Source organism: Rosa chinensis, chromosome 5 (genome assembly GCF_002994745.2).
Source record: "Rosa chinensis cultivar Old Blush chromosome 5, RchiOBHm-V2, whole genome shotgun sequence".
NCBI classification, from domain to species: Eukaryota; Viridiplantae; Streptophyta; class Magnoliopsida; order Rosales; family Rosaceae; genus Rosa; species Rosa chinensis.
In genome coordinates this window covers 81,279,751-81,420,736 of record NC_037092.1, presented here as the reverse complement: position 1 = coordinate 81,420,736, position 140,986 = coordinate 81,279,751, and the positions used below count along the sequence as shown (strand labels likewise).

Here is a 140,986-nt window from a genome sequence, read left to right as displayed (position 1 = left end):
GCTGGAAGTTTGGGCAAGAATGATCGAGGAGGGGACATGCAACGAAGACGCACAAAGGTGGGGAAAAGTTTTTGCGGCTTTGCTCATAGGGACAGCGATAGTAGACCATCTATGGATGGTAACGACCTGCAATTTTCTTCTACTTAACAGTGACTTGCAATTGGTGTGGTGGTCTACTGGGTGGTGGCTTGATTGGTGGCGGCCCGATCTCCATCTGTCTTGGTATGATCGTGCTATACTGTTGTTGTATAAGGCTCGAATGGGCGGCAAAGTTGGGATGGCGTTGCTAGCAGGGGTGCTGTCTGGCGAAGCTCGATCGAAGCGGCCTGAGATGGCAGAGCTGATGGAGACAAGTTGCTCGATCTGGGTGTTCAAATTAGTTTCGATAATGGTTGCCCGGTGGTATCAGATGGTTAGGCCGGTATATGGCAGTGTGATTGGCGGTGTGATTTCCTGCATGCGACGGTGATGTCGGGGACTGTGGCAGCGGCGCTGATACCTTCGTGAAATTGGGCTTGGCCCCAATTGGGCTAGGTTAAACTATAGGGCCTATGCTTATGTTTCTTAGGACTGGGCTCATCATTGCTATTATGGGCCAGACAAGGAAAATGCATGAAGAAAGTGATGGGCGTGGGCTCTACTATCGGGCCCACTTCACTCTATTGCTAGGTCAAATCTCCCTAGGGTTCGGGAAGTGTTTGTGCTCGACAGAACCCCTAAGCCCTAACTTGAAGGGCAAGGATAAAATATAGGTAGGTGTGGTAGGGGCCTATATACTATGTCTTACAATCTCCATAGTTTATAGGCTCACTTAAATAAGTGAGAGGTTAGTTCGAATATAGATGGTCTATCTCCTATGTATCACAGTAGTTCTTCTACTACAACTTCTTGATCTGTCTAGTTGAAGGCAGCAGAAGGATATGTAATGGCCATCTTGGCATGCTTTTAATGAAATCCACATTTCTTTCAAAAAAAAAAAAAAAAAAAACCCATCGCACTCAGAAATCAATGAGGAGTAATCTTACCTGTAAAATAATAAAATATGGTTGAGCTACCATCGCTCAGTAGGGGAAAGTCATCCTCACATACCCATTTCTCTATTAACTTTTGTGAAACATGAAACGAACATATGTACCAAATAACACTTGCTCGCACCTCCAACATAAACCCTTCATAACGTACCTCTACCCATTAAGCCATGTTCTTCCCATTTGCAACCCATTTTGCTAGTCATCTTATCTTCCCCTCGATCTCCATGTCCAAATCATTCAATCCGGAATCACCGAGCCTCAGTCAACATTGACGTAAAACAACCCCCCAAAAACAAACTCGACAAGAAACTAGATCTTTCCAAATGGTTCCAAAACTGTATTCAACCCTTTTTACGACTAGGAACCTTGATTTACGAGTGAAAACTAGATAGAGAAAACAAAAGTCGTAACAAAAAAAGAATTCACCGTCCACCAAGGTGTCCAAAAGAACTCTCTTCATTGAACAGAAGAAGAAAAGAAATAAACTCCCTAAAAATTTCTTCCTTACTCACGTTGAAAAAGAAGAAGAGAAAGAATAAATCTCTCCTTGCAAATCTATTTTCTTCCTTAACCTATTCCTAATGGAATTAGATTAAATCGCATAATTTCCTTCCTGTTTAAGGACACATAGTTTGTGTGTTTGGCTCAAACTCTAATTACTTGTCTGAGTTGTAATAGGGTTAGTCTTACCGATATCTACAAAGATATTTTAATCATTGTATGATTCAGTACCTTGTAAGACGCAGATTTTTTGCTTGTAATCCTCTATATAAAGACGCCCCTATTATCAATGAAGGTAAAACTCAATTCTCTCCCAATTTCTGATTTCCTAAAACACGTTATCAGCACGAAGCCCTAAATCTGAAATCCTAAAATCGTAACCTTCAAACCCTAGCTACCTCTGCCGCACACCTTGAATCCCTTGATCCCAGGAGTCCAAAACCTGTGACAGAACCACCAGAACCGGCCGAAAAAGCACCGAACTGGCCATCAGAGTATTTGAACCGGTGTGATTAGCCTCGCCTGCCTCTGACCACGCCTCTGTGTCTCCTGCCGAGCACATTAGCCTCACTTCAGGCCTTGGTTAGCCTCACCATTAGCCTCGTTTCGCTCCACTACAGCCTTCACCTACATTAGCCCAGTTAGAGCCTTTCTTCAGCCACGTTAGCCTCGCTTCGCTCAACAGCAGATAACCTCGCTTTGATAGATTGCTAGCCTTGATTCGACAGATTGATAACCTCACCTTAACAGCGCAACGTGCAAGCCCGTGCAGCGCACGCACACGTACAAGCCTCTGCCACAGCACACACAGCCTGATAGCCTCGCCTGCACGTGATTAGCCTCGCTACCAGCAAAGATCTAGCCAAGTTCAACCGGCCACTAGTGAACTTCGACCAAATTCCAGCCACTTTCCAGCGACCCCCATTTCGAGGTATTTTTTATTAAAAGTTTCCCTTTTTGAGTTTTTTCGATTTATCTTCTTTTTCTCAGGGACTTACAACATCCATTCTTCTACCCTCCTTTCTTCTTTCTGGGCAGACCTAAGCCAAACTGTGGGGGTTTGAGCTATCTCCAAGCTTGGAGCTTGTTGAGACCTCCAAACTTAGAGTTTGTTGAGAAGATACGATCGACTACATACATCATTGTTTCGATCTAATCCAATACATCTTGGAGCTGAATTTTTTGGGAGCGATTGTGCTCAGAAATTTATATTGTTTTCGGGTAGCCTTTTTTGCTCCGAAACTAACCATTTTTCTTGTTCCTTTTCAAGATGAGTAACTTGAACAAATTGGACTTTGCTCCATTGGGGACAACGGGCTATGGATATCACAAGTAGGTTCGTGACGTCTGCCAGCATCTCAAGGCCTAAGGAATCCTGGAAACGATTCTTGCGCTTAGCTAGGACGTGCTAACTGTTGAGCAAGCTCAAGCTTTGGAATCAAATAAAGCAGCCTTGGAGGCAAATAAGGCGAAAACCGTCATCTTACTGACTTGCCATAAGGATGATTCGTTCCAGTACGAGTATCTGAATGAACAAGTGTGAGACCCCTGAATTTTTCAGTGACGGAATTGAGAAATTTCCTAATCCTCGAGGACATGAGGAAGTGATTAGGGCTGGGCACGGGGCTGGTCTGACTAAAATTTCACTAGGCCTGGGCCTGGGCCCGGCCAGTTTTTTACGGTTCGGGCCCAAAGCCCGTTTTGACACCAACAGGGCCCGGCCCGGGCCCAGCCCGTTTCATTTTGGGCCGGGCTTTTTGGCTTTCGGGCCCAAATACCTGTAATCTACCTTTGTTATATGCCTGAAATACATATCCATATCTACTTTGCTAATATATCCAGATTTCATTCATTTCAACCTTGTGGAAGATTTGAATCAAAACACAATATCAATATCTAAATACAAACTGAAAATTGAAATATCCAAAATACACAATATCCAAATTCAAATACAAATCAATAACAAATCAAGCGACGGAGGCTAAACAATGCTCTGTGAGGATGAGCAGATGTTGGAGCTGTTGGCCCAATTGGCACTGATGGGTCTGGTTCAACTGGAGCTGTCGGCAATGGAACAATATCCTTCCCATCAGTAGCCATGCTGCAAGCCTGCAATCAGATAGTACAAGCTACATTAAAATCCATTTCCAGAAACCATAACTCACAAGCATATTTGCAGTCACTAAAAATCAAAAATTTATAGCATAGGATTCAACAATTCCATCACATTTAAGCCTCATTTTATCAGCAAATACAAACTGACAAATATAATCACTCTATCAGACATAAACACAATCACTCTATCAGAATATCACAACAACTGAACAAAGAGTTACAAAAACTCAGAGAAAGAAACTCACAGATCGTTGTGTTTAGCAGTGGTTTGCGTCCCCGTGAAGGTGAAGTGAAGAGAGAGAGAGAGAGAGCAGTCCTGGGCCTCTCGGGATCTCAGTGTGTGGCGTCTCAGCGTCATAGCTATGGCGGAGGAAAGGGAGAAAGAAGGAGGCCGATATGGTTCAGATCGAAATTTCGAGCATCTCAGGATCTCCGCTTCATGGCGTCTCCGCATCATGGCTATGGCGGAGGAGAGGAGAAGGAGGCGGTCGATCGATGTGTGAAGGAGGTGCTCTATTCAGTCGTTCAGATCGAAATGAAGGCTGAAGAATAGAAGATTAGGTTTAGACAATATTTGAGTAAAGAGTAGAATCGTGTGTGTCCAGTCCTATGATAAGGATTTTGAGCCTTATATTTTGGACCAATAATACATGAACATTTGTCCCTTTTAATCTATGATGGGCCTGGCGGGCTTTTCCAATTTTGAAAGACAGGGCCCGGCCCGAACCGTTTGTTTGAAAGTTAGGGCCCAGACCGTTTCAATGAAAAAAAAATAGGGACAGGCCGGTCCGGGTTTGCGGGTTTTTGGGCTTATATGCCCAGCCCTAGAAGTGATAGCACCATTTACTTAGTGAAACCTTAGTAATGATTTCTTTTAGATTTATTTTGTGAAATTAGTTTTCAACAACCATATACTTGCTAAGGTCCTTCTAAACTAACTATGCGAGTTTTACATTGTTGGAAAGTTATCGATTTCACTAGCGTGTACACCTAAACAGTTCATGAGCTGGAGTTAAACAAAAAATGTTACGGGTTAGCAAAGTGCAAGGGAATTGGCAGCCCTGCTTATATTCAAGACCAGTTAGACCATACTGGTTAGATCGATCAGCATCGGTTCATTCGCCAACCCACTTGATCCATCGGCTTCACCATTCCATATCTATGTCGTCCAGAGCCCGATCACTGTAAACTTAGTCTCCAGATTTTTGTCTCAGTGATGCCAACGTTTGTGTACAATGATTACGTTTGAGTCTATCAGCTGCTATGGAGAATGGATGCATGCAAACTCAGATTTTTGGTGAATTCTTACCGGCGTTTCCAACCAATTTTTGGGTTGATTGAGGTATCAATCTTCCTCCTTTCCTCGATCTCTAAGTGTGTAACCAAATGCATTATGCTTTTAGTTGATGGTTCATGAAAATGATACTGTAGCAGTTCTTCCAATGCAAGTTCATCTTTGAAAAGGGAGATTCTGATCTCTTCCCGAATTGCTGCTGTCAGCCAACTTCGATGGCCAGAAACTGCAAGTTTGAGCGTTTGTATCAGTACGACTTCTTCATAAAAGTTGTTTGAAATTGCGTCTTCTATACATTTCTCGAAAATCATGATAATCCAACGGTTAATTCATTCTCAATCAAGGTGAGACCGCTTACAGTTCAGTGAAAATCCTGTTCTAAGATACCACTGATATTTGATTCTAATTTGTGTTTGCATGTCCAATCCTCTTTCAAATTCAGTTTCTACTCAGATTGGGTCATGTTTCTCCATCGACATTTGAGTTTATTTCATGAAGTTTACATCTACATCTTGAGTTCACACAACTGATTTTACAATTGTTCATTCGTATCAGAACCTGATCTTCTGGACTTTTACTTATCAAATCCATATGGCTCTTGATTGTGTTTATGCTGAGATTTTAGTTCATAAACCTAGACATGTCAAGAATCCATCACCAACTGGTTTGATGTCAATCGGAGTCAAAATAAATTTTTGACAAATTTTCTAAGTTGATAGAACGCAGCTGGAATTTTTAAGAAAAACTGAACAGTTCAGGCTGTTTGCATCTATCTTTTCCCTTACTTCTCGAACACCAATTTTCTTAAAATTTTAGTATGTTGTACCTTGATATGTCAGCTTTAGTTCTGGAAAGTTTCAAGTTCACTGCTGTTCAGATGAATTTCTAATAAATCTCCAAGCATCATCAGTTCCTACCTCAATCTCACTTGTATCTGCATTTGCCATTTGAATTTTCAGGGCTATTTTAATTGATACTCAAAGGTTCAGACGTATATGGAGTCTTATATCAACTTATCTCATGTTTCGATAAGTTATTACAGTATTACTACTTTGAAAAAGGTTGTTAAGTTGGAGATGAATTATAAAGACCGGTCAAGTGAATTGATGATTTATCCAACTTGGTAATAGGATGACGAAGCATGGAATCTAGTTGCACAAGCCAAAGGCAGAGGTATTGCTTGACCTGGAATAACATTCGAAGCACTTTGATTCAAGGTAGGGAGGCTTCACCCTAGTTAGTGCTCTTATGTTTCCTACATTGTTTTTATGGTTTGAGGTTGTTTTTAAGATTTAACACTTGAGTTCATGAGATGACTTGAGAGTGAGTGGGGCATAACGACTTCCTTGGGTTTCGATCCCCTAAACCTCTGGAGGGGCTGCACGGACGGGATAATGTCTGACATCCTTTGAGGTGTGACACTAGATCTAGGTGGTACGGCGTAAATGGACACTCTTGCTACTCTTCACTTGTTGTTGAAGATTTAAATATTTGGTGAGGATGTAGTTGGATAGTATTAGACCGGTCATCAGGTTTGATTTTACCCAGGTACTCATTCGTTTTCATATGGTTTCATATTGGGAGTTCTTTATTTAATTTTATTATATTTTACTCAACTGGTGCCAATTACTATTTGGTTTTCAAACCTAGCTAGGGCTGATGTTTGAGCAGCGAGGACGAAAGCTCACCCCTACTATAGTTGGTCTTGCAGGTACTATGCACGAGGATTGAGGAGGATTTTGGGACTGAGCTGGGTGCTACATTTTTCTTTTACTATTTGGTATATTTACCTACACATTTTATTCACCTCTACTGAATAGTTATTGTTTGATGGAGGTTGAGTGTTATCTTGTTTTTGTCAATGTTTGCTGAGCTTCTTAACTTTGTATTCAAATGGTTTGAACCAAACTTGAATTTATTTTCAATGTTGTAAGTTGTTGATTCAGCTTTGTGTCACTTAAGTAGTCATGTTTGGAAAGCACTCAATTGTTTAGTTATAATGTCATTTTAATAAGTAAGAATAAAGTATTCAATTTCACCTCGCTTTAAACTCTACGTTTTCCGCCAACACTTGCCATTTCATTTCGTTTTTTTTATAGTTAAACTGCCTTGCTTCTCTTTAGGACATGAGTTAAGCTTGCTTAGCTTATGCTTCTATAGGTTCGCGGCACTGTAACGTAACCAATTTGGAGAGCTGCAAAATTGGGGCGTTACAACAAAACCCCAGAAGGCTGTGAGTCTCACTAGAAGAACGCTTTGGCGACGTCCGTGACTCCCTGCTTCCTGACCTAGAAGTGAGATGACATAATCTCCGCTTCTGTGATTTCAAGACAGTTCTTAACTACAACTCGGAAGCACTTTGCATTAAATCCTTAATGGAATTCTGTGGAAAAGAGATCACACATGTGATGTTGATTAAGATGACTCTCTCTACCTTCCCCGTCTCTGCTTTGATGGTTGCTAAGAACTATTGAATTGATGTTACTGCAGGATGGATCACAAGGTTTCATGAGCTCATTGAAGCTATGAATGTCGCTTAAAATCATGACCAAATCCTTGTAAAGAACTATAATTCGAGACCTGTGGAAACAGAGTCTATTCCAGAGTCTAATTATAGTCAAGCCCCTAAGGGAGTGAGCCAAGAGTGAAGCCCTAAATCTAGGGACATTTTTGGACGTTCTTGTCCATATTCTCGCTCTAATGAGGAAGGTAACCGCCAAAATAGGCGGACACGGAACTGAGGAGGTCAACGAGGAAAGAGAGAGGGGGCAACGCCTCTGGCCATGTTAGTGGTGCCACCAACACTAAGAGCCATCCTAATGATGCTTTCAAAGCGCCTCAATCAAGGGAGTTTGAGCACAAAGACGTTTGTTTTCGATGTGGAGCATCTGGTCATTTGGCACACATTTGTAGAGCTTGTGAAAATATTGTCACCGCTTACAAAGCATATTGTGAAGCAAGAGAAGCTCACTACATGGAATAAGAAGGTTAAAAAGGTGATCTGGAGTTAAGGGTTGAAGACTTCAAATCTAGCTGGGATCAATATATCGCCGATTTTTTGAAGTCTTTATTTTTCCAAGAGATGTAGTATGGCAATTGCGATAGTTTTAGTTTTTCTTCAACTAGGCTTATCCAAAGTGAGTATGATGTCTAGGAAGATTTTGAGATAAGTGATACTTAACCGAACTTTGCTCCACCGACATCTCTCTACTCACCTAGTCATATTTATTTTGGAGTTACCAAAAGAAGTTAAACGACTACCTTTGTTTTGCATTAGCTAATTTCGGATTAGATTTTCTTTTGACAATGATGTATATCATTGGGTTATGAATAAAATTTAGAGTCCTTTTCATTATGACTCCATTTCAATTTTGAGCTTTTGAGGAATGAATCTTAGAGAACTTCAATGTCTTGCGGATTGTGCGATTACGCACACCATTCACTACCATAGGCAATCATTCTTAGAGATGTTGCCTACACATTCCTCCATGACTACGATGGCTAGGCCATCAAGTTTAGTTCAAGGAAATGGAATAGCCCAAATTCCTTTTGCCAAATGGCACCTTGATTAATGTTACAGAAACTCTATACGCTTCTAGGGTAAATCAAACCCTATTGAGCTATTCGAGTCAAATGATTCCATGTGAAAACGCATATAGAGAAAGAAAAATAGTTCCTTTGCAATATCTCTAATGATTGTGAATAAAGACACATCTTAGAGAAACTTATATGTCTTTATAGTGGACTCTATGTCACCACTATTCGAGCTATTAAATCCAATAAAGTCATGAGAGTAGATCTCTTGAATTTAGACATATATTGGTTTTGCCATGACAGGATAGGTCATCCTAGTCATGATATGATGATCCGTCTACTAAAGACTTCACACGGACATCCATTCTTTCGAGCCAAATGAAGCAAGCATCAAAGGTTGATTCCTGAACTGAGTGTAACAGCTGCAGCTGCCTTTGGCGCTCGCCACCGTCCACCACAGGCCTACGGCTGGTAACGTTGCTATCCATGATGCCATGGATGACATCCATCATGGTGATGATGCCATTGTTGATGTTGTAGCCACCAACTTTGCTTCCAATAGCATTTAAGACGCTCTGGCCTAATCAAAATCCTTATTGGTTGCTTCTAAGGCCTCTCGCTCATTCTACAAAACATGTTCCTTATGGAAATTAGGACCGAGACCGTCCTATGCAAAGGATACAAAAATACTCATTATGTTCTTACATAGAATCTGAAGGGGATTCTGTGGACCAATTTAACCAACTTGCGGACATTTAAATATTTCATGATGTTAGTTGACAAGCAAACACGCTAGTTACATGTTGTGCCATTGTCCATTTGTAATACTGCTTACGCTACACTTCTAGCACAAATCATATGACGATGAGCTCACTCCCCAGATCATCCCATTCAGTCAATTGGACTTGACAATGTTAGAGAGTTTACATCAAAGACTTTTGATGATTATTGCATATCATTGAGACTGATGTTGGACATCCTATTCCCATGAACACACCCATATGGTCTCGTGAAAATGAATATGATGGTAGCATGGACATTGGTAATGCGCACAATCTCCCTATATCCACTTGGAGTGATGCAATATCACATGCAGTTATGCTAATTCGTCTCCGACCCACCGCCACTCAATCTATCTCTGCGTTACAGCTAGTGACTAGGTACAAGTATCTCTTACTTACGCATATTTTAGTGCGCCATTTATGTGCCTATTGCGCAGCCACAAAGCACTGAGTTGGGTTTTCACAGATGAATGGACAACTACGTTGGATTTGAGACTCCAACTATCGTCCGCCACTTCATACCCTTGCTAGGCAATCTCTTTACCTCATGTTTTACGGATTGTCACTTTGATGAGACAGTCTTCTCGTCGTTAGAGGGAGATAAGAACATAGATGTTCAGCAAGAACGACATGAATTATCATGGTCTGTCCCCACTATGTCTCATCTCGATCCCCGCTAAAGTGATGAGATCATACATATCTGCTGCAATCATGCCTGCAAGGAAGGACGTTCCTATGAGATGATGTAGCGCCGCCCTACACAGAGGTAGGCATGACACCAATTCCATAGAGAGTGGCACTCTGGACTCAAAGGTCATGGTCCTAGTTAGGATGCATGGGAGGCTCATGGATTCGAAGGATACTTTGGCACAACTCAATCCTTTGATCATCGATACTCAAAATCCGTCCCATGAGAATGTTCTGGATTATAGTTATCGTTGGGGAATGCTTCAATGTCAGAACCTACTCTTGAGAATATAGACTCTAAAAATACACTAGTGTACATAAGACGTAGGATAGAAACTTCATCATGATTGATGATGTATTCGCGCATTTCACAGCACATGAGTTTGTTGAGTCCGATGATATTGAACCACGCTTCATTGATGAATGAATGCCAACGTAGAGAAAATTGTCCTAAATAAAAAGATGCGTTCCAGGTTAAGTTGGATTCTCTAACGAAGAGGAATGTTTATAGAGCCAGTGATGCCGACACCTCCTAACATAAAACCTATTGAATAATGGGTCTTCGTTAGAAAGCGTGATGAAAAATGGAGATGGTGATTTCGCCTTATGGCGCAAGGCTTCTCACAAAATGCCCTGGAATCAACTATGAGGAGACATATACCCTCGTAATCGATGTCATTGCACTCCACTACTTTGTCAGTTTGGTAGTTTCCGAATAACTGAACATGCAGCTTACGAATGTGGTTGCTACGTATTTTTATGGGGATCTAATTATGGAATATACATGAAGGTTCCTGATGGACTTCATTTACCCATGTCAAGTGACTCTAGACCACAGAGTGCGTTTGCAATAAGGTTGAAATGCTCACTAAGTGACCACTTGATTGGAAAGAGATATGTAAATGCCCGCGCATTTCTATGACAAGTTCCGAATGTTATCGATGTTCTGTTGGTGACATGATCTTCATTGGAAGCCTTTAAAGAGTTAAGAGAAATTGCTGAACACTTGAAATCCAAGTTTGAGATGAAGAATCTTGAGAGAACATGATTATGTCTCAGTTTGGAACTTGACAATAGTGTTGAATGATGCTAGGTGTTTTGACAAGGTCAAGCCTTCAAGTAGCCCATGATCGTCCCTAGTCTTAATCCTAAACATGTTCCTCTTCGTCCGAAGGATGATGACGAAGATGTGCTAGAGGCAAAAGTGCCCTACTTGAGTACAATAGGCGCATTATTATACTTAGCTTAATTCACAAGACCAGACATCTCATTTGCAGTGAACTTGTAAGCTAGGTATAGCTCTGCGTCAACGCGATGCCATTGGACTGGTGTAAAAAATATCTTTCGATACTTGAGATGTACGATTGATATGGGCTTGTCCTATCCCTATAGAGAGATGACGGATTCGGATCCATCACACACCAGAAACGCCTCCAACACTGGCCTGCGTTCCCTATCCCTATCCCAAAATGACATTAGTGTTTTGGAAGATTTTGCTGATTCTGGGTATCTCTCTAACTCACACAAAGGTCATTCCTAAACTGATTATGTGTTCACTGTGGGTAAGACAGCAATATTTTGGAGGTCTACAGACTAGACCCTAGTCGTTATACCTTCGAACCATGCAGAGATTATTGCTCTTCATGAAGTAGTTCGTGAATGTATGTGGATTGGATCCATAATTATGCATGTTTAAAGCAATTGTGGTTTGAAGTCTACCACAGATGGGCCTACGAGCATTTATGAGGATAATGCTACTTGCTTTGAACAAATGAAGCAAGGCTACATCAAAGGTGACAACACCAAGCAGAATTAGCAACAACAGACTCTCTAAAAATCAAAGTGAACTAAGTTCGATCTGAGGACAATGTGGCAGACTTGTTCATTAAGTGGCAGACTTGTTCATTAAGTCATTGCCCAATTCCACTTTCGAGAAACATGTTGGTAGCATCGTTTGCAGAAGTTATCCGAACTCCCATGACCATAGTTATCAGGGGGAGATGCAGACATCAGGGGGGAGATGTCTACATGTATGATCTCAAAACGTGAAGAGTGTGTTATACTCTTTTTCTCCTTCGACTGAGATTATTTTTATCCCACTGGGTTTTTGTTACTCGGCGAGGTTTTTGACGAGGCAACCAGATGAGCACCACGTTTAGGCGACACAAGGGGGAGTGTTTAAGGACACTTAGTTCGTGCGTCTGGTCCAAACTCTGATTACTTATCTAAGTTGTAATATGGTTAGTCTTAACGATGTCTACGGAGATATTTCAATCATTGTATGATACAGTTACCTTGTAAGACGTAGATTCTTTGCTTGTAATCCTCTATATATATAAAGAAACCCTTATTATCAATGAAAGTACAACTCAATTCTCTTTCAATTTCTGATTCCCTAAAACACTTCCTTAATTTTCCAAATCGACATAAATTCTAATTTCCCAAAAAAAGATTTTTGACTCACCAAAATATCGTATGCAGTAACTCCTCATAACTTCTCCACTAAGTCAATTAGGATTTTAAAATAGAAAAGTCTCTTCCTAAAAAGGATACTAATCAAAAGAGACATTGAAAATAATATCATAATAAAAAGAAAAATTTAAGACACAAGAGAGGTACCCATCAGGGTAAATCAAGGTCTAATCCCTTGCACTAAAACCCTCGGCCGAAGTAAGGTACTCCATCGGGGTAAGCCAAGGTAATCCTTTGCACTAAAATTCTCACACCGAGTAGGGTACCTCGCAGAGCAACCCAACGTCCAATCCCATGTTTAACATAACTCAAGGGAAACAATCAAAGTACAAAGATCCAATCAAAACACTTCTCGACTACGGACTTTGGGGATTCCCTAGGGGTATAGCTTGGGTCCATGGGTAGTAGGCCTATGCGAGACTAATGCCAACTTGTGTGCCATTCTACTTGATGAAATCAAGTCCCCACTCAAGAAATCTCTTGAACGAGAACTTGGGGTACTTGTACAAACAAGCTAGGAATCAAGGTAAATGTAACATGAACTAAAACCTGAATACCTTGTCCTACATCCCATGCCGGGATACCCAATCAAGGTATTGGAACCATGAATGTCACCATCAAAAACCTGCCACCAGGTTGGTGGATGGGAAGCAACATCCAGGCTATTTGGAGTGATGTCCTAGCCTAGATACACTATCAGATAGGGATGTCATCTCTCCCACATGGAAAATGAAGAGGAACTCACCCTCATTAGTGAGGCAACAACCAGGCTGTCTGGAGAGATGTCTCAGCCTAGATACACTATCAGATAGGGAGGACATCTCTCCCACATGGAAAATAAAGAGGAACACACCCTTATTAGTGACCATTTAAAGGGCCTAGCCACCTTTATTAATGGTAACTAACTACTTCTTATCGTTAGTATGTCAAAATTAAATACAAAGCCTTGACTTTGACATCATAGTGACTTAGATCGACACACTTAGTCTTCTCTCTAAAGCCCCGTGTATTTCTCTTGACATGTAGTGGTACAACCATCAATTGGAGTCTCCTAACTCACTTGTGCTTTTAATATATCCGACACCTTGTTTGTACCTGATTTTGGTAAATTGGCCCTTAAATCTTTGGTCAACAGATAGGAAAATATGGTGCATTTATTGTTGATACTCAATAAAATTTCGTAGTTATGAGATTTTAATAGATATTAACTTTTAGAGAAGAAATGAGAAGGGAAAGAAATAACGGCGATAATTATTCTTCAGAATAATCAATGCCAAGATTTTATTGAGTTTGAATGCATTGGAGATAGTATTGCACAATTAAGAGCAAATTAATTCTAATGGCCCCGCAAGAAGAAGGTTATTTTGGTTCGATTTAGGAATGAAGCAATATGGAACATATCTTGATTTCGGTCATTAAGACTGAAATATTTATTTTATTTTATTATTCTTTCCTTCCTAAATATCATGTATGTAATTGTATAAATACGACCCTCTAGCTCATTGTGAAAGGGTCCCCGACCAACACAACACAACTGAATTTCAAATACATCTACAACTTTTCTAATATCTTTTCTCTTGAGCCTAGTCAACTTTTATCACTTTCTTTACAATACCTTTCATTCTTGCTCTAGCATAGTTAAATTTTCATCGTTGTCTTTACGTTCTGCACTTTATATTTCCTGCAATTTACTCTTCAGTTTCTTTAAATTTCATGCAATTTAAAGTCTCGCATTTAGATACTTGTTCTTTTACTTTCCTCACTTTACTTTTTGCAACTTATATTAAAAAAAATAAAAAAGAGAAGCAACATCGGTAAAGGCGCTGAAAGTCCTTGCCACAAAGGCATTCGAACCTAGTAGCTGAGACAGTTCCTTCCTCGGCCCACAATCACTTGAAGAAGTCAGATCAAGCGCAGATTTAATCAAAACCTCGCTTAGTTAATTGGACTTTAGGTCGCTTGACCTCTCATTTGGCCCGAGACGATTTTTCAGGCAAACACACCTAAATATAGACTGAAACATGTAATATTTTCATTTCGTGAACATTGAAATATATATATATATATATATATATATATATAGAGGATTAGAAGCGGACGTTCGCAGTGCCGCGACAGTGCGAATGTCTATGCTTCTGCCGCAATTAGGCTATGTTGGCGGGATGGCTTTTGCAGGAAGGAGGCCAGACGTCGATCTTGAGCTTCTTCTTGCTGGTGGACTCATCAGCTACCAGTTTACAGTTGACCTTGATCGGGCTTGAAGTTTTAGGGGAGGACGCTGCCCAGAATCTTCGACCTTGATCTCCTTGGCCTTAATCTTCTTGGTGAAGCCGTCCGGGATGCGTATGGCCTCCGTCAGGCAAGAGCGGCGCCTGATCATTGCAAAACCATGGAAGTCCGCACTTTTGCGGTAGTGCGGACGTCTGCCTCAGAATGGGCATATATATATATATATATATATATATATATATATACACCTTTCCAAAGGTGCGGACGTTGATGCTGCAGCCCTGCTCAGGCCGCGATGGCGCGGTGCCGCCTACTGAACCAAGGCGAGGGGTCGGACGGATCGATTTGCAATCGGGTGGAGTCACCGGCGACATGGTTGCAGAGCTGCCCAGAACCTGCAGTTGTAGGTGAGGTCGCTGCCCAGAAACCTGCAACCTCTATCTCCTCCGACCTTGATCGCTGCCCAGAAGTAGTCTAGGATGCCTCCGGCCTCCGTTTGGCCCGATTCGAGTCACCGTCGCGGCCTAAGAGGGGTTGTTGCGTCGACGTCCGCATCAGATCCTTCCTATATATATAACAACACTCAAATCCGAGGAAAATGGGAGAAATTGTTTCTTTCTCCCTCTTCTCAAATTCTATAAGCTCTATTTACTTGAATATTCGATTGCTTTGAATGAAGATGATTGGTAGTTGTGGTGGTTTCCTCAGCGAAATTTTGTTCACATCAATGATACTTTATTTTATGGCCATAATATACTCAAAATAATTTATTCTTTAGTAGGTTAAATTAGAAACATAACTGAAAATCAGTGATAACAATCATTCCTTTATTAGCTTAATCTCCACCTATGAAGTTATAAGGTTCAGCTCTAAAAAGAAATTATGTGCTCTAAAATGGAAGATATGGTGATTTTTGCTGTGAAAAGCCATGACAACAATTAAAGCACTAGCAACGAGCCTAAACCAAATCTTGTTCTTAGCACAATGTTCAGACATTCTAGACAATATCGTCATTTTCAAGACTATAATTGCCTAAAAATTGTATTAAAAAAATGGTGTGATATGGGTAAGAAGGGGGTAGTTTTGTAGAGAAATAGACTTGAGTGACAAAAATGCCCCCTTGAGTTAACAAAAAAGTGAATTGAAGTACTAAATTATCACCTGGAATATTACTTCAGGTACTAAACGGTCATTTTTATAGATTACGCACCAAATTGTTCAAATAGTGATATTACAGGTACTATATGTTTCAGCTGTATAGACGGGTGGTCTGATCCAATGGAATCACGGGGTGTGCCTTGTCACTATCGCTATCGGTTTCATTTATCTACTAGACAAACAAAGGTCAGGGGGAAGACCGGATGAGACATATTTATTCAAAAAAAAAAAAAGACGAGACTTGTACCCGTAGACTAAAAGGTTATGGATGTTAAGATACTCTAATCCAAATTCATATAAATCGATACAAATAAACCTTTAAATTTAGTTAACGATACAAAACGACAGCCCATTCACGGTTTAATTGCTAATGAGGAGTAATTATAGTTTTACACAAACCAACCCGTCTCTCTTCCTTCTGTCTAAAAACTAGAGAGAGAAAGTAGATCTCGTCCTCCCCTCCTCCTTCTCTCTGGCTTAGATCTGGATCCAAAAGATCTGGATCCTTTTGGATCTTGATTGCTCACTAGAGAGTAAGGGGAGTGTGTTCGTCATTCGGGCAGCTAGTCCTGGTGTCTAGTTTTCTTGTTTTGCTGCTTGTTTCCTAACCCAACCATAGAGATCTGGTCTGATCCACGGAGATCGTTGCCGGCGTCATCACCTCAATCCTCCTCCCATCATTTTTCTTATTTTTCATAAACCCACCCTACCCAAATCCAGAAATCGTTCTTCCTTCCTTGGCCATTAAACAAGTCTCATACTGTTAGTATAGATATATTATTGGCATTCATTCTCTAACAAAACTCTACCCATTAGTTTGAGTTTGAAGAAACCCAAGTTTGGAGCCCAAATATAAAGCCAAGACCATGATTGTTTAATTGCAATCTTCTTCACTTTTGTGGTTGTCTTGCTGTCGAAGACCAAGTTGAAGATCAATTTAATTGCAACTTGCTTCCTCATCATAGCTTGTTCTCTTGTCCAAGATCAATCTTGAAGATCAGAAGAAGTCTCTTCATCCTTATGGCTCAGGTAAGCACATGCATTGCATCTTTTTCACAAAGTCATGGGTTTTTCTATGGGTTCCATTCTTGTGTCAGCCATGATTAAGGGATTTGGGTGTTTGGCTTCTAGAATTGATTTTCCCAATTGAAATTAGGGGTATGGGTTTACCTTTGAAATATGAAATTAAGGGTATGGCTTTACCTAGTCCAACTGAGCTTAAGGGACTTTTGAGTGAACTGATTTTCTTCCTCCTCCTCCTCCTCCTCCTCTATATATATATATATATATATATATATATATATATATATATATATATATATATATATATATACCTAAAAGATGAACGGTTGAGATGTGGATATGCGACCGAAAAGTGACCCAAAACTCGAACTTCACACATTAATTTCAAAGCGGAACTCCTCTCTGGATAGGATCTATATATACACTAGTGTATAGATCATCTATGCAAATTTTCAGGCAAATTGATTATCGTTAAGGCATTGATAACTGCTTTAAAGCTGGTACGGTTCACGTTGACAGATTTAGTCCGTCCATTGGTTTAAGCGAGATAGATGCCTTAACGATCATCAATTTGGCTGAAAATTTGCAGAGATGATCTATACAGTAGTACCTAAAAACTGAACTGTCGAGATGTGAATATGCAACCAAAAAGTGACCCAAAACTCGAACTTCACACGTTAATTTCAAAGCAGAGTACCTAATGTATAGAGCCGTTTGAGAGCGGACGTCCGCAACCCAGAAAAAGTGCGGACATCGCTCCTCCAGCCTGGATCAAGCGTCGACGGGGCAGCGCGGCTTGCCGGACGGAGGCCAGGGGTTGAACGGACTAATCTGCAGTCAGGTGGAGCCGCCGACGAAGAGGTTGCAGCGCTGCCCAGAACGTTGCAGTTGCAAATGAGGTCGCCAGCGACTATCCTTCAACCTCGATCTCCTCTGACCTCGATTACTGCCCAGAAGCGGTCTGGGATGCCTCCAGCTTCCGTCTGGCAAGCCCCGCGCGGCCTAGAAGCTGCTGCAGCATCGACGTTCGCACTTTAGCGACAGTGCGGACGTCCGCCTGTGATCGGGCCTCTATATATATATGTGTATGTATATATATGGATACTCTGTTCCTTCTTGGGTATTGAAAATAGTTTTTGTTTTCAATCCTTTTGTTGTTAAAGAGTTATTCTCTTTGGTTTTCTACTTTTCAAAGTGTCTTGTTTAATGTTGAAAACAATTTGAAAAACACAAAACCATTCATTCATACATGTTCATCTCTTGCATCCTATGAGGTCATTTGGGTATTGCAAACTTTAAAGGTGAAATCTCCAGGAAGAACTTGCTGCGTTCATAGCTGAGATTTCTGAGTTATCACTTGTATAAACTATTAGTGCAATGTTTATTTGATTGGCATTTTCTAAGCGCAACAACCAAGAGTCATGTTTTCATGTAATAGCTTTCTACTCTTGGATCCTTAGAAGAATGGAATGCTTCAAGCTTCATGCACAACTCTCATCAATCAGGTATGTCTTGCATACATGTGCATGTTTGTAAAGTGGTTAGGACTGAACTTGTCTTTAAATCCTATTGTAGGATGCGAAAATCTTTTCAATCCTAATGTACTGATATGCGAATTTTTAGAAGGTTTTATCCAAAGCATTCAAACTTTCTTAAATTGGTTTATGGGCTTTTCCATTCAAACTTCTAATTTTAATCCATGGATAAAAACCTCTTTTGAAAAGCCTTTCCGTAGCAGAAACCCTAGGAGACCCTAGTTCATTCATATCTTATATATATATATATATATATATATATATATATCTGTGTGTGTGTGTGTGTGTTTTTCACGTTGTTAGGATGGGGACACCAAAACAGAAAAGATATCACTGCTACACCAGAAAGTATTGAGCCAAAATTGTTGTTGAGAATTCTTCATGAGCTATTCCTTGTTTAGCTCTTGAAGGATGACCAAATCCCAAGCTTTTTCTGTCACAAAATTTTTCTGGTTTTATGCTTCATGTGTGTTGGTAGTTCATGCATGATATGTGCCTTGAGGTGATTGATAACCGAGGTAAGAGTTGTGCCATCTCAAGATTGACAAAGGAGAACAAGTTCGCTGATCTGAAAGTAGCAAAGATGAGAAGACACCGCTGCCCACTAGATTGGTTCTAGTAGATGAGTTGTGTAAGATCTTTATGTACTTTCATATTCATATAGTGGATTGTTCACCGGCATAGTGCCCGCAGTTGTTTACCTCTTTGGAGGGTTTTACTGCGTCAACAGATCTTGTGTGATGTGTGATGATTTTACTTTGGATGGTTTGGAAAATTGAATAAATTGTAATATCATCAGAGATTTGCATCTTCGATTAGGACTCAATTTCTATTGCAATCCTATATTAGGATGCGAACAGGCTTTCACTTTTAAGACTGATTTCTAAAGTTGTTGACATATTGATCAGTTGTTTTAGTTGGGAAATACATATATCCATTTTGTAATTACATAAACCTTTAGCAAGGAGTGATTACACACACCCTAGTGAGTCAGTCTAGGAAGGGTTGCCGCGGTCAGTGCAATTCCTGTGTTGTAATTAAACTTATAATTTGTTTTCATTAGTGATTTGGTTTTGGTCTTTCAAGAGTTAAAGGTCACGCATATGTTTTCCCTCGATAGGGTGTTTACTGCGTTAACAAAAACTTGTGTTCTTTACTGTTTTAGTTGGTTTGTTTGATTTTACATACATTCTGTTCAATATCAGTACTCAGGATTGATCATCCATTTGCAATCCCTAATATAGTTTTTGAACGAAAAAATTGGTTGTAAGCTTATTCACCCCCCTCTAGGATCTTCACATACCTTCTATTTCGCTAAACAAACGTGTTAATAATGCAGTACTAAGTCTACTAAACCAAATCAATCAAACAGAGAACTCAATCATATAATCACAATCATAAATAAGAGGAAGGAAAAGGATTAGAGAAATCTGGCCTGTGAGAACAAAAGATAACGTCAAAACACACAACAGATTTGCAATGTTTCAAGTATATAAACCTTTTCCAGAGTAGAACTTATGTATAAACAATTATGGTCAAATCAGTTTCAAAGCCAATCAACATATATACACACACTACGTACAACTTTGAATTTGGTATAGGTAATCTCAGAGCATCAATTATATATATATAAGAACACTATAGTTTGATTACGACTTCCAGATTCTTTTCCTAATTTTTTTTTTCGTTCTTTTCAATACCAGATGATTATATATATACAATCAAAATCTGCTACCTTTTCTCTTAAACCAATTCGGCAATGAAGTAACATATAACTTTTTTTCCTTAATTTCTTTCTGATACCAATAGAATATATTATTAAATCTGATGTCTTATTCTCTTAATCACAATTCAGCAGTCAGACACCCGTTTTCTTTGATTTCTATTAATCAATCAAACAAGTTCTGAATCCTATATTGATATACTGATCAATTAATGTAAATTCAGTAGATAGAATTTCAAAAAATTCTTTTAAGTGCTCTACGGCTTTAGATTGTTAATAATGCAGTACTGTCTACTAAACCAAATCAATCAAACCACCAAGTTTTACTTTCATATGTAAAATTGACAGAAGGATCATACTTGAATAATGGTTGAGAGGACTCTTGCTCCATTAGCATATTCACTTGAGCTTTCGGACCACTCTGATTTGCTTGAGACTTGTTCTCCTTAGTCCTTTTGTAGAAGCAATTCCTTGCTACATGGTTGGTCCTCCCACAAACAAAGCAAGATATATTTTCTCTCCCTTGATCCTTAGATTTTCCGTGCTCTTCACAAAAGTCACTTTTGTTCTCACAATGTACTTGCTATATATCTAATCTCTCTCTTGTTCATAGTATATAAAAGAGAAAAATGCACCATCAGTGCCTCAACTCTTGTGCACCGGCCAATTTGATACCCACACTCTCAATGGTATCAATGTGATATCTGAACCCATATTTCGCTATCGACAAGGTACTTTAGTCAGATTTCACTGACGGCTGCGTTAAAAAAGTCACGTACAAAGCACGTGGGCCCAAAAAAAAGGGCAAACACGTCTTTTTACCCACACTCTGATGTTGTTGAAGGTTATCTCTCTCTCTCTCTCTCTCTCTCTCTCTCTCTCTCTCTCTCTCTCTCTCTCTCTCTCTCTCTTTCTCCCGGATCAAATCTCCCTTTCTCCCCGATCAAAACCTCCACTTTTCCTCCATTCTCAGAATCATCCAAAGCAACCAATTCTCGGCATAGGCTCTCTCGCCAACTCCTCCTCCACTGCCGGCGACACATCCGCCTTCTCCCATACCCGAATTGACTGGAAGGAGACCCCGGATGCCTATATCTTCAACCCATGACCCTGCCTTTTTTCTCCAGTCGGCTACACCTGCAAATCCACTACACAGGCGCAACCAAGTCTCCATCAAATCCAATACCCAAGGGGAAACAGAATGGATCTCAGGACCTCTCCTCCCTCCGACGCCGTTAAAAACCCGTCTTTCCTTCGACCCAATCGCTTCTGCAAAACCCACCAATTCTTCTGGGTTCGTGTATGGAAGAGAGAGAGAGAGAGAGAGCAGAGTTCGTATTTCTCTCTGATCATCAAATCTCGGCCGTGCATCCTGGCAGTCAACACAGAAGCTTTTCTCGGTGACCAACGCCCAATCTCCTCTCGGTATCGGAACCTAGAGAGGGTATTAGTCATGTCAACCTCTTGGTCTCGACATTGGCACCAAGCTCAGCCTCGGTGCTCCATCCCTCTTCGCACCTCCTGATCTCGGATTCAATTTCAAGCGGCACCCTCGGCACCTCTAGATCTCGGTTTGTTTGGTTGTTCCTCTACTCTTATGTTAAAGCTTGAAGCTTTTAATGTGGGTTTGGATCAATGGGTTTCTCTCAAATTGGAAAATATTCTTCCGTAAGTGATTTCTGGGCAAGCATTGATTAATGGGTTTTTGATCTAGCTTGTAAGGAAAGAAAGCATAAAGCTTGAGTCTATGTTTACAAATGGTTTTTTGATTTTGAATGATGTCAAATGTCGATTGATTGGAAAATATATTGTTTTCCAGATTTGGTTTTGGTTTGGTTCAGTTAGGGTTGGGATCATTGAGCTGTATGTGACCTGTGGGAGGGTGGGTGATGCACAGAAGGTGTTCGATGAAATGTCTAAAAGAGATGTGATTGTTTGGAATTTGATGATTCATGGTTTTGCAAGACTTGTCGGAGGCAGAGGGTGACGAATCATCGTCGGAGATGATGCTCAGGGACCGCATTAGGATTTCAATTCAGACAGGGCGATCTTGTCGTCGTTGCCGATGTCGAAGAGGGTGAAGGCCTCCTTGATCGTCGCTTAGATCCTTGCCCAATTTTTTTAGGTTTTTGGGTTCGGGTCGCAAAGAAGAGACAGTCTGCGTTTGAGTTGTTGCAGAGGAAGAAAGGAAAAAATTAAAATAGGAAGAAGAAGAGGAAGAGGAGAGAAAAATAATAAAAAGAATTATTTAAATAAATAAATAAATAATTTCCAGGACATATAAGTCATTGAGGCTATCGCTCTAGGCTATTTCGGTCATTTCCCCTCTTTTTCCCCTCCACATGCTTGCCACGTCACCTATTTAACAGAGCCGTCAAAGAAATTTGACGGAAGTATGTCGTTGATAGCAAATTTTGAGTCTAGGTATCACATTGATACCATTGTGAGTTTGGGTATCAAACTGGTCGGTGCACAATAGTTGAGGGACTGTTGGTGCATTTTTCTCTATATAAAATGACAAACTTAGATCAAGAGGCTCTTAGTGTCAAACCTGAAAAATTTAGTGGTCAACATTTCAGTAGATGGCAGAAACAGTTAAAATATTGGCTAACAGTTCTTGGGTATATTTCTGCCATTGAAGGGCATGATCAAAACAAAGCATCCTCTTCTTGGTTAGATCCCGAAGATATAGAGTATCATTGCTACAATAGAATTTTAAGTGCTTTATCTAACCATCTTTATGATGTGTATCACACTACAACATCCACAGCCAAAGAACTTTGGGATGCATTAGAAGCCGAATATGGGATTGTAGATACCGGAGTTGATAGGTTTATGGTCTCTAACTTTAATAGTTATAAGATGGTTGAAAACAAATCTGTAGATAGCCAAATCCATGAGTATCAAGAGCTTTTAAGAGGAATAGAACAGAAAGGAATCAAGTTTAGTGAAGACTTCAAAGTGTCTTGCCTTACAGATAAATTGCCTCCTTCTTGGGATGAACATGCCAAGAGCCTTAGGCATAAACAAGGAGAGTTTACCCTTCATCAAGCTATGAATAACCTTAGAGTTGAAGAAAAACAAAGGGTAGACCAAAAGGAAAAACCTGAGAAAACACCCATTGTGAACTTAGTTGTGGGAAACAAAAACCATAATCATAACAAGACTAAATTCCACAACAGAAATCGAAGAAGCATTTTTCAGCCTTGGGGGATAAACTTTAAGAACAATAGAGCCAACTATAACAAACAGTTCTAGAAATCTAAGGATCAAGGGAGAGAACAGATATCTTGCTTTGTTTGTGGGAGGACCAACCATGTAGCAAGGACTTGCTTCTACAAAAGGACTGAGGAGAACAAGTCTCAAGCAAATTAGAGTGGTCCGGAAGCTCAAGTGAATATGCTAATGGAGCAAGAGTCCTCTCAACCATTATTCAAGTATGATCCTTCTGTCAATTTTACTTATGAAAGTAAAACTTGGTGGTTTGATTCTGGAACTAATATACATGTTTGCCTTGATCGTGATTCTTTTAAAACTTACCATAAATCAAGTGGAGGACGTGTAACTGGTTTCAACATTAACTCGGTCGCACAAGTTTATGGAATTGGAGATGTAGACTTGAAGATGACATCTGGAAAAGTCTTAAGCCTAAAGAATGTGCGACACATACCGACAGCTTAAAAAAATTTAGTTAGTAGTTCTGCCTTAGTGGAACAAGGATATAGAGTTGTATTAGAATCGAATAAGGTTGTTGTAACCAAAAATAATGTATTTATTGGTAAAGGTTTTGTTTGTGAAAGATTATTTAAGTTAAATTTATCTCAAGATTTTGTCACTTCTCAAGTTCTGAATGTTGAAACTAATAACGTTTGGCATGGAAGATTGGGACACATAAACTTAATAAAAATTAAGAAGATGATGGATCTGAACCTAGTTCCCAAATCAACCTTAAATCTGGAACACAAATGTGAAATTTTTGTGCAAGCTAAGCAACCCAAGAAACCAAAAGTCATGAGTCCATATCAAACTTTTATTATTAATATTATTTTAAATAATATCAAAAGTCATGTGTTTTGGTTTTTCAAGAGTCATGTTCTTTTGAAGAGGCATGAAGAGTTTATAAAACCAACAAAAAGTCCCCGAAACCGTACGGTGCTATGGACTCTAGAATGACCTAGTCCCTTCGAGGGACAAGTGTATGGGAGATTGGCCGAGATTCTACCATGGATGCCGAATAGAAGGCTTGCAGCTTCATACTACCGAGCAGGGGAAGGAAGACGGTAAAGGATCCATATCAAGCTCTCCGACGACGACATATTCCCTAATGGCGAAGGTGTGTTCTGTGTGGTTTCGATAACGACCGACTTGGACTGGGCCATGTTTGGACCCATTATTTATGTTGTATGTGTACCCCTCGTGAGATTGTTTGTATCCCTATGGGCTAGTTTCCGTTTTTTAATGGAATTCCGCCCCAACCCCCCCCCCCCCCCCCCCCCCCCCCCCCCCTCCGTTTTTTAAACCCATACAAGTTCGATCCCCTCTAGAAAATGTCCTGCATAATTCCATACCAATGGGCTGGGCTAGAACACTGGCCAATTTTATAAACCATATTGGGTTGAAGTTGTAGGTTTGCTCCGACCCTAGTAGTATAGAGAAGCCTCCCTCTTACCTAAACTTTTTGTACAAAAAAGAAAAGAAAAAAGTACAAACCAGTAGGACATCGTTGCCGTTGGGTAGTTGGGTTGAAGCAATGCACCGTTGAAAAACAGATGGCCGCCATACCTGGGACAAGTCAGAAGATTTTGTCGTTCACGCCGAAGTACAAAGTAGTTATACCTTGGACTTTGTAATTGACGTGGGCTATTGTACACTTTTTTTTTTTTTTTTTTTAATAAAGGGGCCCTTTAAACTTAACAAGTCACAATTGCAGAAATTGTTTATTATAACACGACACTTAGTCATGTACAAACAAGTAACATTAGTTAAATACGAAAAAGACAATGGATTTCTTTTCCCTTTTGGGCATTAAATATGAAAAAACTTTTTTCTCAAATTCTTTTATCATTTTTTAATTTAATTTATTTTTTCTTTACACATACTTTATCATACGTAATTTGATTCAAATTCGATTCATTTTTTTTTTTTTGAACGAAGGTATTTGGACAGGGGAGGCAGCTCACAATTTCAAGAAGATTATGAACCACCCGTGGCCCGCGTGAACTCAACAATATCTTGGCTCAACGTTAATTACCACGTGAGAGCAGTCAGACTCTGTTGGCCCAAAGTTTTCCACCTTGAAAGCCCGTAGGTAACTGACAATTGTGCCTCGTGATGACCCATACTCTCTGAAAATTGACACTTTCACCCGCATCAAATGGATATCATAGAACCCCACTACTCAGCAACCTACTAATGAGGGACTTATGAATGTTGAGACTCGAACTTAGGTTGGGATTCCACTCAAGCAAGTGTTTTGTCATCCTGCCAATGAGGATTGGCAAATTCGATTCAATCTAAATACCTTAAGAGTTATCAGTACATTTTTCTTACTGCACTTTTGCCCACAAGTTAAAACTTATATGATGATGGTAGTGTCGCTTGAAATATTTGACATTTAAGTTCAACCAATTTTGGAATAGAGCCGGATATTTTTATTTTGTTTTTTTTCCACAAGCATCTATATATGTCTTTTATTTTGTATTTTTGCTAAGAAGAGACGGCTATCACAGCATTGCCAACCTAAACATAAAGAGCCATCCAGACGAGACTGGCAGAAGTCGTCAAACTCTATGTACTGCTGCTCCACTTGTTCAACGGTTGCGGGCTTGCGGCTATTAAATTCCTCCTCCCCTTTCTTCCCTTCACGTTTCATATCTAAATCCCACGCCTTTTCGTTCGTCTCTTACTCTCCGAGCTTCAACACTAACTCTGCAGCTGAAACAGAATGAGCAATTTAAGAGCCAAGTTCATGGAGGTCTACTCTGTTCTGAAATCGGAGCTTATCAATGACCCTGCTTTCGAATTCACAGACGTTTCTCGTCAATGGATCGAGCGGGTATTGCCATCTCTTTCTTTCTTGGTTTTGTTTGATCTGAATGTACATGGTTACCGGAAGATCGAGTGTTTTTGTTGCTACTTTTGCATTGAGTTTGGTTTTTTTACTTCTTTGGTGCTGTGGAAGTTTATGTGAATCTATATAAAACTTGTTTTTCTGATTTTGTTTCTGGGTTTTGTTTACGGATTCATGTCTCAATGTGCATGGCTTTGAAAGATCGACTATTTTACCGTGTTAGTGTTACACGGAGTTTTTTTTTTTTTTTTTGGTGCTGTGGAAGGTAATTCGATTCTTTACTTTTCTAATTTTGATCCTGGGATGAAAGTTCTGATGAGCTTACTTTGTTTTCGATTCAAGTCTCAATGTTCATGGATCCAAAGATCGAATGTTTTCATGTTACTCTTACATTGAGTTTGGTTTTAGAGTTCTTTTGTGCTGTGGAAGTTCATTCGAATCTGGACAAATCTTATTGCTCTAGTTATTTTTTCTGGGCTGAAATATTTTGATGGGTTACTGCTTTTGTTAGATTTAGATCGGTCAGATTCATATGACGTTTTATAAGAATGTTGGTATGATAGATATTGCTGCCATTGGTTTTTGGCCTTTCTTACTTAAGTGGACTTGGTTGAGATTCGTTGCAAGGGTTTTTGAAATCTATGGCTTATTGTCAATACTGAGGGTCTAAAGAAAAATGGAAAAAAAGAAATAAATCTGTAAAAGGTTGTACCAGTGAACCTCTGTTTAGAAGCTAGACTAATCAAGCATGAGGCCTGTAGAACTGTATAAAAGCCAATTCCAAAGATCAGTGACTGAAAATTACAGTTAAGAATTATGTATTCCATCTTAACGGGAATGAGATTTAGCAACTATAGTCATGCATACATGGTTTTCTTTATCTTTTCTAATTGCACGTATGCAAGATTATCTTATCTTCTTTGCTATGTTTTGTATTTTAAAGGTGCAACCATAATAGCAATGTAAGCCCATGTATAGCAGGCATATGTGTATCCACGCCTATCTGTGTGGGATGATCTTAGTTCCAATAAAACTAAGGTTAAACATTGTTCTTGTGAAGCTAGATATTGTTCGAAGGCTCATATGTGGATTTTCTTTTCTCTGATCTGAATTTTTCTGTTGGTGTCAATCACTTCTGTTTCTATTCCTTACTGATATTTTTACATCACAATGGAGTATGTGTGTAATGTGTCCCTTTTGTTGCAGATGCTGGACTACAACGTTCCAGGAGGAAAGCTGAACCGAGGACTATCCGTTGTTGACAGCTTTAAATTACTGAAGGAAGGAAGGGAGCTAACAGATGAGGAAGTTTTTCAGTCTTGTGCACTTGGTTGGTGTATTGAATGGGTATGGCTACAAAATGACTCCTGTTCACACAGCTTTTTCTTTTTCTCATTGATCACAAGTTTGACCCTTGTTTTTGTTTGAGTTTTGCAGCTTCAAGCATATTTTCTTGTTCTTGATGATATCATGGATGGCTCTCACACGCGTAGGGGTCAGCCCTGCTGGTTCAGACAACCAAAGGTGTGAGTTTTTAACAAGGGTTCACCTTTCCTTGTGCAGTTCTCTTTCTAATTGCTTTGAAAAATTCTAATATCCATATTGTTAATCCTAGATTGGCATGATTGCTGCGAATGATGGCATCATTCTTCGTAACCATATTCCGAGGATTCTCAAAAACCATTTTAGGGTGATGCCGTACTATGTGGATCTGCTGGATTTATTTAATGAGGTACTGTTGCGTTTGCATATAGTGTAGACCGGGATCAGTGAGTTGCTCTCGTCTTTTAAGTACTCACCTATCAACAATGTTGGTATGCAGGTGGAATTTCAAACCGCCCATGGACAAATGATTGATTTAATCACCACTCATGAAGGAGAGAAAGATCTATCAAAGTACTCCTTGGAAATGTAAGTGAAATTTGAGATGGTTTGGATTTTATATAATTTTGACCATCAGTATATTCACTTTGCTATTTTTGGTTCATGACACTGAAGTGGATATGTTATCATGCAGTCACCGGCGCATTGTTCAGTACAAAACTGCTTACTACTCATTTTATCTTCCAGTGAGTACAAACCCTGTTTATGGATTCATAAAATTTAGGGAATGTTTGTTTGTGCCAGAATTTAGTGATCTTCTTTGATAACTTAACATGATTTTGACCCATCTATGCACTCAGGTAGCATGTGCATTGGTAATGGCAGGCAAAAACGTTGAAAGCCATGCTGATGTGAAGAACATTCTCATTGAGATGGGAACTTATTTTCAAGTACAGGTATCTGTTGACTTCTCATGGAACTACTTCTGTTATTTTATTTCCAATGAACTGTAGGAATTTAGGCAAAAGTAAACAAGGACAGCTACAACATCATCTCCAAAGACAATCAATACTGATGTCTATGACTACCCTTTGTTTTCTTCCTTTCCTCTGTCTTTTAGGCAGTCAAACTAGCATACATCTTTCTAAATGATACTCTATTATTGTATTTTATAGGATGATTACTTGGATTGTTTTGGTGATCCTGAAGTGATTGGAAAGGTATGTTGTGGATCAATACTATTTAGCTTTCAGTCATTCTATTCTCTACCATCACACAGCCATGGGAGACCTAATTGCTGGTTGTTGAAACTATCAGGTTGGGACTGACATTCAAGACTTCAAGTGCTCTTGGATGGTTGTTAAAGCATTAGAACTTTCCAACGAGGAACAAAAGAAACTATTACATGTAAGCAAGAAATTTATTTCCCATATGTATTAGGAAGTTCTATGTCCCGATATCATGGCTGATCTTGACCACATGTATCTATGTTTTTGTTATATTACCAGGAGAACTATGGGAAAGACGATCAAGAGTGTATTGCAAAAGTGAAAGAGCTATACAACGTCCTTGATCTTCAGGTTAGGCTCCTGGTCTTCTCTTTCTGCTTTACATTTTAGTACCAACAGTTGTTCTCTATTTTCTTCTCTGGACTTGGAACCAATCCTTTAATCATATTGTGCTTTTCACTTGATGTTTGAAGGGTGTGTTTACGGAGTATGAGAGCAGCAGTTACGACAAGCTTACAAAATCCATTGAAGCTCATCCAAGTAAAGCAGTACAGGCTGTGTTGAAGTCATTCTTGGCAAAGATATACAAGAGGCAGAAGTAGAGACTGACATACCGAAGTAGCCTGGCTCATTTTCTAATAAAAGACTGCGAAAAAGAAAAATAAAAGAAAGATTGAAATGTATTTGTATCCCCATATCTTTTTGTTTTCCGCTTAGGCTCTTATGAAGAACTAACCAGCTATGCTGGTTAGGCCTAACTTTGCTAATTTGTGGAACTATTAATACAATACATTGTGTTATTAGCCAAAATTAGTACTTCGATTTCATTGAGAAACCATTTTGGTTCGTTCTATAACAAAGTGAAGGTTGCCTGCCTAATTTTTTTGGACAGTAATACTCAATTTCTATAAACCCTATTAGCCAACGACAGTTTTAGATTAAGTGCAATACAGATATTCTTGGACAATTATTGGATGGTTTTCATGGCATCAATTATAATCGGAACAAGAACATAAGAGGTGCCAGAAACAATGGAAACTAAATTAGTGGCTGGAATCTTCAGGGTAAGGTGTAACCACAAATTTACTGCTGCAAAAAAGGAGGTGGTTGAAACTTGAAGCCAAAAATACAGCTATTAGTGACTGCTGTCAAAATTTGTTGACATTTCACATTAAGAAATCTCTCTCTGTGTTGGGGGTGGGTAGAACGATAAATGTGAAGCACATTCATCACATTCTAATCTCACCCTTGTTCCTTGCCCTTGCTACAAGCCTGAGAGAAAAAAAAGAAAAAAAAATTGCTTGGCCATTTGGGGTTGAAATTCCGCCAATTCCAGAAATTAAATCTCCAGGTAACATAATTTTCTTGTTAAACATCATTTCTGTAACATTACTTTCCTCAAGTTCATTGATTTGGGCTTTTTTTCTTCTTGATCAATTTATGATAGCAATATAGAACAATAGCTGCAGTGACCTTACATTCACCTTATATCCATCATATGTATTTCATTAAGTTCTTACTTCTTTACATGACAAGAAGTCATTGGACTTATCACTGACTTCAACGTACATTGAACAAATGATGCACCAATGGTATTACCCAATTTAGATATGTGCACTTTTTCCCACGACGGGAACTGCTCATATTGTGAGTCCTTCTTGAAGTGTAATCCTTACAAAAGATCAGTCAAAATGAAAATCCTTTAGCAGACTTGGTTGCCCTCGTGATCATTTTAGGTATATATGGCAGAATGTATCTGTCAAGACAGTTCAAATTATCGAAAGGTTTCCCAGACGATTGATGTTTTACATAAGTAATCCTTGAAGGACCTGAATATGAAAAGTTTCCATTATTGAATTAAATTATACAAAGAGAAGAATACATTGAAGAATAATGGTTATTGTTTTTCTTTGGTAAAGTTTGAAGACAAAAATGGCTGAAAAGGTGGATAAAAAACTCCAAGGCCCAAGGGTGAAGTGCAAGGGTCCCAACCTAACCATACCAGAGTTTAGTTTGGAAGATTTCAAGAAGCATTCACACATTGCCACATCACCATCTGCAAAACCTCAAAGTGCAAGGTGGAAGAACTGCCTTTGCTCACCCACCACGCACGTCGGATCATTCCGTTGCAGACACCACAGGACTTCAATTCCCCGCGGAGGTTCTGTTGGCTCTAACCTCTCCAACTACGGGGAGCTGGCCGAGGCTCGTAAGTCAAGTCCCCTTCAGGACTCAGTTGAAGCTCAGTAACTTCATAATGTAGGGATCATTAAGCCTAGCTCCATCTTTTTCATACGAGTTGGGTGGCTGAGTAGCATGTTTCGATGAATTCAACTCTACAAGCACCAAAATGACATCCTCGATTTTGATGTGATGCAAGAGCATGTTATTGATTTGTTCTTGTATTTGGTCTCAATTTGAGTTCATTCTCAACTGCTAGCTAGCTTTTGATGCATATATCAAGTAATACTATATGATACTATCCAGACTTGCCTCTTGTATGAGGAATGTGACAGTGTGAGAAGTATTATTGTAAGAAGCCACGTACAAATTGTCTTATTCCTAAGAAACCACATGTATGTATCTACCAATTAATTAATATAAGGATGCTTCATGATGCATGTCATCCTCAGCAGTTTGATGCACGTATGAGAAATAATACATTTGATCGAGTTCAATCCTTGGATGTTTACTGAACCATAGCCTGCAGACAATCAAGTTTTTCTTTCCCTTGGCAAACTATTGAAATATACATGAAGAACATAAGGAATGGCAGGACTTGGGATATGATCTTCATAACATGAGTTGTTCGGCGAATTTTGATTCTTATATATTCTCATGTGGCAACATGTAGTAAAATTGAATTTGCCACTGCATTAAATTAAAATTTAAACGCCATGAATCCGATTATTCCGATCATATAAAAATTTTATTGTTTCCTGTAAAATGTAAGATGGTAACATTTAATTCACAAACTTTGAAAAAAATTCTAAAGGTTATCAAATGTAAACAATTCGGCCGTTGTGAGAAATTTTCCCATGTGCAGGCAAATAGAATCTCGATTGTTTTCCCCCTTGTCCATGTGTCAAATACGTATTGGGCAGTCAGACCAGGTGACAAAGCTTACATAGCTAGTTTGGCCCTAGCATGGAAAAATTCTTGCATTTCTCTTGCTCTGGGAGGACTATAAACACGCATGAATTAATAAAAGAACTAGTTATAATAACACATTACACATGTCGAATGTCAACATACTAATTAATAAAGACACGGAAGGAGACGGGAAATTGGAGAGTGAAGATTTCCTCCCCTAATTATAAATGTACACAGAGGGTAATGATTATTGGCCTTAAATACCACCTACCATGAAGTGGCGTTACTCTATTTTCCTTTCTTGCCTTCTTGGAGTGTACTATCATTTGTGGTAGCAGTTGACGTGGACCTACACATAGGAATTTGCATATTAACATAGAAATACCTCAATATAATAAGGCCTCCCAGGCCCCAGCATTGTCCAATAAAAGAATTGTAAGTTTGTTAATCAAACTGGTCTTGGATGAATTTTAAAAGCAATTGAAAATAGGCTCTTTTTCTCTTCTCGTATGTAAGTGTGTTTTTGTCAAAATTTGAAAAGCGAGTTTAAACATTTCATTAGGCCTTAATTAAAGCCCCATAGCATTGCTCGATAAAAGAATTGTAATAAAATAGATTGAATAGATCTATGGTGAGTTATAGAAGCACTTAAAAAGTAGAAAGTAATATTTCCTCGCATCAAAATGTTTTGGCAAATTTCAAAACCATTTTGAGACATTTCAGAAGTGTTCCTTTTTCTCTAGTGATAACCCCTTGAATTTCTTTGTCAATTTTTTGTTGGTAACAATAGTGGGAACTCTTGAAAATTGTTTCTAAAATACGGCAATCATACCACGTGACGGTGCGGTTGTTCAATCAAAATCCAAACAAAATTATTCTTAGACCGTCCTATTCTTATTCCAAATTAACCCTACTTTTTAAAAAGCAAATACCCAAAACACCCCTTACATGACACTGATTGGTCAGCCCTTGCATACACGTATGCAAGACTTTCTCACTCTAGAATTATTCCATTCCCTTTTTTTTTTTTTGTCTTTCTAAATGTACCTAGCAAATTTATTTTTTTATAAATATTTTTAATTAAACCACCTAATTTCCCAAATTGCCCTTATCTTCTACCCAACAAAGAAGAACCACCAATAGAAGAGAGGAAGATGTTGTTGGGTGTGTTTTCTGGGAACTTCTGAAATTGAAGAAGAACCACCAATAGAAGAGAATTACAGATGGCCAAGGGAAGAGGATTTGGAAGTTATATTCCTCAGTAATATACTTCTCGTAGTTTTATATGAATTGAATAACTTAATTCTAAACAACTTTGATGTTCAGAGCAAAACAACAAATCATTGGATAAGGGGAACGCACGATGTTACAAATGGAAATTGTTTGATGATATGCCGTCATATCTTCCAAGTCCTTGGGATTATTTTGCTACATATAAAGGCATGGATAAAGTTGATGATAACTGGGGAAAACAATTGGTGATGGCCGATCAAATTGATACTGTCAATGGCAATGGTAGCAGTTATCCGATGGAGACCACAACAGCTGAATATGAAAGCAATAAGGAAGCACTTCTTCTTGAGGACACTGGAGAAGTTGAAAGATATGGTGAATGTGTTTTCTCAAGTAACGTAGTATGCTGGCCCTAGATTAAATGTCCTTAGTGCTATGTCAATAACATATTTAGGGCATTTTAGCTATTTTAGTTGACATATGTCTTTGCACTCCTCAGGCTTGTGGCAAACTGGCCACCGACAATGCAAATAGTCAGGCTCATATCTCAAGATCACATGAATAACAAGTTAGTGTTTTTTGGTTCAGTGAAACTTTCCCTCTTGTATTTTATCTATATATATATATATATATATATCATCCAGTCGAGGTGTTTGTCTCTGAGTTTTCCTGATTATTCCGAGTTATTATATTATTTCAGGCAATATGTGGGAAGGGCAGACTTTCAAGTATTTTGGGCAATGAATCAGCATGGATTTCTTGGGCAGTTGTAAGAAAAGAAGCTTGTAAGCTCTCTCTCTCTCTCTCTCTCTCTCTCTCTCTCTCTCTCTCTCTCTCTCTGTGATAGTTCCTTTCTGTTAACCCCAGTGAACATATTCCAATGTGAGTGTACATGAAATTTTGAGCTTTTCATTACATTATGGACCTTTTCTTCTCTTTTTTTGTTTTTCTCAGAGCTGAAAATAATAATTTGAAGAGAGAAAAGGAAGCATTGGAGAGAGAACAGAAGCATTGGAGGATAAATTGAAGGCAGAGAGACTTGAAAGTTTTGTAAGATGAGGGTATTTTAGAGAATTTAGCTGGGTTTAATTAAATATTATTTGATATAAATAATTTACTGGGTACATTTAGAAAGACCCTATGTTCTAATATTCTCTAAAAGAATTCCACAAGATTGTTCATATCTATCTTGAGCAAAACTATTGCTCAAAGTCTCTTCTCGCTCTCGTCTCTTAGTGGTGACGGTGGTGGGTTAGGGTTTCTTTTGCTTCGTTGACTTACGGGCAAAGGTTACAGTTGTTCTTTGTCTTGCGTTCGGGCTCAGCGCATGTCAGATCTGGTGTCTTTGGTGTGGAAAGGGTTGTTAACGGTGGGGGCTGGGGTTTGTAGAATGGAGGACGAATTGGGGGGTCTTATTAAACGTTTGGTCTTAACAGAGGAGGAGGCGAAGGAAATCATTCTTCCTAATGGCCCGGAGCAGTGGAGATCTCGTAAGTTTCTACTCGTTGGGCGGCTGTTGACGAGTAAGAAGTATAGCATGGAAGCATTGATCGGGACGATGAAGGCTCTCTGGACACCCAAGAAACATGTGGGGGAGAGAAGTAGGGTTATGGCGGTGGCCCTTGAGGGGAGTGACAGAGTGGTGTTCTCGTTCTCACATGAATACGATCGGAACCGGGTTCTGTGGGGCTGTCCTTGGCACTTTAACAAGTCCTTATTTGCTGTGGCGGCTAGCGATGGGCTGGATGATCTGCTCCAGATTCCATTAAAGTGGCAGTTCTTCTGGATACGGGCTTGGGGTATTCCGCCACTTTACATGGAAAAGGAGACGGGGATAAGGATAGGTAATGCAGTAGGACGGTTTGTGCGCATGGAGGATCCAGAACATGGAGTTTATCTGGGTACGAGTTTGAAGGTTCGGGTTCTCATTGATACTGATTTACCTTTACGAAGAGTAGCACATGTTAGACTCCCAGGGCTGAGTAAGGGCTCTTGTTTCGAGCTTGATTATCTGAAGCTTCCTTTGTTCTGTTATTACTGTGGAGTACTCCATCATGACTCGAACAGTTGTGAGCTTCATAAAAATGGGGTGATACGCGAAAAACAATTTGATTTCCTGCTCTGTGCGGAGAAGAAGGATCGGTGGTTGGCGGAGAAGGAAGCTCGTGAGCGGGAGGCAGCGTTGGAAAACCTGGTTCGGAATGGACGACGGTTTGGGATCTTAGAAAAAGGTAAGGGCGGGTGGTTGATGCAGGTGTCGGAGTTCCCTCTTTCTGGGATGGTTCGGAATAGGGAGGAATGGGAGGCGTTGGATGGTACGGCGGGTGTTGAAAATGCTATGGACCTTGACCGGGGTTCGACGGAGGGGGACGACAGACGACAACTCAAACGACGCTGCCAGAGGACTGTGGTGGTGGCGGAGTCTTCTTCGGGGCTGTTTCCTTTTCAGGCTCCTTGTATTAATGTTGATGGGGATTCTGCAGAGTCATTTAATGAAATTGGTATCTCCAAGGATCTTATTACGGGTAATATGGCGGTGATGGAGGATAGCCAGTTGGGGTCCAAGATGTTTGGTAGAGAAATTATTATCCCACCTTTTACGAGGGTTGATGAGCAGTGTTTAGTGCTAGGTGGGGCGTCTACGGAGGCTGGGCCACCTGGTTTTGATTTGAATAAGCCAATGTTGAAAGGGAGCAGGTGGACCCCGCTATAGTTGAGGTGGTTGCTGATTTGGACTTTTTGGGTCAGAAGAGGGGTACTGGCCTTTTGGATGGGTTAGGAAGTAGTATAAGGGGGTCTGCTGTGGCTGGGCTGTCCTCCAATTCGGTGAAGCCAGTAACAAAAATGAAGGGAGTGAAGCGGGGCTTTGTTGTGGGGGGGCGTAGAGGGAAAGGTCTGGGTAGAGGTGGGGTGACACAGAAGTCTACTATTTTGAGCTGTGAACGTGCTCCCGAACGTTCGACCGTGATGGGTCCGGCTTCGACCCATCACGAGTCATGAATATTTTGTGTTGGAACTGCCAAGGGATTGGGAACCCTTGGATAGTTACCGGGCTTACAGGGATAATTTCCCTAAACCTTCCCAAGTTAATTTTTCTTAGTGAAACTCGGTGTACGGAGGAGGACATTTCTGGGCTTAGAAAACGAATAGGTTGGAAGAATGCTCTGGTGGTTAGTTGTCGTTTTGTCCAGAAAGGGAAAGGGAAAGGGGTTAGTCGTGCTGGGGGTCTGTGTCTTTTGTGGAATGAGGATATTAAGGTGTCGCTGCAGTCCTATTCTGAGAATCATATTGATGTGCTTATTGGTGAGGTCGGGGATCCTAAACGGTGGAGGTTTACTGGGGTTTATGGTCACCCAAAGGCGGAGGACCGGATTCGGACGTGGAATCTTTTGCGTCATTTGAGTCTTCAAGGGAATCTTCCATGGGTGGTGGGTGGTGATTATAATGAGATTAATTCTCGAGTGGATAAGTTGGGTGGTGCTTTGAGGAATTTCAGGCAAATGAATGATATGCAGGATGCTCTTAATTTCTGTGAGCTGGGGGATGTTAAATTTGTTGGTCCTCAGTTCACGTGGAGTGGGATTCGTGGTGGGCAACTGGTAAAAGTTAGGTTAGATAGGTTTACGTGTTCGTCTGCATGGAGGGATATTTTTCCAGTGTCCAGGGTTCGTCACCTTGATCCTAGTGCCTCTGATCATCTTCCTATTCTACTGGAGGTCAGGGAGCAAAAGAAACAGAGGAAAAAAAGGAAAAAGAGATTTAGATTTGAGGAGGCTTGGTTGTTGGACGATAAATGCAAGGGGATGGTTGAGAGGTGTTGGGTCAGTACAACAGGGGTGGGTTCCTTTCAAAAATTATGGAATAGATTGGAGAGAACAAGGGAGACGTTGGAGTGTTGGAGTGTAGAAAGTTTTGGGAATATAAAAAAGGATATTGATAAGGTGAGAAGTCAACTTGCTACTTTTTATGATGGGTCCTTGTCGACATCATTTGATCATAATAAGGCTGTCCTTCAGTCTAAGTTAAATGATTTATTGCACCAAGAGCATGTATTCTGGCGTCAACGGGCGAAGATCTTCTGGTTGAAGGATGGGGACTTAAATACAAGGTTTTTTCATCAGCGTGCTAAGAACAGGAGAAAAAAGAATTCTATCACAGGGTTGTTTAATAATGATGGGGTCTGGTGTTCCCGGGATGACGAACTGGAAACTATTGTCTTGGACTATTTTCGAGATATCTTTTCGTCGACTTTGCCTGGAGAGTTCTGGAATATTCTAGAAGCCGTATCGGTGGGTGTGTCAGAGGAGGATAATTTGGCTCTTACAAAACCGTTTGAGAAGGAAGAGGTGTGGACAGCGCTCAAATGCATGCATCCCTCGAAATCTCCGGGGCCAGATGGTTTTGCTCCGTGTTTCTATCAGTCTTTCTGGGAGTTGATTGGGGATGATGTGGTGGGGGCAATCAGGGAGTTTTTCGTCTCGGACCGGTGTATGAAGACGGTGAACAAGACTTTGGTGGCCCTAATTCCTAAAGTTGACGTTCCTCAGGCTATGTCTCAGATTCGGCCCATTAGCCTTTGCAACGTGGTCTACAAGATCGGCTCAAAGGTCCTCGCAAACAGATTAAAACCATTTCTGGAGGATTTGATCTCACCGTACCAAAGTGCGTTCGTGCCTGGTCGACTAATTTCTGATAATTCGTTAATGGCGTTCGAGATTTCGCATTGTTTGAAGAGGAGGAGGAGTGGAAAAGTTGGGCTATGTGCATTGAAGCTTGACATGAGTAAGGCGTATGATAGGGTTGAGTGGACCTTTTTGGAGGCTGTGATGGTGAGGATGGGTTTCGGGTCAGTTTGGGTGAAGTGGATCATGAGCTGTGTTTCCACGGTTTCCTATTCTTTCATCATCAATGGGGATCCTAGGGGTTTGGTCATCCCGTCGAGGGGATTACGACAAGGGGATTCTATATCTCCATATCTCTTCTTACTATGTGCCGAGGTTCTTTCTCGATGTCTTTTGCAGGCGGAAGTGAGGCAGGTTCTTCAGGGGGTTAGGATTTGCAAGGAGGCTCCTAGCATTAGCCATTTATTTTTTGCGGATGATTCTTTTATTTTCTTCAAAGCGGGGAGGAAGCAATGTGAAGCTTTGAAATGTATTTTGGTGGAATACGAGAGGGCTTCCGGTCAGCAAGTTAATTTTATGAAGAGTAGTATTTCTTTTAGCAAGAATGTGCACATGGTTATGCAGGAGGGGATTGCCGCGATTTTAGGAGTTACTAGAGTAGAGAAACATGATAAATATTTGGGACTGCCTACAGAGCTAAGTTATTCTAAGGAGGAGGCTTTTGGCTTTTTGAACGAAAAAATTCGGAATCGTACCCAGGGTTGGAGGGAGAAGACTCTCAGTATTGCTGGTAAAGAGATTTTGATTAAAGCAGTTGCTCAGGCCATTCCATCTTACGTGATGAGCTGTTTCGAGCTTCCTAAACATCTTTGTTCGGAAATGCATAGATTGATGGCTAAGTTTTGGTGGGGGGATGAGAATGACTCTAGAAAGATTCACTGGATGGCTTGGGAGAAGCTTTGTCACCCGAAGAAGGAAGGAGGCTTAGGATTCAGAAACATGGTGGTCTTTAACCTGGCACTTTTGGCGAAACAGGGTTGGCGTATTATCCAGCAACCAACGTCAATTATTGCAAGGCTTTTAAAAGCCAAGTACTTTCCTCACTGTTCCTTCATGGCTGCAACACTAAAAGGTGGAGAATCTTACACGTGGAGGAGTATTGTGGCTGGTAGGGAGGTTCTGAAATTGGGGCTGCGGTATCAGGTAGGGAACGGTCAAAATATCTTAGTGTGGAAAGACCCGTGGGTCCCGCAGCCAAGTCATTTTAGACCTTATTCTCCAATGAGGGCGGGTACAGAGGAGTTGAGGGTGATGGATCTGATTGATGATGACACTAATGAATGAGATTTGGAGCTTCTGAGGGGGTTGTTTACGGAGGGTGAGATTGAGAAAATTGCATGCATTCCTTTAAGTTTGCGTGGGGCACAGGATCGTCTCATCTGGCATTTTGATAAAAAAGGCATATACAGTGTTCGTAGTGGGTACCATGTGTTTAATAGTTTAATGGGCAAAGAGGACAAGGCCTCCACCTCTTGGAATAGGTGCGGCAAAGTGAACCATAAATATTGGGTGGTGGTGTGGGGGGCCCGCGTGCCTCCAAAGGTGAAGTCCTTTGTTTGGCGTTTATTGCATGATATCTTGCCTACAAAGTCTGCTCTTTTGAGGAGGAAAGTGAGGGTGGAGGACCCACTTTGTCTTTTCTGCAAGGATGGATTGGAAACAGGTACACATGTCTTTAAATTATGTCATGCACTTCATTGTTTTTGGATTTTTGGCCCTTTGAAATTAAATACTATATCACACCCAGCGGGTAATGTGGTGGATTGGGTAATGGAGGTGCTAGATGTTCTAACGGTGGATCAAAGGGACTATTTTCTCATGGGTCTTTGGGCAGTCTGGACTTAGAGGAATAATATTCTGTGGAAGGGGGCCAATTTTCAACCCATGAATCTGATACAATGGACGATGAGGTTGTTGGAGGATTTTCAAAACTACCATCCTAAAGCAGTTAAGAAAAAGAGCAGGCCAAAGGTTAAGTGGCAATGTCCTCCGAGTGGAAGACTTAAAATTAATGTTGATGGGGCGTATTGCTTGGAGGATGGTCGTGGAGGTATTGGAATAGTGGTGAGGGATGATTCTGGCATGGGTATTGCTGCTTTGGCTAGACCTTTTGTACATGCACACTCGGTTCTAAATATGAAAGCGGAGGCGTGTAGAGCTGGTCTACTTCTTGGTATTTACCAAGGTTGGGCTGACATTGACATTGAAAGCGACTCTGCCATCCTGATTGCTGCTCTTAAGAGTGAGGAGAAGAATTTCTCGGAAGTAAGTCGAGTTATGGATGATTGTAAAGAATATTTTGACGCTTTCCAATCCATTCGAATCCGACATATTTACTGTGAAGCAAATGGTGTTGCAAATAGGCTTGCACATCTTGCTAGTAGTTGTTCCGTTGATGAGGTTTGGTTAGGGGAGACACCTGCTATAATACAGGATGTTCTCTATGAGGATTATTGTTATTGTCTATCTGTAGCTCGGGGTATAGGTGCTATGTCCCCCCCGATGCAAAATTTTACTATTAATATAATAAATGGAACCAGGCGTGGGGCTGAGCCTCCCAGCTAGGCTGGGTTCCAAACCCCTTTCAAAAAAAAAAGAAAAAAGAAAGACCCTTTATTTTTTTTTTGGTGAACAATTATTCTATCCCTTTGGAAAGTGGAAATAGGGATGGTAAAAATCCCCAGCGGGGCGGAGCTCCATTGGATACCCTCCCCTAATGGGGGGAGAATTCGGGGACAAATGGGGAATGGGGATGGGGATCTCCAATCCCCGCTATCTAAGATTGGGGATGGGGCGGGGATGGTATTGTGATCCCCATCCCCAAACCCGCCCCAATAATATATACATATATTTAACTTATATATTTTTAATTTATTTTTTATAATATAAATCACAAATATATACATTTACTACTTTACTTTAATAGCTACAGTTTTACTTTAATGGTGTTTTGACTTTTGCACTCACTGAATTATGATTTATGAATTTAATCATATTTTAAATTTATTTGTTCTAGATTTTGATTTTAAAAAAGACAATATGAGAAAAAATTATTTTATTTATTAAATTCTTATTGGGGATTTGGGGCGGGTTTGGAGGCTTAGTCCCCAATGGGGATGGGGACGGGGAATCCCCAACATATTTTTATTGGGGATTGGGGCGGGGATGGGGGTAGAAAATGACCCCAGGAATGGGGATGGTATTGTGATCCCCATCCCCAACCCGCTCCATTGCCATCCCTAAGTGGAAACAACAGCAAAGGCCCAGAAGATTCACCAAAAACATTAGATTTCCTCACACCAAATTGGGTGAAACATGCAAACAAAGCCCAAATCTGAGAAACTTGGGCTACATGTAAGCAAAATCCTTATTTAAAGCCGAGATGAGCTAAAGAATCCACCTGAGATGAAACCCCAGTCCACAAGGGCAAGACCGTAACTTTCATAAGATCATAAACTTGAGAGTTCGTTAGCCTTTGCTTTGCTCATCTTCATTGTTGCTCACCGCCTTCAACCCCAACCCCAACTCCACATCCTCTATTTCTCCTTCAATTTTCGAATTCCACACCATTAGGGCTACGCTTAGGGTTTCGCACTCATAACCAAACCGCTCGAAAAGGGTTCGCCGGTTTCGGGATTTGCAGCGGCTGTTCAGCTTCAAAGGAGGAGTCTTTATCCGGTAAGGAGTTTTGGGTTTGGATTCTGATTCTGATTCGTACCCACCTAAAAAAGATTGATACTTTGGAATTTCCAGTCTTCTTTTTCCTTGTATAATTTGAACCTTGGATTCTTTAACTTGAATTGATCATTGTCCTGATGTAAATTTTGAAAGATTGCAACTTTTCTTTGCATAGGGAAGGGTTTTGCATAGGTTTAATATGTATAATTGGTTTGATAATTTCACCAGTTTAGGCAATTTCCCATGAATAAGCTGATTAAATATCAATTAATGTAAGTAAGCTAGCATATTATGTGGTTTAGATGAAACAATGGTGGTTGGAGTTGAGAGTTTTGAATTAGAAGCCAAAGCCAGGAAGTCATTGCTCAATAATATGCGCACTTGGACGGTAGTTTATACAAAAATAGTTTTCGACTTTATGTTGCGAAATAGAAGCAGAGTCGATTTGAAGGTCTATTCTTTACTGAGGAACAGAAGAGTTGCTTTTGACACGCTAAAGTGTTTGAAGAATTATCAGGAGGAAGTTGCAATTGGGGAGATTGTTTCGCATTTTTTTTATATTATATATATATATATATATATATATATATATATATATATATATATATATATATGCATATAAGTAGGTGTTGATTGTTTTATAGTCGTAATGTGCAAAGACTTGTGTTTTTCAGGTGGTTGTTATTATCAAGATGGTGGTGCTTACTGCAGCAACTGCAATTGCTAGCTCACCTCTACTGCCAGCAGGTATTTCATAAGTAACCATTTTTAAGGTTCCGTGATTTAATTGATGATAAGTTTGTGCTACCATTTCTAATAGTTGTAAAGTGAGGATTTGCTGTTTGACTGAGTAGGAATGTAAGAAATGTGGACTAGATTTTTTTTGTCAATTCAATTACATGCTCATGGCGGATATTTCACTGGATGAAACTTCTCTTGGAAGAACTTCTTCCAGAACTGTATTGGTGGTTGGAATTGTTTTCACTAGGATTTTCAGTTTTATAATAATTGCGTTTTGATTTTTAGAATGATGTATGATTGTTATGATGCTTCTTTGCATATGGTAGGGTCAGTGGGTCAACAGGGCAGACGAGCTGGGGTTTATGGGTCCGGTCCAAGAAGAGTTTGTGTGGATAGAAGTGTGGTACGCTCTGACATTAGACCAGTGGGGCTTGGCACACGGTTATCACTTGAGAGAAGAAAACCATTATCACCAATCACGGGGTCTCGTCGAACGCAGTCTGCTTCTGTAATATGTGCTTCTTCTTTGGTTAGTTTTCTACTGGATGTCCTATATCATTTCTACATCTTTCCTTGTCCATGTGTGACAATAGTTTATATCCTTTGGATGTGGGTTTGTTTTCTTTTAACATCAGCCCTTTTTATATAGGCTGTAGTTTGAGAGAAACTAGACAGACCTATCTAAAACTTAATTTATAGTTCGGAAATATACAAGGAAAAGCATGCTTTGTTTTGAGTTCAGGCCCTTAAAAGAGGAACTCAAAGACTGATAAAATGCTATATGTTATTGAATGAGGCAGATAGATCAAAACCTTCTCCTTTTGTTGTCCAGCCTAATTACTTTGTTCTTCCTATAAACCTACTTGTAAAATAAATGTTGCCGAAGTTTAGTATTAGCTGCCACTGGACTTGGTGGGCTCCTGGTGTGGATGTTTCTCTCAGTGAAGCAATTCATCCATATAGCTGAAGCAAAAGCAAAGTTGGGTTGAATCTTGCAGTAACAAAATGTCCTTAAAATGTCATCAATGTCATCATCGAGGGTGATTCACGAGAGCTAATTGCTATTTGGATCAGCCTGGTTAACATCTACTATTGTATGTATTTTGCCTGAGCCTATATGGCTGTATATTTTTGCAATTTCCTTCTGGTGATTGGAAGGAACTGTAAGAATATTGACCACACAGCCTAAGCCAATAGGTTTAACCCTCATTCCTTTTTAAAAGGGTTGCGAGGGAAGACGCGTGTGTGCTTTTTGAAAATAACTTTTACTTCAGTAGGGTTATTGGCTCCAATCTCAATTAATCACCTTCTTTGCTTTGTTTTTTCTTTTTCACTTTTTTTGCAAAAAAATTTTATAGTTTGTAGTTGTATTGTGTGTTTTGTAGCTTCTGGTTGTTCATGACCTTGCAATACATGTCAGGAAGTTGCTATGCTTAAAGATGCTTAAAAAGTATATGTGATGACAAAGTAATACACACTTTTGTTGTCTTCTCTTCTAAAACTGATTGCCAACTTCAAAACATATCTTGATTTTGCTCCAATATTTGCAGAATGCCAGATGCGGTGCAGAGCAAACGCAAACTGTTACACGTGAGGCTCCAACAATTACACATCTTCCTGGTAAGAGCAGACACGTAGTGTTAGCTGCCTATACAGTGGTGTCAAGAACCTGGTTTTGAAACTTTGGAGATGAGTTTGTTTTCTTCGTTTTGTATTGTGTCAAGGTCTTGATCTTGATGTTTGATGGTTACTTGAAATTCCCTTGGAACTGCTGTTTTGTGTATTCCATTTCCTTCTTGATATTCTCTAGTTCGTCAAATATCACATAACAGTTTAATGAAATTACAGGCAAGGAAAAATCTCCGCTGCTTGATGATGGCGGAACAGGATTCCCTCCCAGAGATGATGGTGGTGGTGGTGGCGGTGGGGGTGGTGGTGGAGGCAACTGGTCGGGAGGCTTCGCGTTTTTTGGATTTCTTCTTTTCCTCAGCTTTCTAAAGGATAAAGAAAGTGAAGGTTCTTATCGAGAAAATAGAAAAAGGTCTTCATATTGAACTTTAGTTTAAGGTTCCTCGACTTCCTTCAGCTATATTTTTCACTATTGAATAATAATTTTAACTTAAATACCTACAAAAAAAGGTCAGTTTGATATTGTGCTTGCCAACTTTGGGCATCAACTCATCAACAAGACTTGTATTCTTTACTTGAAATATTGAATCAGTGTAGCATCTGCAATTCTTTTTTTCTTTTTTTTTGGCAAATGAAATTTCCTATGTGAGTTCAAAGAACATAATGGAAAGAACTTTGGGTATTCTACAGTCCGGTGCTGACATTCAAGCCAAATACATTTGAAGACTTAAGCCAAATACACTGCCGAGGATCATGCCTCGGCAAAAGCCTTCTATAAAAACACAAAATAAAAAGAGATGTGATGAATCGGGCGTGGGCAAAAGTCTGTTCTAAAACATAAAACAAGGTCAACAAAATTAGGGCTTCAAATAGGCTCGATATAACTCGTGTTCGACTCGTATGTGGCTCGATTTTAGCTTGTTCGGCTTGTGTTCTAATGAGCCGAGTTTGAGCTCAATATTAAGCTTGACAAAAAAACGAGCTGAGCTTGAACAAGGATATATTCGGCTCGTCTAATTCGTGAGTAGCTCGTATTTTTCATGATTAATTTGAGCTTGTTAAAATTCGACTCGTTTATTAAAGCTCGACTCATCCAAATATTTGTACCAAAATAAGATCCCAAATGACGTGGTACATGCCATATCATCACTTATAATTTCCACATGGTATATGTTCTATGCAAAATTATAATTTTCTTAAAGAGGAAATAAACAAAGATTGGGTTCTTCTTCAGTAGTATTTTTCTTAAAGGCTTGGAATCTACGTCTTGAACCTCTTGATTGGGTTCTTCTCACCAAAGATGGACCGGGGAAATTGAAGCTTTGGATGGGGCTTTACTGCCTACCAAAGGTTCTGATGAGTTCAGGCCTTTCGTTCGCCGCCTCTCGGAGTTCAAGTTCTGGTATTCCATCACAAAGGCTTTCATTATTGCATTTATCATGACCTTTATCTTTGTGGCCTGTTTTCTGGCCAATATTGAAATGTTATTGGATTATGCTATTTGTCCTCACAATGAAACGACAGATCCTACACATGATCAAATATAAATATGTCCCATTTGATATTCGAAAGCGGAGATGCACTGGAAAGAAGTAACCTGGATAGAAATGGCTTTTCTACAACTCTAAACTCAAGTCAAGAAAATATTTGCCAGTGTGTGGATATTAGGGTTTTGAAATAAAACATTATATTAGATCCTCAAAGAAATTAATTTTATTTACACATTAGAAATTAGCAAGTCAAAATAGATTATGTGGCAGCTACCACGTCATTTGGGATTCATATTTAGTATATTTTTTTGGGATCTGTAGCACTACTCCATGAAAATTTATAGTATAAATAAAAATAAAATTTTTATGATCTCAAATTTTTTATTCTTTTTGTTATCTTCCTTTTCAATTAGAAGAGAATCAATTCTCAAAAAAAAAAAATTAGAAGAGAATCTAAGAATTTAAGTAAAATATAATACTATAATCAAATTTAGATTATTATTTTAAATTTTCTTTCTTCCTTTTTTATCTTTTAAATTTAAAGTTAAATGAGTCAAGCTGAGCCTATTCAAGCTCGAGCTCGTCCAATAAATCGAGTCGAGCCGAGCTTGAGCATGGAAAAAAAAATTCAAGCTTTAGCCCTGGTCGAGCTCGATAAAAAGTAAATGAGCTGAACATGATCACCTTGGTCTTCGCTCCGACTCGACTCATTTGCACCCCTAATAAAAATCTAAATTTAAAAAAAAAAAAAAAAACCTTATATTGTTCTCTCCCAAAAAAAAAAAAAGGAATAGAAAATACTTGATATACACGTCTCATGCTTCGTAAAACCCTCTATACCCTAGCCTCAGTTTCTCTCTGTAGTCTTCTGCGTTTGGGGTTTTCTTCTTCAGAGGTAAATCAGGTAATGTAAAATATTCAAACCTTCCATCAGCGTTGCACTAATTCTTTCTATATGGCATGATAAAAGCCGCAAAATGTTTCATCGATCAGCTGATTATATTAGAAATATTGTATGATTCAAAGCTTTCACTGCTCAGTTTTCTCCCCACTTATCAATGTATTGTATATAGTGAATCTGAAACTAGATTATTGAATTTACTGGCTAGCTGAAACAGGTCTAATGTTTATTAGATCATGCTTTTGATGGGGGAGTATTGTATGACTGGGATTGAAACAAAGAGAGACATCAGGGTTCTTGCATAATATACTTTACTATTATTTAATTAAGCTATATCAATGGTCGTCTGTGTTTTCAGCTAATCTATATCGAGTGGGAATGTTGACTGCTGCAACTGCAAATACAATTGCTAACTCACCACCATTGCCAATAGGTACTGTCTGAGTATCCACCATTCATTTTTTTAGTACTTGTAGGAAGTGTAGACTTGAATTTTCTGTCAAGCTAATACGGTTGCATACTCATATATGACTGCGAATACATAAATAGGATCGATGACTTACGAAGGAACTGGTTTGTTTTTGTAGGTTGGTCTGGCCTATTGCTCTTTCCTTGTGCCTATTTCGCTTTACGGGGTTCATTTACAGGTACAACAACAGGCTCTCTTGGAAGAATTTCTTCCATTAAAGTGTGGGTGGTTGGAATGTGGTTTTACTCTGATTTTCAGTTTGCTGATATATGAGATATGAGTACTGTATGATGTTTCTTTGTATGCAGTAGGTTCAGCAGGTCAAAGACATAGACAAGCTGGGCTTTATGGGTCTGGTTCAAGAAGAGCTTGTGTTGATAGAAGCGTGGTACATTTTCAGATGAGACCGGTGGGGATTGGTGGAGGGTTGTCACTTGAGACAAGAAAACCAATCACACCAATCGTGGGGTCTAGTCGAATGCAGTCTGCTTCTGTAATATGTGCTTCTGCTTTGGTCAGTTTGTTCTCATTTTCTGTATCATCTCTTTTTGAAAATGCTTTTTACTTCATTAAGTAGGATTGTTGATTGGCTTCAATATCTCCTGGAATTAGTCATACCTTTTACAAATATACTGATGCTCATTTTGGTGCAACTCTAGTTGTATTGCAATAAACATGCTACATATGGACTAGCTTTGCCTTTAGATGTATTACATTTTTTGTCTTGATTTTGCTACGCTTTTGGCAGAATGCCAGATGTGCTACAGCACTACAAACCAAACCTGTTACACACCAGGCTCCAACAATCACAAGTCTTCCCCGTAAGAGCAAATACTTATTGTTAATTGCATATCTGGTGGCATTGAAAAAGCTGGTTTTCTAAATTTGGAGAACAGAATGTATTTCTTGTCTTCTTTATTTTGTAGTAGATAGACCTTTTCCAGTAAATTTCAGAAAATTCACATAATAGTTGATGAAATTACAGAGAAGAGGAATTCCCTGCAACATAAGCTTGATGATAGTGGTAAACCGCCTCGTAACAAGGGAAATGATGACGGTGGTGGTAATAATGGGAGGGGTCGACCTCCAAACAACGGAGGATCAGAAGGCTTCATTTTTTTCGGCTTTCTTCTTTTCCTGAGCTACTTGAAGGATTTAGAAAACGAGGATTCTTATCGAGAAAACCTGAGCTACTTGAAGGATTTAGAAAACGAGGGTTCTTATCGAGAAAAAAAGACAGGAGGTCATGGTCATTGAAAGATTTGAGAGCACATATCATGGAGACTTTTGTAGTTTAAGGTTTCTTTCGGTTGTATGTATAATATATTATAACAGAGTTAATGAAGAATTCACAATTGTATGATTCAAATATCTCAATTGTATGATATTTTTTGAATGCTTAGAGTCTGGTGAGTATGTCTCAAAGAAGTTGGAGACAAAAAGTATTGAAAACAAGCCTAAATCATTGTAAACTCCCAAACTCTTCCGCTCACTATCAAGGAGCAGCTCTAGAGTTCGTTGTTCAATTTTTGCAGAATCTGAAATAATGGGTTCAACACTGACACGATTGAAGCTGTGGGATGAGAAACTCTACAAGGATTTGAAGTACGAAAAGGAAGCCATGAAATCAGATAAGAGCAATCCCCATGCAGAAACCAAGAAAGAGGAGGATCAGATCATAAACGGTAAACGCCAAAATTAAGGTTTTCCAAGAGAGTGCTGAAAACAACTCTAAGAAAATTACTGAATTGAGAGACAAACAGTTGCTTCCCAAACTAGTTGAGCAGCTAGATGGGATGATGGAAAACTGGAAACTCTGACATTGCTTTTATGAAACCCTAAAGAAAGATTGGAAAATTATACAATGTGTTAACGTATAACATGCATACAATTGCCTTAAAAGTGGTAAAATGAGTCATCAAAATAGTAATATTAGTCCTCAAAGTGGTAACATGAGTTCTTGTGGTAAATTTTCTTAGTTTACCATATGAGTCCTCAAAATAGTAATATTAGTCTTCAAAGTGGTAACATGAGTCCTTAAAGTGGTAAAAATAGTTGATGTATGAGAAATGTTAACATACCATAGCTTTACCCAAGAAGATTATGTCTCAGATAAAAGAACCCCCCCCCCCCATATGAGTCCTCAAAATAGTAATATTAGTCTTCAAAGTGGTAACATGAGTCCTTAAAGTGGTAAAAATAGTTGATGTATGAGAAATGTTAACATACCATAGCTTTACCTAAGAAGATTATGTCTCAGATAAAAGAACCCCCCCCCCCCCCCCCCCCCCCCCCCAATTAACTCTGCGATGACATGCACCGAGAAGCTACTAAAACGCTAAAAGAAAAGCTTCACAATTAGTGCCCTAGTTTACTTTATCTATATCCCTACAAAGAGCATACGTTGAAGTTCTTTATTGTTGGCTCTCAAAGAATGGCCCACCAACATTAGTTAGCGACAATAATGGTGATTGGTTAGGTTTCCTAAAAATTCTGGAAAGTAATACAAAGACGGTGACTAGTGAGATGAATAGGTTTCGGAAAGATGTTGAAGCCCTGTTAGCTCAACAGAGGAAGGACCGAAGGAGCATTACAAAAACATGGAGATCAAGCGACTTGAGAATATAGTCAAGCATAGAGAGGAACGGATTTCGGAACTTGAGAATCACGTAGAAAATTGTAAACACGAAAAATCCTGCAACGAATGAAAGAAGGACACGTGTACAAAATAATAATTTTATTAATTTAAATGCGGGTTACAATCTCTGTAGATGCTCTTTCACAAAATTCTCCTCTGATTCGATCTCTGACATTGATTTGATCCAAGGGTGGCGAGCACTTGATCTTGAATCGAACGGTTGTAGTGTGAGCTTCTTGCTATGTTGACGATTTGAGGAAGACGATTGACCAAGAGCTGTAGAAGCTTGATATTGATCAGATTTAGGGCCACGAGTGGTGTCACGTGGTGAGCGTTCTTCGGCTTTGGTAGGGGATGAACCAGCACTTGTGTTTGGTGCTTGTTGATTCTCCACGAGCTTGATGAAGAACTTTGGCAGAAGTTTTGCTTTGTTGACGACTTGAAGACGACGGATGATCAAGGGCTGTAGAGGCTTGAACTTGATCAGATTTGAACCACGAGCGGTGTCACGTGGCGAGTATGGCTTTTGATGGTGGATGAATCAGCACATGTGTTTGGTGCTTGTTGATCCTCCGCGTGTTTGACGACTTCCGAGCTTGTAGGTGATTTCCCTTGCTTGTCTGAAGTCGGTGAGGTGAAGAGACCGGCTATTTGGCAGCTTGATGGTTCTTCATGAGCTTGAGAGACTTCTGAGCTTTGGAGAGGTTTCTTCCGTCTGCTTGCGTCCCTCTGTCTGTCGTCGTCCTCGATGGTGTACTTGGCTCAAGGGCGATTGACGCTTGATCTTGAGTCGTATGATGGCCACGAGGGTTGACACGTGACGAGTGCTTTGACTTGAGGTTGGTGATGAACCGGCTATTTGGCAGCTTGAAGGCTCTTCACGCACTTGAAGACTTATGAACTTTGGGAGTGATTTTTCTCTCCGGCCGAAGTCCTTCTCTTGATTTGAGAGAGGGTATTTATAGTGTCGATGTCTCTCTCAATTTGGAATGCCTTGATGACACGTAATTAATTGTATTTTCCTTAATTACGTAATCAAATTAATCAGCGTTAATTAACTGATTTAATCACGATCATTAAGGAATTAGCCAATCAATTTAATGGCTGATTTTAGTCACATTTTCCTTAATAACATAATCAAATCAATCAGCATTAATTGGCTGATTTAATCACGACTATTTAAGGAATCAGCAAATTAATTTGATGACTGATTGTCGTCTTGATTATAAATTGATATCTAATCAGCAGACAAGATTTAATTCTTTGATTTGACTTGGAATCAATTTATTTAATTTGATTGATCCGCTTTAATATCAATTGATTTAGCCGGAGCAAATTCATTTATTGCCGTCGGGCCTTTCATGTGTCGCCAAGTGTCATTCTCTGAGTCTGTGTGATTTTGCTGACTCACAAGCCACGTGGACATTTTGTGGGACCCGCATGCCGACTAAATTTGTTCAGTCATAATTTTGAGTGTTGACCGAATTATTTAATGAATTTTATTTTCATTAAATTTTTGGTGTCTACAAATGCCCCCACTTCGAGGTGCGCCGTAAACATGTCGTCACGTGTTGGAGGTGTGACTTGAAGTTTGAATTTTGACTTCTCTTTTTTTTTTTTTTTTGGTCTCCTTGACTTTGATGGCTTTTCCATTTTAGCTTGTCGCAATGCTTTGCTTTAATGGAGCGGGCTTGTAGAACTCCAAAGCTGTAGAGATTTGCTTGGAATCTTGATTTAATTTCGTAGAGATTCTACCAAAATGTTTTGTAGAGATTCTCTCGCAATCAGGATTTAATTTTATAAATATGGCAAGAACTTCAAATTGGCATGTGACAAACCCCATGATATAAGAGCATTTTTTTTGTTTAAATATTTATGGCATAAATCCTTGATTTTTCTGAATAAAATATCTATTCACAAAATTTCAGTAATCAATATAGTAGCACCATATATAGCAGAAAAATTTAGGATTTCTGCCATATTTTTCTAGTCTCAACTAGGAAATTAATGAAGTGGAAACCCTAGCCTTTTAATATAAAAGTACGGCCTCCTCACACTTACTCTTCCAACCTGGCTTCTTCAAGACTTCAACAATAGAACTAGACTCGGCTGCCCATTCTCAACCTCATTGCTCCATTGCCTTTTGTCCTTGTGTTGCAGAAAAGCTATCAAGCAATTAAGGTGACTTGTCTTTACAATCTCCTTTCCTAGTAATCGAATAAAAAAGTTGATTGCCCCTTGGCTTGGGACCTTGAGTTGCGTGAATTATTAGCAGTGATAAACCTGAGGTAAATCTGTTTGTCTGCCAATTAAACTTTTATTTGATTATCACCTCTTGGATACATGCCTTGATGGCTTGATTGCATGTTCCTCCTTCTGACATGAGCATGCGCAAGATTTTTTTATTTTTTTATTATTTTTTATTATTGGCTTCTGACAATATATATATACACATATATATATATATATAAAAGCACGCACGCGCCGTCCCCAAAGTCTAAGCATGATGATTTTTTTCCTGGTCTGACTGCAAAGCACGAATTCACCCATGTCCAAATAGACTTGTGCAGACCAATTCACCCCAAAAGCTTAATTAATTAATTCCATGATTCATCTTCTCACCCGCAGTCCATAGAATGAATTTTTTTTTTTTTTTTTTTTTTTCACCCGACATCATTTATGCAAAAACATGATTAACTAACCATTCATGTTCACATGCCCCACGCCCTCTTTGTTTCGCTAACGTCTCCGCCCCTTTTCTTTTCCTTCACTGCATTCTGAAACTTTATTTTAAATATATATTTTGCTTTCTTTTCAGGGTTTGGTGATAATTGAAGAAATCCATTCCTGCTTTCTCTACTTGCGGACAGGATTTGCAGCTTCTGGTATGTTTGCTTCTCCTGGAACCTTGATTTGACACGAACTGTTGGCAATGGCAGAGGTGGGTTTATTGATCATCCTCTTTTAATTAGCCTTTATCCACCATCTGATATGACTGTGACAATATGAACATATTCATATATATGCATGTGCGGTGTGCCTTGACGCCGCTTTTTAGTGGCCTAACTAAACTAAGAAAAATGCATGTCTTCAGCCTTTTCCATGACGTCTCCTATTTTTTTTTTTTTTTATGTCAATATATTTCAAAATATATATATATATATATATATTTTCAGAATTTTGGCGACAATTGAAGAACGCAGACGACCTAAGCGTTTGGATTCCTCCACTTTTGTGTGTGGCAGGGTCCGCCAAAAGCAATTAGGCTTTGCGTGTTTATCGACGTCAAAGAGAAGAACGTAAACGTCCTAAACGCTTGGATTTCTCCACCTTTGCTCGTGGTAGGGTCCACCAAAAGCGGTTAGGCTTTACGTATTTGGTGATTCACGAAGAGAAGAACGCGGACGTCCTAAACGCTTGGATTCCTCCATCTTTGTGCGTGGTAGGGTCCACTAAAAGCGGTTAGGCTTCGCGTATTTGGTGACTCACGGAGAGAAGAACGCGGACGTCCTAAACGCTTGGATTCCTCCACATTTGTGCGTGGTAGGGTCCACCAAAAGCGGTTAGGCTTCGCGTATTTGGCGGCTCACGGAGAGAAGAACGCGGACGTCCTAAACGCTTGGATTCCTCCACCTTTGTGCGTGGTAGGGTCCACCAAAAGTGATTAGGCTTTGCGTACGTTGTCAGGCACTCGCGATCGCGCTTCCCGTCCTTTTATGGCCATGGCTTTCTTCAAGTGCTTCAAGAAAGGGACAGTCACCATCCTCGACAATCTGGAGGACACTCAAAGTGATGGTACTACTCTGCAGGTGTATCCATCATTGACTGGGCCTCAAGCAATCGATATCCCTCCTTATGACCCTTCAGCTCACATCCTCCAGTGGACTCATGCGGCCCCTCGCCAACTACCGAAGGAAGAATGTGAACGTCCTAAATGCTTGGATTCCTCCATCTTTTGGGCATGGGAGAATCCGCTTCAAGCAGTTAGGCTTTGCATATTTATCAACTACCGAAGGAAGAACGTGAACGCCCTAAATGCTTGGATTCCTCCATCTTTTGGACATGGGAGAATCCGCTTCAAGCAGTTAGGCTTTGCGTATTCGTCGATAACCAAAGAAGGCGCGAACTTCCAAAGATTGTGCGGAGTCATGCTCTCGGTAGATATTTAATATTTGAGTTCTTCACGTGCATCTCTTCTTTGAGTTGGTGGACAGCTCCAAATGCTTGAGTCATTGAATCCAATCGTGATCTTGACACATCTCTGAGCAGACCCATCTTCTTGCTTTGGTATGACTGGACTCGAAGTAATTTTCCGAGCTGCCTACGTACTCCTTCCAAAGAAAGAGATCAAGTCATCACGTAGTTCAAGGATTTATGGATGAAGTGAATTTTTCTTTTTTTGTTGGTTTTTTTTTTCTTTTGCTTGAGCCACCCTTTCGGGTTTTCAACTTAACAGACTTTTTTTGTGTGTGCCATGTGCAGTTTAAGCTCTTGCTGGCTAGGAGCGTCTTTTTTGCGCCATGTGCAGTTTAAGCTCGTGCTGGCTAGGAGCGTTGCAATTCTTGTGTGCTCTAAGAAAATTTAGGCAAGTAGCATGCCCCCTGCAAAGGCGTGGACGACACTACTTCGAGTTGATCAAAGATGATGGCAGCATGATTTGATTGAGCCACATCATCCTCAATGTCTAAACAGATTTTTCCTTGTTGTGCGAGCTTCATGATGAGGTCTTTCAACACAAAGCACTTCTCCGTCGAGTGACCGATGACACGGTGGTACTTGCAGTACTTTGGGTCATTGATGCGATGCATCTCTTCTGGACGTTTGCAATATGGCAATTTAATTACTTTCTTTTGAAGCAAATCTTTCAACATGTCAGCAACATCGGAATCTGGAAAAGGGTAACTTTTAGCTTCTAGATCTTTAAGAGTGCGCCGCCTTGTTTGATCATGAGTCAGCTCCAACTTGTTTTGGTTATTTGACTTGACTCGTGCTGTGATCTTGACAGGAGTTGTGATCGCCAAAGACTCCATGACATGTTTCTGATTATGTGATTCAACGATTTCATCTTTTCTTCGACTATGACTAGCGATGCTAAATTCCATGTCATGAGCTTGAGTGGCAAGTTCTTCAAAGGTGCGAGGCTTTATCCCTTGAAGGATGTACAGTAAGTCCCAATGCATGCCTTGAATGCACATTTCTACCGCTGACAACTCTGAGAGTCGATCCTTGCAGTCGAGGCTTAGTGCACGCCAACGGTTGATGAATTCTACAGCCGACTCATCATTCTGTTGTTTGGTGTTGGTGAGCTCTAACATGCTCACAATGCGACGTGTACTGAAGAAGCGATTCAAGAACTCTTTTTCCATTTGCTCCCAGCTGTCAATGGATTCAGACTCCAATTCTGTAAACCATTCGAATGCTGTCCCTCGGAGTGAGCGAACGAATTGTTTCACAAGATAGTCGCCATCTGTGCCAGCATTATTGCATGTCTCGATGAAATGCGCAATGTGTTGCTTGGGGTTACCTTTGCCATCGAATTGTTGAAACTTGGGAGGCTGGTATCCAGTTGGCATCCTCAAATTGTCGAGCCGCTTCGTATAAGGTTTGGAATACGTTAGTGTATCCTGAGATGGACCACCATATTGAGCTCTGATCGTGTTAGCAATCATGTCTTGAAGTTGTTGAATTGACCATGAAGCTAGAATGAAATTTGATTCTTCTTTTTGTTCAGAAAATGATTTGCTAGATGAGTCTTTCTTATGACCACGCAGACCTTTTTCTGAGTCATCGCCACGTTGAGTTTCTAACTTCTCCATGAGCGCAGCAATTTCCATATCCTTCTCTTCAATAGTTTTCTGTAGCTTCTCAACTGCTTCAGCCAATTGGGCTATTTGAGTCGTCTGTTCTTCCACGGTGGTGACCCCTACTACCATGACTTGCATAGCAAAAGAGGAATCTTCCAATGTCTCTTCCGTTTGGTTATCAAAAGACGAACTGGGGTGTAGGTGTGTACGCTGATCAACACTGGCAGTGTGCGAGGAAGAATGTTCCCTTGAGTCACTTGAGCATGTTGACCATCTTTTCTTAGTGAGGTTTGCCCCCATTGTTGTCGAAGTGACGATCGGCTGATGTGACTGAGATGGATGAGTTATGAATGTCGCGAGTTGAGACGACTCACTCCGAACGGTATGATTGTTAAGGTTTCTACTCATTTTCAGAGTAGCTACCTTATTGGTCTTGTTTGTTGATTTGAGTTGAATCATCTTTGAAGCCATATATATGCTGAGGATAGCGACTTGAGATTGTCAAAGAAAGAGATGAGAGGCAGAGATGGTCCCACTGGGCGTGCCAAATTTGTAAACACGAAAAATCCTGCAACGAATGAAAGAAGGACACGTGTACAAAATAATAATTTTATTAATTTAAATGCGGGTTACAATCTCTGTAGATGCTCTTTCACAAAATTCTCCTCTGATTCGATCTCTGACATTGATTTGATCCAAGGGTGGCGAGCACTTGATCTTGAATCGAACGGTTGTAGTGTGAGCTTCTTGCTATGTTGACGATTTGAGGAAGACGATTGACCAAGAGCTGTAGAAGCGTGATATTGATCAGATTTAGGGCCACGAGTGGTGTCACGTGGTGAGCGTTCTTCGGCTTTGGTAGGGGATGAACCAGCACGTGTGTTTGGTGCTTGTTGATTCTCCACGAGCTTGATGAAGAACTTTGGCAGAAGTTTTGCTTTGTTGACGACTTGAAGACGACGGATGATCAAGGGCTGTAGAGGCTTGAACTTGATCAGATTTGAACCACGAGCGGTGTCACGTGGCGAGTATGGCTTTTGATGGTGGATGAATCAGCACATGTGTTTGGTGCTTGTTGATCCTCCGCGTGTTTGACGACTTCCGAGCTTGTAGGTGATTTCCCTTGCTTGTCTGAAGTCGGTGAGGTGAAGAGACCGGCTATTTGGCAGCTTGATGGTTCTTCATGAGCTTGAGAGACTTCTGAGCTTTGGAGAGGTTTCTTCCGTCTGCTTGCGTCCCTCTGTCTGTCGTCGTCCTCGATGGTGTACTTGGCTCAAGGGCGATTGACGCTTGATCTTGAGTCGTATGATGGCCACGAGGGTTGACACGTGACGAGTGCTTTGACTTGAGGTTGGTGATGAACCGGCTATTTGGCAGCTTGAAGGCTCTTCACGCACTTGAAGACTTATGAACTTTGGGAGTGATTTTTCTCTCCGGCCGAAGTCCTTCTCTTGATTTGAGAGAGGGTATTTATAGTGTCGATGTCTCTCTCAATTTGGAATGCCTTGATGACACGTAATTAATTGTATTTTCCTTAATTACGTAATCAAATTAATCAGCGTTAATTAACTGATTTAATCACGATCATTAAGGAATTAGCCAATCAATTTAATGGCTGATTTTAGTCACATTTTCCTTAATAACATAATCAAATCAATCAGCATTAATTGGCTGATTTAATCACGACTATTTAAGGAATCAGCAAATTAATTTGATGACTGATTGTCGTCTTGATTATAAATTGATATCTAATCAGCAGACAAGATTTAATTCTTTGATTTGACTTGGAATCAATTTATTTAATTTGATTGATCCGCTTTAATATCAATTGATTTAGCCGGAGCAAATTCATTTATTGCCGTCGGGCCTTTCATGTGTCGCCAAGTGTCATTCTCTGAGTCTGTGTGATTTTGCTGACTCACAAGCCACGTGGACATTTTGTGGGACCCGCATGCCGACTAAATTTGTTCAGTCATAATTTTGAGTGTTGACCGAATTATTTAATGAATTTTATTTTCATTAAATTTTTGGTGTCTACAAAAATATTTCTCATGAGGGTGATGGTGCAGAGATCCAGAGATTGAAGGGCAAGATTGAGGAGTTAAAGGGTGAGATTGAGAAATTTAATGACGAGAAGGAGGAAAATAATGAGAAACTTCAATGTAGAATGAAGAAGACGCAGCAAATGGTGAATCAATTTCAGACCGGGTTCTCTAAAGTTTTCGAAACCCTGGCAGAGTTTTCACTCAAAGCTACAGAAATCTACACTGAGCTTATCAACTGCCTGCGCATGTCAATTTCAGACAGTGTGTGCCTTTTCTTTTGTGTTGGTTTTTTTCATTATTTTTGTTAGTTATAATTAATGTGTTATTTTTTTTATTAAAAAAATGATTAATTGAAGAGTATTCTTTTCTTTTTAAATTTTGTTTTCGAGATTCTGCAAAACAACTATAATCAAGCAACAAGCTGATGCACTTTGAATGAGCATGAACGTGTAGATACCCGACACGCTAAATTTTCCACTATAATGTTACACCTGTGCTACATCTGGATATTTTCGGATAAACTTAGCCAACGAAAAACAAAAAAAGGATAATCAACAATATTCAATTGTTAATTGAACTGCCCAGCGTACATTTATCTTTAGGGCAATTTTGCAAAAGCTAGTCTAGATGATTTCGTTCGAGGGTTATTCCTTTGCACTTTTTCAGCCAAAAAAACCCTAAACACACCCCTAATCACTTAATACATATTCCTATTATTTTATATTTCAAATTAAATTTTGTAAGTAGGTTAAATGACCAAAATAGGCATCTGTGCATTAGAAGATAAAAAAAATAGTCTTATTTTCCTTATATTATTCTATTTATGTATAAATAGTTAGATAAACACAATAAATTTCTATACATGACCTCCTAATTTAATACAAGAATAAGGTTAGAAACTATTTAATTTTTTTTTTAATCAAAAGAGGTCAACCCGATTTAATAATTCAGCAAGCAGTATCAAACGACACACCCCAATTGAGTCGTCAATAAAAAGTCGTCCTTTAGGACTTACAAAGAACCTATCTTAGCAAATAGAGAACTCCACAATCCAGAGTACACCTAGCTTTTAAGAAATCCATGCACCATTATTCTAACAAAACCTAACTCCTCAGCAACTGTTTAAATAAAATTTCAACCGAGCAGTAGGTTTTGCGACCCAAAACTAAGATTAAAAAGTACTAGTAGAGGAGGATGCCATGGCACCCTCAATATCAGCTCCACCTTTGGGACCTTCTTCCATCTACTCTGAGGCCACGTCCTCAAAGCACGACACCCCAGTTGCTACAGTTGGTGATAAAACACCCTCGCCTACCTCACGTAGTTTCCATTTCCTAAGCTTCTTACCTTGCAACTCCTTATCAAGAATTCTATCACACTTGGGCTTATTCTTACTCCCTTTAGGGTGCCTCAATTTCCTTTTCCGGGGAGATACCACCAGCTTACCATGTTTGTGTTGGAGCACCAACTACATTCCATCATCTACCTGAAGCAGGGGAGCAAAGGGGGTAACATATTGTTTTCGACCCTGCCTAGAATGTCCATTGCCTTCCTCCTAGTCCCAAGTAAAGGCTGCACTTGAGAAATTTGCACTACCATCACATTATTGCCACCATGCGGACGCAAAGGCTGAGTAGCCGCCAACGATGGCATCTCTTCAGGGACAGCTCTAAACCCTGCACTCTTATTCACATCCCAATTCTTTAGAAAGTCAGCCATATTACAACCAGCAAAAGCTTTCTCAACCTGGCTTGAGGCTCCCATATTGTTGGAAGGCATTGATGCATGGCTTCCACCATATCCGATATGACCCCATCACCCACCAAAGTCAGCGCCGTTCTCACCATTCCCTTACTACCACTCGGAATTTCTCCCTCGCTGTCATCCCTAGTGACTTGCCCATATGAGATTAAAGAGAGCCCAGCCATAGCCACCGCCGATGCTTGCGCAAGAATCTCTTCTCTTTCCTTCACCAGCAATGAGTCACAACCTGCAGCATCATGCAGAAAAAACCCACAGTTCCTGTAAAATCCCTTTATCTTCTCATACACCAGTGTCATTTTCGGCACCACCACCAGCGAAAATTCAAACACCATCCACACCCAAATCCTAGAACGCACATCAAGGACGAGTCAAATGCGTTGCTCTTCCTCCTTTCGTTTAAGGGCTGACTGATCAAAACAGATTACTTGACCCAGGGATGACCCAACCAATCCTAGCGCAGTCTTGTTATGGAGAACCAGTGGAAGGCCCTTGACCACAACCTAGGTCTCTAACAGATTGAGAGGGACTTCCGCCACTGGCCCTACACCACCATACACACCCAACACCAACATGGTGTTCCGGTAGAACCACGGTCCTCCATGCAATATCTTATTGCGATCAGCTTCACGATCAAACTGGAAGACAAACAAATCTCCTGCATCTTGAATTGTTAACCCTGATCGCATCCTCCAGATGCTAGCAATTGTGCCCTTAAAACCGAGAAACATAGTTTTGGGACCTAGCAAACGCCCTACCATGTACCAACGATATGCCTTTAGGGCCTCAAGCCCTGCAGATCCCAATGACACTCGTGCAGAGTTGGATGCCAATGCCGTTGAGCCATTCCTCGAGATAGCCATGGGGACAGAAAATATAGAAATTTTATCGAGGAAGAAAACCATGAGAAACCCTAGCAGAGAGACGGCTAGGTCAAAATAGTTCATTTTCATTGAGATGTAAAAGGTTGCTAAATGGACCAAGAATCCAATGCAACATGTGCCTTATTGTTTGTTATTATTATATATAGAAACTATTTAATTTAATTTTTCCTTAAATGAATTGTAATTAAGTGAGGTTAGAAACCATAATATTTAGAATTTCAAAATCAATGGCATTAAATGTTTTTAAAACGGATCGCTTTACTTCCATTTTTTAGTTAATTTCCTTTTCTTTTTTTTATAAGAGATACGATTAATCCATTTATTTTATAATATAAAACATCAATGAAAAAACTTTGTAATTGTTAATTTGTTTGGCCCCTCTAATGACAATTTTGTAGTTCTGCCATTGTGGAGAAACTACTGATATAGTTTTGGTTAAATGTTCAACTTAAAATTTTATACTTAATCAACATGGTGTTTAATTGGTGGATGAGAACTCAAATAATACAAAACCTATTTATATGCATCTATTTAAAAGGAACAATAATAAATCTTTATGGATTTCTCAATAAGTAACACAAGTAATCAATATGGTTATTTACAAAACATCAATTAAATATACTAGAATATAATAATCATATTAAATAGTAGCCTTAATATAGTTAAATAATAGGATATTTCGTGATTTTTGAGATTAAAGATATTTTAGGTACTTTGGGTTGTGTATATAGTAAAATATTAGAATGAGAAATTAAATGGGTGGTGTATTCAGTATGGAGTGTGTATTAAGTAATTTGGGGTGTGTATTTAAAATTTCTCGTGACAATAACGGTTGGAAATGAAGGGGGGTGTATTGTATATGGAATTACTGGCACTTTTAAAGAAATCCATGGAATTTAAAAGTCTGGGTGTATTCAATAGAGACTTTTAACAGTCCATAAAAGTCTGGGTGTATTCAATTAGGATTTTAAAAAATCTTTATGAATTCCACCAAAGTCTAGGGGTATTCAATTAGGACTTTTAAAAATGAATAGAAGTTTAGGGGTATTTAAAATATCATTCATACATACGGAATTAGAAAATCATGGAAAATCATGGACTTTGTAGTGTTAAGTATAAATACCAAATTCCAATATTTTTCCAACCACCAGAGCAAAGATTTTGAGCGTGGAAAAGTCTGTCAAAGTTCTTCTCTCTGCGCATTCAAGGTTGGTCCTCCATCATCTCTCTTTCATGATTTCTTTTTTCTTTTCTCTATTATTTTGTGATATCAACCTCTAATACCTAACATGTTCATTGTTGTTGTTGAATTTGATTTTTTTTTTTTTTCAATTGTGATGCTTGGAACCCTAATATTATCATCAACTCCTAAAACAAAGCCAAATAATGTATATGCCTAATGCTTTTACGGTTCGATCATAGTCCTGCATACTATTGCGGTTATTGCTATTGTCGTCGCTTGTTTGCTGCGTATGTTTCTTCTTCTTTGTTTTCTCGCTAGGTTTTCTGTTTCTTTTGTATTTGTTGTTGTCCTATATGGCATGGTTCTCTTTTTTTTGCTACTGCTTTGCCCTTGTGGCTCTTAAGTTCGGGTAGATTAGCCAAACGGTGGGTGGTTTTTTTTTTTTTTCCTTCATGCCAGAACTTCTTTTCTATACCTAATAGTGTGTGTGATTTTACCCTGCATTGAGATGGGACTTATGTTGACAATCTCATGTCAACTTTCTTAAAATGATAGTAATGTCAGAGGTGCAATTTGGTTCAAGCTTTGGGTGAATCTATACAGAGTTATTAATTTTCATTCAAATTTTGCTTTAACCCTTCAATTTGAAGCCAATGTTGGCCACCACTAAAGTCGGCAATGGCTGATAAAATTATGTCAGGTTATTTATTTTCTTTTTCTAAAATTTTAGTGTTCTTTTTTATGCTTTGAGAATATTATGTGTATGTTGAGCAGAGCTTTAATGTTAGAAATTTTACTTTGGGATTACAGAGTAGTAGGTTGAGTAAATAGGATCACTGAATCTTCAAAGAGTTAATTCAGCTAAGTTTGTAGTCAGCTGAGAGATAGGAATATTGTTCTGGAGTTTTGATTCATGTTGGTTGGGCAAATTGCCATGATGACAGTTTTCTGGTACCTTGATTCAGTTTTGTCATCTTTATGGACCTCAATTTCTTTAGGATTCAGATTCTTTTTATTTTCTCCTTCAAATTCCCATGGAAACAGATCGTGATCAAGTTTTGGGGTTATGAGAGTCTGATTTGTGCAATTTATGAGTACTGTTTATAATCATATTGTATGGCATGCTATAAAAAACAAACAAGTGTGGATCAAAATGTAATTGAATGAATTATGAAACAAAGAAAAATTAATCAAAGAGAAGTTGGCTAGGTAATAATCAATATGAACAATGTATCAAAATTTGCTATTTTTGTCTCTGCACCCAATTGTCTGAGTTGGTTCCTTTTGTATGCTTAATGCATGTTTAAAGAAAAGAAGAAAAAAAAAAAAACCTTGCATACGTTTTGAAGTAATGCTTCTTACCAGAATGATTCCTTATCCCTAGTAGCCAAAATCATTGCTCTTAATATGAATAGATTCAAGCTGATGAAGGATACCAGCAACTCTTCTTTACTTTATTATTTGTTGTGTCAGAAAGCAATTTAGGAGAGTATGAAAACAGGATATTGGTGCATGTTTATATTGATATACACACCTGATAGTTGTGCGTCTTGATAACAGAAGGGTTGTCATTTGGGGTCTAATATCTTTCTTGTTTCTTTGTGGAGCCATGTACCTTGGACTTCTAATTTTTTTTTTTCCAGTCTATACTTCCCTTATGTTTATATTGTTCTGAATTATAATGTTTTGATTGATAAAAGTTGCATGTATGATTACTTTTACGCAATCGTATAGATGGGAGATTCACAAGGGAATGGTAAAAGAAAAGATTACAAAACTTGGAATGCTGAAGAGAGCAATGTTTTGCTTCAACTTATGGTTGAAGGCGCCAAACTTGGATTGCGTGATATTAATGGTGTGATAAGCAAACAAACAGTAGAGGCGAAGCTACTTCCTAAACTGAAGGAAAAACTTGGTTGTGAAATAAGTTTTAGTCATTACCAAAGTAGAGTGAAATGGTTTAAGAAACAATACACCAATTACTCTCAACTTATGTGTCATAGTTCTGGATTTGGGTGGGATCAGATCACAAAGAGATTCACTGCTGATGATGAAGTATGGGCAGATTATTTGAAGGTGAGCTTATTGCTTTTTCATTTTATTCTAATTTAGATTTATAGTTATTTCAAATGGTTATCATCATATTGACATGTGTATTTTTTTTTCCCTACTAGTCACATCCAACGCATGGGCACTTTCGGTCAGAAACTTTTCCAGACTATGAGGACTTGAAAATTGCAGTTGGAAATGGAACTGCAACTGGAATGGGCTCAATCAGTTTAGGTGATGATACAGATGCCTCTACATTTGGAGCGGAAGAAAACGGACCTTGGGGAATTGATGGATTAGTTTTTGATCGAAATACTAACATGTTCGTGCAAAGTGAAAATGAGTCATCACACCAAGAAAACTCGCCATCTCTTTCACAACAACCCTTCCAAGGTACCAATGTAGATGCTCCACCACATAGCAGGACTCAAGGAAAACGGAGTAGGACTGACTATGAAAATAATAGCGGCTCAAAGGGGGCAACTAGTCAGGCTGAGGTTTTAGAAAACTTATCAAGTGGCATTGGTAAAATTGTCACAAGTTTTGATAAAATTTGTGGCTTAATGGAGAAGAGAGAATCAAGAGAGAGTGATCTTTTGGATGCTATGAACGAGACCCCAGGATTAACTGATGAGGCTTGCTTTATGGCTCTTGATTTGCTTAATACTAAAGCAAAGCAAGATTTCTTCTTGAAGATGACTCCTGAACAACGACATAATTGGATCACCTATAAACAAATGCAATAGGTGTGGGTCAATCTCCACTAGCGACACCTAATAAGCAATAGGCTATGTTCTATTATTAATTTTAAGTTATGGAGTTTGATTTTATTTTGTTTGAATTGCAGCTTGTTTTGAATGATTTTAAACTGGTATGTTATGAATTACAATTTGATTTTTTGTTTGAATATTTATGATTTTTGATTTGCTTTTGAATGAATGTTAATATGAATAGTGATATATTTTTTTATAAATATGTTTAGGTGCTTTCTCTATTAGCAATGTCTGAAATGGACATGTATGGAGCTGATGAAGAGGAAGAGCAGTTTTACGAGGCTGTTAAGATATTATTAATGGCAATACAAGCAGTGATTTATGTGTTATACGAACTTGTGTTCAGCATACGTGGTGAACATATTAGACGTCCGCTGACTCGTCGACCAGTGACATCAAGTGGATACATATATATGCACAACATATTGGACAGAGACCCTCAAATCTTTAGAGATGTGTATAGAATGTATCCTGACGTGTTTCGAAAATTATGTAGCATCCTAAAAGCGAAAACACCTTTACGGGATACAAGACACATTTGTGTTGAAGAAATGCTTGCAACCTTTTTACTAGTTGTCGGCCAAAATAATCGACACAGTGAAGCTCGGCTGATATTTGAGCGATCTCATTTTGCTGTTAGCAGAAGTTTCAACAAAGTCTTGAAGGCCTTGAATACAATAGCACCACAGTTTATGGCTAAACCTGAATCCATACCACCTAACATAAGAGAAAGTACAAGATTCTATCCTTACTTTAAGGTAAGCAATGCAACTTTTATGGATGGTTAATTATTTATTTCATTGTACAGTAATGAAGATATTATTTCATTTTTTCTTTTCAGCTATTGATATCTTTTTTCATTATTTTAGGATTGTGTCGGAGCTATAGATGGCACGCATATTCCTGCAACGGTAGTTGGACGTGAGGTAAGCAGATATCGAAATCGCCATGGGAAGATATCACAAAATGTATTAGCAGCTTGTAACTTTGATTTACAGTTCATATATGTGATTAGTGGATGGGAGGGTTCCGCTCATGATTCAAAAGTGTTGAATGATGCGATTTCTAGACGAAATGGACTCAAAGTGCCACCAGGTATAGTTTTACGTGCATAAAAAAATTCAGAGTACTTATTACAATTTATGTCATATAACATATATATAACATACTAATTGCACATGTTTTTTATTATTAGGTAAATATTACTTAGGGGACTGCGGATTCCCAAATCGACGTCGGTTCCTAGCTCCATTTCGAGGTACTCGATATCACCTCAAAGATTTTGGTGGTGAAGGAAATCATCATGTCAATGCAATTGAGTTATTCAATCTTCGCCATGCTTCCTTGAGGAACGTAATTGAGAGAATATTTGGAATATTTAAGTCGCGTTTCACAATCTTCAAATCAGCACCACCATTTTTATATAAGACACAAGCAGAACTAGTTTTGGCTTGTGCAGGACTGCACAATTTCTTCGACAGGAATGTCGTTCAGATGAATTTCCTCCTGAACCAGAAGAAGATCCGATAGACAATCACGAAGATAATTTTGAATGGGATGATTTTCAAACCCAAGATCAGCAAAGAGAGAATGCTAATGAATGGAGAATGAGTATTGCTACTCATATGTGGACAGATGCCCAACCAAATGCCAACAATGAAAACAATGACAATCAAGAAAGTGAAAATGAGGGAGAAGAATAAATCATATCATTATTTCAAAGACGTCTGCTTATTTGGCATGAAACTTCATCAATGTGTTTTTTTTTTCCTTCTCTTTTTGGATATCTTTTGGTTTGGTTGATTATATTTGGAGGCTTTTCCTTTATTTTCTTATATGTTTGTTTCATGACATTATTTGAGCTTCTCTGATTCCTACGCTAATGGTCATTAGTTAACATAGCTATGGCATCGTATTTTATTCTCTGACTAATAAACTAGCTTGGTTTTTCTTTTTTATAAGTATTGTGAAATCTACATAAGTCATTTATATAAAGTCTGTCGATTTTTACAAATCAGTAAAAATCTGTGCTAAAAATCAATAAAAGTCAATGGTTTTTAAAAAATCAATAAAAGTCTATGAACTTTTTATAGAATCCATGGACTTTTGAAAAAGTCTATCATTTAAAAAAACTCCACACAAATCCAAATACAATACACCCCCCGAAATATCTCACATTAAAAAAGTAACAAATAAAAATATAACTTATAAGTTTGTGCCTTACACCCAATTGTATCAAGACCTTTTATGATTAAAACTCAACACCTAATGGATTGTTAAGTTGGGATACTATTGGCCACGCTTATCACTGTTTAACATAATATCAGAGTTGGTCCCTCTCCAATCATGTATCCAATTCATGGATCTGATTTGGTTCATTAAATTGGCCATCGGAAAAATTCCGATTGGATTATTACCAAGTGTTTGATGTGATTGGCTAAGTCTTCAATGTGGAACTTGTACCTCAATTTCTAACGTGGGAATTGGATTTGTTAATTGATTATTGCACATGCAAACCTAGAGATAGGTTACATGAGAGGGCATATCTCTCCAATATCCCACATTAGAAAAGTGACAAATAAAAATAAGTTGATGGCTCATACCCAATTGTATCGAGGCATTTTGTGATTAAAACCCAAAACTAATGGGTGATTAAGTTGGGACAATATCGGTATAATGGTGGGTCACGAGCCACGCTTGTCGCTATTTAACAGTAACAAGACGCTTAGCGACATAAGGCATGTGATATAAACTGCTAATCGAACCATGACTATACCAAGCAAAAACACATTATTTACATTCATTCAAATCTTATTTTAATAATAAAAAAAAGAGTTTCCTATTACTCAATCCAGATAACAGAAGAATTGGTCAACTCGAGGTGAAATCCCCTCAAGGCAGATCTAGGTAAGGTAGAATCATGTTCAATGTTAGGAAACAGGCTGAGAGAGAGGCGGCCCAATCTATTCAGAAAATTTTGAAAAGGTCAGATCACCTCGAGATGAAATTCCTTCAAGGTGTATCTAGGTAAGGCAAAATCGATCAGTTCGGCCGAATCCGTAGTAAGCAGGAAGTGGTCCCCGCGTTGTCTTGAGAGTGGCGTAATGGATCCACTAACGCATGACTTGCGAACATTGCACACCACAACGGGCACTAATCGAGATAATTGCTCAGGCTCACCTATAAATACTTAGTAAGGTGAACAATCAAGTGAAGCAATTAATCTCAATTACACGTATTGCACTAACTTAGGCATTTGAGTAATTTTTGCAGGTACCCCCTATCCAACTTGATTTGCCAATACTGATCCAAATCCCGAGAACGTAAAGACAACCTCTTGAACCATAAACCTTCACTCTCACTCTAGTCAGTCAAGTAGGTGAGGAGATATTCTACCGAATATTTCCGCACTAAAATTAACTAAGCATTGGACAGAGAGAGCTGGTTACATTACAAAATGGTGAGAGGGGAAGGAGAAGATTGTTATGCAAATATTTGGACAAGGGTTAGCATTTAGTTTATATTTACGTTAGAAAATGATGATGTAGAAATTTAAAAACATGCAATTTTGGACATAAAACATAATATGAGAATTGAAAACTACATAACACATATATAGGATCCCGCTTCATAAAGTTTCTTCTGCAAATGCTCTGCAATTACCATACAGAATTACAGATATAGATAACTCATAAGCTGAACTCTGAGTTCCATACATGTACTACCTAGCTAGGTGTTGACAAACCTACAACTCTTCCTGATTTCTCCTTGATTTCCAGTGATTGGATTGATGTTTCCCATCTTCACCATAGAGTTTGCAAATGAAGCAAAGAAAAGTTTCTCATCAGTGGCATAAGCCCACACCTGCTTTAGGATCTCCCCTTCATGATCTTGTGTGACCAATACAGTATCAGAACCCAGCAAACCTTTTCCTTGGAGTAGGTTAACATAATAATGATTGTCAAATCTGGCTGGAGTCATAAAATCAAGAGGTGCTAAATCATTGTTCCTCCCTGATTTGGGGCATATGGACTGTAAGATTCTTCGGAAGGAAGTATACCTCCTGTACTTATCGTATATTTCGTACTGTCCTTTGAAGTTCACATCATACACCCTCTGCCTGAAGCTTAAACATCTTGCCTTTCCAATTGTGTGGCTACCTGTTCATAAATCCTTATGAGTTCAAGCATTTGATAATCAAATTATTTCACTGAAGAATATATTACCTGACAAGGCAACCAAGTCTTCTATATCAAGTCCTTGTTGTTTGAAATTGGAAATGAGAGTTTCTAGAGAGTTATTTGGAGCAGGGATGAACTGGTTGGCACCACTGAAGCTTGCTTGCAGGGAGTCTCTCCTGCCTAGCCACACATCCCAGCTAGGCCCTCCCCTCTTTTCAAGAAAGAAAAGAAGTGCAATTAGTAAAATAGTAATGTTACATGTGCATCTATCATATCATCTTGCCACACATCCCAGCTAGGCCATCCTCTCTTTTCAAGAAAGAAAAGAAGTTCAATTAGTAAATTAGTATTGTTACATGCATCTACGTACCATATCATCTGATGGGAAATTCTAGTGTAGTGGTGGGTATCTCATACCCACATTTACAAAAGTGAGAACAAATTTTGTTGTCAAAGTTGTAATTTGAGTCCTACTTTGTGTAATCTTAGTTCTAATAATGGTAATTACACATCTTACGACATTTTACAAGTTTTTGAACAAATTCGTTGTCAATGTTGTAATCTTAGTTCTAATAATGGTAATTACACTTCTTACGACATTTTTACAAGTTTTTGAACAAATTCGTTGTCAATGTTATAATTTTTGTTTAACTATATGTAAATAGTATAAATGAATATGGTAATTTTTGTTCTCAATGTTGTAATTTTGGTTCAAATACTTGTAAATTTTTGTTCAAATAGTTGTAAATGAGGGTATCTCATACCCACCAGTACACTAGCTTGTCTCGGGAAATTCTAGTGTAGTGGTGGGTATCTCATACCCACATTTACAAAAGTGAGAACAAATTTTGTTGCCAAAGTTGTAATTTGAGTCCTATTTTGTATAATCTTAGTTCTAATAATGGTAATTACACATCTTACGACATTTTACAAGTTTTTGAACAAATTCGTTGTCAATGTTGTAATCTTAGTTCTAATAATGGTAATTACACCTCTTACGACATTTTTACAAGCTTTTAAACAAATTCGTTGTCAATGTTGTAATTTTTGTTTAACTATATGTAAATAGTGTAAATGAATATGGTAACTTTTGTTCTCAATGTTGTGATTTTGGTTCAAATACTTGTAAATTTTTATTCAAATAGTTGTAAATGAGGGTATCTCATACTCACCAGTACACTAGCTTGTCTCAAAACACATACCCTAAAATAGTAATGTAAGTTGTTGCAAGTGACATATTTGTGTGCGTCTGTGTGCGTGTGAGAGAGAGAGAGAGAGAGACGTACCGATGCAACAGAATCACGAGCAGCCAATGCTAGAATATCAGCACATGATACTGTTCTTGGACAAGCCTCTTCCAGGATGTATTTGATCTGATCGATAACCTCAAATCCTCGTAAAGAATTTAGGTTGGGGCCTGCTTGCTTTTCACTGGTAATGCCTCCAAAACTATCTAAAAGAACAGATGCATCGCAACCCTGAAGATTCACACAAGAAATGAAGAAACCGAAATTAACAAGAAAACAAAATCAATTTAAAGATGCATTATGGTTATTTCTTATATAAAGATCCACAAATATAATCTAGCTGTTGGAGAACCAACTTAGCGTTGAAAAATATTAACTGTCACTATTTCTCCTTGAAAGATTTTGTCCTCCAGAGAGAGAGAGAGAGAGTACCATGACAAAACAATCATGAAAATGCAAGCGAAGGAGAGAAGCAGCCATTCGAGGATCTTTAAAAACTGCAACTTCAACATTGTGCTTCACAATCTCTTCCAACAAAGGGCACTTTTCTTTGTAATAGTCAAGAACAAGAGGTCCATCATCATCACTTAAAGATTCAGTGCCATGAAAGACCATTGCTACCAAAATCAAGAATATCCTCCCCTTCTGCTCCATGATAGAAAATGAAGTGTTGCATGAAAAAAGGAAATAACGTACTGATCAGCTTATCTGGGATATGAATGTTGTCTATAAGTAAACTAGCTATTTATCATAGTAATGTATGTCATAGAGTAACGTTTTGTTAATTGTGCTCTCTTTAAAGTGCTTCTTTTCATGTTTTCAAACCTACTTAACATAAAGACATTGCTTTTTTTTTTCTTTTTTCTTTTAGTAATAATTTGATCAAAGTTGATGCAACAACTCCTATCCAACTGCCCCTTAAAAATTATTTGCAACTTTAATCTTTAGCTAAAGGTAACTTCCAGCCACCAGAAAGTATCTTTACCCTTGTCCCTTTCTTCTCCATGATCACGGTAACCTACTTCATCTAATTTCCATACAGCATATTGCATTCTCGAGGACGAACTGGTGTAGTGGTGTGTAAATACAACACCGCCAATGCTGATATTGCTTTAGATGGATATGGAGCCACGGATGTCAGCAAGACCTCTTCAACGATCCCAAAAGACAAAGGATCCAGACTGACTCTGCTAGAGCAAGTTACATGCCCACCAGCCCGAATGCGACCAACTCCAACAAGTGGGCGTAGTAATTCTTTTAGCCCACTCAATTTGAATACGAAATGGTGACAATTTGTTTGTCGAGAGAAATTATTCAAGTAGTTAAAATTAATGCTACTATGAGTCTAAAAAATTAAAAGTAGTTTTGATGTTAACATTTCTCATACATCAACTATTTTTACTACTTGAAGGACTCGTGTTACCACTTTGAGGACTAATATTACTATTTTGAGGACTCACACGGTAAACTAAGAAAATTTACCACTTTAAGGACTCATGTTACCACTTTGAGGACTAATATTACTATTTTGAGGACTCATGTGGTAACTAAGAAAATTTACCACTTTAATGACTCATGTTACCACTTTGAGGACTAATATTACTATTTTGAGGACTCATTTTACCACTTTTAAGGCAATTGTATGCATGTCATACATTGAGACAAGCTAGTGTACTGGTGGGTATAAGATACCCTCATTTACAACTATTTGAACAAAAATTTACAAGTATTTGAACCAAAATTACAACATTGAGAACAAAAGTTACCATATTCATTTACACTATTTACATATAGTTAAACAAAAATTACAACATTGACAACGAATTTATTCAAAAGCTTGTAAAAATATCGTAAGAGGTGTAATTACCATAATTAGAACCAAGATTACAACATTGACAACGAATTTGTTCAAAAACTTGTAAAATGTAGTAAGATGTGTAATTACCATTATTAGAACTAAGATTACACAAAGTATGACTCAAATTACAACTTTGACAACAAAATTTGTTCTCACTTTTGTAAATGTGGGTATGAGATACCCACCACTACACTAGAATTTCCCTTGAAAGAGACTCCATTTGCTCTCTCTGAACACATCAAAATTGATTGTGTTTCATTATGTTTTTGTCTCTGGTTAAATGATTGGCAAGTATTGTGAATCCTTCACTTCAGCTCAGTGATGTTATTAAAGGCTAAATATCCAAAGCTTGTTATTTTCAGTCTCATTAAGGAATCTGGAAACCAATTCAGTTTCGTTCAATTTCTGACCAGCTGAAATGTTTTGAGCATAACTCCTTCAATTTTCATCCTTTTTACTTGTTTTGAGATGTATTCAGTACACCTTGAACTTAATTTCTGAAAATTTTTAGCTTGATTGGTCAATGTATACTATGTCTAAACCATCAGACTGTCCAGGTCCAAAATAATCCAGCTTTGTCATCTTTCACTTCCATTTAGTTAATGACACTTGCTTATTTCTGGATTAGGGCCTCCTATAACTCAAAGGAGATCAGTGGATGATGGCGTTGCATCGATTATTCACCCAACATCGCTTAGCTTTGGATTCCAGGTAGGGGGACTCGTCCTAGTTAGTGATTTTCTATACTGTTTTATAGTTTGAAAATTAGTTTTCTATGATTATTCTTATTTGAGATAATGAGGGTGACCTGAGAGTGAGAGGAGCATAGCGACTTCCTTGGGCTTCGATCCCCTAAACCTCCGGAGGGGCTGTATGGACGGTAGAGTGTCTGACATCCTTTGAGGTGCGGCACTGCTTCTAGGTGATATGGCGTAAGTGGACACTCTCACTACGCCTTGTTAGTTTAAACGATAGTAATCGTGGTAAGGGTGTAGTTGGCTTTATGATCAGTCAGCAGGTTTGTTAATCGGATATCCGAACATTTGAGTTTACAGAAAATGTTTCCAATGTGGATTTTATCTATATATGTAGTTTTTACTTACTCGCCGGCACCTATGTTTATATATTACAACTGCTTTCAAACCTAGCTAGGGTTGAGCCATATTGGGCTAGCGAGGACAATTGCTCATCCCTACAATAGTTGTGTGATTGCAGGTACTGTGCACGAAGACGGGACAGCTAGGATTGGCGATGGGTGTGGCATGCTTTCTCTCAATTTCGAATTTGTGTATTGTCGAAAAGTTGTCCCCGTTAACAGGTTTTGGATTGTGGATTCCAAATCCTATTATCTATCTCATGATTCTACCTATTTCATAATTCCTTGTTTTGTAGTAAGTTTGTAACAATTGATCAGAACATCTTCTTCAATTATTTTCTGCTGGTTATGTGTTTGCTATGAAGTTATTGGTTCAGAAATTGCATACTAAGTTCCTTTGGTATTCTACTCAACTTGATTAGCTTATCTCTTTCCAATCTTCTTGAAATCTGTTACTTGTTTGCTCTCAATTAATATTACTCGGACTAATGATTTGGAACTCCATGAAACTTGGTTTTAGAAATGGAATTTATTTTGGTATTCGACGTAACAAGTTATTGCACCAAAAGTTTTCTCAATTTCTCCTCATTCATATTCACGCTTCTACCTCGATTTTACCTTCCATCTCAAAGTAATTTTTTATCAAATCTATTCAAATGCCTTGCGTATCTTTAGGAGTGTGGCTGAACTATTTTTAGTTTATGCTCCTAATGGTTTGCGGCACGGTAACGTGACCGATTTGAGGAGGTGCAAATTGGGGCGTTACAGTTACACCCTTAGCTCTCTTCAAAAATTGATCCTTTTTCTGTCAATTCATCTGCCAAAACTGTGACAACAAGGCACAGGCCCACCTCTTTTCTTATCAGCATCATTCACCACTTCATATTAAAGAACATTTTCTTACAAAAATTATATTTTGCTTCGTCCGCAATCCCAACAATCCAAGAGAAGTTTAAAAATAATAAATAAATAAAAAATTCCAGGAGAAGATACACATCCAAAGTGGAAGAAACTCTGGATCTTTAATATTCTGTTAATTACATCAACGTGCTATTCAACATATACATAGATCCCTCTCCAAGTCCCACAGGCCACAGAGTCAGAGGCACAACCCAAAAATTCTAAATATAATCATAACCAACAAAATATTAATTACCAAAAAAAATTAAAGATATAACCACCAACGAATACCGCCCGAAATTGTTTGGTGAGCTGTGAGCATTACTTACCAAAAGATATATACTTACCAAAAAAGATATTCCTGTTCCTTCTAGGTCTGCACTATTATTCCTAGCTATTGTTTAATAGATTTGCACAATATATTTTCCTTATCCTTATGGGTTTGCCATATTTGCCTATATAAAAGGCATACCCCTCTTGCGCTTATTACAATTCAAAACTGTTTCGCCGTTTCGCGTGGTGCTTCCTCTACAAAACCACAGCTTTTGAGTTTTACTTTTCTGCAACCAACTACGTACCATAACCCCTTCTTCTCTTTTCTACCAAAGTCGGACGTAAACCCAGACCAAACAGAGATCAACTTGGGCAATTCTGCGTCACACATGGAGTCCAATCATAAATTTCTAGCCAAAGAAATATCTCTTTGTAAAAAGAGACGGAAGGATCTGACAAAGGCTTTAGAGCGAAGGTGTGCCCTTGCGAAACGACAGCTGAAGTTTAATCGCTGTCACCAAGAAGTAGCCGAGGCCATAAAGGCGTTCATCGAAGAACAGAATCCCTCTCCCTCTGAAACCCCGGAAGCTAGAGGCGAACTAGTTGAATCTTCGATTATGGAAAATGTTGATGATGGTGGTTTGATCACAAGGAGACAAGAGAATAATGATGTGCCAGAAAGGAGGGACGTCTCGCAATTCTTGAAGGCATTGGAAGAGGTCGAAAAACAATTTTGTAAGTCCCATGAGTCTGGTAAGGATGTCTCAAAGAAGTTGGAGACAGACAGTATTGGAATCAAATTAGCTGCATCATCACTACCTTCGAAACTGGTCAGGTCACTGTCAAGAAGCAGCTCTAGAGTTGGTTGTTCAACCTTTTATGGTTCTGAAATAATGGGTGAAACCCTAGGAGCACTGAGGCGTTGGGAGGAGAAACTCTATCATGAACTGAAGACGATCAAAAAGGCCGAACCCAAGAGGCAGAAACCCAAAGATTCCAGCAGTGAAAACCATCCTAATTCAGAAACCGAGATGAAAATAATGTCGAATGTGAAATGTAAAGTTGCCAAAAGGGCTGCTGATTATGACTACGAAGAGATTACAAGATTGAGAAAGGAATGTTTGCTTCCCAAACTTGGTGAGCAGCTAGATGGGTTGGCGGGAAACTGGAAAGCAATGTCAGAGTTTCATGAAAGCCAAAAGAAGATTATGTCTCAAGTAAGAGAATCTCCCAACCATCCATTACTCTGCGAAGATAACCACCAACAAGCTACCAAAAAGCTCAAAGCACGGCTTTGCAATTGGCTCGACTGCTTTAAGTCCTACGTTTCTCTACAAAAGAAATACACGGAATCTCTTTGTTGGTGGCTCTTTCATAACGACAAACCAATAATACTCGGAGACAATGATGGTGATTGGTTGATTAACCTGAAAAATCTGGAAAGTAATACAAAGGAGGTGACTACTGAGATGAAAAGGTTCCAGAAACATGTTGCAGCCCTATTAGGCCAACAAGGGAAGGAGCATGACCAAAAGAGGGAGGTCAAGCGACTTGAGAGCCGACTCGAGATTAAGAAGCGGATGATTAATCCTGCGAACGAGAAGCAAACCTTGGAGGAGATTGAGAAGTTAAAGGAGAGGATCGAGAGAACTAAAGAGACGCATCAAAGTAAAATGCAGGAGACGCAGCAAAAGGTGAATCAATTTCAGACAGGGTTCTCTGCTGTTTTCGAAAAGCTAGCGGATTTTTCAAGAAAAGCCGACGAAATCTATACTGAGCTTATCAAACACCTGCCAAAAACCCATCTGGATACGCAAACATAACCATCTTGTAGTTTGAAGGCAATGGCAATTTTAGACACGCGGAGTTTAGTGTTGACTTTTCTTCTTCGTTATCTTTTCTTTTCGTCGTCAGTCAATGTGTTTTTTTATTTTTTAGGACAACTGCTAAATGGAACTACGAAAGAGTACTCTTGTGTTTCTGTAACATCTTGATATTTTCGGTTAACAAATAAATTTAAAAAAAGGATAATCAACAAGAGAAACAATTAAATTGTCAACGAACTTGCATAATGTGCTAAAAGCTGACCTAGTACTAGATGCTTTCCTCCTTTGAAGGATGCATAAAGGGGGATTTTCCATTGCAACAAAAACCTAGCTTCCTTCTTAGAAGTACTTGCAACTAGTTGCATATAACATTGTGACGATAACAAGATCGCTTGAGCACAACAGACGGCAAGTGATATAACTGCTAACTGAAGGGTGACTATACAAGGCAAAAACACATTATCTTCTCAAAAAATTTCAAAATTTGAAATGACTCATTTTGTTGGTCTCGTCCAAGTAGTTTCTGAGGTTACAGTATTTCCGTAATAAACCTGCTTCGATGATTCATCCCAGTAAACCTGAAAATGGGACAAAGCAAAGGCTATATTTCAAAAGCCATAAAATGTAATTGGTCATCAAAGGCATGAAATTAATCCACATAAGGATTACTTCGACAGCCTGTCCATTAAAGAGTGAAATTACTGGCCAGTAAACAATGGCTCGTGGAAAATAAGGGTTCCAGTAAAACATATACCTGCCATCCAGAGGGCAGATCCCTTGAATGTTCTGTTAGATCGGGCTGCTGGTTCCCATTACTAGGTGCTTCAGGTGCAGTCTGTGCAGCTTCACGGGCTAACTGAGCCTTTCTCCGCTTCACCTTCTCACGCCTGTATGAAACAGAATTTCACATCACATAAGATCGCATTGAAGTAGATATACAACATGGAGAAAACAACCTAGTCACACTTATCTCATTCAAAAAAAAAAAAAAATCACAATTATGCATATACATGTATGAATACATATGCAAATCTTGTTGGAACTTCATCCCTACTGCCGCTAAGCAAACTAAATAATTTCTTTGAAAAATTTCTTTAACCAAAGAGTTCCCATACCAATTGCCGCCCAAAGGTTGAAAATTAGCATTATCTTTGGCCTCTCCACTCGTAATTTGTTGTGAATACCATTCCTGCAAGGAAAGGAACGTAAGAAACCAGGAGTCGAAACAAAGTAACTAGTATAAATAAATTCCAGCATACCTCTATTTCCCTTTGTCGCTTCCTCTCTAGCAACTCATATGTATTCTCAGGTTCCTCCTCATCTTCAAGCAACTCCTCTTTTGCTGCTTTCCACTGATTCAAATTTACATATTAAATTCAGGTGAATCCAAAATATTCAGATACGAGTAGTATCGTGGCAAACTAGATGAGAGGGAACATACCTTGTCTACCAAACTGGAGACTTTCTTATTAGACCTCAAGGAAGAAGAAGCTGGGATTGTCCGCTTTTTAGTACGTACAACTGAAAAGAGAATTAAATAATGAGAGTTGTATATACATGTCGTCAATTAGCAGGTTTAATATCATATGATTAAATGAAAAAAAGGTACTTGTCGGCTTGTTGTTTTCATAATATATGCAACTATGCAGACTAGAGGGGAATAAGCCAAAAAGACAAGAAAAAAATTCTCTTTTACACATTATATTGCCAATGAGTTGCAACCTGTCATTGCTGAATTCAAGAACAGAACAAAAGAACAAGAGTGGCAGTACTGCAACATCAACACCTTCATAGATTTCATTTACAATCGTTTGTTAAGTAGGACATACTTGAAGGAAGATTAAAACTATTATGGAGTATTTCTTTAACTAGTTGTACCTTCTGAATACATGTTATCCAATCAAGAAAAACACGTACTGTATTTAATATAGTCAGAAATAACTTTACCCAAAAAAAAAAAAAATAGTTACACTTTAATTGAACAGCTGTAAAATATATAACAGGCCACTGAAGTACCATATCAGCCATCTATTAATGACGCATGCTTACCAAAAATTCAACCAGTAAAAAGTCCATACATGAGACCAAGTTTATAAGGTTTTTTTCTGAGAACATTACCATGAACAACAAAGATACCCATAGATCAAAAGCTTTACCTTTTGATTGAACCTTCGCAACCACTGATGTAGCCGGAATAGGTGCAGCAGTAGAGACCGAATTAGTTAATGGAACAATATTATCTTTTTCCATAATAGTTGCAGATGCTTGGACTGTGGCTGAGGTAGATGGAGCCTGCACAGTTGAACCACTGCTGCCTACTTCTTCAAAGGAGTTGATAGATCTAGGGTGATCAGATGCAAGGTTGTCAGAGCTAAGAGGAGCAGCCCCACTGTGAAATTGTGAGTCTACACTACTGACTACAGGTGCGGCAGGTGCTGTTCCATCTTGAAGCCCATAATATGTGACAGGCGCAACAGGATTTGCCACAACCTGAGCATTTTCAGTGTAGGTGCTAGGAACTGCACCATAGTAAACTGGTACGTGGGGTATAGCAACTTGACATCCTTCAGTGTGTCCATAATAATTAGCACCAGGTGCTTCAGCAACTGCATGTCCATAATATTCAAAACTGGGAACCGTATAGGAGTAACTATACTGTTCTGCATAGGGAGGTTGTCCTGTCTCAGAGTAAGACGGAAGTGGAGGATATGGAGGTTCAGGTGGTGGCTCATCAGGTGGAGGCGGAGGAACCTGTTCATTATCAGGTGGGGGTGGAGGAATCCATTCCTCATCTGGAGGAGGTCGAACCGCGAAAGTATCCTCTGAAACTAGCGATGTATATAGGGAAGGTGGACTAGACTGATTTGGCTGTTCTGTTGCAGTGAACTCCCGGGCATGCAATGCATAAGAAATAGCTGTATTTCCTGCTGGATTTGAATCTTCAACTTCCATGTCCACATCCATGTCAACATCTTCCACAGCACAAACCTCATTCTTAATAGTTGACTCATCAGGAACTACTATCCCATGGACTTGTTCACTTGCACCAACCTCCACATGTCTACTTGGGGAGCCAATTGCAGAAACATGCTCATCTTTTACAATGGAGTCTTTAACTTCTTGATCTTCATTGACTGTATCCGCACTAAGAGAACCCTGATAATCATTTAGAGAGGACATAAGTTGCTTATTTTCTGCTCGATCTACTTCAGTTTTAGACCCCATGCTTTCCGGGACATTTATTTCTCCCTGGGAGAATGATGTATGAGATGCCTCAACTTCATTTGATTCTCCAGACTTAACAATGTTGGACATTTCATCATTAATACCACTCTCAAGCCGCTTAAGCTGTATTTCAGAATGCATCCAGAATGGAAGCAGAGATGACCCATAGGAAAAAAGTGACTTCAAATCAAACAGTCTAATTTCAACTTCCAAAATGTACTTTGTGATCCAGTCAACGCCTTGCACTTGATCCTTGGACCTGAAGCATACAAAGAAGTAATTATTATCAAAAAAAAATATATAGGAAAGATACAACTAATGAAGAATGAATGAGAAAATAAGTAAATGATAAGATGTATTTCTATGTGAAGTTAGGAGGGGCGGAGAGAGTACCGTTGTAGCAACTTCAATCTCTCTAACAAAGCCTCCGTATATTTTACAAGATGAGAAGAGGGATCAATCTCTGATCCATTATGGCATCCTAGATTCCAGTCATTCATCTGGGACCCATCCCCATATATGCCCTGAGGAACCATATTGGAAGACCCTTCAATCACGTCAGAATTAGAATGCTCTTGTGTACCTACAGGTAGATTCTCTGGCTTTTCATCAACAGAAGGCTGGTCACAGGTTAACTTGGTTGCTTGAGCCAAAACATCAGGCACTTCCCATGAAGTTTCCCCAGTTTCAGTATTCCAGTAATAATAGCTTTTACTTTCTTCATGCATCACAATCTTCCAACCTGAACTGACATCACCAATGACTTGTACATTAGAACTTTCAGGCAAAGAAACTTTCTCTGTCAAATCCACTTCTGTACGGAAATCCCTGGGGGCCAGATCACCATTTTCTCTTTTATCACTGTCTTCCATGCTCTGATCACGATCCAGTGAATCAGAGTTCGTATCCACTTCCTTTTGATTGAATTTCTGAGAAGCAGGCTCATCGCCGCCTTTGATGTCCAAATTCTGGCCCAATTCATTAAGCGCACTCTTAACCTGATAAAGGCAAAGCATTTAGCATGTTAACTAAGAAATTTGTGACAACAAAAAAATGAGAGAGAGAGAGAGAGAGAGAACACTGTACAAGCACCAAGGTACTCAGAAACTGAGATCAAGATTGGTGAGGCCATGAGGTATAATGGAAGGAAAGAAGAGAAATTCATTCTGATTACCTCATCATTATTCTGAGGCGAGGAATTCTCTACAGCAGCATCACTAAGAGTTTTATTTGAGCCATCATCCAACTCCTCATCACTATACTGGCCAAGTAAAAGCAGCGGATTTTCTGGTTGCTGACCTGCAGACATAATAATACTAGCATGTCAAATACTACTCAATCCTTCATAATACCTCCTTCAGTAATCACCAACATATGAAAACCTTAGCAAACAGAAAGGCTACAATATCTATGTGAATGGAAGTAATTGCAACTAAGATTGGGAGAGGCGAAAGCTGTCTAAGCATGCAATATAATAATTGAACTGAGAATTCCGGATCTCTTCATTGCAAGCACCTGTTACAAATGGAAGGAAAATGTCAGCAGGGCGCAAAGCAATAAAGCCAGGGACATACGAACCGATAGAAAAATTTCCCAGCCGAAATCTCCAGAATGATTTGACGCTGCCAAAAAGCGCAAACTGAATGGGGAGTGATTCATAATTTCACTGCGGCCGACCAGTGAATGTCCTCCAACCTACAGTCCGAAAACAAATTCTTTGGGGGGAGGGAGGGCAAACAACATAACAATGTCTTGTACATTATAGTTTCCATAATTCCACCGAGAACAACATAATGTTGGGCACACATGTCCTCTCTACAAAGTCCTTTTTTTTGAAGAAAACTGACGGAACCCACCTGAAGAAGAAGATGGTGAATTGGGTAACCCAGACTCGCCTTTCGAATGTACTTCTCCTCCTACTCCCTCATGTTCAGCAGAGCCACCCAAATCTCCTCCTACACAGCCACATACAATACAATCTTTAGTTCAACATAATTGCCCTAATTACAGTAAACTTATTGCCCTAATTACAATAAATTTCAGCAATTTCGCTACAACTCTTCAGTCTAATTAAGAATACAATCTAACTTAGCTACAACTAGAAGAGCAGAAAACTCCAAAAATGAAATCAAAAACCCTAAACAGATTAATCTGATTTACTCAATTATTCATATAGATAAATTCATGCATGTATAGATATATATATATATATATATATATAGAGAGAGAGAGAGAGAGTACCAGGGGTTCGGCGAAGAGATCGAGCTTGACTCTGCGACCAGAGTTGGACATGGCGGCAAGACGACGTCGTTCTTTTCGGTTCCCCATGGATTGGAATCTCAGGGCTTTCGCTTCTCATACACTCACAGCTCGAAAAGCTTGCTTGCTTGCCCTAATTTCAAAGCTTTCAATAATTTTGATTTGAAAAGAAGGAAATAGCTTTTGTTACTCTTCGTCTTCTTCTTCTTCTTCTTCCTTTCACTCTGTTACTTTCTCTGCGATTTTCGCTTTTATATATGTATGGTTCTGATGGACGGTCATAATTGGTTTGGATATTCGAAATGGACTGCTGAGTACATAACTGGACCGACTCCTTTGGTCCAATGGGCCTCGAGCTTTTGAGTTTTTGTTCTTTTCTAACTGTTTTTTGTTGATAAGAGTTTTGATTTCGTGTTTTCTTTTGCTTTTGATACCATTTGAGGTTCCGCAATATTCCTTTAAATTTATGGACAAGTGTTGTATAAATGCACCTCTCCTTACTCCTTAGTTTGGTCCAATGCCACCTCTCCTTAGTTTGTAATTCATAACCCAACACATCCGCAAAATTCTGGGTGCGCCCGTGTTTTGTTAGTGACTTATTTCCGTCAGATATGGTATTAGTCAGACCTTACCTCTATCGCGAATTGCTTTCCTTTTTCATCGTCGAATCTCTTTATTATAAAGGGAAAGCGTTAAAATTGTCCTTGTGCTTTAGGGTCATGGTTACGTTTGCTCCTATGATTTAGAAATGTCTAATTGTAGTTATTAAGTTTGATAAATCAACCGTTAATTCTATTGCGAATTGCTTTCGTCGTTGTCGAAACTCCTTTAATATAAAAAGTGATTATCAGCCCATTCAAAAAAAACAATGATTATCAGTATTTATTATGTTGTATTGAACTTCTTAGACATTTTTATTATCACATGTCGTGTCGTGTCTATATTTACATAAATTTCACGCTTTAAAAAAAAAAACCATGGAAAAAATTTCAAAATACCTAATAATGATGACTTTTAAAAAGTTTGAGAATGATTGCTTAGAGATAATTTTTCTTTTTCTCAAAATCCCCAAAAAGAAAAAAAGAAAAGAGAGAAAAAACAAACCCAACCTCCCCAATAATGCATTATCGGCGCATGACAATCCGCCAATCCAACTCCCGTACGGCGTCGTATTCCACTTGACGTCATAAAATGCCATGCTCTTCTTGTTCCTCTTCCCTTCTTCTTCTTCTTCTTCTTCTTCTTTCTAAGAATCACATTCCTCGTTAACCCTTGTTCTTCAGATTCTCTAAAGCCACCCCCAGTTGCACAGAGATCCTGTGCCACCACCACCACCAGGACCCTCCTTCTCTCTCTCTCTCTCTCTCTCTCTCTCTCTCTCTCTCTCTCTCTCTCCAAGTAAAGATTGGTTTTTTACATGTAATCCTCTAAATTCTGAAATCAAAATCTCATCTTTATGATATCTTCACCTGTTTTCTGATTTTCCCAATTTTCTGGGCCACCACCCAGATCGCTTAGCTATCTCTGTTTCAATTTGTATATGCTCATCTGTTCGGTTTGTTGTTTTCTGTGGTTGGATCTCGGATTCGGATTCGGATTCGGATTCAAAACCCATTCTTGTTTATGATTAGATGTTTTTGTATAGAATTTGTATCAATGATTCTGGTGTGAACTAATAATAGTCACTTTCATAAACTTTTAAGTTCATATTTAGTTTGAATTTTCTTCAATTATGCTTTTTTGATTTTTTTTTTTTTAATTTTTCAACCAATTGGTGCTGTGAAGCATTGAGAATGGTAGGAATTCTGTTAGCTGGGTGAAGATTCGTCGTTTGAATTCGATTCTTATGGTTTAGATTGAAGATTGGTCTGGTGATTTTGAGGATTGTATTGGTGATAAGAATGTGTGTGTGTTTTTCATATTCAAATCCATTTTGATTTCGAGACCCCAATACTGATTTTCGTATGAATGAGCGAGTGTGTATCTGTGGTGAGGTACTGTAAAGGTCACTGGTTTGATAGATGCGAGTAAATCATGAAATTGTCACCGAAAGAGTGTTTGAATATTGGATTAGGACTGTCTAGCTAAGTTTTGCATTATGATGGTTTTGTTTGTTTAGGACTCGGATGTGCTAGGCCCTATTTGATGTTACAAGACTTTCATGTTCAGTTATACACTTTGCTTGTTTCATTGTCAGTCTATTATTAAGCTTTACAAGAGCAATTTATTTATTTTTTTTTTTTTTGTGGTGAGATATTTCTCTAATATATAGCTCATCTATCTGTCAAAGACAGATCCAGGTTTGGCTGCTCCACGGGTCTTGGCATTTGGGTGTGTGTAAAAAGAAGCAGGAAATGGTTAAAAGGTTCGTTTTGTTATCCACAAGTTATAGAATGTTTAATTTAAATGAAACATTTGAATTTAATGTCTTATTTCTACTCTTTTTCATGTGAACCAGGTATGGAGTGTTTTGATCTCCAAAAAATATCATGTTGCAGTGCATAGAGGGGTTAAAGCATTTATGTGCTTCCCTACTGAGGTGCTGTGATCTTGACTTGTATAAACAATCAAGAGGATTAGAAGACCCTGAAATTCTAGCTAGAGAGACAGTGTGTATGTTATTTAACCCCGAGATAAATTTTTATTTGTATCCCCTGTTTGAATCTCTTCGTGTTAACTAAAATAGATGCTGATTACCTTTTTTATGCAGTTAGCGTGAGTGAAATAGAGGCACTTTATGAGTTATTTAAGAAGATCAGCAGTGCAGTGATTGATGACGGATTGATCAACAAGGTTTGTATTTTGTACATTCTTTCTATTCCTTTGGGAACACTTCCCCTGTATAGATTTGGGTTTCCCATATTGCAGATTCTCATATTCTAGGTCCCATTCTCGTTGCTCAATTACTTTTTTTTCTTTTCGTTTTGCGTCATACCTCTTGTCTTTCTTTTATGCCATTGTGTAGGAGGAGTTTCAATTGGCATTATTCAAGACAAACAAGAAAGAGAGCCTGTTCGCTGATCGTGTACGTTTTTCTGTGAGACATTAAATCCTCATCAAACTTGTCATAGTCTTTTTTTTAATCACATATCTTTATTGTATATTCCATCATTAGACCATCTCAAGGCAATTTCTTAATGTCTTAATAAGGAACCGCTTATTTATCACTTGTTTTTGCAGGTATTTGACTTGTTTGACACAAAGCACAATGGAATACTAGGTTTTGAAGAGTTTGCTCGCGCTCTCTCTGTCTTTCATCCTAACGCCCCCATCGACGATAAGATTGAGTGTACGTATCTGAAATTCATTATGAATATTTCCTGCTGTTGATTGTAAAACGATGTTTATTTTGCTAACTCTGTGGTATATCAATGCGAAACATAAGACTTAAGCCTTTGATCAGTATAGTTTATGTATTACTGATCTTTATGATGTCAAATTCCAGTTTCTTTTCAATTATACGATCTCAAGCAACAAGGCTTCATTGAAAGGCAGGAGGTAATATTTTTGTTTCATTTGTTATCTTTGATTTCATTTATAAGTTTCCATCTGTTTTTAACCAATAATGTATTTCTACATTTAGGTGAAGCAAATGGTAGTGGCTACCCTAGCGGAATCTGGCATGAATCTTTCAGACGAGGTGATAGAAAGTATAATCGATAAGGTGCTTTCTCAATCCATCTTTCATTTCTGTGATTTAAGGAACATGTTGGTTAAGTGGAGGAGTTTATGGTTTCTTACTGAAGTTTGATTTTGATTTTACTTTCTTTGTTTTGGAACTTGGTTTCAGACATTTGAGGAAGCTGATACAAAACATGATGGGAGGATCGATAAGGAAGAGTGGAGGAGCCTTGTTTTGCGGCACCCATCCCTTCTTAAAAACATGACTCTTCAGTACCTCAAGTAAGTCCCAGATACAATAATCATGCTAGAGCCTCTCACACACACCAATCCTTCCCCTATGCTGGCTTTAAGAGTAATAACAATTTTTGACACTATCTGGTTTCTCAACCAAAAGTGTCACCCTAATCTTGTTATCCGGATCTCTGCCTTGGTTCTAGATGAAACAGCCTGCAACATGTTACAGATTCCACATATAGTTTAACTTGTTTATAGATCCACTACATAGTGCTCGACTTCTGAGTATAACCGTGATTTTTTTTTGTTTTCTGAGCAGAGACATCACCACAACATTCCCAAGCTTTGTATTTCACTCACAAGTCGACGACACCTAGAAGTTCAAATTTCCATTTTAAGCAGGGGAGACATTATTTTTTAATTTACTTATTGCGATTGCATGTTTCCGAAGAATATGGTCCAGTCTAATGTAAAGGGCCAGGTAGAGAATTTTCTTCATACCATATTTGTTTTTTCTTTTGAATATTTTTGGATGTGTGTAATTGATGCTCAACGAGTGACCATGCTCTAATGATATGTCGGTTTTGATTTTGGGTTTTCTATAATACCGAATCTTATGAAAGGTGGTTGGGTTAAAAATACACGATGTTGATGTTTAATCTATATTCTACCGTCGCTGCTGCAACTGTCATTCTTGCTTATAACTTTAACGGTGCTGACTTCTGAGAAGAAAGGTTAAAAATGTCTCTGATCGAACTAGCTTGATTATGTAGAGCCGAGAATGTCATTGGTTTTTATATTGAATTGGTTGAAGGAATTTTAGATATACTTGTCTTAGGTTTGTATTCAGTGGTAGAGACACATGGATGCTTAACCAATATATTATTATTCTCGTTCGCACCCGAACTTCGGCTAACCAATGATCAAGGATTGAAGTTTTGCTAACAAATGGTGTGCTCATATCACTCATTCAGCAATATGACCAAAGAAGAAAAATGAAGTCGGCTAACCGATGATCAAGGACTGTACATCTGCTAACAATTGCTAGTATCATTCATTCAACAATGACCAAAGAAGAAAAGTAAGTTTGTACCCAAAAAAAAAAAACAAAGAGGAAAGTACACAAGGACTATCATACCAGGGATTTCTGGGTATGAGAATCTACTTTTAGAAAGATGAAATTTCATTCCCAAACAAGAGAGTTTCTGGATTCTATGAATAAGCTGTGAGTATCTGTAATTGTCAACTTGGACATTTCCATATCTTCAACAACTGGAAGATGTCAGAGTGTAGGTGTACATGTAGACTTCATTTTTTCACCAGAGCACAGAATTACAGATGCTAAGGAAGAAGAGGCCTCCCAACTGAGCCCCGTTATGTTCACAACAGCTCCGGGACAGAGAACCCTAAGGTGTCAAATATTAGTCCACCTCAACCTCTGAAAAGAAAAAAGTTCTCCTGCACATTCAGCATCCACAGAACTTCATATAAAGAAACCTCTATGCCAAAGAGCAATTACGAACATGTTAACCATCAAGGCCATAGCAAAGGGCAGCACAGCCTTTTCTTCTGGCTTAGACCTTACATTCCAGTACGATCAACACGTTAAGAATAACAATCAGGTAAGATCAACACAACATAAAAACTCAACCACGAAGGCAAGAACATATCCACGATAAAACTCACAAACAGAAATTTAAAGAATAAGAGAAGATAGGAGATTAAATGGGTTACCAAAATGCATTAAAAATTATAATATCCGATAGCAAAACCCATCAACCATCCAAAACTAACCAAAATATTAAGAGGTTCCAGGTAAAATAAATAAAAAAGACAGAAATATCACTACTGCGCAAAAAGTAAACATCTACTGGTGGGTCGGGTCTCTTGTTTAGTCGACTTCCTCCATCTTGCTCTCAGCCTCAGCATCAACATCCTCCAACGGGGGCATGTCAGCATCACCATCAACGGCATCATCATCAATGCTCAGTCCAAGCTTCAACATCCTGTGGATCCTGTTGCCGAAGGTGTTGGGGTCATCAAGGCTGAACCCAGAGGTAAGCAGGGCAGTCTCAAAGAGAAGGAGCACAAGGTCCTTCACTGACTTGTCATTCTTGTCTGCATCAGCCCTCTTTCTGAGCTCCTCCATGATTGGGTTCTCGGGGTTGATCTCCATGGTCTTCTTGGAAGACATGTAACCAGCCATGCTGTTATCCCTCAAAGCCTGAGCTTTCATGATCCTTTCCATGTTGGCAGTCCAGCCATACTCACCAGTCACCAAACAGCAGGGAGAATCGACCACACGGTCAGACACCACAACCTTCTCAACTCGGTCACCCAACACATCCTTGACAACCTTGCAGAGTCCCTCAAACTTCTCCTTCAACTCTTCTTTCTTCTTGGCCTCGTCCTCAGTCTCATCAAGCTTGAGACCCTCCTTGGTGGCAGAGACGAGCTTTTTGCCCTCATACTCCTTGAGCTGACCAACTGCATACTCATCAATGGCATCAACCATGAACAGAACCTCATATCCCTTCTTCTTAAGCTTCTCTAGGAAAGGAGAGTTCTCAACGGCCTTCTTGCTTTCGCCAGTGATGTAGTAGATATCTTGCTGGCCCTCCTTCATCCTTGTGACGTAGTCCTTAAGGCTGGTCATCTCATCACCGCTCTTGGTTGAGTGGTACCTCAACAAATCAGCAAGCTTGGTCTTGTTCTGGGAGTCCTCATGGATTCCGAGCTTGAGGTTCTTTGAGAAAGACTCGTAGAACTTGTTGTAGTCCTCCTTGTTCTCAGAAATCTCAGTGAACATCTCAATACACTTCTTCACCAAGTTCTTGCGGATGACCTTCAAGATCTTGTTCTGCTGCAACATCTCTCTGGAAATATTGAGGGGAAGATCCTCAGAGTCAACAATACCCTTCACAAAGCCAAGGTATTCAGGGATCAACTCCTCACAGTTGTCCATGATAAAGACACGGCGGACGTAGAGCTTGATGTTGTTGGGCTTCTTCCTTGTGTCGAAGAGATCAAATGGAGCCCTCTTGGGAACAAAGAGGATGGCCTTGAATTCCAGCTGACCCTCAACTGAGAAGTGCTTGACAGAAAGGTGCTCTTCCCAGTCATTGGTAAGACTCTTGTAAAAAGCAGAGTACTCTTCCTTGTTGATATCTTCTGGCTTCCTCATCCAGATGGGCTTTTGCTTGTTAACCAATGACCATTCATGAGAAATTTCCTGGATTTTCTTCTTTTTCTTCTCCTCCTTCTCCTTCTCTTCGTCAACTTCCTCTACCTTTCCTTCCTCTTCCTTCTTTTCTTCTTCATCCTCATCATCAGAAATCTCCTTCTCAGTGGTCTTCTCAATCCACAAGGAAATTGGGTAGCTGATGAACTCAGAGTGCTTCTTGATCAAATCCTTGAGTCTGCGCTCTTCAAGGTACTCAAGTTGGTCCTCCTTGAGGTGGAGGCAGATCCTTGTACCCCTGCCAAGAGGCTCACCAGAGTCCCTGGTAACTGTGAATGATCCTCCAGCTTGAGACTCCCAGATGTACTGCTCATCATCATTGTGCTTGGCGGTGACAATGACCTTCTCAGCAACAAGATATGCAGAGTAGAACCCAACACCAAACTGCCCAATCATGCTAACATCAGCACCAGCAGCCAAGGCTTCCATGAATTCCTTGGTTCCAGACCTTGCAATGGTACCGAGGTTGTTGACCAAATCTGAAAACACAAATAAAGCAAATTCATTAATACCACAACATCAATTTCAGTATTGCAAGAACATATAATTACACCCCAAAAAAAAGCATATAATGAAAAGCAAAGCAACTTACCAGCCTTTGTCATCCCAATACCACTGTCAATAATAGTCAATGTGTTGTTGGTCTTGTCGGGGATAATGTGGATAAAGAGCTCTGGTTGAGACTCAAGCTTGCTCTTGTCAGTCAAGCTCTCAAATCTAATCTTGTCAAGAGCCTGCATAAATAGAACACCATACATGAGCAAAAGTAACTTTGGTAAAACAAAAAGGCACAAATTCAAGCAAAACCAACCCTGGATACAAGAACCCCTCGAGGGTAAATTAATTAATCTGCAGCTTAACAAGGATCCTCACAATCAAAACAAATCATCTTAAATGAAACTCAATTCCTTGACATAAACTCTGCACCCTACCAATTCCAATTTAAAAGCACTAACTACAACTATTTCTTTCCACATGATGACATGATTATGGTATTACAAATACAAAACACCCAAAATGCCATTGATCGTGATTATCACTGAGCCCAAAGCATGTTACACAACACTACAAAACCCCTAACTAAAATCTAAACCCTAAACCCCCAAATCCTACAAAATTAAACAAAAACACAGAGCTATCAGGCCACAAAGAAACAACCAAGTCAAAAACCCTTCACTACTGATTTCAAAACAACAGCTGCACAATACCACACAAATCATGATCTAATTTTCATTACTGATTTCCAATTAACAACTAAACCACAGATTGTTTACTCTCTTATTACTAAGAAACCATCATAAACCCTAGAATCAATAATCAAGTCTAAAGAGTCGCAGATCTCTAATAATCCAACACTAGATGTAAAGAAAACCAGTCCATAATGCAATCGCTCACAATCCAAACAAGAACAATAAACCACAACGAACGAACAATCAAGAATCACTACTCAAATAATGAAATCGAATCCGGATGAACAAATAAAAGACAAGAAGACTCACATCGGAGGCATTGCTGATAAGCTCACGGAGAAAGATCTCCTTGTTGCTGTAGAAAGTGTTGATGATCAAGCTGAGAAGCTGGTTGATCTCGGCCTGGAAGGCAAACGTCTCGGTGTCCGCCATTGCCGCTCGGAATTAGGGTTTTCGGAGCAGATCTAGGGTTTCAGAGAGAGCGAGGGAGAGCCGAAGAAGACGAAGAAGTTTTTAGAGAGAGAAGCGTAGTGGTCTTTAAGGTTGAGTGAAGCGATGGTTTTATAGTGGACACTAGGGTTTCTAGATCCTTCGGTTTGCCAATTTATTTGGATCTGTTTTTTCTTTTTTAATTATTTTTCCGGGTTTTTCTTCGGTGTTGCGGTTTGTGGGAGCCCCGGTTAGGTTTAGACCCGCGTTGGATTGGTGCCACGTGGAAAGTCTAGATTGTTCGGAAGGGGGAGGGTTTTGGGCCCCCCCGTCGGCTTGAAGAGGAAAGGACACAGCCCAATGGGAAAAGCCGAAAAGGGGAAAATATTTGAAGTTGCTATGAAGTTTAGGGGAGTCTTCCTCACGTTTGAATGGTTCTTTCTTCCTTTTTTGGCTTTTTCTTTTCTTCTGATTTAAGAAAAGAATATTGCAATCTCCACGAAAAGAACTTATTGTTCATAAAATTTGTTTTTATTCCATTTTGACAAAGAATGCTCCAAGCTCTTCATGTCAGCCTAAGTAATGAGATTTAATTATGATATACTAGATCATGGGTTCGTTCCCTTTATACTAAAAAAATAACTTTAAAATAATAACATTGAAAAATATGATTCGAAGTGTTGATTTGAAATCTTTTTTTTTTCCATACTCTTCTAATGGAGTGCAAAAATTGAAAATTTATTTTTGCAGATTCTTTTAATCATATCTGTTTACATGGGCAATAATAAGTTCATTTGATGGCTGATAATAAATACATGTTTTAAGTTGTTATAATTTCATTTTTTGAATTTGATACACGTGATTGAGATCTACTTATCTCTAACAATCCCTTAAAAGTATCCCTTAGATGAGTATAATTATTCTTCTAATTAAGTACAGCAACAAAACGGTTACAATTGAGCCATAAGTAATTAAGAAGCAAAGTGAAGAAAAAAAGTAAATATCACCCATCACTCCAAACATAGTGAGACATTTTCAGAGATCAAAACTTATTGAGGACATGATGACACATGAAGCAAACTAATTCAAATTTTTTTCTTTTTGAGGAAAAACAACTCATATTTTTATACATAACATTTATATTTTGGATAAATTTATTCTTACATAAGCAAAGCTTCCAAGAATATAACAAAATAAAAGCTTTTGAGCAAAACAAGAACTAATTTTTGAGGCAAAGAAAAGCTAATTCATATATATACAAAACAAGAAAAAAAAATTTAAAAAATTGCTTCAACTTGTGGGTAGGTGACAAATATTTATCATCATGAATCATTTGTACCCGTTGACTGACTTGACTCGAAGACCCTGCCTTCCGGGTCGGGTGACTCGGGTCCAAAACCAATGCCCCATGGAGTGTACCATGCAGACCCGAACACATTAGCAAAACTCTCCCTCCTTCTCAAGCTAAAGGTCCCTCCAGGTTTATCCATTTATCTCCAAATTCTTGAACTCCCTTAGGCAAATGGAAACTCTCTCAGTTCCAAGCTTTCTTCAACTCCCATGTTCTCCCAAAAATCCAAGGTAAATTCTTCCATCAACTTACAAATGCATTCAATGTAGTAATCTAAAGTTACATTGATTACCCATGAAAGATATCTTATAGAATTGCATAACAATGTGCTCAGGACCCAAATTGATTCCCAGTGTTCTGATTCAACCTAAAGATTCAATTTTGGGTGATTGAAAATTTATGTTCTTCCAGTTGACTATGCTCTGTCACTTATTTACATTTTGGTTTCAGTTCTGTGTGAAGACTAGTGATTATATTGTTGTGGGTAAACCAGATATGTAGATAAAGAGCCACCCAAGAACGCTGTGGCTGCTAAGAATTTGCATGAAAGATTTCCCAAAAGATTACCAAGGAGGCTGCTTTTGCAGTTTATGGGGTTCTGCCCAATCCTATCACATCCTGTTTTGGCTGCACCAATGCCGGAGATGAAGGAACCTGAAGTGATTCGGTAAGATTTTGTATGTGGGGTTTTGTTTGTTTCCATTTTGGTTTTGATTTTTGCTTTTAAGTTTAAGCTCAAAGTTCAGGGCCTGATGGTTATGTTGAGGATTGAGCTTTGTATTTAAAATGTGTATGAGTCTCATATGTAATATTTGTTTGGAAATTTGAAGCTTCCAGGACCTTAAAGCTTCCCAGTGGTGTGAGGATCCAAGGTACAGAATTTATAAGATTCCACATAATGCTGCTTACTCAGGAAGGATTTTGCCTGTAATTGGTATCTTAAAATTGGTGAACAGTTTCAGTGATGTGGCCTTACCCCTTATGATCTTCAATGATTATTCAGTAGTACCAATCTCCACATTGCCTTGACATGACTTGGATTTCATTTGCTCACACTTGCAATACCATATGAAACTCTTAAGATATGTGATGTGCTATTTCCGTGAGGGTAGCTGTTGGTAATTTGAGCTCAAAATTTTGAAAACCCCGTGTGTGGAATCAAATCACATTCGCATTTTATAGGATTGCATCGTTTGTCCCAGCAACAAGGCACCTTGGACTTATATGATTAATTCAGTTTAATCTTGAGTGACATTAATCCGGGGTTTCCGTTTCCTAGAGATTGTTGAAGGGCAAGGACCAGCAGCCACCAAAGGAGATTTGGTTGAAATTAACTATGTATGCCGTCGCACAAATGGCTATTTTGTTCATAGGTAGATAACTAAATCCTGTAGATTGTGTTCCATTTGTGAGCAAATGTCATTTGGAATTTTCATCTTCCTAGCTCTTCAACGTTTCTCACTGGCAATCTGTTCTGATGTAGCACTGTTGATCAATTCAATGGAGAAAGCACACCTGTGATACTTCCTTTGGACGAAAATCAGGTTATATCTTGTCTCATTGTAGCATATATTTCCTAAGAATGTTAGCATTCCAGACTTTATACGAATACGCCATCATGTGTTACATACTTTACTATTCAGATTATAAAAGGCTTGGAGGAGGTTCTGGTCGGCATGAGAATCGGAGGTGTGTTCTAACTCTTAAGGCTACAATTATAAGAGCTGCATTATGTACTTGCTTGCCGGTTTCTTACTCTTTTTATAATTAGGAATACAGTAAAAATAAAGTACAGTTTTGATAAATGTACTTGATAAGTGGATCACTGTGGTTGATCTTTCCTCTTGCCATTCCTCTTGTACTGATAGATGTACTTCTTGGTTATTGCCATACTTCCTCTCATTGCTAGGTCAGGCATTGTGTAACAAACTAACAATATGATCATCCGTAATGTATCTTATGTTGGAGATGTCTTCAATTCTGTCCAAAATCTCTACAATTCTATGAGAGAAAAATTATAAAAATAAAAATAAAAAGCAATTGGCTTGAATTTTTAAAGATGGCTTTTAAAATATTGTTGATCTGTTGGCATAATGCTATTAGGCTTGAGATAACATCTTTTTTAGTTTTGTTATGGCATACATAGTATTGACCAAAAAAGAGTTATTGGATACATACACAGAAACAAATTACTCATATTCAGCTTACTTTTCAGGAAAGAGGAGAGCATTGATACCTCCTTCTGTGGGATACACAAATGAAAGCTTACAACCAATTCCTGAAGAGGTAAACTTATCAACGCTTGATACATTCCCTCAACTCTATTGTTAAATGGTTTCTTCTTGGCGTGCCAGTCATTTAGAAACCCTCTCTTTATTTCATTCCCTAGCTATGACTGTAGTTGAAGAAGTAGTTTCGGTTGCAACAGATTAAAGTAATACTGCGTTAATTCTGTTGGTTGCAGTTTGGCCCTCGACGCAGCCTCTTGTCTCATGTAAATGAGCCTCTGATATTCGAGGTGCAGCTCTTGAAACTACTATGAGTTTATGAAGTGTATATGTACTAAAGCACTTATAAAGTGTGAATATATTCAAACTCTTATCAAGTGTATATGTATGCAAACACTCACCAAGTTGTACCAAGATAAATACTCTTAAGATTTTGCCCCCGAGTGATATAGTTATTTTGACCTTTGATCCCACTGATTATGAAAATTCAAAATTTCTTCAATTAGGTGAACAAAATTAATTTTGCACCTTCAAGAGCTGCAATATAATTCCATGCCTAGTGATTAGCACCAATAGTCCAACTTTTAGCTAGTAGAAAACTGGAAATGGATTCCTCCATCTTCGAATTTAGACATTTGGTTCATGACGGGGAGCCTCTGCCATTGTGATTTGGTGCTCTGAGGTTTTGCTTCCAATTCCTGTTGATGCCTGTCAATTAACCGAAAAATGCTTATAACTTATCAACCGACCATGGATGGATGCTGGTCTGAACTATTGTTGTTAGTATTCACCATTCTGCTACGAATTACAGCAAAGATGGTGCCAAAGCACTGGTGTTGACCAACCTTGACCAAAGGTTGTAACATCAGCAGAATCCAAAACATGCAGGAGTTGATATCTCTGTGCATCTTGCAAGCTCCACATTACCTTGACAGGACTTAGATTTCATTTGCTCACACTTGCAATGCCCTATGAAACTCTTAAGATATGTGATGTACTATTCCATGAGTGTAGCTGTTGGTAATTTGAGCTCCAAATTTTGAAAACCTGGTATGTGGAATGGAATCATATTCCCTTTTCATAGAATTGCATAGTTTGTCCCAGGAACAAGGGACCTTGGACTTATGTGATTAAGTCAGTTTAATCTTGAGTAACGTCAATCCTGGGTTTCCTTTTCCTAAAGATTATTGAGGGACAAGGACCAGCAGCCACCGAAGGAGATTTGGTTGAAATGAACTACGTATGCAGGCGCACAAATGGCTATTTTGTTCATAGTTAGATATCTAAATTCTGTAGATTGTGTTCCATTTGTGAGCAATGTCATTTGGAATTTTCTTCTATCTAGCCCTTCAACGTTTCTCACTAGCAATGTGTTCTGATGTAGCACTGTTGATCAATTCAGTGGAGAAAGCACACCCGTGATACTTCCTGTGGACGAAAATCAGGTTATATCTTGTCTCATTGTAGCATATATTTCCTAAGAATGTTAGCATTCCAGACTTTATACAATACGCCATCATGTGTTACATACTTTACTATTCAGATTATAAAAGGCTTGGAGGAGGTTCTGGTTGGCATGAGAATCGGAGGTGTGTTTCTAACTCTTAAGGCTACAATTATAAGAGCTGCATTATGTACTTGTTTGCTGGTTTCTTACTCTTTTTATAATTAGGAACACAGTAAAAATAAAGTACAGTTTTGATAAGTGGATCACTGTGGGTTGATCTTTCCTCTTGCCATTCCTCTTGTACTGATAATTGTACTTCTTGGTTATTGCTGTACTTCCTCTTATTGCTAGGTCAGGCATTCTGTAACAAACTAACAATATGATCATCCGTAATGTATCTTATATGTTGGAGATGTCTCCGGTTCTGTCCAAAATCTCTACCATTCTATGAGAGAAAAATTATAAAAATAACAAATAAAATAAATATCGATGATGCTATTAAAATATTCTAAAATTAAAATATTCTAAAGATGGCTTTTAAAATATTCTTGATCTGTTGGCATAATGCTATTAGGCTTGAGATACCATCTTTTTGAGTTTTGTTATCACATGCATAGTAATGACCAAAAAAAGAGTTATTAGATACATACACAGAAACAAATTTATATTTAGCTTACCTTTCAGGAAAGAGGAGAGCATTGATAACTCCTTCTGTGGGATACACAAATGAAAGCTTACAACCAATTCCTGAAGAGGTAAACTTCTCAATTCTTGGTACATTCCCTGACCTCTATTGTTAACTGGTTTCTTGTTGTTTCATTATTCAGAAGCCCTCTTTTTATTTCATTCTCTTTCCCTTTTTACTATTACTGTAGTTAAAGCAGTTTTGATTGCCCACAGATTAAAATAATACTACGTTAATTCTGTTGGTTGCAGTTTGGCACTCGACGCAGCCTCTTATCTCATGTAAATGAGCCTTTGATATTCGAGGTGCAGCTTTTGATACTATTGAGTTTATGAAGTGTATATGTATTGAAGGACTCCTGAAGTGTAAATGTGTTCAAACACTTTATATGTTTCAAGCACTCACAAAGTTGCCCCGAGATTAATACTCTAAGATTTTGCACCCGAGTGATATAGTTATTTGAACCTTGATCCCACTGATTATGAAAATTCCTTCAATTAGTTGAACAAACATATTTACTGTGCAGCTTCAAGAGCTGCAATATATAATTCCATGCCTAGTGGATTAGCACCAATAGTCAAAGTTCTAACCAGTGGAAAACTTGAAATGGATTCCTGCTTTGAATTTAGACAATCGGTTCATGACAGGGAGCTTCTGCCATTGTGATGTGTTGTTCTGAGGTTTGCTTCCAGTACCTGTTTATGCCTGTCAATTAACAGGGAAAAAAAAACCATTTAAATTAACAACCGGCCATGGATGGATACCAGTCTGAACAATTGTTGTTAGTATTATGAATTACAGCAAAGGAGGTGCTAAAGCACTGGTGTTGGCCAACCTTGACAAAAGGGTGTAACATCTGCAGAATCCAAAACATGCATGAGTTGATATTTCTGTACATCTTTGTCTGATCTAGCATGTCAGTCAACATGCAAAGTTGAAGTTCTATTTTCCTTTTGCATTCTAGAGTCTTATTTTGTGGAGAAGTTGTGCGACTTGGCAAAGCTTTGGTCACTATGAGAATCATTGATTTCTGTTTATCTTTTTACTGTCTAACATTTTGTGGTCTTTTGTGGGTGATAAAACTACAACCTATAGAGCTGCATGTCATTGATGGGGTTCCACAGCTAATTTTTGTCAGTTCAAGCTACATCATTGAGGTTGGATATGTTCATTCTTATCTACCTTTAAAGCTATCTAACTATTATCAATTAGGCTAACTGAAACAATTTTTCTCTAAATTTTGGGTGTGCTTCATAGACGGTGGAAGCTGAATTCATCTCAGTTGATCATGTTCCTCATCTTAAACCATCTGATGGAGGTTCAGCAGCAACTCAATGTGAGCTTTCCTCCCTCTTATGCTTTTTCTTTCCCCTTGTTTTCGGTTCTTGCAGAAGAGTATAGATTTCAAATTGACAAATTTATAAACTATTGGTTGTGTGCACTGGCTGCTCATCTTACAGGAATGCACAGTGCCATCAAGATGCTCAATAGCAGAGTTAAGAGTGCTTCATCACTATCTTCTAGCTATGCTGAAAGGTATAAACATGCTTTGAGTAGAAGATGAGTTACATTAGGAGTAGATTTCAATATCAGAACACAGAAAATTTCTGTAGTCAAAAGACCCCTGAACATTCAAATTAAATAGATGCCAAAGTCACAAGATTGAATTTAAACTTCCTCAACTCTAGGATTGATGCCTAAACAAATTTTATATATTAGAACTCCCTCTTCAGATACATTTTCCATTTTTAATTTGGCAAAGAGGTATTATGAATATACAAAGCCACTTACTTCTGTAACTGCTTTTCTATCATAACATGTATTATCTTCGTCATTTCACCCTATTCATTTCTTGAAAGTACAACTCTATGCTTTTGTGTTGGCATTTGATGAAAGAAGATATATATTATTGGGTGCTGTACACCAAAAGGTCTAGAATTGATGGTATTTGTTGTTTATTTCCATGCAGGAGAAATACCTTGTGAGAATTCGCTGCTAAGACAAGTATCAAGTCTTCTCAGAAGGTTGCCTGCTGTTGAATCAGGGAAATTTCAAGATGACTTTTTGATGGTGAGTGTTGTTCGTCTCAAACTCCCAATTGCAAAATTCACTATTTTGGGTCTTGTCAAACCCCTTAAACCAGGAAAGGATTTTTCACATTCTTTATTTAAGAAAATGAGTATGATTATACCAACTAAAGAAGCTTATCACTGCAATAGGTTCACACCAAAGCTTATCATTGCAGATACTACAGAAAAGGCTGCTATCTTTATCTCATCAATGGTTCTATTGCTCTGTTTTCTTTTGTAGGAATACAATGACACATTGCTGATTACATATCTAGCTGTGCTTACCAACTGCTCGAGGTAAGATATATTCTTCCAAACTTTCCTATGTTCATCATTATATTGCAATAAAAGAAAAATAAACATTGCACTGTTTTCAGGTGGACAGTTTTTGTAGTGTGGTAACAGTTTTCGTTAGTACGCCTATATTAAGTTTTGTAATCAAGCCTAAAACAAAGTGGGTGTTGACGTAGGGTATAAGGTTTGATTCATAAACAAATTTGGGTTACCTACCTATATGATGAAGTTTGGAAGTCACAGCCTCTCAATTGTAGTTAATGCCTTAGCTAGTTTGTTCTCCTACAAGAGTTGTGTTAAGTTTCTGCTTATGTTTGATTTGTAATTGTGTTAGGGGATACACTGTTTAGACGTTGTATTGTAATTGCAGGATTTCACAATTTTAGTACCATATATTAACTAGTTTCTTAATTTTTTCCCAGTACAATGAAATAGCTGGTCGACAAGTTCAACACCGCTTATGACAGGCATAGCCGAAGAGGTGGAGGAGGACGTACTGCTTTCTTCTGAAAACCCCCTGCCATGCTTGCCATATCTGACAGATCGGACAGTCTGGTGTCCTTGATATCTTTTTTGGATGTTGCTGTAATGCTGTTTTAGATTCTGAGTGAACAGCTATATTGCTGAGACCCAAAAAGTTCCAAATTTCTTTTAAATTGCGTAGGTTTATCACTCTTTTGCTTCTCTACTTTACGAATAATCAGTGCAAACACCTTAGCTGAAGAACATGTCGGCAGGAGGTATCAACATATATTTTGAAGCCCCGTCTCTTTCCTTTTCGAATGAATTCTTGCGAAGGATTCATCGAGCATGATCTGAAGTTCTGAACCAACAAAATAGAACTTGTGACAGAGTATTTATGGTCCTCAAATTTAGAACCGGAGGTATTTTACTTGCTGAAGAAGAACCAGGAATACCCAAGAAGCTGATTTTTTTAGCTTCCTGAGCTGAAGAACCCAAGCTCAAACCTTTGGCTTTGGCCACCAAAGTCTGGCCATTTCTAAAAACCTGGTTTGGCGTCAAAGTATCTACTGCAATTCAAATTATTGAGTTTGAAGACAGCAAAATCAACATTGCAAATTCAATATGAGAAGCTTCAACTCTTGGGGTAGTCAGACCAAAAGCATTAAACATAAATTAAAATCAGATTGTGCGGTGAAACAAGGATTTCTCTTATATGTTGCCTTGCAGATGATCCATTTATACACTAGAAAATGATATACACACATATAGGCTATGCTATTTGATGAAGATTATACCTTACAATAGCTAGGATCTAATATTGTGATAGTTAACATTACAGTGCATGACTCGTCTGTTTTGGGTTTCCTTGTTAGGCAAAAACAGGGGTTTTTAGGCTGCGGTAGTGATGCAGTTTCACTTCTTAACATTAAAACCACAGAGGACATTGTAGGCCTATCTTCTGCACGCTCTTGGACGCATAAAAGCCCGACCTGCATGCATCTCAACACCTCAGATTCCAAAATGAATCACCAACTGATGAATCTATTATATCCACCTCCATTCCATAACTCCCAAAACTGCAACAATTTATAGCATTTCTTTGTTAGTAGCTAGGAAATGCAATGTCATTACAATATGCACATGATGTTTATTCACTTACATGTCCTAGGAGGTTTAGCTCATTGTTTGAATAATAGAATACTCTGTTCTTTTGACCACTGACAATCTCCAACACTAGAACACCAAAACTAAATATATCCGACTTGATTGAGAAGAGACCATCCATTGCGTATTCAGGAGACATATAGCCACTACAGATCATCGAGAAAGTCAAATTAGTATGTAAGGTCTAAGCATTACTTAAGAGAAATTGAATGCTTAGTATGGTACTCACTATGTTCCCACTACTTTTTTTGTATTGGCTTCTGTCTGATCCTGACCAAATATTCTTGCCATTCCAAAGTCCGATATCTTGGGGTCCAATTCTCCATCAAGTAGAATGTTGCTTGCCTTGAGGGCCCTATGGATGATTTTGAATCTCGAATCCTGGTGAAGATAAGGAAGTCCTCGAGCAATCCCACAGACAATGTTGGAACGCTTTTGCCAATCCAGCAAATACCTTTTCGCTTTATCTACAACCATTTGCAACTTAACTCCATTCTAACTCAAATTGGTTTATATGGCTCTTAAATAAAGGTGAAGTTGAGGCATGCACTAACCAAATAAAAAAGAATCGAGGCCTTTATTTTCCATGTATTCGTAAATCAGCATCTTTTCATCCGCATCAACACAGCAACCAATCAGTCGAACAAGATCTCTGTGTTGGAGCCTTGCAATTAACTTCACTTCTTTTTTGAATGGTACTTGGAAACTCCGAGTCATGCTGTCATACAACATTGCTTCCCTCGGACTTTTTCTTTTGGCCATCACTTCTCTCAAACTCAACATAATTTCACTAATGAGAGGCCACTTTGGCCTAATGAGAATGTGCTGACATATACAGAACAGCAGAGAAGTGAAGCACTTAATAGTCCTGCAAATCCAGGAAGCAAATAATGATTCCAAACTGTCATTGGATGGGAGAGCTGTGATATGCATCTCCATGGCAAGCATCTTCATAATTATTTTACGCAGATCCGCCAGGAAAAAGAGATGAGCACACAAAACAAACTTAGATTTCATTGTTCATGAAAAGTAAGCAATCTATATGTAACGAAGGTAATATATCTTTTCCTGAAAGAAGGATTAGAAGAACTTGAAGAGTTATCGTAGTACCTGGTTTGAGGCAACAGCATATATATTCTCCTCAGATGTTGCAGCGATTCTCTCGAGTTCTGGCAATCCCATTTGACCACAGGAGTATTCCTCTTTAACACATTACTTCTTCATGTGCAACCAATGCATGTAGTATGTTATTGACCATAAAGATTAATCGCAACAGAATATAATCATGGTTAAGCTGTGATGAAACTGTAAGCGTGTAATTTGCTTGTTTTATATCCACCATATACCTCAAACTGTATTCTTCAATGACTACCTCTATATTGGAACTCAAGAATCTTAAATAATGTTCTCTACAATCATTAAGATTCAGTTCATATCGAACTATGACATATGATATAAATATCTATTACAGTAACTTGTTTTGGGATCACAAAGTCAAAGAATGGAAGAATAATTAAACTTGATCTATCTACTGAATAGTTATAGTATTGTACACCGAATTGCTACTGAATCATGTATCCCTTAAGCTTGTGTTTTAAGGGTTTAGGATTTAAGCAGCAAAAAAGCTTGCCATATGTTAGCTAATCTCAAATCCTAAATGCAAAAACAAAGCTTGCAATTCACATACTATCCAAAACCCAGTAAAGTTAACTACAGTCTGAGGCACAAATGATAAACTGAATTGAAAGTTTCCAAACTCTAATAATTAAAAGGCAGAACCCAACATATTGATTCAATGGACGAGAAAACTGAAGTAAATAAGAAAATAGTGTTGGTAAATATATGGTCTAATTGCTATATTAAAAGGAAAAACAAGAAATCATTTATGCAGATTATATACTAAATAGAATGCATAGATCTAAACAAAGCAAAACGATAAAAGTTAGAAAAACCTTTAACAATATGGTCGAGTCTAGAACTTGGTTCTATGTCTTTAAGATGAAATTGCCTCCTCATTGGTGCTTGAAGGGTTTTAATGGCAAACGTCTCCCAGGATACAACGACTTTCTTCTTGTGGTAGTAGCACTCCAAACCTCAAGAACACCGAACTTAGATTGTGTATGAACTCTCTCTTGAAAAGACTCGATTGGTTTTTGAGACATTAGGAAATACTCATATGTAGAAGGAGAAGAGGAAAGATGAATTTAAGAAGTAATCTTTAGAATATGGTGTAGCAAGTGTTTTATAGATGTAAGGTGACTTTTGGAGGAGAGATGACTTTTCACCAAAAGTTATCTTTTGTGATCAGCTATGATTTCTCATAACGTAGTCATTTACAAATATTCAACTTTACACCTTTTCACTAATTATTCATCCACAAATTATGGAAAATAAATAACTTAATATTAAATTTTCCAACAATCCCCCACATGGATGAAATAATTAGTTAGAAAGGAAAATTTCAAAAGACGACGCGTGCGGACATATGAGAGAGTTCGGTTGAAATGATATCGCATCGGGATAAGTAACTTTTGGCTTTGAACTTTCCTTAGTGAAATACCATCGGATTTACTAGCTAATTAGTGAACGTGATGTCTTGAACTATTCAGCCATTTATGTAAACTAAGACAATAGTATTTACACAATACCTTTTCATACACATCTAGTTCTACGGTTGTGTCCTTCCGGCCATGGACAACTCCCATTATTCATGAGTGATTTAGAGAATTCAGCCTTCAAAATTCTCATAGAAACGGCCTCATTTCACACTCATATAGGTGGCTTCCTATGAAGAGTATCTTTCTATACCCTACTCCCTACTTGAAAAATCAAGCTATAGGAACCATTAAAAGCAAAGCTTACCCTAACTCATTATGCATTGTTTCATCATCATAGGACATGGGAAAGAGATTTATCTCCACAATGCTTACTTCAAAGTCATCCACCATTTAGTTGTACCTTTGAACTTAGATCTTGGGATCTCCAATTAGGGCTGTCAATGGGTCGTGTCGGGTTGGGTTCGTGTCGGGTCAAGGTATTTGTTGTGTCGCAATATACAAACCCAAACCCAACCCATTTAATAATCGTGTCAAAAATTTAAACCCAAACCCAACCTATTTATTAAACGGGTTACCCATTTCCAACCCGCTTAACCCATTTAACAAATAGGTCGTGTCGTGTTAGACAAAATGACTCATTTAAGGGTTAACAATGCGACCCATTTAACTAAAAAAATGCATAAATTCATTGAATTTACTAAAAACTCCACAAGACTAAGAATATAAATAATTATATATATATATTCATAAATAATTAAATCCAATAATTATAAAGAAAAATATTTCAAATTGTCTAATTCTATGATCAAATACTCCCAACGCCCAAAATTTCAAGAAGAAGTATAGCATAATAGGGTTATACGGGTTCACTTCGTGTTGGCGGGTTGACCCGTGGCCAACCCATTTATTAAATGGGTCATGGCGGGTTGACCCATGGCTGACCCGCTTTTTAATCGTGCGGGTTCAACCCGCTTTATTTCGTGCGGGTTTCGAGTCGTGTTATTGGGTCGTGTCGGAATTGACAGCCCTATCTCCAATCAACTAGGTTGGGTATCCATGATGGCGACTTTATGTTTTAGGCTTATATATATCTCATTCCTTTCGATGATCAACTTACTCTCTAGTCAAATTTCGATTCAAGTAATCGGGCCCACTTGTTTGATTATAACTTCCAAGTCAAATCTTCGATGATTAGTCGAGAGTTGCTACTTGTGTGGCTAAGATTCATTTAGCCATACCCCCCACATTTTTTAGATGTACTTTCTTTTGTGATTAGCAAAGCATCTCTCTACGAATCTGTGGTACTTATAAACTATTTAGCGGAGCGTCCTCCATAGTTTTGTAAGACTTAAGACCACTAATCACCAGATCTGTTTTTCTCTTGTTCTTTCAAAAGAACGTTCTCTTTATCTTCTTTAATGGAGATTTAATTTTACAGATAGTTTAGTGACTATCCCAACAATTCTCTCATTATCATGAGTAATATTAATATCAATAGAATATCTGGTATATCCCTTAAGAAGTAGAAACCTTGAACGTGCTCACCACCATTATAGTTCTTACTTTGATGGTTTCATCACAAGTTACTTTCTTTATTGAAAGTCTTCGTAGCTAAAATGTAAACAAGAAATCATTTATTCTGGAAACATGAGTTTGTTTCTTGTTTACAAAGTTATCAATTATCGCCTTTGCAATAATCAATGCTACACATATATACAAGATTGCAATTAATTTTCATGCTTAATTGCACCATAACAGTTTGAATATTATCGATTTATCATATGAACTGAACAATCATAAAACAGTTGTAGTTGTACATATGCACACAACTTAATCAATCAAAAACAAAACGGTAATACTCATATGTAGAAGGAGAGGAGGAAATATGAATTTAAGATCTTTAGAATATGGTGTAGCAAGTGTTTTATAGATGTAAGATGACTTTTGGATGAGAGATGACTTTTCACCAAAAGTTATCTTTTGTGATCAGCCATGATTTCTCATAACGTAGTCATTTACAAATATTCAACTTTACACATTTTCACTAATTATTCATCCACAAATTATGGAAAATAAATAACTTAATATTAAATTTTCCAACAAATAGTACCGTTTTCTTTGAGTGGAACTACGGAAATTCTAAACACATAACTTAATAATACAACAAGCTACCACAAATTCATGTTTTCAGAACTTATAATACAAAACAAGAAACTCCTACATGCATCAATAATGGGCTATGCTCGGAAAATCACCGTGAGGTGGTAGTGTGATGAACACCTGCATCCCTGATAAAACCTCATGGAGTACCGACGCATACCCCAGATAGTAGCTCATGAGCAATTGCCTACTTCGGATAGAATTGAAAACACTAGGACGAATTACAGCTTGTCCTTGTCCTTGTCCTACCTCGAAACCTTGACTTGCCCCGAAACCTTGACTTGCCCCGAATCCTTGTCTTGCCCTGAAACCTTGACTTGCCCCGAAACCTTGACTTGTTCCGAATTGTAATGTTAACTATACATGCCAAATTCCAATAATTTTCTAGCCACAAAACCAAAGATTTGAAAAAGTCTATCGAAGACTTTTTTTTATTTTAATCTATCAAAGTTCTCTCTACGCGCAAAGAAGTTGGTTATCTATTGTCTCTCTTTCTTGTTTCTTCTTATCTTTTCTCTAATCTTTCATGATATCAATAATTTTTGATACCTAACATGTTCATTGTAGTTGCTTAACGTGATTTTTTTTTTTGTTCAATTGTGATACTTGGAACCCTAATTTGTAATAAAAAATGATTTATGAAACCCTAAGACCCAAATATTGTGGTCTACCCCTAAAACCTTGAATAGTGTTGCTATGAAATACTAGGTTTTGTCTTATTAATTAATTATTCTCATCGATTTGAATTTATATAATTGTTCAAGGAAAGCTTGAACAATTGAATTTCGATTTATTGATTATTGAGTAACATAAATAAATCGAAGAAGTTAAACAGAAATCTCACTTACTAGTTATACAAAAAATTATGTAATTACTGTTGAAACTCAATTACATCCTTTAACAAGCATTTTCTTGCAATCCACTTAAAGTATTAATGGATTAAAGTATGAGATTGATATAACATTGTGTATGTAGAACATCCACATGTCTTTGACCAGTAGCATTTGTTGAGTGGCAATGAAGAAACTTCTTATGATAACATGAAGTTTGATTGAAGTTCAACTATTCTTTGTATAAAGGCTTCCCTATAGTGTCATCCTAACCTTCCATACATCTATATTCTCAAGGAAACAAAGCTAATCTTCCATGGAACAAATCAAGAATAGATGAGAAACTTTTTTTTCTTCTTTTTTTTGGTCAAGCATGGAGGAGAAACTTAAGAACGGTGATCGTGTATTTATGGAGCATGCCAATGATAATGTCGGCAAAATTTGGCAAAACCAAAGACATTCTTCGGGTTACTAGTGTACACAATTAGCTAATAATTAAAGACCGCAACGGAATCCACATCATTTATGGGTATGATATTAGTCATCCAATCGGTGTTGAGAATATTGTAGTGTTTAAGCCTCTTCCGAAATTCCTTCCGCAACTCAAAATACAAGATTGAATCATGTCGCTCGATTTCCTCCAACTTCCTCAACACTTCTGAATGGTACATCATTAACTCCTCATCGGTCATCCAGAGAGGATGGTTGGGAGAGTTGGCGATGTTACACTTCATCCAGTGCAGACGAGGTCCGGCTTGTGTCACGCTGCTTATAAAATAGAACAATTCGTTTGGCACTGTCGGATGACTGAGATTTTGGAGCATGTCGCAAAATTGATTTGTCGCCTGCAGCCCGCCCTCCTACACTTACGGACCCAAGCTTGGCAACACTCTCAACAATATATATATATATATATTGTTGATAGAGATGTTGCCATTACCCGGACATCCCTAGTACCAAGAAAGACGATTCCTGTGAGAATGCTCCTGCAATCAACAATAACGGCAAATGAATTATCAACCTAATAGACTTACAGTGAAGCCCTACGGGGTTCAGAACACATATGCGATGGAATATTATGGACTGACATATGCAATTAGATTGAGTTTGGACTATAAAACAATGGACTGACCTATGCAATTGGACTGGACTTGGACTACAGAACAATGTCTAACTAAGACAACTAAAATGGACTTGAAGTGAAGCTGAATTTATCATCCTAATGGACTTTATCATCCTAAAGTGAAGCCTTCGGTCCAAAACGTGTTGTAGATGGATTTAAAATTTATCATCCTAATTTAACTTACTTGAGATGGCTTCGGACTGCATAAGTATAAGAAGTGGTGGATGGCTGCTATGTCGTCACTATTATACTATCATTCTGTAGGAATTCTGCAAAAGTAGTGTCGAAGTGCTCTGTTAAAACAATTCTCATGCCCGGATAATCCTTTTCATTGGTGCAAGCGAGAACACACAGAAGGTTCTGGTGCCTGTAGCTAATGGAGTAGTCCATCCATTCTCTTAAGTCTGGGTCATCCATCTCAAGTAACACCTATTTTTGTTGCAGGCCAACCACAAATCCTATGTCGAAGTGTCAAACACAAACCGAAAAAATTTATACCTGAACGCTGAGAAGTCTGAGAGAGAGTGAGCGGAGAGAAGCCTGAGAAGGCGGAGTTGCGTGGGCTTTGGGCTACAAAGATGAAGAGTTGATTATGTGTGGGAGGGTACACCAATAGATATCTCTCAACCAATCATACACTGACATCACATAAAATATATCTTTAATAATTAAGAAAATTGTCGGAACGGATGGTTAAATTGTTGAATTACACTATATATTATACATCAAACAAATTTAGTGAAAAATGGACAAAGGAGTAACAAAGTACATGGAAAACCTAATAGCAAGTGTACGTTCTCTCACGTTCAGCAATTGGGGGAACAAAAATTGATTTGCAGTTTATTCTCCTATGTTCTCTTTACTTTTCAAAATCTTTATCGGTAAGCATAAAGTAATTTTTCTCTCTCAAGAAATCTTCACCAAAATCGTACACTTTAATCGAGAGAAGTCTCCAACAAGAAAATTAACTTTGAGGGTATGTTGCATCTCTATCAATGAATCTGTTTGTCATAAAATTTATCAATTAGATTATTTTTAAGGATTTTAGGTATTTCAAAGATGACGGTTGTCGAATTCTAGGGATTTGAGTCATAAGCTTTGAAGCGTCAAATTTTCCAAATACTAGATTACTTATTTATTTGGTTATAAACATTTCCCAAATGTGATTCACTAAAGCTTTTGTACCTTTTAGTTTTATTATATTGGATTTTTTTCCCCTAAAAATAAAAAAAGATAGTATATCCAAGCTTCAATATAAGCATTCACATGGATGGTCCAAAACAGAAAAAACTAGCCATTGCACCCGCACGATGTTGCGAGATTTGTAGTTGCTGATAATCTTTTATGTAATGTTTATTACTTGAGAACTAAATAAATGGAATTGCACTTTTTCAAAAGATAATGTGTACTTGTGATTCATCCCTATTTAAGTATCACTATTGAAATTTCAAATAGATAACTATACAAAAATTCCCCTAGTGGGAACACATAGAGTTGTGGGTTCTAAACTGTACATTGAGGGTTATGAGAATTTTTGTCCTAACCGTGATCGAGTGACTTATTGCTTTGATCCAACTAATTCAAAGGGTCCATCCATTCGTCAATGCAAGGGTTCCATTCCCAAGGTTCTTTATTACAGATTCACCGGCATCACCGAGGACAAAATCTATGTTCCGGATGAAGCTTATGGTTATAAGCGGTCATCTCTTTGGGTTTTTGATCCTCTTCACCAATCTTGGAAACAACTTCGTCATCTACCTGTCTTCTATTCCGATGTGTCTAAGCTCTTTGCTCTATGCCACAAGCTTGTTGCTAGCACCCGCGAGTTGCAGTCATACATGTTCAACACTTGTAAGGAGAAATGGGAGGATGATCCAATAAGGAAAGAAATTCATACGACATCCTACGATAATGATGTACTTGAGGACATCGTGAATAATGAGGTTCATGTTGTTGTAGAATTCAAGGGCTTTTTAATTGCCGTACCTAAGACTCGAGAAAATAAGCTTGTTGCTTATCGGTGGGATTCAAATGGAGTCCCCAAGCTGTATCGGGCACTACATGAGCTTGATGGGATATTCTGTCCTTTTTTACCTGCTCATAATTATGCAATGGGTAAATGTGAAGGTAGCCGAATGTGGTTAGTGTATGTTGAAAACGACCTAATGCAATTCTGGCACACGCCTGTAGCAGTGTTTTGAGTTTCCATCTCAAACGACTCTGCTAGCAATCCAGTCCTCTCTGCTGATCTCAAGGCTGTAGAGTTCTATCACTTCTATAATTGCAATTCCAGTAGTATCAAATCAGCTTTCGCCTTGTGCCATCAGCCAAATAGTGAGGACAAGAAAAACTTGTATGGGACAATTGTTAATCATCCAGGGTGCTAATTGCTAAGGCGAGTTTTAGCACTATCTTCAATTTCTTCATCGTTTATATATTCATGTTTTTCTCTGTTCAAGACCTTATATCAATGGAATTCTACAAATGTATAGTGCATGCTTCTCAGGAAGCAATCTAGCTGAAGCCACCTTCATATAGGAAGCCAAGTATTGTTCCAATTTGAAGATAATATTAAGCGTTTTCGGTTTTATTTCATTTTTATTGATATTATGGTCAAACATATAAAAATAGTCATCTCGCTTTGTTTAATACAACTAAATATCAACTTGACTTGTCTATAAAGACTTTCTCTCATAACATAATTTTTTTCTCTTTTTTTTGTCCTTGCCTTCCCATGTCACCTGCAATAAACGAGTTCTTTTCCATTATTGCTAGTCATGAAAAAATTCCAATAAGCAACAGATCAACGAAGAAGCGTTGAACTTGTGTGGTTTTCTTTTGGAAGTCATTGAGCTCTTAATTCGTCAAATATTGAGAAGTAATTTTTGGCTGTCTACCTTCCCGACTATTTATAGAAGCATGATTTTGTAATAAGAAAGAAAAAAGTAACTAGAAATAGACATCGACGTGGAGCCGTTTATTTAAGCTTGACAATAAAGTCATGATGATTGTGGTTTATAGCATACTAGCTTTTTACCCATGCTATCGAGCATCTGCACGGACTCACAAAGTCACGTAAAAGAAAAAATAATTAGTTCGTCCACTTGTTTTTAGATATGAAAATTTGGAATGGATGCAGAATCTATCCTATACTTCTCCTACTACCCATCTCTTTATATATATTTTTTGTTTATTTCTTTTGCTTATTACTATAGTAACCCTTGTATTTATCTGTTTCGATTAACTCAATATGGGTAATTAAGGTAGTCTAAAATTTGGTGAAGTTTTTGAGGGCTTCGCCTTATAGTAGTAGATCCATGCCAGGCTAGGGTGGATGAGTTGGTCATCTTTATGGTAACCTTTATTCATGTAATGTTTGACCAATATCATGGACTGAGTCCATAATTCAGGGGAGTCTGGCCAGGTTTAGTGAAGGAGACTAAATCATCATCAAGTTATTCCGCGTCTCACAAGGAATATGATAAGTTTGAAGTTTGAACAATAGGAATGGTCTATTATCTTTTTTTTTCCCCTCTTCGTATCGGTGTCACAGTAATTAGAATCACAGACACATAATAGTCGTGTACTTTAATTACTCTTTCAAAAGAATTAACAACCCATTATCTCTAGTGAAAATATGATTAGTTATACACAGGACGATAAATATAATTATACTTAGTTTGTGAAGTCATACCAAACAAGCTTCTAAACTCTCGGCTTCGAACTGCCCCACTCAACGAAGGTGGATAGCAAAACCACAAATTTGCACTCCTAAAAGGCTAAAACAAAAGGAAAGCCCCTCTCCGCTAAGCCTCTCAACCGCGCCAACCAAAAGCAGACGTTTCGACAAAAAGAAACTCCCCCAATTCAAACCCGAAACGTTTCTTCCCTTTCCTTTTTCAATTTTAAATTCCCAGAAAAAGCCTATAGTCACCAACTGTTGGGTGAGCCCAAAAAAAAAACCCACTATGCAGAAAATGGCACAGGAATGGTTCTCCGGCGGCAGCACCGGCGGCTCTCAGCAGCCGGCGTCTTCTCTCTTAGCCGATTGGAACTCCTACGCCGCTTCCCAATCCGCAGAGGACAGCTCCTCTTCGGCCCTCGGCTTCGATCTCGAATCCGTGGTCCGTTCCGCGAACGACACCGTTTCGGGCACTTTCAGCGTGTAAGTCGATATCTGATCTCACTCTTCTCTCTCTCTCGATTCAAGTCAGCATTTTTAGTTGGAATTTGATTTGTTTAGGTGGATTTGATAGTGGGATTTGTTGATTTGTGTACGATTTAAGTGAAATCTGATACTGGATTGGTGATGTTTGTGTGTATGTGCTACTGTATGTTGATGAATCTGAAATCGAAGATGAATTGGATTTTGGGGTCTTATGAGTTGATTCCTTTGCTTCATTATTGAAAATTTGTGAGAGCTGCTACTTGATCTGATGCATGGTGTTGGTTATGTTTTCGTAAAGTGATTTAAAGGTTTGTAATTTGTGTCGGATTGCGTGATTGAATGCTGGGGAACTGAAGCATTTGCTTGTACGATGAAGGTTTTTGAGTGAGAATATGGAGAGTTAGCTCCATCATGGAGGAAATTAAGAATGCTGACTTTATAGACTGAAGAAAATGTGTGCCTATGTAGGTTTTCCGTAGAGGATTTGAGTTTAGCACTCTGGATTTATGTAAACCAGAGGTTTGAGGCTAGCCTTTGCTTTTTAGTGTGCAGTTTCATAAATAGAACCAAAACAAGACTGAAATTGGGGTTTATGACTTTATGGGGTTCTTCCCAATCCTATCGCATCCTGTTTTAGCTTCACCAATGCCAGAGATGAAGGATCCTGAAGTGATTCAGTAAGATTTTGTATGTGGGTTTTTGTTTGTTTCCATTTTGGTTTTGATTTTCGCTTTAAAATTTAAGCTCAAAGTTGAGGGCCCGATGGTGATATTGAGGATTGAGCTTTGTATTTAAAATGTGTATGAGCTCATATGTAATATTTGTTTGGAAATTTGAAGCTTCCAGGACCTTAAAGCTTCCCAGTGGTGTGAGGATCCAAGGTACAGAATTATAAGATTCCACATAATGCTTACTCAGGAAGGATTTGCCTGTAATTGGTATTTTAAAATTGGTGAACAGATCACGGATGTGGCCTTACCCCTTATTATCTTCAATGGTTATTCAGTAGTACCAATCTCCACATTGCCTTGACATGACTTAGATTTCATTTGCTTACGCTTGCAATACCATATGAAACTCTTTAAGATATGTGATGTGCTATTTCCATGAGTGTAGCTGTTGGTAATTTGAGGTCAAAATTTTGAAAACCCCGTGTGTGGAATCAAATCACATTTGCGTTTTATAGAATTGCATCATTTGTCCCAGCAACAAGGCACCTTGGACTTATATGATTAATTCAGTTTAATCATGAGTGACATTCTTTTCCTAGAGATTGTTGAAGGGCAAGGACCAGCAGCCACCAAAGGAGATTTGGTTGAAATTAACTATGTATGCCGTCGCACAAATGGCTATTTTGTTCATAGGTAGATAATTAAATCCTGTAGATTGTGTTCCATTTGTGAGCAATGTCATTTGGAATTTTCATCTTTCTAGCTCTTCAACATTTCTCACAAGCAATCTGTTCTGATGTAGCCTGTTGATCAATTCAATGGAGAAAGCACACCTGTGATACTTCCTTTGGACGAAAATCAGGTTATATCTTGTCTCATTGTAGCGTATGAGTTCTTGAGAATGTTAGCATTCCAGACTTTATTTGAATACGCCATCACGTCTTACATAATTTCCTATTCAGATTATAAAAGGCTTGGAGGAGGTTCTGGTTGGCATGAGAATTGGAGGTGTGTTCTAACTCTTAACGCTACAATTATAAGAGCTGCATTATGTGCTTGTTTGCTGGTTTCTTATTCTTTTTATAATTAGGAATACAGTAAAAATAAAGTACAGTTTTGGTAAATGTACTTGATAAGTGGATCACTGTGGTTGATCTTTCCTCTTGTACTGATAGATGTACTTCTTGGTTTTTGCTATACTTCCTCTCATTGCTAGGTCAGGCATTGTGTAACAAACTAACAATATGATCATCCGTAATGTATCTTATGTTGGAGATGTCTTCAATTCTGTCCAAAATCTCTACCATTCTATGAGAGAAAAATTATAAAAAAAATAAATAATAATAATAATAATAAATAAAAAGCAATTGGCTTGAATTTTTAAAGATGGCTTTTAAAATATTGTTGATCTGTTGGCATAATATTATTAGGCTTGAGATGCCATCTTTTTGAGTTTTGTTATCACATACATAGTATTGACCAAAAAAGAGGTATTAGATACATACACAGAAACAAATTATTCATATTCAGCTTACTTTTCAGGAAAAAGGAGAGCATTGATACCTCCTTCTGTGGGATACACAAATGAAAGCTTACAACCAATTCCTGAAGAGGTAAACTTATCAATACTTGATAAATTCCCTCAACTCTATTGTTAAATGGTTTCTCCTTGGCATGCCATTCATTTAGAAACTCTCTCTTTATTTCATTCCCTAGCTATGACTAGCTGAAAAATTAGTTTCAGTTGCCCACAGATTAAAGTAATACTGCATTAATTCTGTTGGTTGCAGTTTGGCCCTCGACGCAGCCTCTTGTCTCATGTAAATGAGCCTTTGATATTCGAGGTGCAGCTTTTGAAACTACTATGAGTTTATGAAGTGTATATGTACTAAAGCACTTATAAAGCGTAAATATATTCAAACTCTTATCCAGTGTATCTGTATGCAAACACTCCCAAAGTTGTACCAAGATAAATACTCTTGAGATTTTGCACCCGAGTGATATAGTTGTTTGGACCTTTGATCCCACTGATGCTGAAAATTCCTTCAATTAGTTGTACAAAATTGACTCTGCGCCTTCAAGAGCTGCAATATAATTCCATGCCTAGTGATTATCACCAATAGTCCAACTTCTAGCTAGTAGAAAACTTGAAATGGATTCCTCCATCTTCAAATTTAGACATTTGGTTCATGACAGGGAGCCTCTGCCATTGTGATGTGGTGCTCTGAGGTTTTGCTTCCAATTCCTGTTGATGCCGGTCTGAACTATTGTTGTTAGTATTCACCATTCTGCTACGGATTACAGCAAAGATGGTGCCAAAGCACTGGTGTTGACCAACCTTGACCAAAGGGTGTAACATCAGCAGAATCCAAAACATGCAGGAGTTGATATCTCTGCTCTGAGCAAGCACGTCAATTAAGCCAAACTTCATAATAAATCAAAGGGATATAATCTATGGTCTACATGACGTACTTGAGATTATCCTTTGTATCGCAGGAGAAACAAAGCAAAAAAAAAAAAAAAATTGGGGTTTTTACTTTCTGTTTTTAGGCCATGACAAGTAATTTGATAATCTTACAAGGGCATGAAATACAATCCATAATATGCTTTCTTCAAAAGCCTGCTTACTAATAGGATTATGTTTAGTCCTTGTATTACATAACTCGAATCTGCTGGAGGAAAAAGGAATAAAACGGGGAAACCGACTCTGCTACCCTTTCAACCTAATGATGAGCGCTGACATTGATCTCCACTCCTTGGGTACTCTGCTTTCTAATTGTAAGATTATGTTTACCCCTTTTGAATTCAGTATATTCATCGTGAGCGAAATATGGTTGCGGATGGTTTAGCCAAGAGAAGTACTGATCAGGAGTTGGGGCTTTTGCAGATGTCCTTCCATTCCTCCCTTTGTCTATCAAGCTGTGATGGATGATATTGATGGCATTTCTAGGCCTAGAACCTTTATGTCGTCTAAGATAGAAATAAACTAGTCTGTTTCCTTCCTTGCTTATGGGCCTTGTGCTCCCACTGTACCAAAAAAAAAAAAAGGAATAAAACGGACCAAAATAATAAAACCCTAAGCCTAATACTTGAGGAGAAAGGAACTGCGACAAGTAGAAATGGATAGTTCAATCAATCCTATAAATATATGGAGGCAGCACCTCCCACGAACACAAAACACAAACCCTAGCTAGCTAGCTGCAATCGTCGTCTCATCAAGAAGCTTAGACTGAGATGGAAGAAACACCCCCAAAGAAGGATTGGTTTTTGTACTTGACGATGCCGGACCATATATGCCGTCTAAATATTGATGAATTCTGCAAAAGAAACTCTGGGAATCCGTTGCTATTTGAATGCTTGTATGACGATGCTTCTCATCCTGACGGCGTTGATGACTGTCCTGACGGCGATGATTACTATCATCCAAGTAAAATTCCCACTGGACAACATATAAAAATTCCCCTAGACGGAAGACACACACTTGTGGGTTCAAAACTGTACATTGAGGGTTCCGATCATTGTGATCTAGTGACTTATTGCTTTGATCCAACTGACCCAGAGGGTCCATCCCTTCGCCAATGCGAGTGTTTCATTCCCGAGGACAAATTCTATGTTCTGGGGGAAGCTGATGGTTATGGGTATCCATCTCTTACGGTTTTTGGTGAAGATCAATCTTGGAAAGCACTCCCTCATGATGTTCATGCTGTTGTAGAATTCAAGGGATTTTTAATTGCCGTACCTCAGATCGGAAAAAGGCTTGTTGCTTATCGGTGGGATTCAAATGGGGTCCCCAAGCTGTATCGGGTACTACATGAGCTTGATGTGATATTCTGCCCTTTCTTACTCGCTAGTAATTTTGCAATGGGTAAATGTGACGGTGGCCGTATGTGGTTGGTGTATGTTGGAAAGGATCTAATGGACTGTCGGTATACGCGTGTAGCAGTGTTTCGAGTTTCCATCTCGAACGACCCTGCTGGCAATCCGGTCCTCTCTGCTGATCTCGAGGCTGCAGAGTTCTATTACTTCCATAATTGCTCTGCCAGTAGTATCAACTTAAGTTTCGCCTTGTGCCATCAGCCAAACGGCGATGACAAAAAAAACTTCTGTGGAACAATTGTTGATCATCCACGATGCTAAGGCGCGTTTTAGCACTATCTTCAATTTCTTCTTCCTTTATATATTCATGTTCTTCTCTGTTCAAGACCTTATATCAATGGAATTCTATAAAAGTTTAGTGCATGTTTCTCAGGAAGCAATCTAGCTGATACATATATACTACAAAATCTGATATGTTGCTCTTTCATTTTTTGTACGATCAATAGAGTCTCTATAGAGATGTAATTAAATAGGTAGAACTATGGAAGCATCTTCATATAGGAAGCCAAGAATCGTTCCAATTCAAAGATAATAATATTCAAGCGTTTTCGGTTTTATTTCATCTTATTGATATTTGTACTAATTTACTCATTTATCTTTTTCTCCGATAATAGTATTGGTCAAACCACTAAAATTTGTCATCTCGCTTTGTTTAATACAACTAAAGTCTAAAGATCAACTTGTCTATAAAGACTTTCTCTCATAACATAATTTTTTTCTCTGTTTCGTGCTTGTCTTCCCATGTCTCCTGCAATAAACTAGTTCTTTTCCATTATTCCTATTCGTGAAGAAATTCCAATAAGCAACAAGTCAACGAAGGAAGAAGCGTTGAATCCAACATGTGAATTTGTGTGGTTTTCTTTTGGAAGTCATTGAGCTCTTTTTTTTTTGAGAGAAATAAACAATCCATTAATAACGAGGCAACCTGTGGTTGCACAACATTACACCATAGTTACGGGACCATCACCACTGGTGACTTACGTGCGCCGAAACGGGCCCAACCCCTAACCACACCAAAACCCTAAACCAGACCTAAAAAAAGGCGATGCATCCGCAACATCAACAGCTGATGATAAACTGTTTCCACCCGTTCGGACACCGTGTCCAAAACAACCAGTCCACGTGTAGGGGTGATTCACCGCCACGTTGAAGATCAGATAGCACCGCCACTACCCAAACCAACCAAACCCTCGCTCACAAGAGGAGGGACATAATAACACCAAAACCAGAGAACAAAAACAGCCATAACAATGGCACAGAAAACCGACCAAGACAACAAAAACAAAGGTATCGAACCTACGCAGAAACAAAAAAGCCAAACCCTCGCTCACAAGAGGAGGGACTTATTCTCAAAACAACAAACACCAAAAAACTACCAAATCGGCAGAAAAAAAACTAGAACAAGAAAACAACCAGCATCGGAATCCCCTACTCACCATCGGAATCCCCTCCCGGGCCAGAACACAGCGGCGAAACGCCGTCCGCGTTCAGCCAGGAGAGAACCCCACCCTCAAAGTTTTCCTCTTTTTTTTTTATCCGCGCGTGGGACGCGTTCTTCTCAACACCTCTTCTCACCACCGAATTAAGTCATTGAGCTCTTAATTCGTCGAATACTGAGAAGTAATTCTTGGCCATCTACTTTTCTGATATTTATAAAAGCATAAGTTCGTAATAAGAAAGAAAAAAGTAACTAGAAATAGACACCAACGTGGAGCCCTCTATTTAAGGTTGGCAATGAAGTCATGATGATTGTGGTTTATGGAATACTAGCTTTTTACCCGTGCTGCTGTGCATCTACACAGACTCACAAATTGACGTAAAAGAAACAAAGTGAAGGTGGTTAAATTTGGTTTATCAGTTTATCAACTTGATGTGGGAATTTAGAATAACTGTATGTCATATACTTCTCCTACTACCCATTTATTTATTTATTTATTTTTGTTTATTTCTTTTGCTTATACTATAATAGCCCTTGTATTTATTTGTTCCAAGTAACTTAATATGGGTAATTAAGGTAGTCTAAAATTTGGTGAAGCTTTTGAGGGGTTCGCTTTATAGTAGTAGAGATATCATCAATCTTCTTTTTCCATGCCAGGCTAGGGTGATTGAGTCTGTCATCTTTATGGTATCCTGTATCCTATAATGTTTGATCAATATCATGGATTGAGTCCATAATTTAGGGGAGTCTGACCAGGTTTAGTGAAGGAGACTAAATCATCATCAAGTTATTATGCGTCTCACAAGGAATTTGATAAGTCTGAAGTTTGAACTATGAAGTGTGCTCACGATAGGGATGGTCTATTATCCCTATTTTTTCTTCTTCTCTTTATATGTATGTGTCGATGTCACAATATTCTCTTTATTTTTTCATTTTAGTTTTGGGCGTTGATTCTTTTTCACGAAAGAATGATGAGTCTGTGTGTTTCTCTTTTTTTTTTTTTTAGTAGGGAAGATCGACAGTAAACAAGTAGCCTCGTAGGTAGTTTTATTTGATTTAGGGGTTATTTAGTTTCTTGTTCTTGCACTTAATAAAAAAAGGTGGGTCTACTAGGGGTATGCTAAGTATTATACTCGTGTGAGGGGTGGGTTGTGTGCTCTATGTAATGGCTTCTATTAACGGTCATTCGAGCAAATCATTATTGTACTGCTTGCTAAAATGCGTAATGAGATTGATCTTTTCAACTCAAAAAAAAAAAAAAAAAAAAAATATTTCGATGAAGTCATACGAAAATATGCTCTTAAACTCTCGGTTTTGAAATGCCCCACTCGACGAAGGTGGATAGCAAAACCACAAATTTGCACTCCAAAAGCAAAAGGAAACCCACGTGCGTGTGTGTACTGTATGTTGATGAATCTGAAATCGAAGATGAATCGGGTATTGGGGTCCTGGTGTTGGCTTTTAGGGGTTTAGGAGCTGGTTATGAGGTGATTCCTTTGCTCCATTAATTATTGAAAATTTGTGAGAGCAGCTCCTTGATCTGATGCATTATGTTGGTTATGTTTCCCCAAGTGATTAAGGGTTTGTAATTTTTTCGGAAATGAATGCTAGTGAATTGAAGCATTTGCTTCTAAGATGATGGTTTTTGAGTGAAAATATGGAAGTTAGCTGATCATGGGGGATATTTGCACGAACTTAATTGATTCCAACAGTTCCCTGAATAGACGACATTTTTTTTTTCAGCGTGCAGCCTAGTCGATTTCATGCTGGAGTCCAGGATCAAACCATTAATTTTAATTAAAGATGTACCATCAATTACTCAATGTATCCATCCATAGCTGTTGATGTCATTGTATTAACAATGAGAATCATAAAAAGGTTCGAAATCACATGGTCCAAAAATCTTTGCCGTTTATTTCCTAAAGCAATGAGAATTATTGCATGGTTAACTGTATGTGTGTGTGGAAGGATCCAATTTCTTCGTATGCCTTTTTTAATCTTCAACAAAGTAATACTTGAGGAGAAAGGAATAATACTTAATTACCTACCAAAATAATAAAACCCTAAGCATAACAAGAAAAGATAATGCTTGAGGAGAAAGGAACTACAACCTATAAATATATGAAGGCATTCAGCTCCTCCCATAAACACAAAACACAAACCCTAGCTAGTTACAACCGTCTCCTCTTTGCCTTTGCTGCGTTAAATATGACAATGCGGTGGGTGAAGAAAGAAAAGAAGGATTGGTTTTTGTACCTGACGATGCCCGACCTTATATGCCGTCTAAATATTGATGAATTATGCAAAAGAAGCCCTGCGAATCCGTTGTTATTTGAATGCTTGTATGACTATGACCGCAAAGATAACCATACAAAAATTCCCCTAGACGGAACACACAGAGTTGTGGCATGGGTTCTAAACTGTACATTGAGGGTTATGAAAAAGTTTGTCCTAACCGTGATCGAGTGACTTATTGCTTTGATCCAACTGATCCAGAGGGTCCATCCCTTCACCAATGCAAGGGTTCTGTTTGGCTCCAAAACCAGTTGGCTTGCAAACTGTCTCTTTTGGGCTAGTGATTGCGCAGGCGTGCCAGCACCGCGGGGTGCAGTCGTTGGGGTAGTCCCTTGACCTGACTTCTTCTTCAAGCGCTGTGGACGAGGAGAGCACCAACCTCGTCACAGGGTTCTTCTCTTGCCTTTCGGAAAAGGACTTTTGCCTTACGGATAAGGACTTTGGGTGTGATCTCTTCGGTCACCAAAATCGATACTCAACGTTGTAGGCTGAGCAGAGCAATCACTGGGAAGTTGGAGAAAGCACGGGTCTTGCTAAAGCGTGACTTTAGCTTCGCTGGGTTGCGAGGGCGTTACCCTTGCTTCGCTGGGTGTGTCGGTGGCGGTAGTACTAGCAGCCGGCTCGCGAGGAGACTAGGACTGGAAGCACGGTCGCCGGGTTGATCTGGTGATGCTGACAGTCGGCTCGCGCGGAAACTAGGACTGGCGGGCGGTCACCGGGTTTCAACGAGGTTGAAGGTTTGCTCCGGGAAGGCTTTGTAATCGCTGGGATTGATTGATTAGAGAGAGCTCCCTTTCTGTATCATCTTTAGCCTCTATATATAGGCTGCTCGTAGATTCACTTTCCAAATATGAATGAAATACTATATTTTAGGCCACAGTTATTGGCCTTGAATCAAATCAAAACTCTTAATAGTTTCAATATCTATCATAAGCGATAATTAATAATTATCCTCCGTCGCCGCTAGAATATAGGCAAAGATTAATTGCCTCTTAGAGTCCTGAACGTAATCTTCCTCTTAGTCGTGAGATTTTGGATATGCTCGTAAAATATATGCCTCTGCGAGCACTCGTCGCTCCATGCAATTAAGGATGATATTTCCTTAATTGATCTTCTGTCATGCACGTGCAATGCAATTATATATATATATATATATATATATATATATATATATATATTCCTTGTTACTTGTAATCATCCTTCCATATGCTTCGTGTCCACTACCCATTAATTGCATGGCAAAGCATTGATTGCTTGCTTGCATAGTAATTAACTTGTATATATATCTTCTGTTGATTGTCATCAAGCATGGTTATGCCTTTCCTTTCTTGCTCCACCATAAGACAATTATATATATATATATAATAAGATATATATATACCTTCCTTGATATTCGCGAGCAGGCATGATTGTTCAGTACCATAATTCCTTGCATATATATATATATTGGCAGCAAATAGCTGATGACCCACCATGCTATGCCTTAATATCTTCTGCCTCTTTCATGCAATTAATGAGAATCATGATCCACCTTCCTTAATTGATTAAGGCCATGATATGCACGTAAACAGGATAACCATGAATCCCAGTCAAATACAACCATGAGGCCATCTTTAATGTAAAGATCTTCCCATATGACCCGTCTTCGCAACCAAGTAAACCACTATTAATTATCAAATATCTTGATTATTAATAGTAAACCGATAAGATCACGATTTGTCTTAATATTACTTGGTCTCCAAGTAGGCTTTATTTAGCCTCTAAACAATATATTCCGAACCTATCGGAAATAAATAGGTCGTGCCACGGAAATTGGCCCGGTTTTCTTCGATTCTCCCTTATCGGGAAAAAATGTTATTTTGGGTTCAAACAGGTTCCATTCCCAAGGTTCTTTATTATAGATTCATTGGCATCATCGAGGAAAAAATCTATGTTCTAGATGACGGTGAAGCTTATGGTTATAAGCGGTCATCTGAATCACCTCTTCGGGTTTTTGATCCTCTTCACCAATCTTGGAAAGAACTTTGTCATCCGCCTTTCTTCTATTCTGATGTGTCTAAGCTCTTTGCTTTAGCCCACAAGCTTGTTGTTAGCACCGGCCAGTTGCAGCCATACATGTTCAACACTCGTGAAGTGAAATGGGAGGATGGTCCGATAAGGAAAGAATTTAATAGTGCATCCTACTTTAATGATTTAGCTGAGGACATCGTGAATAATAAGGTTCATGCTGTTGTAGAATTCAAGGGCTTTTTAATTTCCGTACCTGAGACTGGACATAAGCTTGTTGCCTATCGGTGGGATTCAAATGGAGTCCCCAAGCTGTATCGCGTACTACATGAGCTTGATGGGATATTCTGTCCTTTTTTACCTGCTGATAATTATGCAATGGGTAAATGTGATGGTGGCCGGATGTGGTTTGTGTATCTTGGAATGGATCTAATGCAATTTTGGCATACGCGTGTAGCAGTGTTTCGAGTTTCCATCTCAAACGACTCTGCTGGCAATCCGGTCCTCTCTACTGATCTCGAGGCTGCCGAGTTCTATCGCTTCTATAATTGCAATTCCAGTAGTATCAAATTAGCTTTCTCCTTGTGCCATCAGCCAAACGGCGAGGACAAGAAAAACTTGTGTGGGACAATTGTTAAACATCCACGATGCTAATTGCTAAGGCGAGTTTTAGCACTATCTTCAATTTCTTCACCGTTTATATATTCATGTTTTTCTCTGTTCAAGACCTTATATAAATGGAATTCTACAAATGTATAGTGCATGCTTCTCAGGAAGCAATCTAGCTGGAACTATGGAAGCCACCTTAGTATTGTTCCAATTCGAAGATAATATTCAAGCGTTTTCGGTTTTATTTCATTTTTATTGATATTTGTAGTGATTTACTCATTCATCTTTTTCTCTGATAATAGTATGGTCAACCCAATAAAAATAGTCATCTCGCTTTGTTTAATACAACTAAAGATCAACTTGTCTATAAAGACTTTCTCTCATAACATAATTTTTTTCTCTTTGTTTTGTCCTTGCCTTCCCATGTCTCCTGCAATAAACGAGTTCTTTTCCATTATTGCTATTCGTGAAAAAATTCCAATAAGCAACAAATCAACGAAGAAGCATTGAAATTGTGTGGTTTTCTTTTGGAAGTCATTGAGCTTTTAATTCGTCAAATATTGAGAAGTAATTTTTGGCTGTCTACCTTGCCCGCTATTTATAGAAGCATAATTTTGTAATAAGAAAGAAAAAAGTAACTAGAAATAGACATCGATGTGGAGCCGTTTATTTAAGCTTGATAATAAAGTCATGATGATTGTGGTTGATAGCATACTAGCTTTTTACCCATGCTGTCGAGCATCTGCACGGACTCACAAAGTCATTTAAAAGAAAAAATAATAAGTTCGTCCACTTGTTTTTAGATGTGAAAATTTGAAATGGATGTAGAATCTATCATATATATACTTCTCCTACTACCCATCTCTTTATATATATTTTTTGTTTATTTCTTTTACTTATTACTATAATAACCCTTGTATTTATCTGTTTCGATTAACTCAATATGGGTTATTAAGGTAGTCTAAAATTTGGTGAAGTTTTTTAGGGCTTCGCTTTATAATAGTAGAGATATCATCAATCTTCTTTTTCCATGCCAGGCTAGGGTGGTTGAGTTTGTCATCTTTATGGTATCCTTTATTCATGTAATGTTTGACCAATAACATGGATTGAGTCCATAATTCAGGGGAGTCTGGCCAGGTTTCGTGAAGGGGACTAAATCATCATCAAGTTATTCCGCGTCTCACAAGGAATATGATAAGTTTGAAGTTTGAACTATGAAGTGTGCTCACGGTAGGAATGGTCTATTATCCATTTTTTTCCCCCTCTTTGTATGTATGTGTCGGTGTCACTGTAATTAGAATCACAGACACATAATAGTCGATTAGTCGCGAACCGTACTTTAATTACTCTTTCAAAAGAATTAACAACCCATTATCTCTAGTGAAAATATGATTAGTCTGTGTATAGTTGTGGACGAGAAATATAATTATACTTAGTTTGTGAAGTCATACCAAACAAGCTTCTAAACTCTCGGTTTCGAACTGCCCCACTCAACAAAGGTGGATAGCAAAACCACAAATTTGCACTCCTAAAAGGCTAAAACAAAAGGAAAGCCCCTCTCCACTAAACCAACCAAACCCAAAACCATCACCGCCATTCTTCAATGAAACCATTCAGCTTAAGCTTTTTGCTTAATTCCCAAGACTCTCAACCGCGCCAACCAAAAGCAGACGTTTCGACAAAAAAAAAAATGGGGCCGTGACCACTAACCCAATTTTAGACTAAACATTGCCCACTTACTCCCGCACCAGTTTTTTAACTTCATTTACCCAATCTAACCTCTAGTGACAGTTTTGCCCCTATTAATTAAATTTAAACCCATCCATCTCCTCTCAGTCTCTCTCTCTCTCTCTCTCTCTCTCTCTCTAGCCGGCAGTGGCGACCACGCCTTCAACACCTTCTTCATCGACCTCGATCTCGGCGCCGGCTAGTACATCCCAAGCCCCATCTTGGTTGACCTCTGCCAATCACCGAACACCGTTCTGGTGCCGATCACTGGTCTGGTGCCGACCATCCTCAATCACGGATCACCGATCTGAGGCCGGTCGGAGATGGGCTGCAGGTGAGAGACTGGAAAATAGGACCTGGGGAAGACGAAGGCGGAGATGGGACCCGTCAGAGATGCGCTGCGGTGATGGGCTGCAAGTAAGCGACTGGAGATGGGCTGCGTCGGGGCTCGGACCGGTCGGAGAAGGGCTGCAGGTGAGAGACTGGAGAAGAGTCCGGTCGAAATCGTGCCGGAATCAGGCTGGAGAAGCATGGGTGTCCACAGGGGAAGCCCAACCCGAAACAAAGAGACCCCAACCCGCCGCAGGGAAGCACCGGCGAAAAAAACAGCCGGCCTCACACGTTGATGGGTGCCCAGAGCATTTTTTTTTTTTCCGGTATCCTGAGATTGCAATGTAACTGTGGGGCTTGTTTGATGGTCTACTGGGGGGCAGTAGACACATTATTGGCCCCCAGTAGACTTTGATACGAGGGACAGGGATCACTATAGTGTGGTGTTTTGATAAATTACATGTTGTTTTCTGTGTATCAAAGTCAAATTATCTATGAATCGTACAAAATGGTGCATTTTTGGTGGTCTATTGGGAGGTAGTAGAGACATTGGACTTTGTATTGTGGGGCAATAATATGATTATTGGGAGGCACTAATATGATTATTGGGAGCCAATAATATGATTATAAATTGATCAATTGTGCCTGTAGTGTATTCATTTTGGTTTTGGGAGTACATACAATTCACTGGACGACAATAATAGGATTATTGGAGGCAATAATATGATTTTTGGGAGGCAGTAATATGATTATTGGGGGCAATAATATGATTACTGGAGGGCAATAATATGGTTACTGGATATTATTAGGGACCGGTCGCCGGATTTCGGTCACCAGTCGCCGGATTCCGGTCACCAGTCGCCGGATTCCGGTCACCAGTTGTTGATATCTGAAAGTCCAGCGGTAGCTGGGCCCTAGCTAACGTTGATCCGGTGGGCGGATCGGTACTTGTATTGTTCTCGAAGCTTCCGTTACCTGTCAAGTGAAATACAACGGACGTCAGAGGGAGACCGCGCCGGGCGGTCTTCTGCTCTCCGATGCCTAAGTTAGTCAATGTACTTGTGTTGACAGAGTAACAGTAGATGAGTATTGAATGCGTAATTAATGAGGAGAGAGGGGAGAACCTTTTATAGGTGAGGAAGAGGTTGATCTTCTCTTTGTTTTCGATGTGGGACTGATATGCTTCAGTTCCCAGTTTCAGAAGCCTCTGATGCCATCTTGGCGTGGCGCATGGCGGCGCATCGACGGTGATCTGGAGATGGTCCGACGCTGAGGTTGTAGCCTGCCTGGCGGTGTGTCTGCGTGTCATTCCTTTAGTTGGAATTAGTACCTTCGGCGGTACAATGAGCGTGGCCCATTATAGCTAATTATGTTTGCAAATGTACATGTATGTACAAGTCCCCCAAGTCCCCAGTCAAGGAGGGCAATCTTGGTTGGGGAGTTGTTCGGCGGTTTGAAGCGTTTTCTTCCGCTAGACTTGCAAGAGCATAATTAGCGTCAGTGCGTTGTCAACCGTTGGTTTTACTGAGCAAACGCTTTATACCCTTTCGGGTGGGCCCCTGCTGGGCCCCCCAGGGAGTCCCCCACTCCCCGGCGAAGATAGACCTCCGGATGGTCGGCAAGTTGTTTGTTGAGGGGGAGCTGCACGGAGCAGAGGGTGTTGGGTAGCGAGCCCAATGTTTAGCACCCAGATGACGGGGGTCAACGTGCCTAATCAGGGCCGTCGTAGACTGTTGACTAGTCCCCGTGTCCCGTAGGGACGGTCTGACGGTAACGCCGCGTGGCGGTCGTTGTCAGAGAGGCGTAGCCTCGGGATACGCATTTTGGCGGATATCCCCCCGCTAAATGTAGCAGGAAGCAGTGTCCGGCTGACGTGCCTGGCGGTATCTTGTTTGAACGATACTGCGTCTAAACAAAGCACTCAGTTTGCAAGATGAAAGTGGGTTCCGCCATAGGTGTACAGCGGAAGATACCCAGCTTGCAGGATGGTATAGCGAGAAGTTCCGCTGGCGGGGTTTCGCTCAGCGGAGACTTCGTGTCTTGGCAGATAACCAGTGAGAAGTTCCGCTGGCGGGGTTTCGCTCAGCGGATACCTCATCACTCGGAAGATGACCAGTGAGAAGTTCCGCTGGCGGGGTTTCGCTCAGCGGATACCTCATCACTCGGAAGATGACCAGTGAGAAGTTCTGCTGGCGGGGTTTCGCTCAGCGGAGACTTCATCACTCGGAAGATGTGACCAGTGAGAAGTTCCGCTGGCGGGATTTCGCTCAGCGGAGACTTCGGGCGGTATTGTGAAGTCGTCCCCGTGGTGGTTAACACGCGTCGAACCCATAGAGGGTTAGCGTGCGTAGGCTTGTCTCCTAAGCCTGTCCGTCTTCTTGCATTTAATGACAGTAAATGTGGGTTTCGTAACCGAGGTGACGCCTCGGGTACTCCGGAGAGTGAGTAGAGGGTTACGACACGTGTACGGCTGGTATGTGATGTCGTTATGGAGCGAACGGCTTAGGACGCGTTGATGTTGACATAAAAGGGGGGGGGGGAACCTTGAGAGATTTCATCACTCTGAAAATTTGAAAACCTAGTCATCGTCTTCAAGCTCCGTTTGTCCGAGATCGAAGAAAGAGTTTGCCGAAGCTTTGGGGTACCGTTCCCGGAGAGACGACGATCGCAGCCTCCTAAGATTACCGTGCACCACCGTGTCGTAGACTTCATCACTGAGGTTGGTACCTGGATCCCTCCTCTTTTATTTTTGTTTCAGTGGGATTGCTATTTTCTGGGTCTTGTTTTTGTCTTTTTTGGAATGATTGCTGGTTTTGTTGGGCGTGTTCTGAGGTGTAAAATGAGATTTTGGGGGGGGGGGGGGGGGGGGGGTTGAATTGCGGTTGGCAAAGCGTTAGTGCTTAGGGATTTTGATGGCCGAATCTGGGTTGAGTGCGTTTGTTCGTATTTTGGCATTTTCTGGGTTTTTGTTCTTGATGTCCTTGGCTATAACTGATGTGAGAATAGGCTAGATCTGTGTTTGTGCTAACTGATGTGGGTTTTAGGGTTTGGGATGGCTAAAGTCATAGAGATTTCGAGCAGTGAGGATTCCGGGTCTGACGTGTCGTTCAGATCGGCGGATAGGATTTTTATTGATTCGTTGCGTCCGTCTGCCCATGCAGGAACCTCACTGCCAGAACCGCTAGAAGTTGAGCCACTCCAGACTATCCCCTGGGAAGTAGCTATGGGTCGTGGTTCGCGTCCAAAAAGCTCAATGGCGGGTGAGGCCGCTGCTGCCAAAGCTAGGCGCGAAGAGCGTTTGGCGAGCAACAGTGCTGCCAGCGGCTCCGCTGGAGAAGGAGAAGTAGCGGGGCAAAATGCTGAGTCGGCGTGGTTCCTCTCGGATGGCACCGCCGTCGACGAGGCAGGAGGGCGGATGGACGCCGCCGGTGTAAACCGAATGAAGCAGACGTTTTGGTTGCCGGGCTCCGTGAAGCTGCGCCCGCCGACAGCGGATGAGAAGGCCTCGATTCTCCCGGCGGGACTTGCTGCCGTTCACGAGGCGATATTCCGCCAAGGAGTGACATTCCCGCTGGTGCCAAATCTCCAAATCTTGGTGTACGAATTTGGCCTTGCCTTTGGTCAGATTTGCCCCAACATGTGGCGGTTGATGTTGGCCATGAACTCACTCTGGCGGTTGTCCGGGTGCGAGGGGCCTACTGTGGCGGAAGTGCTTCACTTCTACGAGCTGGTGTACGTGAAGCGCCGAGGTTGCAAAGGGCAAGTGAACTTGAGCCGCCGGCAGGGAGCGCCCAAGCTGATCGAGAATCTAAGGGACTCAATGTCCTACTAGCGGGGGACCTTCTGCGTCGCCACAGAGGGTTGGGAGTATCACGCCAGGTCGAACGTAGTTGGCGGGTTTACGTATCTGCACTTGTATTGTCACTAACGATTACCGTTTTTGTGCAGCGGGACTGCGGTACACGCTAACGAGCGAAGAAGAGTGCCGCATAGCGAGGATCAGAGGTTGCTGGCGGAACCGCAACTTGCTAGATTTCCGACTTCTGACCGGTTGGGAGTTGCTGGTCGACCAGCGGCTAACGCGTTCCATTGGTGAGAAATCTCCGCCAGACCGTTTTCTCCCTTTTTTTTTGTAAGTGTGATCTGGACTGACAAATTTTTTTTTTAGAAACTCCGCCGGGCAATAAATCAAGTCGCGACGCTTTCGAAAAGGCCATGGACCGCGCGGAGATAGACGACTTTCTGGAGGCCATGTACGCCGAGGGGCTGGCGGCTCAGCAGACGCTGGTGAACCCCGAGACACTGGCACTGAGTCAGTCCGAGGTTCCCGTGGTGCTGCCTATGCCCCATCACTCCCATCTTGGTGAGGATGGACTGCCGGTAGTGCAGACGGGGACCCAAGCGGCTGGCGGGGAGAGGGGAAGCGTTGCGGCTGGGCAACAGAAGGAGCGGATGCCTGCTCAGAGGCGTGGCCCTCAAAAGGGGAAGGTGGTGCAACCGGCGGAGTCGCCAGTGAGGGTGACGAGGACCGCCGCCGGGAACCAAAGGGCGCTGGAGAGAAAACGCCGGCAGGTTGATTCTCCTGACGAGGAAGAGGAAGAGGAGGTTGAGGTAATCGGGGCCCGTCGACAGAAGAAGGCTCGCCCAGCTCCTTCGAAAACTGTTGCGGTGGAGGGAGAGGCGCCCGCCATTAGTGATCTGGACTCGTTTGCTGAGTACGCCGCGTTCATGACAGATGGTGAGCGGGAGTTCCTCTTCCATCTATGCGAACGGCTAGGGTTCGGCGGCCTAGCGGGCATCTCGCGCCCCACGGCAATTGACCAATCGCCCTTCAGCTCGGCGTTTGGGCAAATATCGGCGGGACTGCACGACATGTTCGTGGCGGCGTCGAAGCGGCCCCTGATTGAGGGGGAGCTCAGGGATGAAATCCAAGGTCTCCAGAAGGAGTTGGCGGAGGCGAAGGAGAAGCTGGCGGTGGCGGAGCGGGGGCTTGCCAAGGCGGAATGTGACTATGCCGACGTCCGCGGTAAGCTCAATGTAGCCATTGAGCGGGACTTGGAGAGGAATGAATATGTCTCCAAGTTGGAGCAAGACATCGTCCTGCTGCAGGAGCGGATAGCCGCCAAGGATAAAAAACTCATTATTGTGCAGCGGGAGTCCGCCGACAGAATGGCTGAAGTGAAGCGGCTGGGGGGTGAGGTTAACCGGCTGAGGGCTGAAGGGAGTACCGCTGCGGCCGCCGCCGTTGAGGCGTTCAAGCAGTCGGCGGAGTTTAAGAAGGCAATGACCGAGTCGGCGAAGGCTGGGGCCCGAGCAAATATAGACATGCTGAAGCGGAAGGGCGCCATTGACTTCGCCAAAGCGTCACAGCCCGACGCGCCGCCGGTTGAGAGTATCCCGCCGGAGACAGACGTGCCTGCCCCATCCGGAGGTGCCTGCTTGGGCAGCGGAGAAAGTGGCGCTCATCCGGCGGCAGGGTCCCAGCAGACTCCCCACCCCACCCCGTCGGAGGTGTCACGTGCTGGATTCCTGGAGGCACACACCCGGGCGGATGGTACCATGGAGACCCCCAGTCCGACGGTGCGAGGGTCCGACCAAGCGAGTCGATCGATCGTGCCGCCGCCCGCCGAAGCAGAAAATGTCGAAGGCAACCCCTGAAGCCGGCCGAGGCTGCTGGAGACTTTCCTAGTTTTTTTTTTTTTTGTTTTGTTTTGTGGCCGCTGAGTCACGACAGCTTGTAAAGAATATTGAAAGTGAAATAAATTTCTGAATTGGTTTGCCATGATGTGTTTGCAAGTGCTAGTGTTTTGAGTTATATATATTTCTTCTGTCGATCAATGAAACACTAAAGGAATTAAGATTGGTCCAAGTGCACCACGTAGCGGACGAAGTCCGCCGACGATTGCTGGCGTTGCCAGTTGCCCTCAGTGCTAGACTTGGTAACAATGGTTTGAATAATTCCTCGTTTCATTGATAGCTGACGGATCAGTGTACAAAAGTGGGGTAGTACCCGTTGGGTAGCTTCCCTTAGCTAAATGTTTGAACAAAAATTTAGCTAAGTGAAGATGCTCTTGGGTAGCGGTTTGACTATTTGTAGTAATACCGAAGGTGTTCAGTATTCCAAGGGTGGGTCGATGTGACGCCGTCTTTGTCCATTAAGTAGAAGGTGCCTGGGCTAACGACTTCCACAATTTTGTACGGGCCTTCCCATGTTGGGCGGAGTTTTGTTGGTGGCGGGATGACCTCCTTCATGACCGAGTCCCCCAATTGGAGGTTCCGGGCCTTGACCCTGGCGTTGTAGAAACGCGATACCCGTTGTTTGTTTTGTAAATTGTGTAAATGGGCCTTGTGTCTTTTTTCCTCTAGGAGGTCCCTGTCCAAGTTGACGCCGTTGCTGTTGGTCTCTGGGCAGTAGCCGTTGACCCTAGCGGTGGGCTGAGTTACCTCAATAGGAAGGATAGCTTCTGTGCCGAACATCATACAAAAAGGAGTTTCGCCCGTGGCGGTAGTTGGAGTTGTCCGGATGGCCCATAGGACCTCTGGAAGTTTTTCCGGCCACAAACCCTTGGCGTCGTCGAGCTTCTTTTTTAGCAGCTTCTTGATTATCTTGTTTGCTGCTTCGACCTGGCCGTTGGTTTGGGGATGGGCGACAGATGCAAAACTTAACTTGGTGCCCAGGTTGGCGGCAAATGAGATGAGTTCCTTATTGTTGAACTGTGTGCCGTTGTCTGTAATGATTGTATGTGGGACGCCATAGCGGCAGTAGATATTCTTCCAAAGGAAGCGAATTACCTTTGCGGTAGTTATTGCTGTCAGTGGCTCCGCTTCTACCCACTTACTGTTGTAGTCGATGGCGACAATGATGTACTTGAACTGGCCCTTGGCGGTTTGGAACTTTCCCATCAAATCAAGGCCCCACGTGGAATGAATCCATGGGCCGATGATGACTGATAGTGGTTCCGCCGGCGCGTGTGGGAGATCTGCAAACTGTTGGCATTTGTGGCAAGACCTCGAAATCCGCCGGGCATCATCACCAAGCGTGGGCCAGAAGTAACCTTGTCGCATTGTGCGGTTAGCCAAGGATCTGGCGCCCGAGTGGTTTCCGCATTCCCCGCCATGGATTTCTGCTAGGACGACCTTTCCCTCCTCTGGGGTTAGACAGCGGAGGTTGGGATGGGTGAATCCCTGGCGGTAAAGCTTGCCGTCCTGGATGTTGTAGCGGGTTGCCCTGCGCTTGAGCTGTCTTGCGTGGACCTTATCTTCTGGCAATGTGCCGCTGCGCTTGTATGCAATGATTTCGTCCATCCAGCTGGGATTGACCTGAATGTTGAAAATCTCCGCCAGGGTCTTTGTGATACTTGGCTTGTCAAGGTATTCCACCCTTGTGTCCGCTGGACTCTGATGTGGTTGGGCGGTTGCCAATCTCGCCAGTGAATCAGCCTTAGCGTTCTTTTCCCTGGGGATTTGTGTGATGGAGTGAAATTTGAACTTTTTTAGCAAGGTTTTGACGTACCCCAAATATGCCGCTAACTGCTGGTCCTTGGCCTGGAAGCTGTCGTTGACCTGGTTAACGACTAGTTGCGAGTCGCTGAATATGTTGACGCTGTCAGCTCCTGAGTCAATGGCGAGGAGTAGACCGGCGACAAGTGCCTCGTATTCTGCCATATTGTTTGAAGCTTTGAAGTTGAATTTCAACGCGTATTCCGCGTTCAGTCCCCCGGGTCCTGTTAAGATGACTCCGGCGCCGCTGGCCTTGGCGCAAGCGGAGCCGTCCACATGCAGGTTCCAATCTGACTGTAGGGGAGTTGCCTCCTCACCGTTTACCATTTCTGTTCCGGGCTCTGTTTGGGTAGCGGGTTCCGGCTGAAGCTCAGTAAGTTCAGCGATGAAGTCCACCACTGCCTGGCCCTTCATGGCGGTTCTTGGCTTGTACTCTATGTCGAATTCGCTGAGCTCAATGGCCCACTTACTGAGGCGCCCCGAGTGTTCAGGGTTCTGCATCACTTGCCTCAACGGTTGATTGGTTAACACATGGATCGTGTGAGCCTGGAAGTACTGCCGGAGGCGTCTGGCGGCAACGATAAGTGCGAGGGCCAGTTGCTCCAACGGTGAATATCTTGTTTCTGCTCCGTTCATGCCTCTGCCGGCGTAGAACACTGGGAGCTCATCCTGGCCCTCCCGCCGGACAATGGCGCAACTTATCGCCGTTGCCGAGACCGCTAGATAGATGAACAGTGTTTCTCCTTGCACAGGGACAGAAAGGAGAGGGACTGCCGCCAGGTATTCCTTTAGGCCCTGGAACGCCGCCTGACACTCTAGGTTCCAGTCAATGACCTTCTTGTGAGTTGTTTTGAGGAGTTTGAAGAATGGGGCACACCTATCAGTTAGTCGAGAGATGAATCGAGAAAGGGCGGTTAACTTGCCCTGGAGGCACTGTACGTCCACCTTATACTCGGGGTTCGCCAGGTTAAGGATGGCCTGTACCTTATCCGGGTTAGCCTCGATACCTCGCTCGCTGACGATGTAACCGAGAAATTTGCTAGCGGTGACTGCAAAGAAACATTTTTCTGGGTTGAGGCGCATATCATAGGCCAGGAGGATGGTTACTATGATCCTGAGGTTTGCCACATGTCCACTGGCCTTTATGCTCTTAACTAGCATGTCGTCCACGTAGACCTCGATGATTTTGCCCAGATGCTCAGCGAACATGGCGTTCATCAATCGCTGATAAGTTGCACCGGCGTTCTTCAGACCGAAAGGCATGACATTGTAGCAGTAGAGGCCTTTATCGGTGGTGAAGGTGGTGCATTCCTGGTCGCTGGGGTGCATCCTGATCTGATTGTATCCGGAGAAAGCGTCCATCACGCTGAGGAGCTCGTGTCCGACAGTTGAATCGACTAACTGATCGATACGAGGTAGCGGGAAACTATCCTTTGGGCATGCTTTGTTGAGATTTTTGAAGTCGACGCACATCCGCCACTTGCCGCTGGGCTTTTTACCATTACCAAATTTGAGATCCACTGGGGATAGATGACTTGGCGGATGAACCCAATGTCCCGTAGTTTGGCGACCTCCTCTCCGATTGCCCGGTACTTTTCCTCATCAAAGGCCCTCCGCTTCTGCTTGATAGGGTAAAAGGAGGGTTTGATGGTCAGCTTATGAGTGATAATTTCAGGGGAGATACCTGGCATGTCCGCGTAGGACCATGCAAAGACGGCGGCGTTGTCACGCAGGAATTGGGTGAGTTCTGCCTCCACCTCTGGATCTAGTTGGGCGCCTATGCGGACTGTCCGCTCAGGGTGTTCGTCTGAGATGCAGACAACCTTTAATGACGTGCCCGGGTTGACCGGCTCCTTCCTTACATATTTCTCCTCCTCATCCCTAGGATCCTCAAAGATGTTTGGTGGCGGTGCCTCATTACCTACTGTCAGAATTTCATGGCGGCGCGCTGACCGCGTTATAGTCGTTGAATAACATTCTCGTGCCAGCTGCTGGCTTCCCCTCACACAGCCCGTGCCATTGGGTGTGGGGAACTTCATGAGAAGCATGCATGTACCCGGCAATGATGCACTTGAGCTTGTTAAGCGCTGGTCGACCAATGATGGCGTTGTATGAACTGACACAGTCGACGATAATGAACTCCGTATGCACCTCCGCCATGCACGGACTAGTGCCAATAACCAAGCGCATGTAATCTGACCCTAGCGGTTGTGTGACGTCGCCGGAAAAGCTGAGCAGTGGCTCGTGATCCTGGAGTAGTTTTTTGTTTCGCTTGAGATGGTCGTAGCAACCGCTGAAGATAACGTTGACAGCGGATCCGCTATCCACTAAGATTCTCCCCACTGAGAATTTGCCAAGAATGGCATCGACCAGGAAAGGGTCATCGTGGGGTAAATGCACTCCGCGTTCCTCCTCCTCTGAGAAGGTAATAGGTTCCCAGCCTGATTTTGGGAGTTTGGCGGATCTTTCGTAGCGGATGTTGCAGACTTCCTTCGGATGATTAGCGCGTGCATAGCGCTTTCTTGCCCTGTGGGACATGTTGGTGATTGGAGCACCGCCATCGATGGTGTTGATGCGGCCCAAGGTCTCGACGTTGGCAATTACTGGTGGTGGTTGGCGCACCCTGAACTGTTCCATCTTGCCGTCACGGTACAAGGTCTCAACGGCTGTTTTGAGAGCATTGCAGCTATTGGTATTGTGGCCGCTGTCCTCGTGGTATTTGCACCACTTGTCGGTGTTCCTGGGTTTACCCGTTTTTGGGTACTTTGGAGGGGGTGGCGGTGGAATCTGATCCTTGCACTGATTATAGATATCTTCATATGAGGCCGTTAAGACCGTGAAAACTGCATACCGCTGCGAGGACTCCGCCTGCTTGTTGCGGTTATCTCCATGGGTTGGGCGGTTTCCCCTGTTGTAAGGCTGGTCCTTCTGCCGCTTGTTCTGGTGGTGGCCCTGCTGCCACTCCCTTTTCTTATCAGTTGGTGGTGCTGGGGGGGTTTTGTTAGCGGTTTCCTGGTGACTGGAGGATGGTTGTGTTGACTTTGTTGGCGTTGCTGGTGGTGGTGGGGTTTCTCCATATGTGATGAATTCCGCCTGGGCGTGAATGACCGCCTCACTCATGACGTGGTCATACGTCGCATTGGGATGACTGTAATTGAGGTGATAGAGGAACGGTCCCTTGAGAAGTCCCTTCCTGAAGGCCGCTGATGCCATAGTTTTGTCTAGGTCGCGGCACTGAGACGCTGCCGCCCGCCACCTTGTGACGAAGGCCTTCAGTGATTCGTCCTCCCCCTGCTTAACGCTGAACAGCTGACTTGTGTTGTGATGCCCGGCGGACAATAAGATGAAACGAGAGAGGAAAGCGTGTGATAGTGCATGGAATGAGCCGACAGAACCTGGCGGACATTCAAAGAACCAGTTCATTGCCTCGCCATCCAGTGTTTCGCTGAACAAATGGCATAAGGTGGCGTCGTCGAAACCCTTGTTGTTGGTGACCTTCTTGAAGGTGTCCATGTGGACGAAGGGATCGGACATTCCGCCGTAGTGCGGCATCTTTGGGGTTTTTGCATATGCTGGTCTGACAGCCTGCAGAATTGCAGCGGAAAAGGGCCCGGGTCTGGAAGTGAAGAGCGGATTCCGAGTTGGCGCTGGGACGCCCGACTCCGCCCGGATCAATCTCTGCTCCAGTTGGTGCATCCTTTCCAATAGCTGGGCGGTCGCCTCGTCGGCCGAATCGGTCTGAATGATCCGCTGGGCTGGCCTGCACCTCGGCACAGGCGGATTACCCTCTGTCCTCGCCCTGGTTTCTGAGCGGTTGGTGTGCGGGAGTGATTCCGCCTCCTGTTCTAACATTAGCTGAGGTATGGGCGGTGGTCCCATTCCCAACAACTCAGGTGGGTTCAGCGGTACCTGCATCTGTACGACCGGCCCTGGTACCAATGTTCCGGTGCTGGGTCGACTACGCCTGGTGCTACGTGACTGCTCGCTCTGTGCTGGGCGGTCGGTGGCCGCCAGCGTCTTCTTTAGTTCCTCAAAATGTGTCATTAGTGTAGCCACCTGCCTTTGGGCTTCAGCCTTTTCCCTGCGCTCCTCCTCACATTCTCTGTTTGCCTTGTGAAGATCCGCCAGTGCTAGCTCGTACATGGTGACGAGATCTTGGCCTGATGGGCGGCTGCTGCCTGGATTTGCCTCACCGCCGGGGTTGGCCGGGGTTGTGAATAGTGCGCGGTTAACGCCGATCGCGGGGTCGGAGGGTTGGGGGATGGCGGGCTGCTCTGTTTGCTCCTCCGCGTTTCCCCCGCTACCGTTAGTCATGGTGATTGTAGCGGGATGACCTTCTGTTCAAGGGTTCCCACAGACGGCGCCAATGTTGATATCTGAAAGTCCAGCGGTAGCTGGGCCCTAGCTAACGTTGATCCGGTGGGCGGATCGGTACTTGTATTGTTCTCGAAGCTTCCGTTACCTGTCAAGTGAAATACAACGGACGTCAGAGGGAGACCGCGCCGGGTGGTCTTCTGCTCTCCGATGCCTAAGTTAGTCAATGTACTTGTGTTGACAGAGTAACAGTAGATGAGTATTGAATGCGTAATTAATGAGGAGAGAGGGGAGAACCTTTTATAGGTGAGGAAGAGGTTGATCTTCTCTTTGTTTTCGATGTGGGACTGATATGCTTCAGTTCCCAGTTTCAGAAGCCTCTGACGGTGATCTGGAGATGGTCCGACGCTGAGGCTGTAGCCTGCCTGGCGGTGTGTCTGCGTGTCATTCCTTTAGTTGGAATTAGTACCTTCGGCGGTACAATGAGCGTGGCCCATTATAGCTAATTATGTTTGCAAATGTACATGTATGTACACCAGTCGCCGGATTCCGCGGCCGGCCACTAGTCACCGGAGTCCAGCAAGGTATCCAACGACTTCTCTCTCTAAGTGAGAAAGAAGGAGAGGGCAAAAAAGTCCCAAAAATAAATAAAAAGAATAAAAAAAGAATTAATTAGGTAATAGGGAAATAATCCCTTAGAGTATTTTAGGTAAATGGGGTTTTTAAACTCTTAGTCGGGCAAGTGGGCAATTTTTAAGCTGAAATTGGATAAATGATCATTTCCCCAAAAAAAATCCCACAATTCAAACCCGAAACGTTTCTTCCCTTTCCCTTTATAATTTTAAATTCCCAGAAAAAGCCTATAGTCAGCGACTGTTGGGTGAGCCAAAAAAAAAAACACCCACAATGCAGAAAATGGCACAGGAATGGTTCTCCGGCGGCAGCACCGGCGCCGGCGGCGACTCTCAGCAGCCGGCGTCTTCTCTCTTAGCCGATTGGAACTCCTACGCCGCTTCCCAATCCGCAGAGGACAGCTCCTCTTCGGCCCTCGGCTTCGATCTCGAATCTGCGGTCCGCTCCGCAAACGACACCGTTTCGGGCACTTTCAGCGTGTAAGTAGATATCTGATTTGATCTCGCTCTTCTCTCTCTCGATTCATGTCAGCATTTTTAGTTGGAATTTGATTTGTTTAGGTGGATTTGATAGTGGGATTTGTTGATTTGTGTACGATTTAAGTGAAATCTGATACTGGATTGGTGATGTTTGTGCGTATGTACTACTGTATGTTGATGAATCTGAAATCGAAGATGAATTGGATTTTGGGGTCTTATGAGTTGATTCCTTTGCTTCATTATTGAAAATTTGTGAGAGCTGCTGCTTTATCTGATGCTTGAAGGTGGTTATGTTTTCGTAAAGTGATTTAAAGGTTTGTAATTTGTGTCGGATTGCGTGATGAATGCTAGGGAACTGAAGCATTTGCTTCTACGATGAAGGTTTTTGAGTGAAAATATGGAAGGTTATTAAGAATGCTGACTTTATAGACTGAAGAAAATGTGTACCTATGTAGGTTTTCCGTAGAGGATTTGAGTTTAGCACTCTGGATTTTAGTAAACTAGAGGTTTGAGGCTAACCTTGGCTTTTTAGTGTGCAGTTTCATAAATAGAACTAAAACAAGACTGAAATTTTCCAGTTATTTCAATGGTTTTTCTGTTCTATATACCTCAGAAAGGTTTTTATTCTTCTGTAACATATCATCACTCGTTAAATTTTAACAGCATATTAATGGTGAAGGGGATAAGTTTGGTAAATTCTAAACCAGAGTCTCATATTAATTTTGTTCTGTGTCATTGTTTATCTCACAATGGAATCCTTATTTGATTTTTGTTGATACATGTTTAGGGTTTCCAAAGGAGTTAGAGATCTACCTGGGAACCTCCAGTCTGCCACTAGTAGTGTCCCTTCAGGAAAAGCTCTCATGTATTTTGGTTTGTTTCTGGCAACTGGGGTGTTCTTCGTTTTTATTGCATTTACCATGTTCCTTCCGGTTATGGTGTTGATGCCACAGAAGTTTGCTATCTGCTTTACACTCGGGTGTGCCTTTATAATTGGATCCTTCTTTGCACTTAAAGGTCCAAAGAATCAGTTTGTTCACATGTCCTCGAAAGAGGTATCTCTACCACATTTACCTAAGCTCTTGTTTTTGTAACTTGTCTCCCAGCTAATATACAGGATGTATACTTCACTGTTTTCTAACTTTCCATTACTTATGCAGAGACTTCCTTTCACACTTGGATTTTTAGGCAGTATGGTGGGTACCATATATGTCTCGATGGTGCTTCACAGCTATATTCTCTCTGTGTTTTTCTCTGTATTACAGGTATCTAACTTTGTTTCTCTCATTCTTCTTCTTAGTTCTGTTCTTAGGCTTTAGTTACTGATTGTGCTTTTTCAGATGATTTCCAGTGATTGTCTAGTCCTTCTCTGCTTCTCATATTTGGTTTTTTGAAGTAGATCTAATATGAATTTAGTTGTGACTCCTGAAACTTCATTACCCTGGTTGTTTTAGTAATCAGGAAAAAAAAAATGTGTGTGTGTGCGCGCCTCTTATGATAGTTAAATGTCCAATCAGACATTGACACACATGCTCAAATGATATTACCAGGTTCTGGCGCTTGCATACTATGCTGTTTCATACTTTCCTGGTGGATCAGCGGGTTTGAAGTTCCTATCTTCTGCCCTTACGTCTTCAGTAATGAAATGTTTTGGGAGGTGACATTGACCTCTTTTACTTCTATGATTGCCGTGTATATTTCTTGCCTAAGTTTTTTTTTGTAAGTGTAGTTGAAACTATGGGATGGCATGAGAAAGAATTCTAATTTGAACCCTTAAGAAATGTAAGTGTTTCTTTCCTTTGGAAGTTGATAGTGGACCTTCATTAGAAAAGAAAAAAAAATTCAGTGTGAATCAGTGACACCATGAATCAATTGGCAGTAAACCTGTTTGAGTATCTACTGGCGAAGGCAATAGGATGGCCGGCCAAGGCAATGTCATGGACGGCCATCCCATGGGGCTGACACTACATTCTTTTACTGTTTTATTAGTCTCCCCCTTTGAATATGATATATTGCCTGGTGAGTGGTAACAAGAATGAGATTGAAAAATGAAAACTAGGATGATGTCATTATGAATAGGTTTTGGAGTTGTAATTTTGTTGTCCGCTCAATGTTGAAATTCTAATAGTTGTGACAGTTTATATTTCCATGTGAACTTATCTATTATAGGTTTAGCTAAAAGTATGTGTGAGATTTAGATCTTCTAATGTTTTACACAACTTTTTGCTCTGTGTAGGTTCTTTGGTTTTTGTTTCTGAGTAACACTTGCACAACTCTTAAGTTTTTGCAAGGATAAATAGATCTGCTATTTCGTTTCAGTTGTCTTGACTTACAACTGCAAATTTGCATTTTGAAGTGACATTAGCAAGAAAGACTTTTAGTATGTCCCTAGTTAGAACTTTAAATTAAGTCAGATATCCGTGCCAAAAGTCCAAATTATGATAGGATACAAATGGTGCTGTTGGGATAATCTGACCACACTACCATAAAAATATTGGAAAGCTTTGTTGCTGCAAGTTGTTCATTATCTTGAAGTGAGACTATTCCTATAACCACTTGATACTATATTCAGGGTTCAGTTAGCATTTACTTACTACTGTGTGGTAGGCTACCATGTTGGGGCTAGATATGGATGCTTATACTAGCCATTCTGCATTATTATCATGCGCCATAGAACCAACGCCACTTTTTCTATGCAATTGTCTTCAATTTTGATTAGTTTCTAGTAGTTTATGGATCACATAATTTAAGCCACATGATGCTGGACCCTGCTCTGTTCCATGTTATATTACCCAAACAAGATAGGGTTAGGTTGGAATTGCAGCCCAAGTGCACAACGGTGAAGTTTTTCTTCTTGGTTTTTCTGTTTCTCTGAAACACTACAGCTAAGAAACACATCAATGAAGAAATCTTTTGATGAAATGACAATGCTTTGTCCTCCTGTTCTGAGCAAAACCAATGGATTATTAAGTTGGCAGCAATATGTATAATTGAAGATGCAAGTGCTTTTAAATCCACCTTTTCCTTTGTTCAGTGACACCCTTGCAGAGAAGCTCCTGGCCCCTGCCGGCAACAGTACAGTTTATTTTTCTTTTTGGTTTTAGGGTTTCTTTAATGGCCATGAGATAGAAGATCAGACTTGGAACCTGGAATGTAGAGAATTTAGAGTTTAAAACTTAATCCAACATGTTTTGATTTTCGCCGGCCATTTGAAGTTTTGGAATCATATTGCGTATGCATCTTGCATTAAAAACAGATTTCATTTCCATTGGTAGGGTGTTACGACTTACCATGTCTGGTTAGGAATTAGGAAGTGATTAGTTTTATCAAATTATCATTTGTTCTAAAGATACACAGTAAAAGCAAAAAACCTTGGGCCCTTGGCACACACATTTTGACTATTAAGGCCTTAAGTGCGGTTTAGAATTGTTGCACATGCGGTGCTTTAAGATAAAGGAACGAGTTTAGTCCTCCTCTACCTCACAGGCTTACACCAATTCCAATCACTCTTATAGAATTGAGTCTAATGACAATGGATAGTCATACAAAATGGTTTAAAGGCTGTGTTCAAACAACAAAATCCAGAAATCAAGGAAAGATAAGCACAACAAATTGTAACTAGGCGACAAGGATTTTGACCTTTTGATGGAGCTTACGCAAGAGAACACATTCTATATGTTAAGGCCTTGTTTTTGTATTGAAATTATTGAGAAAGGTTAGGGCCATCTTCTCCACTAAGTAAAACAAAGTGATGGGTTCAAAGATCAATTGGCATAATCAGAAATAAATTAAGCCTAAGCCAAAGTAGCGTTCAAATGGGTAAGTGAGGACAATTGGTGTATCCTAAGCCGGCTACTAAACAAATGGATTATCATATTAGGGTTTGTATGAGAGATTAGATTTCAATCAAAAGTGAACAAAAGGATGCTTAGAGTGATTCATTGACTCACTAAGTCACTAGTATTAGTGTTAGAAATACAAATAGCTACCCAATTATGCATTCCAATTAATTTGACCGTGGAAAGCTAAAGTACATTGTGTAGGCCAATTAAGAAAGGTAACAAAATATTATGACATGAACTCCATTGAATTCGTATATTAATCAAAATGAGAAGAGGTAATCGAACTCAGAACCTCTGTATTTTTACTCGAGAAAAATCCTATATCATTATATCTCATATTAATTAGCTAAATGCTTTTGAGTACTTAGCTATTCAATACAAAGCAATAGTGGCGCTTTTGAGTGACTAGCGCACTACATCGATCAACATCATAATAAGATATTGCAATCCTACCAAAGTTGCTCTTGTTTTGGACCGTGAATAGACCCCTATTGATCTCTTAGTCGATGAGATCACATAGGCAAATGACAAATGACTTGGATCCATCATGGTCTATCATTATTTTTTTTTTGAATAACATGCATGGTCTATCATTATTATTCATCAGTAGTTTTTATTTCCAGAACTAAAAAGCCCTAGGGTTCATAGCCATTTTGCCAACTCCATTGCACGTGTGCCATGACAAAGACTCTTTCAGCTCCTCTCCTCCCTAGCTTCTACTCTCAATCGCCCTGAAAATACATCCATATACAAATTCGATATGCAAAGCTTTGTTCATAAACTATAAAGAAAGCCAAAGCCGCCCTTCTTCCATTCTCTCTCCATATGCAAATTCCATATACAAAACTTTATTCATAAACTATAAAGAAAGCCAAACCCACCCTTCTTCCATACTCTCTCTCTCTCTACATGTGCAGGTCTCATGCCAGAAACCAGAGCTGACAAAACCCTAATAATTAAATAGTTGCACCAAGTGAGGACTGTAACATGGCACTATTTGAACAACCAGAAAGCAAGATGTTCTATATCAGAAAAACCAAACAGACTCCATTTAAGTCTTGTCATGTGCACAATACAGACCATTGACAAAGATCAGATTCCTATATAAGTTCTCTGGGTAATCTATGAATATGGGATATATATTGTTACCCAATATTAATATATACAAGCATGTGATGGGATCTGAAATATAAAAGAGAATTTGATTTAGATCCAAATCACACACTGCCTTTGCATTTTCATAAGTTAGTGCATGCAGCTGGTTAATAATTGAGATGAACAAGTTGCAGACAAATCTACTATATATATAGATAATTAGATTATTTATGTCAACAATGAAATAATGAATGCACTATGAATTTCAATATTTGACTACCCATT

At 39.8% G+C, this 140,986-nt stretch overlaps 11 protein-coding genes and 1 long non-coding RNA gene across 26 annotated transcripts; 8 read left to right on the top strand and 4 right to left on the bottom strand.

Moving 5' to 3' along the window:
- The first annotated feature begins 25,832 nt into the window (after positions 1-25,832).
- On the top strand, positions 25,833-29,566 carry LOC112167301 (farnesyl pyrophosphate synthase). The gene is made up of 11 exons (XM_024304308.2): positions 25,833-26,139; positions 27,361-27,501; positions 27,592-27,678; positions 27,770-27,886; positions 27,977-28,065; positions 28,172-28,223; positions 28,338-28,433; positions 28,653-28,697; positions 28,795-28,884; positions 28,986-29,057; positions 29,180-29,566. Exons 1-11 carry the CDS (start codon positions 26,029-26,031, stop codon positions 29,306-29,308), a joined length of 1,029 nt encoding a protein of 342 aa, XP_024160076.1. The 5' UTR covers positions 25,833-26,028; the 3' UTR covers positions 29,309-29,566.
- An 11,559-nt stretch (positions 29,567-41,125) lies between these two features.
- Positions 41,126-44,380, top strand: LOC112168313 (protein FERTILITY RESTORER RF2, mitochondrial). 2 transcript variants are annotated; one of them, XM_040519524.1, is made up of 5 exons: positions 41,126-41,392; positions 42,052-42,139; positions 42,460-42,662; positions 43,684-43,753; positions 43,982-44,380. In XM_040519524.1, exons 2-5 carry the CDS (start codon positions 42,085-42,087, stop codon positions 44,185-44,187), a joined length of 534 nt encoding a protein of 177 aa, XP_040375458.1. In that variant the 5' UTR covers positions 41,126-41,392; positions 42,052-42,084; the 3' UTR covers positions 44,188-44,380. The 2 variants fall into 2 exon arrangements, with proteins under 2 accessions (XP_040375458.1, XP_024161207.1); XM_024305439.2 differs by having other exon boundaries at positions 41,128-41,392; positions 42,067-42,139.
- Positions 44,381-46,531: 2,151 nt separating this feature from the next.
- Positions 46,532-48,324, top strand: LOC112164217. The gene is made up of 6 exons (XM_040506021.1): positions 46,532-46,586; positions 46,741-46,800; positions 46,934-47,136; positions 47,371-47,443; positions 47,608-47,838; positions 48,158-48,324. The coding sequence occupies exons 1-6, from the start codon at positions 46,532-46,534 to the stop codon at positions 48,322-48,324; spliced, it is 789 nt and encodes a 262-aa protein (XP_040361955.1).
- A 14,637-nt stretch (positions 48,325-62,961) lies between these two features.
- On the top strand, positions 62,962-64,292 carry LOC112164216. Its single transcript, XR_005810960.1, has 3 exons — positions 62,962-63,013; positions 63,112-63,857; positions 63,969-64,292. It is a non-coding gene; the product is annotated as an uncharacterized LOC112164216 (long non-coding RNA).
- Positions 64,293-67,331: 3,039 nt separating this feature from the next.
- Positions 67,332-69,906, bottom strand: LOC112167284 (peroxidase 20). The gene is made up of 4 exons (XM_024304297.2): positions 69,620-69,906; positions 69,227-69,418; positions 67,986-68,151; positions 67,332-67,919 (listed from the first exon to the last, which is right to left on the bottom strand). The coding sequence occupies exons 1-4, from the start codon at positions 69,839-69,841 to the stop codon at positions 67,489-67,491; spliced, it is 1,011 nt and encodes a 336-aa protein (XP_024160065.1). The 5' UTR covers positions 69,842-69,906; the 3' UTR covers positions 67,332-67,488.
- Positions 69,907-73,703: 3,797 nt separating this feature from the next.
- Positions 73,704-75,137, top strand: LOC112164215 (nitrate regulatory gene2 protein-like). Its single transcript, XM_024300442.1, has one exon. It carries the CDS (start codon positions 73,704-73,706, stop codon positions 75,135-75,137), a length of 1,434 nt encoding a protein of 477 aa, XP_024156210.1.
- A 205-nt stretch (positions 75,138-75,342) lies between these two features.
- Positions 75,343-80,868, bottom strand: LOC112201639 (formin-binding protein 4). 6 transcript variants are annotated; one of them, XM_040506135.1, is made up of 11 exons: positions 80,607-80,626; positions 80,222-80,320; positions 79,881-80,060; positions 79,540-79,664; positions 78,759-79,363; positions 77,297-78,624; positions 76,582-76,661; positions 76,400-76,492; positions 76,256-76,329; positions 75,895-76,027; positions 75,343-75,718 (listed from the first exon to the last, which is right to left on the bottom strand). In XM_040506135.1, exons 5-11 carry the CDS (start codon positions 79,235-79,237, stop codon positions 75,635-75,637), a joined length of 2,271 nt encoding a protein of 756 aa, XP_040362069.1. In that variant the 5' UTR covers positions 79,238-79,363; positions 79,540-79,664; positions 79,881-80,060; positions 80,222-80,320; positions 80,607-80,626; the 3' UTR covers positions 75,343-75,634. The 6 variants fall into 6 exon arrangements, with proteins under 6 accessions (XP_040362069.1, XP_040362070.1, XP_024198310.1 ...); XM_040506136.1 differs by having other exon boundaries at positions 79,944-80,060; XM_024342542.2 differs by lacking the exon at positions 79,881-80,060 and having other exon boundaries at positions 80,607-80,868.
- An 855-nt stretch (positions 80,869-81,723) lies between these two features.
- LOC112201641 (calcineurin B-like protein 3) lies at positions 81,724-85,104 on the top strand. 3 transcript variants are annotated; one of them, XM_024342549.2, is made up of 10 exons: positions 81,724-82,043; positions 82,919-82,989; positions 83,083-83,237; positions 83,335-83,417; positions 83,590-83,661; positions 83,805-83,913; positions 84,070-84,122; positions 84,208-84,288; positions 84,415-84,527; positions 84,802-85,104. In XM_024342549.2, exons 3-10 carry the CDS (start codon positions 83,114-83,116, stop codon positions 84,857-84,859), a joined length of 693 nt encoding a protein of 230 aa, XP_024198317.1. In that variant the 5' UTR covers positions 81,724-82,043; positions 82,919-82,989; positions 83,083-83,113; the 3' UTR covers positions 84,860-85,104. The 3 variants fall into 3 exon arrangements, with proteins under 3 accessions (XP_024198317.1, XP_024198318.1, XP_024198319.1); XM_024342550.2 differs by having other exon boundaries at positions 82,915-82,989; XM_024342551.2 differs by having other exon boundaries at positions 81,729-82,043; positions 83,590-83,649.
- A 1,047-nt stretch (positions 85,105-86,151) lies between these two features.
- LOC112201640 (heat shock protein 90-2) lies at positions 86,152-89,455 on the bottom strand. Its single transcript, XM_024342548.2, has 3 exons — positions 89,223-89,455; positions 88,316-88,457; positions 86,152-88,202 (listed from the first exon to the last, which is right to left on the bottom strand). The coding sequence occupies exons 1-3, from the start codon at positions 89,343-89,345 to the stop codon at positions 86,374-86,376; spliced, it is 2,094 nt and encodes a 697-aa protein (XP_024198316.1). The 5' UTR covers positions 89,346-89,455; the 3' UTR covers positions 86,152-86,373.
- Positions 89,456-90,782: 1,327 nt separating this feature from the next.
- Positions 90,783-98,088, top strand: LOC112167343 (peptidyl-prolyl cis-trans isomerase FKBP16-1, chloroplastic). 6 transcript variants are annotated; one of them, XM_040505665.1, is made up of 14 exons: positions 90,783-90,923; positions 91,187-91,360; positions 91,531-91,565; positions 91,973-92,066; positions 92,177-92,237; positions 94,465-94,510; positions 95,053-95,123; positions 95,305-95,358; positions 95,580-96,210; positions 96,311-96,389; positions 96,514-96,589; positions 97,023-97,123; positions 97,364-97,419; positions 97,839-98,088. In XM_040505665.1, exons 1-9 carry the CDS (start codon positions 90,865-90,867, stop codon positions 95,619-95,621), a joined length of 636 nt encoding a protein of 211 aa, XP_040361599.1. In that variant the 5' UTR covers positions 90,783-90,864; the 3' UTR covers positions 95,622-96,210; positions 96,311-96,389; positions 96,514-96,589; positions 97,023-97,123; positions 97,364-97,419; positions 97,839-98,088. The 6 variants fall into 6 exon arrangements, with proteins under 6 accessions (XP_040361599.1, XP_040361597.1, XP_040361596.1 ...); XM_040505663.1 differs by having other exon boundaries at positions 91,949-92,066; positions 96,149-96,210; XM_040505662.1 differs by having other exon boundaries at positions 91,949-92,066.
- LOC112167345 (receptor-like serine/threonine-protein kinase SD1-8) lies at positions 96,624-100,227 on the bottom strand. Its single transcript, XM_024304357.2, is given in 6 exon segments — positions 96,624-96,677; positions 98,814-98,957; positions 99,041-99,191; positions 99,275-99,512; positions 99,600-99,870; positions 100,156-100,227. Coding segments are annotated over 6 exon segments (930 nt in total).
- A 9,281-nt stretch (positions 100,228-109,508) lies between these two features.
- Positions 109,509-137,647, top strand: LOC112201759 (protein transport protein SFT2). 2 transcript variants are annotated; one of them, XM_040505661.1, is made up of 4 exons: positions 109,509-109,881; positions 136,552-136,819; positions 136,925-137,029; positions 137,315-137,647. In XM_040505661.1, the coding sequence occupies exons 1-4, from the start codon at positions 109,685-109,687 to the stop codon at positions 137,423-137,425; spliced, it is 681 nt and encodes a 226-aa protein (XP_040361595.1). In that variant the 5' UTR covers positions 109,509-109,684; the 3' UTR covers positions 137,426-137,647. The 2 variants fall into 2 exon arrangements, with proteins under 2 accessions (XP_040361595.1, XP_024198448.1); XM_024342680.2 differs by lacking the exon at positions 109,509-109,881 and adding an exon at positions 135,487-135,764.
- Positions 137,648-140,986: the final 3,339 nt, after the last annotated feature.

What these genes read in the sequence shown, in the direction of transcription:
- LOC112167301 (XM_024304308.2), top strand. Translation starts at nt 26,029, where the DNA reads ATGAGCAATTTAAGAGCCAAGTTCATGGAGGTCTACTCTGTTCTGAAA. An exon ending in TCAAAGTACTCCTTGGAAAT is followed by an intron (nt 28,066 to 28,171) that starts GTAAGTGAAATT and finishes GTTATCATGCAG; the next exon opens with TCACCGGCGCATTGTTCAGT. An exon ending in ACAACGTCCTTGATCTTCAG is followed by an intron (nt 29,058 to 29,179) that starts GTTAGGCTCCTG and finishes TGATGTTTGAAG; the next exon opens with GGTGTGTTTACGGAGTATGA.
- LOC112168313 (XM_040519524.1), top strand. Translation starts at nt 42,085, where the DNA reads ATGGTGGTGCTTACTGCAGCAACTGCAATTGCTAGCTCACCTCTACTG. An exon ending in CTCACCTCTACTGCCAGCAG is followed by an intron (nt 42,140 to 42,459) that starts GTATTTCATAAG and finishes TGCATATGGTAG; the next exon opens with GGTCAGTGGGTCAACAGGGC. An exon ending in TAATATGTGCTTCTTCTTTG is followed by an intron (nt 42,663 to 43,683) that starts GTTAGTTTTCTA and finishes CAATATTTGCAG; the next exon opens with AATGCCAGATGCGGTGCAGA.
- LOC112164217 (XM_040506021.1), top strand. Translation starts at nt 46,532, where the DNA reads ATGTTGACTGCTGCAACTGCAAATACAATTGCTAACTCACCACCATTG. An exon ending in TTTACGGGGTTCATTTACAG is followed by an intron (nt 46,801 to 46,933) that starts GTACAACAACAG and finishes TGTATGCAGTAG; the next exon opens with GTTCAGCAGGTCAAAGACAT. An exon ending in TAATATGTGCTTCTGCTTTG is followed by an intron (nt 47,137 to 47,370) that starts GTCAGTTTGTTC and finishes CGCTTTTGGCAG; the next exon opens with AATGCCAGATGTGCTACAGC.
- LOC112167284 (XM_024304297.2), bottom strand. Translation starts at nt 69,841, where the DNA reads ATGGAGCAGAAGGGGAGGATATTCTTGATTTTGGTAGCAATGGTCTTT. An exon ending in CTCGTGATTCTGTTGCATCG is followed by an intron (nt 68,152 to 69,226) that starts GTACGTCTCTCT and finishes TTTCTTGAAAAG; the next exon opens with AGGGGAGGGCCTAGCTGGGA. An exon ending in AGACTTGGTTGCCTTGTCAG is followed by an intron (nt 67,920 to 67,985) that starts GTAATATATTCT and finishes ATTTATGAACAG; the next exon opens with GTAGCCACACAATTGGAAAG.
- LOC112164215 (XM_024300442.1), top strand. Translation starts at nt 73,704, where the DNA reads ATGGAGTCCAATCATAAATTTCTAGCCAAAGAAATATCTCTTTGTAAA.
- LOC112201639 (XM_024342542.2), bottom strand. Translation starts at nt 80,724, where the DNA reads ATGAGAAGCGAAAGCCCTGAGATTCCAATCCATGGGGAACCGAAAAGA. An exon ending in AGATTGAAGTTGCTACAACG is followed by an intron (nt 78,625 to 78,758) that starts GTACTCTCTCCG and finishes TGTATGCTTCAG; the next exon opens with GTCCAAGGATCAAGTGCAAG. An exon ending in TGCGAAGGTTCAATCAAAAG is followed by an intron (nt 76,662 to 77,296) that starts GTAAAGCTTTTG and finishes TTCTCTTTTCAG; the next exon opens with TTGTACGTACTAAAAAGCGG.
- LOC112201641 (XM_024342549.2), top strand. Translation starts at nt 83,114, where the DNA reads ATGTTGCAGTGCATAGAGGGGTTAAAGCATTTATGTGCTTCCCTACTG. An exon ending in TCTAGCTAGAGAGACAGTGT is followed by an intron (nt 83,238 to 83,334) that starts GTATGTTATTTA and finishes TTTTTTATGCAG; the next exon opens with TTAGCGTGAGTGAAATAGAG. An exon ending in ATGACTCTTCAGTACCTCAA is followed by an intron (nt 84,528 to 84,801) that starts GTAAGTCCCAGA and finishes TTTTCTGAGCAG; the next exon opens with AGACATCACCACAACATTCC.
- LOC112201640 (XM_024342548.2), bottom strand. Translation starts at nt 89,345, where the DNA reads ATGGCGGACACCGAGACGTTTGCCTTCCAGGCCGAGATCAACCAGCTT. An exon ending in TTATCAGCAATGCCTCCGAT is followed by an intron (nt 88,458 to 89,222) that starts GTGAGTCTTCTT and finishes CTATTTATGCAG; the next exon opens with GCTCTTGACAAGATTAGATT. An exon ending in TATTGGGATGACAAAGGCTG is followed by an intron (nt 88,203 to 88,315) that starts GTAAGTTGCTTT and finishes TTGTGTTTTCAG; the next exon opens with ATTTGGTCAACAACCTCGGT.
- LOC112167343 (XM_040505662.1), top strand. Translation starts at nt 90,865, where the DNA reads ATGGAAACTCTCTCAGTTCCAAGCTTTCTTCAACTCCCATGTTCTCCC. An exon ending in CAGTGGTGTGAGGATCCAAG is followed by an intron (nt 91,566 to 91,948) that starts GTACAGAATTTA and finishes CTTGAGTGACAT; the next exon opens with TAATCCGGGGTTTCCGTTTC. An exon ending in AATGGCTATTTTGTTCATAG is followed by an intron (nt 92,067 to 92,176) that starts GTAGATAACTAA and finishes GTTCTGATGTAG; the next exon opens with CACTGTTGATCAATTCAATG.
- LOC112201759 (XM_024342680.2), top strand. Translation starts at nt 135,559, where the DNA reads ATGCAGAAAATGGCACAGGAATGGTTCTCCGGCGGCAGCACCGGCGCC. An exon ending in GTTTCGGGCACTTTCAGCGT is followed by an intron (nt 135,765 to 136,551) that starts GTAAGTAGATAT and finishes ATACATGTTTAG; the next exon opens with GGTTTCCAAAGGAGTTAGAG. An exon ending in TTCACATGTCCTCGAAAGAG is followed by an intron (nt 136,820 to 136,924) that starts GTATCTCTACCA and finishes TTACTTATGCAG; the next exon opens with AGACTTCCTTTCACACTTGG.